The sequence below is a fragment of the Nicotiana sylvestris genome, chromosome 9 (assembly GCF_000393655.2).
Source record: "Nicotiana sylvestris chromosome 9, ASM39365v2, whole genome shotgun sequence".
Classification (NCBI taxonomy): Eukaryota; Viridiplantae; Streptophyta; class Magnoliopsida; order Solanales; family Solanaceae; genus Nicotiana; species Nicotiana sylvestris.
In genome coordinates this window covers 188,124,045-188,268,223 of record NC_091065.1, presented here as the reverse complement: position 1 = coordinate 188,268,223, position 144,179 = coordinate 188,124,045, and the positions used below count along the sequence as shown (strand labels likewise).

Below are 144,179 nucleotides of genomic sequence, written 5' to 3'. Positions count from 1 at the left end.
AATTCAGGACGATTCGCAGATTTTCATGTGTTATAATCCATGCTATTTGTATGAATTCAGGTGTAACGACCCGACCGATTGTTTTGAGTATTTGCACTTTGTTCGTCGGTTCTCGGGCATGGCTAGCCCCGTATGATGTATTATGACTTATGTAAATCGTCGGTTTTGGTTTTCAGGATAATCGGAATAGATTTGGAAGAACAATTCTCAGTTTGAAGCTTTAAATTTGAAAGGGTTGACCAAGTTTTGACTTTTTACTATTTGACCTCGGATTTGAATTTTGATGATTCTGTTAGATCCTTTAGGTGATTTTGGTCTTAGGAGCGCGTCCGGAATAGAATTTGGAGGTCCGTGGTAGATTTAGGCTTGAATTGGCGAAGTTGGAAGTTCGGTGTTTCCAATCGACAGTGGAAATTTTTATATCAGGGTCGGAATGGAATTCTGGAAATTGGAGTAGGTCCATTGTGTCATATGTGACGTGTGTGCAAAATTTCAGGTCATTCAGACAAGGTTTGATAGACGTTTTGATCGAATTCGGAATTTGGAAGTTTTTGAAATTCTTAGGCTAGAATCCGATGATGATTTGATGTTTTGATGTTGTTTTGAGTGTTTGGAAGGTTGGAACAAGTTTGAATGATATTACGGGGTCTATTGGCATGTTTGGTTGAGGTCTCGAGGGCCTCGGGTGAGTTTCGGGTGGTTAAACGGATCAAATTCTTGGTTTTGAGAGTTGTAGATTTTTCTTCTATTCTGTTGCAGAGTTATGTTCTTCGCGTTCACGAGAGGGCCTCGCATTCACGAAAGGTTGTTGAGATAGGCAAGTGGTTTGTTCTTCGCGTTCGCGATGTAAGTCCCGCGTTCGCAAAGGTTCCTGAGTTAAAGCTATGCGTTCGCGAGAATCGTTCCACGTTCACGTAGGGTCGGCTATTTGGTCTTCGCGTTCGCGGATGGGCCCTCGCATTCGCAAAGAAGGGAATTTTGGCCTGAGGCAATTTGTGCTTCGCAAACGCGAAGGATCTACCGCGTTCGCGAAGAAGGAAATAATACCTGGGGCAGAATGTTTAAATAGTGCCTTCGCGATTTTTAGCCCATTTTCTTCCATTGTTGAGCGATTTTGGAGCTTTGTGAGAAGGAATGAAGAGGGAATCGAAGGAAAATACTTGAAGGTAATATTTTTGAACTCAATACTCGATTATATGATGATTTCTAGCTAATTAAACATGAAATTTATGGGATTTAAAGCCTAAAATTGGGGAATTAGGGCTTGAAATTGGAGACTTTGATTTGAGGATTTGAGGGGCCATTTGAGGTTCGATTTTGATGCTCTTGGTATGTATGGACTCGTGCGAAGATAAGGATTCTATTGATGTGATTTTTATCAGAATTTGAGACATGGTCCCAGGGTCGAGTTTGGCCAATTTCGGAATTTTTTATGTAAATTGGTTATTTTTGAGTAGGCTTTGTTCCCTTAGCATATCTTGATGGTATGAATCTGTTTTTGGCTAGATTTGGAGCATCTGGAGGACGAGTCGAGAGGTAAAGGCATTGTTGGCTAGAGTTTGGACCGGATTGAGGTAAGTAATGATTGTAAATGTTGTCATGAGGGTATGAACCCCGGATTTTACATCATTGTGCTACTTTGAGGTGGCGCACATGCTAGATGGAGAGCGTGGAGTTGTGCACCATTGGGGATTGTGACTTAGTCCGTCCCGTATGACTGTTAAGTCGCGTATTTAATTGAAAACTATTTGATATCATTGTATTTTGGAAAGTATTACCATTTTTGGGCTGATTGCCATATTTTTGCCCCGTGCCAACTGTTTTGGACCCTTAGGGATTTTTACTACTATTCCTCACTGTTTTGACTTCATATTTGTACTCAGTCATGCGTATTCTACTGTTTTCATAACTTAGCCGTATTTACTCCGTTTTGATATTTTAAATGATATTTTTGGGTTGAGCATCATGTTTTACTGTTGCCCGAGTGGCTTGAGAGAATTCTGACTGAGTGAGGTCGAGGGCCTGTGTTGTGAGGATATTATGGGATCATGCTACACACCGCAACATGTTGTTACTGATTCATGATTATGAGGTCGAGGGACTAATTTGTTATGCCACGAGGTAGCTTGTTATGAGGCGGAGGGCCTGTTTGATTATGCCACGAGATGGCTTCTTATAGCGCTTGGGTTGTTGGAGCCCCTCCGGAGTCTGAACACCCTCAGTGAGCGCGGGTACCCAGTGTGAGTGATGTGATATAGCCCGAGGGGCTATTGTTGTTTCATAATGTAGCCCGAGGGGCTGTTCTCAATCCATGTTTTGCTTGAGGGGCGGTTTTTGATTCATGTTATGCCTGAGGGGCTGATTACGGGTGATTGTGAGGTAGCCTGAGGGGCGGTTTATGATACATGTATTGCCAGAGGGGCTATTTACATTCCTATCGTTTTTATTCATTGTTTTATCACTCGTACTATTGAAAGAAGTTTTTCTTTGTAAAAAAAAGATTTTATTGAAATTGAGTTTGATTTATGAAACAAATAATTTTTGTACAGTTTTGGAAAGGTATTGTATTTGCTGTAGCGTTATAACGTGGTTTACGTGTTTTCTTACTGCTCAACTTTCATTTACTTTTATTACTTACTGAGTTGGCATACTCACATTACTCCATGCACCTTGTTTGCAGATTCATGTATTTCTGAACCTGGTAGTAGGTGTTGATTGCTCACTGGCAGAGTCATTGGAGTTGGCAAGGTAGTTATCCGACGTTCGCAGCCCTACTCTTCTCCCTCTTGTATTCCTTAGACTGATTTTAGTATATTTTTAGACTCTTCGTTGCATTCAGACCTTAGTAGATGCTCGTGGCTTGTGACACCCCGATGTCGGGCTTGTGTATATTCCACACTAGTCGTTTAGACCTATATTACGAGATTTCTTGTTAATTAATGGCTTAAAATGACCCTTATAGAAAAATGGTTAGATTTGGGAATTGTGTCGGCTGGCCTAGTTCCATGATAGGCGCCATCACGACCGGATCGGTTTTAGGGTCGTGACATTAGGTGACCGGCCCTGAATATTGTGGGCCCATAAAAATGACCTAGTGAACAATAGTCATCGTTTAGGCATGACCGTTCATCATTTTTTGGTGTTAAGGCCATAAAACTGTAACACCCCGGAAAAGTTCAAAGTATTTTGAGGCTATTAAGAAGATTAACGTGTGCTAATTATATTAATTCGGGTGTGAACAAGGAATAATGATATGAAGGATATCAATTGATCATTGTAATATGTGTATGAGGTATATTAATAATGGTTTATAGTCTAAGAAGAGCCCTAACGCTAAGTCAAGTTGGAAACCATATGATGTACTAAAATTTCAAATGAGTTTGCATAAAACCTAAATTTAAACGAGTACAACTCCCAATATATAAAGATTTATGTGGTGTACAACTATCAAATTAAAGATTTATGAGTCTGGTTTTCAATGCTTCAAATTGTTTGTCATTTGGATATTCTTACAAGTGGTTATGATATTTTTACTGAAGGGCAGCACAACAGCCACGTAGCTACGCGAGCTATGCGTAGCTGGTTCCAGCAAGCTTGTCAAAGGAAGCGGAGCTAAAGAGGAAGTGATCGCAGCTACGTTGGAGATGTGCGTAGCTATGCATGCCATCAAAATTATAAAAATAGCTATTTTGGGGAGAGAGAGAAAGAGATGGAATTTTGGAGTTAAGTCTTGAAGCTAGAGAGAAGGAGGAGCACATCCCTCATCAACACACTTCAAGGTAAGTGTTTAAGATGCATTTGTGACTACATAACGCCATTTGACATTAGTTATAATATATCATGGATCAAAATCTATAGGATATGTATTGAATCTTCAAGAACACCAAAAAGAGAAAAAAGTGAGATTCTTCCGCCAAGAGATAATCCCTTCACTTGAGCTTCACATATATGATATATTGAAGTATGAGTAGCATATTTACGAAGTTTATTTGAAGTTATAATGGAGTATTATATAAACCATAAGAGTGGTTCTTGAAGATAATATTTTGAATGAAGAAGCAGGTGAATAGTGGTGAGTTGATATAAATAAAATTGTTTTGATTTTGTTAATGATGCCAATAGACTTGATACCTTAATTGATGGACGAATTGGAGGAATTGCCATTTGGCTAAGAAGTAACACTAGTTCATGAATTGGATGTTCTTGAACCTAGAATTTTATTGGAGAAGATAATGAATAGTGAGTTGGTGAGGTCGAGTAAATAATATAGTATCATTAATGACTCCAAATGAGTATTTAATGATAAGAATGGAATTTAATAGGTTAATTGGTGGAGCTATTGGATAATTTGGAATGAGTGAAGGCTTGTTGCCGAATTATGAAGCCTAAATAAATATTTATGAATCTTTTCGTGTTTATTTTGATTTAGTTGGGATATTTAATAGTAGATATTGAATTATTGGCGATATTTAAGCATTTTCATCAATTGGAGCGGTGTAGTATTATTTGGAGCTTGAAGGTTGAGGTAAATTGATTATGACTTACTCTACTTGAGGGATTTTCTCTAAAAGTATGTTTTGAGTTAATATGTGACATTACTTATAAATGTGTATCCATACTTGTAGAGACAAGCGAGAAGAATATCACCATGTGTTTCTTAGTTTTTGATTTTGAAGTGACATGTGATTTTGTATGAACATCTTATTTTCAAAACTTGTTTGCAAGATGACACTTGAGAAGAACGTAATAAGTTTTATTAAAATTTATATGTTAATAAGAGTGTAAACTATTTGACTGCTAAAGATACGTTTTCATGAAAAACTATGTGGTTTGAAATTTGAACAATGGAGTAACACTTGTTGTATCTTTAAAAGATTGATGTTAAATTGCTAAAGGAATTACCGTAAAAAAGGTTATTCATTTGACTTTGTTCAAATGGTTTGGATTGACTATGAAAATCATAATTTGATAAAAATAGATCCTTCGAGGCTATTAGGCTATGAATCTATTTTTGATATTCAAATGTTTTGTGAGTTACTAGTGCAAACCACCGACATTAGTTAGAAGATTTAGTTCGTTACCATGGAACTATATGTACCGGTATAGGGACATATTCCAAGGCTTAAACCAAGGTTTGTGGGATAAAGTCCCCCATTGAGAGGGTAAATAACCATTACTTATAATAATGAGGTTAAGTCGACCCATACGGCACTACGGAAAGTCGTCCAGACAAGTAGGGTCAAATACTTGTTGCTAGGTCAATTACCTAGTAGTTTTTTATTATGTTGGTGCCAGTATAGTACTCCCGGTGAAAGAAAAAGAAGACTTTCCTATGTTTAGGCTAAGGAGCCGAAAGTGATTTCAATAACTTAATAAATTGAAATGGTTTTGTATGATTTTTATTCAAAATCATTGATTGATATAAATGTTCTAAGAATTTATATCATGGTTTATACTTCACTCTTCTGTTCATTTGAAATGATAAAGAGCATTATTTATATAATCGTTTATTACTTTATATCAAATGATGATTGCATAATTTTTGTAAAATCTTGTCTCAGGAACTTGAGTCAGAGAGAGCCTACGACACTTATTGAGTATCGTGGTGGTGTATTCAGCTCTTAGGTAAGGATCCCTTTTCAGGGCTCCGCTTTCTTTACATGTTTTAGGATGAGGGGTACGATACGTGGCATGCAGATATGGCTAGGATGACTCTCTTCCCAAAGTATATGGTGAGGCACCACTCTTATTTTGTGGTAGCTATCATATTGTCTTTTTTTATTTTTATATTAGTTGGGTATTGACCCAAATATTAAGTTATATTCTTGGTATAGAGGATCCATAGATAGTTGTGATGAGTTGTAATAACAATATGGTACACGACATATGTAAAAAGATATTTGATGCAATTGAACCCATTATTATCATGAAAGGCTTCATGTGTGATTTTAAATTAGAAAAATATTTTATCATTTAATTTAAAAATGTATATGATTTTCAAAGACCTTCCGCAGTTAAGTTGATTTTCATCCATATGATTTGGGTGCATCATATGGTTTGGTTCCCTCGGGTTGAGTAGTGTACCGGGTGTCGGTCACATAGTTTAGGGTCCTGAAAAAAATAGGAATTCAAGACGTTTCCCAGATTTTCATATGTTATAGTCCACGCCTTCTGCATGAATTCGGGCTACCAACCCTTAGTCTCCTAAAATTTTGTGGACCCATCAACAATGCATAATGAATAATAGTCATTGTTTCGCCATGAATGTACCTCTTTTTTGACGTTTTAGGGCCATCAAATAGAATTCAAGACGATTCTCATATTTTCGTGTGCCATAATCCACGTCGTCTGCATAAATTTGGGCGACGGACTCCGAATTACCTAAAATTTTACGGACCCACCAGAAATAAACTAGTTAGCAATAGTATTTGCTTTATCGTAACTGATCCTTTTTTTAGTTTTAGGGCCATAATTCCGAAATTCGGGACGATTTTAAATTTTTTCTGCGCTAATGTCTATGCCATTTTCATGAATTCATCGACGGGCTCTGAAACGCCTAAAATTTTGTGGGTCTATCATAAACGATCTAATGAACAATAGTCATTAATATTCGCCATGACCGTTCCTCATTTTTGGCATTTTAGGGCCATAAAATAGGAATTCAGGATGATTTTTTATTTTTCGTGTGCTAATATCCACACCAGCTTCAAGAATTTGGGTAACAGGCTCCGAATCGCCTAATATTTTATGAGCCATTAGAAATAACCTAATTACCAATAGTCAATGTTTCACCATGATTGTTCCTCATTTTTGATGTTTTAAGGCCATAAAACATGAACTCAAGATGATTTTCAATTTTTCGTGTGCTAATGTCCACGCCGGCTTCATGGAATCCGGCGACGAGCTCCAAATCTTCTAAAATTTTGCGGGCCCATCACAAACGACCTAATAAAATTTAGTCATTGCTTTGCCTTGTGGCACTTTAAGGTCATAAAATAAGAACTCAAGATGCTTTCCAATTTTTTATGTGCATGCCATCTTCATGAATTCAGGTAACGGGCTTTGAAATGCCTAAAATTTTGTGCGCCCATAAAAAGCAGGATTAGTTACCTCCTACAGCAAAGGTTGATACCTTATTTATTTTAAATAAAAACCCTTTTAAAAAATTATATTCCATAGCTAACTTTTGATTTTTTATAGCCAAATATCTATTTATGGTCACCTCCTACCCTTAAGCTACAAAATAAGCTTTGTATTATTTTTCTTTCTCTACTCAAACTTCTTTTATCCCCTCAAATTTCTCGTATCCCCTACCCCATATCTATTCTCCCCCTCTCTCTCTCTCTCTCATCTTCCACCTTCATCTTACTTTTACAGAGCTTCTCAAAGATATTTTTGTTTGTACAGTTTCAACAAAACAAGAAGGATTACAATTTGCATACTTGAAAATCCTCTCTAAATAATTCTGAATTGAGATATTTGGCCTTGTGAGGCCATGAAAAATTGAGATCTTTTGGGTTTGAAATCTGCCATTAATATCGTTAGCTTCACCCACCCTTTGGAGTAGAGAAGATAAGTAATCTATGAGTTTTAGCATCAAGCTTTGATTTTGAGTGATTTCTAGCTCTGCCAATGTTGTACTGGTACTAAGAAAGAAAGGAAAAAGGGGAGAGAAAAGGGATGTGTTGCTTAGGAAAATCGTTGGCGGCGAGGACGATGTGGTGGATAAGAAGAAAGTGAAAATTGAGGTTCCTATTCCGAGGGAATTGTTATTTCCATCTGATGAGACGACATTAGGATTGTTCTTGAACAAAGACGACGGAGTTTGGGGCTGAGCAACTTGAATTTTCTGTTAATATATTTCAATGTATCTCGCTGTATTTCCATGTATTTCATTGTATTCATTGTCTTTTTTTAATTGTATTTCAATGTATCTCGTTGTATTTCATGTATTTTATTGTATTCACTATCTCGTTGTATTCCATGAATGTATTTATATATTTTTTTAATTAATATAATTTATGTATTCAGATGTATATATGTATTCAAATTGCTCTTGTTTTTTTGTATTTATCAGCTGGAAAAAATATTCAGCATATTTTCTCTAAAGGTTGCTATGTTTTTGGGGTATTTTTCAGTTGAGAACCTTTTTTATAACTGGAAATACAAATTTTTTTTTGTTGAGTTATATTAGGAGTCTATTATGTTAATTAATTCACTTTCTGTTTAAAAACAGCTGAATAGACCATGAATTGCGCTATTTACGTTACTGTATTCACAAATACATATCGTGAATACAATCGAATATAATAATTTATCTAGCTGTAATCCCCTGTTTCATATCGTGAATACAATCGAATACAAAAATCTATCTAGCTGTAATCCCCTATTTCACGCCTAGAAATGCTACTGTATTCATGAATACAGTAGCTTAAATACATCGAATACACTCTAAGAATCCTGAAAACATAGCTATATGAAATAATATAGTAAATGGTAGCTATAACTAGCTAATAACCACTAAAACATAGTGGTTTCTGAAAGTTTTTCTAAAAAATAACCTAATGAACAATAGTCATTGCTTCACGATAAATATTCCTTATTTTTCGGTGTTTTAGAGCCATTAAATAGGAATTCGGGACGATTTTTAATTTTTCGTGTGCTAATTTCCATACTATTTTTATGAACTAGGGCGATGCGCTCCGAATCGCCTAAAATCTTATGGGACCATCAGAAATAACCTAATGAACAACAGTCATTGCTATGCCATGACTAATCTTCTTTTTTGGCATTTTAGGACCATAAAACACGAATTTAGAAAGATTTCCAATTTTTTGTGTGCTAATATCCAGGCCATATTCATGAATTCGGGCGACCGGCTCCGAATCGCATAAAATATTGTGGGCCCATCAGAAACGATCTAATGAACAATTGTCGTGGCTTGATTGTTCTTAATTTTTTGACGTTTCAGGGCCGTAAAACAGGAATTCATGATGATTTCCTAATTTTTGTGTGCTAATGTCCACACCATCTTCATGAATTTGGGAGACATGTTCCGAATTGGCCCATCAGGAACGGCCTAATGAATAATAGTTATCACTTCATCATGATTGTTCCTCATTTTTGCATTTTAGGTCTCTAAAACATGAATCCAGGACGATTTTCGATTTTTCGTGTGTTAATGTCCTGGACATTTTCATAAATTTAGGCGATGGTTCCGAATTGCCAAAAATATTTGGGCATATAAAATATAATTTAATGAACAATAGTCATTATTTCGCCATGACCATTCCTCGTTTTTTGGCATTTTAGAGCCATAAAACATGAATTCGGGACGATTTCATGAATTCAGGCGACGGGCTCCGAATCGTCTAAAATTTTGTTGTTCCATCACAAACAACCTATGGCGTTTCGAGATCATGCAACACAAATTTATAATTATATCCACTTTTCGTGTGTTTTAGCACATACTGATTTTTTAGAATTCATTTGACGGGTTCTGATTGGCCTGAAATCTCATTGGTCCATAGAAAACGGTCTAGTGACCATAATCACTGCTTTTCCATGTCTTTCAGGTTTATTTTTTGGTTTTTCAGGGTCATGGAACACGAATTTATGACTATATTCACTTTTTCGTGTGTATTAGTATATGTTGATTTCGTAAATTATTTTTACAGACTCTGATTAGCCTGATATTTTGTAGATCTATGAAAATGACCTAGTAACCAATACTCAATGGTTCTCCATGACTTTCAAGTTTATTTATGGCATTTCAAGATCATGCAATATGAACTTATGATTATATCCACTTTTTCGTGTGTATTTGTACATGCTGATTTCGAAGAATTTTTTTTGACGGACTCTAATAGACCTGAAATTTTGCAGCTTATATAGGAAATGGCCTAGTGATCGATACTCAAAACTTTCATGAATTTCGAGTTCATTTTATGGCGTTTCGAGGTCATACAACACAAATTTAGGATTATATCCACTTTTTTCGTGTGTATTAGCACATATTATTTTGTAAAAAAAATGATGGATTGTGATTGGCCTAAAATTTCGTAAGTCCATGAAAAACTGTCTAGTGACCAATACTAATTGCTTCGCCATGACTTTCGGGTTTAATTTTTGGTGTTTCGGGGTCATGAAACATAAATTTAAGACTATATCCACTTTTTCGTGTGTATTAGTATATGTTAATTTTGTAAAAAAGAAAATTATTGACTTTGATTTACCTCGTAGGTCCACAGGAAACATTTTATTGATAGAGACTCAAAGCTTGGTTATGACTTTCGAGTTCATTTTATGGTGTTTCGAGGTCACGCAACATAAATTTAGGATTATATCCATTTTTTCGTGTGCATAACCACATGCTGATTTTGTAGAATTTGTTTGACCGACTTGAAATTTCTTAATTCCATAACAAACGACCCAATAACCAATACACATTACTTCGTCACGAATTTCGAGTTCATTTTGTAGTGTTTACATCTTTGAATTATATTCGTAGGTCCATAGAAGATTCGTAGGATTTGTATCTTTATTTCTTTTATCATATAGAACTTCAGTACTGTATATTTATTTGTACTGTTTACATCTTTGAATAACATATTTCTTTTATCAGATAGAACTTCCTTGGGTTTCTGGTGACCATTGTCCTTCATTTTTCTTGCACAGATCAAGTAAACGTTCTTTGAAAATTTTTTGATTCTGTATTTTCACAGCCATTTGAAGCCATTAAACACTTTGAAATCATAAAGAAGTACAACATTAGATTGGAAGTGCAAGAAAGAATATGAAAAAATTCACATGTTCTTCATTTATCCCAACGAATTTACACCATTTAACAATCTCTTTAATGAATCCAGAACCCTAAAAATAAGCTCTGACCCTTCTTTGGGTCATCACTCACAACTATCTCACACTACTTGAGGATTAGAGATCACTTTTGTTAAACTCACTTTCCAGGGACAAAGTTTGTAGCGTAGGCCCAAGCATTGTTGTTAACTGGGTCTGCAAGGTGATCGGCAAGATTCTCCAATGGACCCTTTCCGGTGACGATAGCTTGAACAAAGAATCCAAACATGGAAAACATAGCAAGTCTACCATTCTTGATCTCTTTTACCTTGAGCTCAGCAAAAGCTTCTGGATCTTCAGCAAGGCCCAATGGGTCAAAACTGCCACCAGGGTAAAGTGGGTCAACAACCTCACCAAGAGGCCCACCAGCAACACGGTAACCCTCAACTGCTCCCATCAACACAACTTGGCAAGCCCAGATGGCCAAGATGCTTTGTGCGTGTACCAAACTTGGGTTGCCTAAGTAGTCAAGTCCACCCTCACTGAAAATTTGAGATCCAGCCTTGAACCATACAGCCTCACCAAACTTGACACCATTACGGGCCAAGAGCTCGGGGAAGACGCAACCAAGAGCTCCAAGCATGGCCCATCTGCAGTGGATCACCTCCAACTCACGGTTCTTGGCAAAAGTTTCTGGATCAGCTGAAAGTCCAGCAGTATCCCATCCATAGTCACCAGGGAACTCACCAGTCAAGTAGCTTGGAGACTCACCAGAGAATGGACCCAAGTACTTGACACGATCAGGACCGTACCATGGGCTACCAGAAGAGACAGGCTTGGCTTTGCTAGCAGTCTTCCTCATGGTAACTTTCCCATTTCCGGTGATTTCAGAGGAAGATGGTGAGAGTTTCACTGCCTTTCCGGCAAAAGAAGGGGAAGAAAGAGCCATTGTAGAAGCAGCCATTGTAGTAGAATGATAACTCTTGAATGCACAAAAAGAAGAGTTGATTTGAGGCTTGAGTTTCATGGGCTTTGCACAAACTGTATATAAATGACTCTACAGGCCCAAAGACCTTATCCTTGAAATATCAATATCTGCTTTTTGATTGGTGGATGACAAGTTGTAACCTTTTGTATTCTTGTCCATTTGGCAAAAAATCTGCACAATTAAACATGACTAGATATTTTTAGATACATTATGGTTAAAAATCTAACCCAATGAAGATTTCCTTGCTTATAGCCAATAGGGATTTGCCACGTTTGATTGTGGATTATTGCAGTATAGTATCCACTTGACTAGAGCATAAGAGTTACTCATGGCCATGCATTGTTCACTCACTTCTGTATATTTGGCTGACTTGTAAAATAGGACCAGTTGTATGAGTGGCAAATTGACAATGAGACAAAAACTTTGAACGTTTGCTTGATCATGTATATGCAATAGATTTGAGATTATTAAATGATGAGAATTTGAAGGGAAAATAAAATATTGTATTAATCTTTGATGATCCTTAAAGCATATTAGTCACTCTAATATTGATGGCTTATACTTGTATTTTGTGTTAAAAGTGTTAATATACTTAATTACATGAAATGGCTAGATTTTCTTGCAAATGCCTAACAGTTGCCTTAAAGAAATAAGTTTTTTCAAAATAAAAATACATAAAATATTTGGGCATCTAATTGTAGTTTCCCAATTATGTCGAGCCGCCCCTATGATCACCTATAGGCAGAGGCATAAGTGGCGCACTAGTTACGTGTTCATCCGAACAGTGGCTGAGCCCTCTTAGTCAGAGGGGTTCGCCAAAAAATTATATTGTATAGTTAGGCCAAAAAAACTACTAGTAGTATATGGTGAATCTCTTTAACTTTTTTATACGTTTACTTCTTTATATATTTACACCCCTTAGTGAAATTCATGGCTTCGTCACTGCATGCAAATCTAATAATTTTGGCTCCAACTTTGTATATATGTTAACAAATTCACCAAGTACAAATACTAGATTTTAAAATCCAACAGGTTATTCTTGAACTCCAAACTCGAAAACATAATATTCAAATCTTGGATCCCCTAGCTCTACATGAAGACTTAGATTCAGGGGCGGACCCACGTGGAGTCAAGTGGGTTCATATGAACCCGCTTCATCGAAAAATAACATTGTATATATAGGTATATTTTTGCTGTTTTCAGACAAGTAAAGGTATAAATATAATTTTGAACCCACTTGAAACAAGTAAAATGTCTAGCCTGTTGGTAAAGAGGGTTCAAATTTTCCGCATGGTCCTGAGTTTGAAACCAGCTATTCACATATGACTTCAAATGTTATTTTTTGAACCCGCTTGATAAAAATCCTGGGTCCGTCACTGCTTAGATTACATGCATAAAGCAACAACAACAACAACCAGTATAATTCCACAAGTGAGGTCCGGGGATTACATGCATAAAAATGTCCAGATTTAATTTGCGTGAGAAAACATATCTATTGGCTCTTCGTGGTGATGCAATTAACTGAAGGAGATTTATGGTGGCTTTAAAGATTTACAAAAATGTCGACATTAAATTCAGAAAACTTATATATATCTTGCTAAGAAAATTGTACTGGGAGCTTTCAAGACAGTTTGCAATCGTTAAAACCACATATTTTGGTTGGACCCCAGTAGTAAATATCTTGAAAGAACTAATGCTAATGGAATCTTGAAACCCAATGAAATTGTAGATAGAGATATCATAAGATAAGAACTCTTTCACTCACTCCCTATATAAATATTTAAGCCCAACTGACTACATCACCACAGCTAACTTCTCTATTACTTCAGCCATAAAAAAAATCACTTCTTTCTCCTTTTTAAACCATGGCTGCTTCTACAATGGCTCTCTCTTCCTCTTCTTTTGCCGGAAAGGCAGTGAAACTCTCACCATCTTCCTCTGAAATCACCGGAAATGGGAAAGTTACCATGAGGAAGACTGCTAGCAAGGCCAAGCCTGTTTCTTCTGGCAGCCCGTGGTACGGTCCTGACCGTGTCAAGTACTTGGGTCCATTCTCTGGTGAGTCTCCAAGCTACTTGACTGGTGAGTTCCCTGGTGACTATGGATGGGATACTGCTGGACTTTCAGCTGATCCTGAAACTTTTGCCAAGAACCGTGAGTTGGAGGTGATCCACTGTAGATGGGCCATGCTTGGAGCTCTTGGTTGTGTCTTCCCCGAGCTCTTGGCCCGTAATGGTGTTAAGTTCGGTGAGGCTGTATGGTTCAAGGCTGGATCCCAAATTTTCAGCGAGGGTGGACTTGACTACTTGGGCAACCCAAGTTTGGTCCATGCTCAAAGCATATTGGCCATTTGGGCTTGTCAAGTTGTGTTGATGGGAGCCGTTGAGGGTTACCGTGTTGCTGGTGGACCTCTCGGTGAGGTTGTTGACCCACTTTACCCTGGTGGTAGCTTCGACCCATTGGGTCTTGCTGAAGACCCAGAAGCTTTTGCTGAGCTCAAGGTAAAGGAGATCAAGAACGGCAGACTTGCCATGTTCTCCATGTTTGGATTCTTCGTTCAGGCTATCGTCACCGGAAAGGGTCCATTGGAAAACCTTGCCGATCATCTTGCAGACCCAGTTAACAACAACGCATGGGCCTACGCCACAAACTTTGTCCCTGGAAAGTGAGTTAACAAAAGTTGATCTCTAATCTTTTAGTGTGAGACTGAATATGTAGCTTGTGAGTGATGAACCCAAAGAAGGGTCAGAGTTTATTTTTAGCATTCTGGGTTATGGGTTCATTAAAGAGATTTTAATGTGGTGTAAATTGGTTTGGATTAATTAATGACGAGCATGTGAATCTTTTCAAATTCTTTGACGTTGCACTTGTCTTTTGCTTTCCCTTGAAAAACAGAAGGAGTTATATCTGAATCAGTTTGCACACATCATGATATTACAATCTAAATCCAACCCTATATATAAGTTTGGTTTGGTTTGATTTTCTCGGTTTTGCCTAAACTATGACCACCCCGACTAATTTGCATTGCATTTGATTGAAAAATCACCAATGGTGCTTCTTCGACCTTTTTAACCTTTTTTTCTTAATTATTGAATTGAAGTAAAAAAAAATGTCAGTTCACGGAGGTTGCTTCTTAGGTGCATAAATTTTTTTCTCGCGAATAGGTTGGTGTTCAGTATACCGCTTATTTAACATATGCTTTGCATGAACATCTCAATATCCAAGATAAAATGAACGAGAGGAAGAATCGAAGAGGCGAGTATTCTCGAAGAGAAAAGCGTGATATTCTAGCAAAGCAAAATCAAATGCAAGCGTGATCTTCACCAGAAACCCAAGGAAAACTTTTTTGGACCTTGCATTCTCAGATTTACTAATAAAGATGTGGTGGGAGTGGGACAGCACAAGACAATAACGATCCTACTTAATATTAGTGTTGTTGATTGAAGCGGGGGAAGCAGAATAATTTCCATCCATATGTTGTCTCCGTTTATTAGAATAGAAATTCATAACATAAAATATTTCCGTTTTTCTTTTTATTGTTTGAATATTCAGGAGCTAAAACCATTCCAACGCCCCCTTTCATCATGCATAAACTAAACCAATAATTAGATTTGATTGTATAGTGTATATCGTTATGTACACAAAATTGGCAGTTCGAATTTTGAGAAGTCCTTCGCCGCTTTATCTTATTGGGTAACGCCACATTAAACTTACCAATATCTCAAACCATTATCCAGCAAAGAGGTATACTCTGGATGGGATAGTAGCAAGGAGAGATAACAACAACAACCCAGTATAATCTCACAAGTGGGGTCTGAGGAGGGTAATATGTACGCAGACCTTACCCCTACCCCGAAGGGTAGAGAGGCTGTTTCCAGAAGACCCTCGGCTCAAAAAGTAACAGAAGCCGCTATATTAGTACCATATAAATGCATAATAAAATAACAGCAATATAATAGATATGCAATACAGAATACAGAATACGAAAAAGATGGCTGGTATAGTAAAACTAGCAGGTAAAGCCCTGCATCAATAGACGACCAATGACATTCTTAGTCTAACTCCTAACTAGCTAGTCTCACTCTATTGTGCTGTAGAAATATTCACAACTCTCCCCTAACCTACAACCTTAATACTCGACCTCCATAATTCCTTGTCTAGGGTCATGTCCTCAGTAATCCTAAGTCGCATCATGTCATGTCTGATCACCTCTCCCCAATACTTCTTAGGTCGTCCTCTACCTCTCCGCGTGCCCACTACCGCCAGTCGCTCACACCTCCTCACCGGTGCATCAGTGCTCCTCCTCTGAATGTGCCCGAACCATCTGAGTCTTGCTTTCTGCATTTTGTCCTCCATGGGGGCCACGCCCACCTTCTCTCGAATATCTTCATTCTTAATCTTATCCATTCTTGTATGCCCGCACATCCACCTCAACATCCTCATCTCTGCTACTTTAATCTTCTGGATGTGTGAGTTCTTTACCGGCCAACATTCAGTTCCATATAACATGGCAGGCCTAACCACTGCTCTGTAAAACTTACCTTTTAGTAACGGTGGCACTTTCTTGTCACACAAGACTCCCGACGCTAACTTCCACTTCATCTACCCCACCCCTATACGGTGTGTGACATCCTCGTCAATCTCCCCGATCCCCTGAATAACCGATCCAAGGTACTTGAAACTACCCTCCTGGGAATGACTTGAGAGTCAAGCCTCACTTCAACTCCCGCTTCTGTCGGCTCAACTCCAAATTTGCACTCGAGGTATTCCGTGTTCGTCCTGCTCAACTTGAAACCTTTAGACTCAGTAGCAAGGAGAGAGTAATGCACATATTGATCCAAAAAAAGACGGTAGGTACAGCTAACCTATGAACAGCCAACCATTGTACTGTAAAAATTGGATAGGTCTATTGAAAAATAGGCATATGACAATAATTATTTTAGCAACAGTGAACAAATCGTTGGCATAGACTAGATATCATAACGGTGCCGTTACAATAGCATTTAGGTGATATCAGCGCAATTTAACTATAAAACTGTTGCAATTGTGACAATACCGTAGATTGAAAAATAGAGAAAAGGGGACCGTGTTAATTAGAAGATCTTTTGAAAACGAAAAGTCCACAATTTTTTTAAAAAAAAATTCAGAAAAAAAAAAATGTGTCCATAGGTCACAGTACAAAGTCTCTTGTTAAAATTTTGAGTTAATTTTATATCCACTTGTATTTTTTCTTTCACAAAATTTTCAACTCTTAAACGCTATTCTTTTTGTCTAACTTAAAAATATCATAAGATCGCAATTTCCTGGGAAAAAATTGGTGAAATAAAGAATGAATCTTCCACGGTTAACAGTTCTCTTGACATTGTGCCATTTTAAGGCATTAAACACTTTGAAACAGTAAAGTTTTACACTAAAGATTGGAAGTGCAAGAAAAAACTTTAAAAGATTCACATATTCTTCATTAATCCAAACCAATTTACATCACATACCAATCCCTTTACTGAACCCATAGCCCAAAATGCAAGAAAAAAAAGACTCTGAAAACTTCTTTGGGTTATCACTCAAAAGCTACATACTATCTCCCACTACTTGAAAATTAGAGATCAAGTTTTGTTAAATTCACTTTCCGGGAACAAAGTTTGTGGCATAGGCCCAAGCGTTGTTGTTAACTGGGTCAGCAAGATGGTCGGCAAGGTTCTCCAATGGACCCTTTCCGGTGACGATAGCTTGAACGAAGAAACCAAACATGGAGAACATAGCAAGTCTACCATTCTTGATCTCCTTTACCTTGAGCTCAGCGAAAGCCTCTGGGTCTTCAGCAAGACCCAATGGATCGAAACTACCACCGGGGTAAAGTGGGTCAACAACCTCACCAAGAGGCCCACCAGCAACACGGTAACCCTCAACAGCTCCCATCAATACGACTTGGCAAGCCCAAATAGCCAAGATGCTTTGTGCGTGAACCAAACTTGGGTTGCCCAAGTAGTCAAGACCACCCTCGCTGAAAATCTGGGAACCAGCCTTGAACCATACAGCTTCTCCGAACTTGACACCGTTACGTGCCAAGAGCTCGGGGAAGACACAACCAAGAGCTCCAAGCATGGCCCATCTGCAGTGGATCACCTCCAACTCACGGTTCTTGGCAAAAGTTTCTGGATCAGCTGAAAGTCCAGCAGTGTCCCATCCATAGTCACCTGGAAACTCACCAGTCAAGTAGCTTGGAGACTCACCAGAGAATGGGCCCAAGTACTTGACACGGTCGGGACCGTACCATGGGCTGCCAGAAGAGACAGGCTTGGCCTTGCTAGCAGTCTTCCTCATGGTAACTTTCCCATTTCCGGTGATTTCAGAGGAAGATGGTGAGAGTTTCACTGCCTTTCCGGCAAAAGAAGAGGAAGAGAGAGCCATTGTAGAAGCAGCCATGGTTTAATAAGGAGAAAGAAGTGTTTTTTGATGGCTGAAGTAATAGAGAAGTTAGTTGTGGTGATGTAGTCTGTTGGGCTTAAATATTTATATAGGGATTGATTGAAAGAGTTCTTATCTTATGATATCTCTATCTACAATTTCATTGGGTTTCAAGATTTTATTAGCATTAGTTCTTGTTGACATGGCACTTTGTAATCCATCAATTTTCCAAGATTTTTACTACTGTGGTCCAACCAAAATATGTGGTCTTAAATTGCAAACTGTCCTATATGCTGGCAGTAGGATTTTCTGAAGTCTGGAAATTTTCTGATTTTAATCTCTAAAATTTGCTTCAAGTCTGTAAAGCCACAACTAAAATAATACATGAACTTGGTTTTTGTGAAAATGAAGGATGCAAGACCCGTAATTTTTTAATTATATATACGGATTTAAGCCAAAGTTATTGGGTTCGGATAAACTCGTAACTAGTAGATTATATTCGCCTCTGCTTATAAGTGATTATAACACTCCGATAAACCTACCCCAAAAGCAATTTTTATTTCATTTCAATTATAGAATAGTCAGAACATAAGTTATATGCACCACCAGTGTAAATAAATTTTACACCATCAGAATATAACTTAATATTTAAAAGTTATTGTATACGTATGATCGAGCTGTTGGACTTGTAGTATCAAACTTTCAATTGACGCATCAAAATTAATTGTGAAGCTTAGATGGAGGGACACGTATAAATGCATTACCTTGATTTCAATTTTTTATTTTTTTAAATTGTCTCATTGTCAATTTGCCACTCATACAATACAAGCAGAGACAGACTCGTGAGAAAGAAAAACTAGGTTACGGAACCGAAGGTTAGGCCGACTACTTTAGTAGAGCAACACCTAAAAAAAGTTGATTCCTACCCCTTACCCTTTCTTTCAGGAATTTAATGAGATGAGGGCACAATATTCTGTTCAATCAGTGTCAGGGGCGGAGCTAGAGTGCCGCCAGCGGGTTCGGCCGAACCCAGTAGCTTTGGTTCAAATCCTGTATTTGTCTTAAAAAAATCCATTGAATATGTATCAATTATTAATTTAGAACACAGTAACTTAAAACGATTAGAATCCCGAACCCAAAGTTTGAAATCCTGGCTCCGCCTCTGATCCGTGCCCCCTAAAGGCTTTTAGCATTAAGGGTGTCAAGTGATTTAAATTAATCATTTTCAAGGTATACACATATACATATACAAGATTTCTGCTGAAGTTTACGGGTCCGCCACTGCATACAAGTGGTCCTATTTTACAGGTCAGCTAAATATACAGAAGTGTATGAACAATGCATGGCCAGGAGTTACTCTTATGCTCTGGCTAAGTTGATATTATATTGCAATAATCCACAATCAGACGTGGCAAATTTGGATTGGCTATAAGAAGGAAATCTTCATTGGCTTAGATTTTTTAAACGTATAAAGTATCTACAAAAATCTAGTCATCTTTAACGGTGCAGAACTTTGCCAAATGGAAAAGAATGCAAAAGGTTACAAATTGTCATCCACCAATGGAAAAGCAGATATAGATATTCAAGGATAAGGTAGTCTTTGGGCCTGTAAATTCATTTATATACACTTAGTACAAAGCCCATAAAACTCAAGCCTCAAATCAACTCTTCTTTTTGTGCATTCAAGAGTTATCATTCTACTTCTACAATGGCATCTTCTACCATGGCTCTTTCTTCATCTTTTGCAGGAAAGGCAGTAAAACTCTCACCATCTTCCTCTGAAATCACTGGAAATGGGAAAGTTACCATGAGGAAGACTGCTAGCAAAGCCAAGCCTGTCTCTTCTGGTAGCCTATGGTACGGTCCTGATCGTGTTAAGTACTTGGGCCCATTCTCTGGTGAGTCTCCAAGCTACTTGACTGGTGAATTCCCTGGTGACTACGGGTGGGACACTGCTGGACTTTCAGCTGATCCAGAAACTTTTGCTAAGAACCGTGAGTTGGAGGTGATCCACTGCAGATGGGCAATGCTTGGAGCTCTTGGTTGTGTCTTCCCCGAGCTCTTGGCCCGTAATGGTGTTAAGTTTGGCGAGGCCGTATGGTTCAAGGCTGGATCTCAAATTTTCAGTGAAGGTGGACTTGACTACTTGGGCAACCCAAGTTTGGTCCACGCACAAAGCATTTTAGCCATCTGGGCTTGCCAAGTTATATTGATGGGAGCCGTTGAGGGTTACCGTGTTGCTGGTGGGCCTCTTGGTGAGGTTGTTGACCCACTTTACCCCGGTGGCAGCTTCGATCCATTGGGCCTTGCTGAAGATCCTGAGGCTTTTGCTGAGCTCAAGGTAAAGGAGATCAAGAATGGCAGACTTGCCATGTTCTCCATGTTTGGATTCTTTGTTCAGGCTATCGTCACCGGAAAAGGTCCATTGGAGAACCTTGCCGACCACCTTGCTGACCCAGTTAACAACAATGCCTGGGCATATGCCACTAACTTTGTTCCCGGAAAGTGAAGTTCTTAAAGAGGAGTCTCTTCTAGTATCTAATTGTTTGATACCCTTGTAAAGCTAGCTATTGTATATTAGCGGGAAACTATCTATGAATTTTTATTTGGTCTCCAATAATTGTGTAGTTCCATGTTTTTTATATCCACATTTCGCAACAACAGCATCAGCATAATGTTTTATTCTGTGGCCTCTGCTAGATTGAAATTATACAAGCGACGAAATAAAAATGCTGATGGCTCAGAACTCAACATTCTTGAACACATTGAAGCTTCTAGCTTAATACAAGTAGTTTCTTACCACTATGTCATGATGGTGAGTGGCTTCAGTTTGTTTGTAAATAACTGCATGGCCCCTTAAATTTTTTTCGTATATCTGGTAATAACCATTCATCATCCCATGGCAAAGGATGTAGGAAGTATTAGACATAGCCATTTTCAAAGTTTAAAATGGCTAATGAAAACTCAAGCTGCAAATATCATATTTTCAATAAAAAAATGTGAGGTAAAGTGCAACAGAAATTAGCAGTAGCCCTGGGATTAGAGCTAGACCTACCATCAGAATCCTTAACAAGCTACCAAAGAGGTTGGGGGGATAAACAGTCACAATAAAATAACTACGTCTTAGTAGAGAATTTCACAGAGAAATAGTTCAACTCTAACGGCAAAAGAGAAATAGGGAAATTATGATGAGCAAAGACCTATGCATCACCAACAAGCTGACTAGAAATTACAAACATTAAGTTTAACACAGCAAAGCTACAAAAAGTTACAAAGCTTTAGCAAGCTGATAAGTTACAACTACAAACACCAAGGACTTTTCTCCCAGTGATGCGATAAATCTACAGTTTCAACGCCATCCATTCAAAAGTAGGTGCTGCACGCCTTGTTTATCTTCAACCTATGATCATCTGACAAGAGGAAAAACCAGCACGCTTAGCATTTTGTCCCCCATATTTTTTTTTATGGGTGCAGGAAGAACACAAAAAGATTTAGTGGAAGGTAGAAGAGACATGAAGGAAGCAAAGGAAAAAGGAAATGAAAACACCAAAAAGTTCAGATATACTCAAGTGACATTACAGTTGATTCATAAGGTATCTACTTCCAAAACCATTCTGGATCGGCTACCATATGAGACAAACGCAAGAAAAATGGAGAAATACAAGCCAAATTGATCTGTTTCTAATTGATTTATAGCCTTCATGATCACAGCACGTCTTCCCCTTATCACCAAATACTAATATGGTAAATAAATTCGACAAATAAATGCTTTACCACTAAGATTTTTGTCATAGGGTGGGTAATAAAATGATATCTACAACATGCTCGGTAGGGGTGTTGAAAATAGTAGGACTAAGAATTTTACCGAAGCTTGCAGTGTGCTTTACTGAGCATCCATGTGAAAGGAAAGGAATATATATGTATACACACACACACACACATATATATATATATATATATATGATTTTTTCCTTGTGACAGTTAAGAAGATGAAATATTGTTCCCGCGTTACTTAAAATGATAATAAAACATGCTCGGTAGCAGGACTATTGCAGTGTGCTTTAGTGAGCATCCATGTGAATAGAAAACGTCATCACACCAAAAATTGCATTTAGAATGAAACCAAACTTCTCTACTGTATAGATTAACACTTTAATTAACCACAATTCCGCCCCCAGAAATCTATCTCTTAACACATACCTACAACAGCAACAGCCAGAAAACTAATTACCATTTCGTTTTAGAAAATTCTAAACTAACCAATTCATAACTGTCCATCCTTTCAGTAAGAACTTCAACAGAGACTATAGTTTCTAACACGGCTACAGTACACTTAATTTTTGGCTCTAAAATATCAAGTTACCTGAAAATATGAAAGCAACTCGGTAGGACAATTAGATGATGTTAAGGAACAGGAAACCTTCAGCAGAAATAATCAAGCAGAAAGGAGGAACACCAATTGTTGAGGTATGAAAAAACACAAATAAAAGACATCCAGAATCAGTAAGTATTTCGTTTACATCCTCACCACCTAACCCCCCGGGAAAGAATGGAAATTTAGAGAGAGAGAGAGCGGGTGTCGTAAGGATGACAAATGAACATCTCTATTGCTTCCGTGAATCTTTAGCAAAGGGGCACTTGATATCATCAGTTTCCTCCACCTCTTTTTGAAAACACTAACTTTGTTAAGATTTGATCAGATCAAAAATTTTCTCTGTGTGTGTGTGTGGGGGGGGGGGGGGGGGGATTGGTTCATGGAGTTTTACAAATTAATATCTACACAACTTCCAACCAAGTTTCAAAACTCAAATTCCTCAGATTTACACCAGAAATCCATTCAAAGAGGGTGTTTGGATTGGCTTATTTCAAGTGCTTATTGGCTTTTAAGCACTTTTTTAGTTTGTGTGGTGTTTGGCAATGATAAAAAGTGCTTAAAAGCACTTACTTTTAGGCATAAAAAGTACAAAAATAAGCCAAAAACTAAAAGTTGGGTATTACCAACTTATGGCTTTTGGCTTTTAGCTTAAAAGCTACTTTTTATAAGCCAATCCAAACACCCTCAAAATCACATTTATACAACAAATGTAATGTTATCCACTCCTCTTTCGAAGAATATAAATTCCATTTGTCCCATTTTGTGTGCCACAGTTTGATTTGAGGTCAAACTCTCTAAAACATTGTAATATACTTTGACAACCTGATCACTACAATAATTAGAGCAGTTTTCAATGGATCATGTTCCCTTTTCCTAATCTGAATGAGTTTATGTTAGCTCCCACTCAAAGTTAACAATTTTAACAGTAAAAGAATAAACTATGACATGGTATGACAGTAGTATAGCTATATATATATAAACATATAAAAGTCAACTAACTTCTTACGCCAGACAATCAAATTGGTCACATGAAATGTGATGAAACGAGTATAATTGAAATCAAGAAAGAGAAAAGGAGAGGGGAAAGCATAATGAACAGGGAAGGAAATACAGTGCTTAGTTACATGGATAAAGGTGTGAGTATTTGATAAGGGGAGGGATCTTGAGGTCGGAGTCATCATTCCTAATATTTTAGGATTCACCAATATGCATATAAGTACGAGTAGGGGTGCTGGGATAGTGCAAATAAATGTGCAAGTAAGATACATATGACAGTTAATTAGAAGTATTGAAAAGTAAATTTCTTTCGATCAACAATGTTGCTTGAATTTACTATTTTAAGTTATTCCAGTGGTGTTCAATAAACCTTATTTGTTTAAGATAAGTCACCCAAGGGTAGCCCAACTTATTTTAATATAAGAGTCTGTTAAGTAGCCCAACTTATTTATTCCTCTTGGGCTTGTTTAAAACTAGACAATAACCGTGTTTTTTGGTAAAAATAAACTGTGTTTGTACCAAAACTTATTTGTAGCCTAAATAAAATTGTGCATGTATTAAAAATTGTGTTCAGCCCTTATTTCAAACACATCTGCAATGTACAAAAATTAAAAACTTAAAAATAAAAAGAAATGGTTTGCGCCTCTACCCTAGCATGTGCCTCTTTTCTGTTTGAAGGCAGTCTTCAGATTAAAATCCAGTGTAGTCATGATAGGTGAAGATAGCCAGCTACTTTCAAGCTACTTTAACTATTAACCAATTGACTTGAGAGTTTCACATGACTTCAAATATTCACCAATTTACTTAAATACGTTCACATGACTTTAAAATTGACCAATTTACTTTATCTATGTTTCTCATGATAATCACTACCCATGGGTTAAAAAGGGAAAATGAGAAATCACAATGAGAGTTTTGACTTTTGAACAAAGGAAACCTAACCTGATCCAATGGATTTGTGACTAGGAAACTCCCTTTGCGTCATCAGACCTTGAAGACTAGTAAAAATAACCTCTACAGTTCAACGAGCCACATAAGCACTTCTTTCTCCTATGATCTGCTTTGTCCATACCATAATCAAAGGTCAACTCTTGCATGGGAGGAATGTGTCTAATGGCGAAAAAGGCGATATGGTAGGTTGCTTCATTGTTACTTTGTCGTACAACAAGCTGCCAGTAAACATTAGGTGAACAACTATGGTTCATAAAGCGAGAAATATTTCCACCATTCTTGGCACTTATGACCAGGGGAAAAGGGACTTTCCGAGACTCATCATTATAATCACGTTCGGCTTCCAAAGGCGCATATATACGGGTTGCATCAAATATGTAATTGTCGTCACTGTAATTACCAGCGTCTATGACTTCTCCAGCATATTCACAAATGAAACCACCTCCACGTATAGGATCCCAAGATCTGAGTCCCCAACCTCTATTTTTCGTCTTGAAGACCTCCAAACGAGCTTTAGGACCTCCTTGAGACATTCGATTTCGGCAATTAGGAGGGCATGAACAGGCCGAACCACACTCATGTATCAAGGTTTTGTAACTCAAAAGAACTCCAAGTGAACTATAAGGCAAAAAGCCTCCATTACTCTGAATACAAGCGCAATTGGAGTCACCAGGTTGGCACCCACCAACGCAGTGACAACTCGGAGAGGGTCTAGGCATTACAAAAGGTTTTGAGTACTTCAAACTAGGAATATATGTGAAATAGGCAGGTCCTTTCTCGTCATCTACATCATTAACAAGACAAACGGGTTGACTTTCTGCACCAGACGTCAGGTCCGGTAGGATGACTCCAACACGTGATGCCACGCCATCTTTCCATTGCTGAATTGACTTCCATACTTTAAATGCTTCAGGCTGCCCAGGGACTCTCAGAAGTTTATACTTAAATACATTGCAGCCCACCTTGTTTTTCTCTGCCCATGATTCCTGAATCTTATAAAGTCCGTCGTAAATATAGATCTTCCCCGTTGGATATGCGACATCCTTAACACCCCTAATTACTCTTACTTCATTGGCTCGATGCACACTCTTTTCCAAAGCAAGGTTTCCCCTCTCAAGTTTCTGATCAAACACTTGCCCGTCTTTCCTCTGGACTCCACCCTGGCCAGTGTAAATTAATACATCGCCATCACCTCCATCATCATCATATCCTCCAGAGGACACTATGCTGACCGCAAGAGGTTCTTCGTCCATTGTTAGTTTGACACTCATATAATCTATGCCAGCCATAGTTGGTGCATGCAATCCCACTAGGCACAATTCCATCCTGAAGAAGAAGATGTCACCAACTTCAATCCCGGGTGCATTTCCAATCCTCTTTGTTTGGTTTGTCCGAACTCCCTTTGTCATCAGCATATTAGAAGCTTTTAGGTCTGGTCTTCTACCAGAACCGGGCCCATCCCTCGATTCGTCAATTTGAGTCATCCTTCTTCTGAACAAATCAAAAACCAACAGTACCCTCCCCGCTAGCTCCTTGTCACCATCAGCTTTCTTGACCTGATCCAAGTCAACAAGTTTAAAAGACGTGAGCAACAGAGTCAACAAAGGTTCAACATCCACTTCCACAGGGGTCAACCCCTCAGCCTGCTGAGCTCTCCGAGGCTTTTTCGGTCTTCCCCTTTTTTTTCCAGTACCTGAATCTTCAACATTATTCACGTGCACACTAAATCCACTGGCAAATTGGTCATTCTGATCCTGTGAATTACTGTAATCATCATCGTCTACAGCCCTCCTTGACCTCCCACTATTTCCATTCGCAGTTGTTGGAGTTCTGAACGAGTTTAAAGGAACGGGAGATATAGGCTGCGCAAAACCAAAAGGGCCGCCCTGATTCGGCACCCCACTTGGAGTTTGTTGACTACTTTCACCTGGCCTTCCCGAATCATTTGGAGCCACAAAAGGGTAAAATGGAGCAACCCCGGGTGGGAACGGACCAGTGGGAGGAACACAGACAAAAGGTGAGGGCTGTGGAGTTGAAACAGAAGACATTCCATTTGGGGATGGAAAAACAGGTGCAAGACATCTCAAAGGCTTCACATCCAAAACCCTAGTCTTATCGATGCTCGGAGGATTATTACCATCAGAACGCAAACCTTGTTCCATTATCAAAATCAACCAACTTTAACTCAAAGTTTACAACTTCAAATCCCCTTTTCAATCATTGACCTACCAACACAAGCAAATAATAATTCAGAGAAAGTTGGTATAAAATAATACTCCCTCCATCCCAAAAAGAATGATACATTTCAGATTCAAAGTTTTGACAGCAAATTCGAACATAGAATCTATAAATTTAAAAAGTACTATTTTTTTTTATAAGGAAAATTTAAAAAGTACTATAAGTCACAGTGATTAACAATTCAAAATATTTAAAAGGCATATAAAAAAATCATGGCCAAAGAACAACTCGTTTCAATCTCGAAATCCGAACTACATCAAACAAATTAGGACGGAGAGAGTGCTTTCTAAAAAACAATTATTCAAAATAAGTTAAAACCTTACCAAATCTCCAAAGCTGCAAACTCTTCAAATATATTAAAGAAAATTTCCTGCATCATAAAAGAGGAAATTAATCGAAAAAGATGAGTTGAAACTTTCCAAAATGAAAGCTTAAACTTCAAGGAGAAAACCCTAAATGGAATTAAAACCCAAACCCCAGTAAAAACAACCAAAAAATCAGCAGAAATGAATTCACACGCAAAAACACCTAAAAAGAAGCTGACCCAAAAAAAATGAAGTCAAAGATTCAAATTCATAGTATCAGATTTAAGAAAAAAAGTTCAACAGACAACATAGACGAAACAGAAATTGAAGCAAATCATCATAAGTTGAGAAAATACCTCAAAAATTAGAGAGAAGTCTGAGATTGGGAGAGGAAGAGATTTGGAATGGGTGAAAAATAGGGCGTCTTTTGGACTTCGCTCTATTAGTACATTCGAGGCTTCGAGCTTTTGTGAAAATGAAGAATAAACGAAAGGTAAGTTATATATTTAGCCGGTCAGCTAAAAATAATTTATATTTGCTAGTTAAATATAAAAAATATAAAAAATAAATAAATATATATATATATATTAATATACGAAAAATATATATTTTATCGGATATTATTTTTTGGAAACAGCCTCTTGCAGAAATGCAGGGTAAGGCTGCGTACAATAGACCTTTGTGATCTGGCCCTTTCCCGGACCCTGCGCATAGTTGCAGCTTAGTGTACCGGACAACTCTTTTATTTTTTAAAGCGGCTATACAGTATAATTTTGCAACTGACGGAAGGCAACCAAAAATCGCTCAAGCAACTGATTAAATTAAAAATAGTTGACATATATATTATGTGTAAACGTATAATTCATATATAATATGTATATAACCATATATAATTTATATATACTGATTAGCATTAGTGAATCCATCTTGCTACTTGTGCAAAGATTCTTATAAAGATCTACTGAACGAGTCATTTGAAAAACTTTATTATTGTGAGGGGGAAAAAATTATTATCAAAATTCCAACTTTTTAGGTTACTAGTTCAATCATATTTTTTGCAAAAATATTACTCCACTTAATACTTCTTAGTTTATAGTTTTTTGGAGCGGCTATATTGTATAATTTTGCCTTAACTAATAAAAGGCAACCAAATAACCGTCCAAGCAATCGGTTAAACTAAAAATAGATGTTTATTAGATGTTTGTTACTATTACTAGTTAATGTTCATGCTTTTGTTTTATTTTCGTAAAGTATTAGGCTTACCTAGTCGTAGAGACTAGATGTCATCACGACGGTTCACGGAGGGAGAAATTGGGTCGTGACAAGTTGATTAGAGCTCTAGGTTCATACGAGTCGTGAGTCACAAGCCGGTTTATTAGATTCTCGCGGATCGGTACGAAAACGGCTGTACTTATCTTCGGGAGGCTCTCGAATTGTTAGGAAAATTCCACTTTGTTTGATTCCTTGTCGTGTGAGATTATTGACTTCAAATTTCTAAATTTTTGTCTTCTATTCTCTCACAAATAGTGAGGACACGTGCAGCCGGAGATGATCGTGCCCCCGTGCCCCCTGCTAGAGCCGTCTGAGGCCGGGGCCGGGGTAGAGGTCGAGGACGTCCACGTGGTACAGCCAGAGCATCACTTATTTATGTGGGATAATAATACAAGCCAATAGATATATTGCGTGTATAATTCATATATAATATGTGTATAACCATATATAATCTATATATACTGATTTGGAATAGTGAATCCATCTTGCTATTTGCGCAAAGGTTTTTGTAAGAATCTACGGAACGAGTCATTTGAAAAACTTTATTATTACGAAAAAAAAAAAAAACTATTATCAAATTCCAACTTTTTAGGTTACTAGCTCAATCATATCTTTTGCAAAAATATTAGTAGTATCATATGGTATCCACTTAATACTTCTTATCTGATAATGATGCTCTTAGTATATATCTTTATTGTCTTTACTCATGTGTCGAAACAAGTATTGACTAAAATAATTCAACATTAGGGATTAAGCTAATGATCATTTGTTGTAATTTATTGTCATTAATTACATATATAAGTGTATTGAAAATCGTTACTGAAAAAATTAAAAGAACATCAATCATTTTTGGCATAAGAAGTTAAATTCTCATGAGAAAAACGTGTTTGGTAGCACATACTTGTTTTGGGTTATCACTTGTTTTAGAAATGAATTCTACATTTTGAGGCCTTAAAAACCTCTTTCAGCATCACCTCGTTTTGCATGCACAGTCCGGACGCGTAACCGGATAGACATTATGTGAAAATTTGTGAAAATGGTGAATTTTGACTGTAAAATGCATTTAAGTTGACTTCGGTCAATATTTTGGGTAAACGGAATGATTTGAAAATGGGACTTGGGCGCATGCCCGGAATCGAATTCCAAGGTCTCAAGCCCGAGAAATGATTTTTTTAAAGAAAACTATTTTCTTGATATTTATATGAGTTTTGGAAATGAAATGCATTTAGAATTTGATGGTATCGGGCCCGTATTCTAGTTCCGGAGCCTGGTACAGGTCTTATATGTGAAATAAGATGAGTCTGTGAAATTTGGTAAGAAACAGAAGTCGTTTGAGGTGATTCGGACCCGTAGTTGTGAAAATTCATACTTTGAAAGATTTGAGATTTTTCTTAGATTTCTATGCTAAATTCGTTGTTTAAGAGGTTATTTTGGCGATTTGATCGCACGGATAAGTTTATATGATGTTTTTGAGTTAGTACGTATGTTTGGTTTGGATCCCCGAGCTCTCGGGTGAGTTTCGGATGGGTTTCAGAAAGTTTTTGAACTTATGAAAGTTGCAGGTTTTTGTTGTTCAGTGCACACGGATTTTGTTCTTCGCGTTCGCGTGGTCCCACTCGCGAACGCGTAAGGCAAATTTCCTAAGTGCCAGTTTTCTTCTTCGCGAACGCGAAGCCTGAGACGCGAACGCGAGGCTGAGGGGGGAGTACCCTTCGCAAACGCGTCCAGGCGCCCGCGAACGCATAAGGCAATTGGCCTGCGGGAGGGGGTTCTCACTTGTTCTACGCGAACGCGGCCACTGGCTCGCGAACGCGACAGGCCTATCGCGAACGCGATGAAGGCCTGTCTAGTGATTTTAAAACAAAAGCAAAATGGGACTTAACCAAAATTTCATAACTTCTTCTTCCCAACTCCAAATTGGGCAATTTTTTAAAGAGAATTTCACTACAAATCTATTGGTATATAATCTTAGACTCATTTTCTCCATTTTCATTAACACTCATTAGATTTTTAGGCCTAAATCATGTTCTTAAGGATAGAAAATTAGGGATTTGGGTAGAGTTAGAGTTTTTTGCATAATTGGGATTTAGACCTTGTTTTGGGGTCGGATTTTGGAACTAATTACATATTCGGGCTCGTGGGTGAATGAGTGATTAAGTTTTGGTTCGTACCTGTATTTTGACTAAGCGGGCCCGGGGTTAATTTTTGACTTTTTGGGAAGAATGATAGGAAATCTATAATTAAATATTGGAATTGGATTGTTTAGCATTTATTGATATTATTAAGTCGATTATGTCTAGATACAATTGAGTTGGAGCTAAATTCAAAAGGAAAAGCGGTGTTTGAGGCTTGAGTTGGCCGTGGAAGTTCGAGGTAAGTGTTTGGTCTAACCTTAGCTTGAGGGATTAGGAGTTGTGTCCTATTTGCTACTTGTCTCTTGTTGAGTACGACGTATAGGCATGGTAACGAGTATCTATATGTTGGTGTCAAGCATGACCGTGAGTCTTAAATTGTAACTTATTGTGTTCTTAAATAATATTACGGATGCTTAAGTTGATGATTCTCTGTATTGAGCAAGGATTATGATTATTCTCGTGGAAATTACTTGTGATTGACTATTGGTGATAGCTGAGGTAGTTAGATGGTGGAACAAGTTTGGTTATAGTTGTTTCTCCCTTGCCAGGACGTATTTACTTATACTATCGATTCAGTGTAGTTCTTTATTGATCCCTTGTCGGGACAGTGTAGTTCTTTATTGATCCCTTGTCGAGACTCTTGATATGATTGTTGTGGATTGTATATGTGGATCGGGTTGCGTGTCGCAACAATATTATATTTGAATTGGGTTGCACGCCACAACAATATTATATTTGGATCGGGTTGCACGCCACAACAATATTATATTTGGATTGGGTTGCATGCGCGAAACAATATTATATATGGATCGGGTTGCACGCCGCAACAATGATATAATTAGATCGGGTTGCACGCCACAACAGTGATAACTGATATGGATTGGGTTGCAAGCCGCAACAGTGTTGTTATATGTTGGGATCGGGTTGCGCGCCGCAACAATTGATGATACAAAATGTTTATAGATTGGTTACGAGTTCCTTATTGTTTTGCTGTGAATTCTAAGTTGTCCTTATGCCTTTTTCTTGATTTACTGTTGATATTGGTATACCCCCACAGCATGTACCCCCTACCATCTTTACTTGTTGTCCCTGTTTTATTTTCCGTTGCATATTATATAACTGCACAGGTTTATTTGGTAGTCTGGTTCTAGCCTCGTCACTACTTCGCCGAGATTAGGCTAGGCACTTATCAGCACATGGGGTTGGTTGTGCTGATGCTACACTCTGCACTATGTGCAGATCCCGGAGCAACTTTTGGACAGTAGCATTTAGGTGGCTACCTTCAGTCCAGCTAGAGATCCCAAGGTAGTCCTGCAGATGTCTGCAGGTCCGGCGTTCTCTTTTGTCTTATCATCTATTTTGTTTTCATTTGTTTCCAAGACAAATTGTACTTTTTTTTCAGACATTTGTTGTAGTATTCATAGACAGTTCGTGATTTTGTGACATCGGATTCCGGATAGAGACGTATGTTGGCATTATCGTATTGGCTTGGGTTATTTTATCAGATTAAGTCTTCCGCTTGATTTTAGTTATCGTTAATATTTAAATGTTGATTACCGGTTAATTCAAATTGTTAAAAAGGGCTAAAATGAATGAGTTAGTGATTCTTTATTTCGCGGCTTGCTTAGCTTCTATGAGTAGGTGCCATCACAACTCTCGAGAATGAAAAATCCGGATCGTGACAATAATCCACCAAAGCTTCACACAAATTATAGCTGATTATTACAAAAATAAGATATGATAAGGGGTGATTTTGAACTTTTGTCCCCGCCTCACAAAATCAATAAAAAATAACCTCAACTTAAAAATTAAAATAAATTCGTTGGACAAAACTTTTGTTGTCCACGAGGAATAAGTTCTAGTTGTAATGTATGCATAAGCTTGTTTGGAACCCATCGTTTTATAATGTATTGTATTATATTATATTGTACTATATTGTATCATTTTATGAATATAATGTTTGGATAGATTGTGTTGTTTGATGTTGTTAAATAATATTTTGCTATTTGGTTTGACTATATCGTACTGTACCATAACTGATAAGTTTACTAAAATATTCTCAATTGTTTAAATATTAAATTTATCAAGAATTACGCATAAAAATAATTTTAAAAAACTCATTTCTACTAATTTATCACTAAAAACTATCATTATAAAAAAATAAAAAACTATGATAAAGAAAGGAGCGAGAATTGGCATAACAAAGGAACAAAGAATTAGAGTTAAAGTAATTAGAATTGAAGTTAAAATCACATTAGGAGAAAAAATGAAACACAAAGAAGGCAAAACCTATACCTTTTACGTTGGAGTTGGAAGCGGCAGAAGTTATGGAAAAAAAGGGATTTAAACAAAATAGGTTATAGGTTGGAGATTTGGAGTTAAAATGAAAAGAAAAAAAAAGTAAAGGATTAAATATAATTATGGAGTAATAAGTTAGAGCATAATTGAAAAGAAAAATAGAAAACAATCTCACTACATCAAATCGGTTGTTTCAAAAAATGGGATTTTTTATTGTTCTGGAACAATAAATTTAACAATACAATACAATCAATTTTAATGAAATAATCAAAATAAATATTATTTTGAGATAACAATACAATACGATATAACGGGTAATAACCATCCAAACAAGCTGTCAATTTTGCCTATGAGGCAGGAATTCGAGACATTTCAATAAGTTAATGACGTTGAAGGTAATGTAATGTGTTGCATATTGCAGCAGTACTGTCTGACTTAAAAAAATACTTTTTTTTCAAATCTTACATTTTTTATGTCTAAATACTTACTAAATGGGCGTTTGGACATAACAATTGTAAAATTCAAAAAAAAAAAAGTGATTTGTTTTCAAGTAAAAATAGTATTTGAAAATTAGAGTTATGTTGGGACATGAATAAAATTTTGGGTTGTTTTTGAATTTTTATGAGTGATCATAGTAAAAATGTTGAAAAATAGCTATTTGAAGTTTTTTCAAATTTTCAAAAAATTCCATAATTCATATTTAAGCGAAAATTTTGAAATTTTATGGCGAAAAACTGATTTTAAAAAAAGTGAAATTTTTTCGAAAAAATATGAAAAACTTCTTATGTCAAAACATGCTCTAAATCTTGGATCCGCAAAAACAGATGAAGGCTGGAAGGGCCTGTTTGGCCATAAGAAAACTTTTACTTTTTTTGGAATTTTTTTTTTTCGAAATCGGTGTTTGGCCATAAAATTTTCAAATTTCGCTTAAAGTTGAATTTCGGATTTTTTAGAAAATTTGAAAAACTTCAAAAAGTTGTTTTTCAAAATTTTCACTTCAACTTAATCACAAAATATCAAAAACAATTCCAAATTATATTCATGTCCAAACATAACTCTAATTTTCAAATATCATTTTTACTTGAACTCTTTTTTCACCTTTTTCGAAATTTCACAATTCTTATGTCCAAACACCCACAAAATATGATATTACCATTGCCATCTCAAAAGAATGATTGCCTGATTTTTGAGAACAACAAACAATACCTTTCTAGGATATATCGAAGCCTATTATCTTTTTTTTTTTTAACATAAAAGGTACTTATATTGATAATAACTAGGGTTCATGACCCTTAACATTGTCATTAATACATAAGTCGTTTTGGGCTAAAATTATGTCATGTAAGGCATTGTCATTACCTAAAGCAGCCATATTACCACACTGGTCCGTAGAACAACTTCTAAAATATATATAACCATCATGATCTTTGTCATAGACATCTATTACAAAATCAGGTGGTAAAACTAAGACACATAATTTATTATAGCTACTTTGCATTAGCGCTGCTTTTGCCAAAAGATGAGCAACCATGTTCCCTTCGCGGAAGCTATACTTCAATGTGACCGTCCCTTGCTTGGATGTCTTGTTCATTAACCAACTGCATTCATAAATTAAATTATTGTAAGCTGGGTAATCATCCTGAAGAATACGTATGACCTCCGTAGCATCACCACTAAAAGAGTGAGAAAAAAGGGACAAGTATATATTAGACCATGTGCAACAAACAAAGTACAAGAATAACACCGTGCCCTCGTAGTCCTCAATGGGAATATTTGTTAAGCCTATTATCAGTTGTGTTGAAAAGTTTTAAATTTGAAGTAAAAACACCACTCTTATAAAGGAAGTGTTGGTCGTTAATCCTGCAATTATTATATAGTCATGTCGCTTAGAATTCAACTTTTGAAATATTCCCAAGTTCCAAGACATTTTTCTGCGTCTTTACTAATCATTTTTCACTTCAATATTATAAAGGTCAAATGACCCAGTGCCCACTTAAATTTGTATTCGTTTGTAAAATCGATATATAAACTTATATTATTTTTATTTGGACACTTTAACTTGACGAAATGAGTACTAATAAAAATATTTGACCGTTAACCATGCCTATGTAGAAGTGGCATGGCTAACATGGCGAAATTGTGTGCAAATCACGCTGCCAAGACGTGTGAATAGTTTTGTTTTAACTAAAAAAAATATTAGAATCAGAATAAAACATAAAAAAGAAAAGAAAAAAAAAATCTTTCCTAGCCTCTCTCTTCTCTTTACCCCTCCCTTCCCACCTCTCTCGTCTTCCCTAGCAAACTCCTGTTAGCCCAAAGGTTTCATAGACTAATTTTGATGATACCAAACCAATATAAGGTTTATCAAAGAATATTTATTTGTGATAAATTTATTTTATTGGTACAAGTTTATTATGAAAAGCAGATGAAAGAATGATCTGGCTGATTTACTACAAAGTTAAGAAAGAAATATCTACAATGCTTATATTTTTATGGAAGATATTATTGAGATTTATTGGGATAATTTACCTTGCTGGAGGAAAGCTTCAAAATGTATCAAAGAAGATATGGAAAAGAACAAAAATCCAGCAGCAAATCTAGCAAGAATAAATAAAAGCATCAATCAAAGAAATTAAGGAGTATCAGTCAAGATGGAATATTTTTGAATAGCTTTTACGTAAGAAAACGTGATTGTGTATTGGAACATTGGAAGAATGTATTGAGTTATAAAAGGAAAAGGATCAAGGAAGATATATAGTATTGCGTACACTCCGAAGGAAATAATATTTTGTGGCATGTGTCAATACAGTCGCGGATGCAGCGTATAACCTACGGGTTCAACTGAACTCATAACTTTCGATAAAAATTTGTGTGTAAAAATTCATTAAAATTGCAAAAATAGTAGATATGAACCCATAAATTTTAAAATATAATAGGTTCAATGTTAAAAGCTTTAAAATTGAACCCATAAGATTTAAATCTTGGATGCGCCTCTGGACGGTCAAAGCTCCATAAATCTTGTAAAGTTTGAATCTTATGGAAAGTGATAATACTTCCTTAACTTATGGAAGATCAAAATTCCTCCACTAGACACAAAGGTGTCCAAGTTCAAAAGTTTTATTTTAAGAGTTCCAGGGAATCAAAAATGCTGATTCATGAAGATTTCAAATCTAGTTTGAAAATATGCAGCTATTAAGGAAGATGATTTCAGAAGATTGAGCCAATAATAGAAGAACCAGTATCATGAATCAAGAGTAAGAAAGTGTCTAAGTTCGAAGACAACCAAATTCAAGGTTCTGCATCAAGGATCAAGAATTCAAGGAAGAGATTGTCCAGATTTCAAAGAGACGTATATCTCAGATAAGTACCATACGAAGCAGTCATAAATTCAAGAACTCTATAAAAGGAGGTTTTTGGCAATGGAGTACCAGCTTCGCAGACAACTTTCCTACTCTTTCTACGCCTTAGTCAAGCACTGTATTCTTGAGTTTACTAGTGTCATAAAAGATAGAGAGAAAGGAAAAAATACTGAGAGGTTGTGTCATTATTCGTTTCTTTGGTGAGCGAGTGAAAACCAAAGTGTCGTTGTTAGTGAGCGAGTGAAAACCAATCCTTTGTTCGTTGTTGGTGAGTGAGTGAAAACAAACCTTGTCAACGTTGGTGGTGATCGCTGAAAAACACAAAGGTTGTACTCAATTCAATTTACAAAGAGATCTAAAAGATAACACTCTTACAACCTAAGAAGACTGGATTAAGATACCACATTGGTTCTGAACCAGCATAAAAATTCCTGGTGTTATTTACTTTATCGCTCTCATATTATATTATATTCCTTTACTGTTTGTTGTGATTAACACTTATTTAAATCGAAAGGACTAACAGTTCTGTGCAGGCTGTCCCCGCATCAGTCGACTAAGTTTATACCATAGTCGACCAAATTTTTAACATGCGTACAATTCACCCCTCCCATCTTGTACTTTCAACTCCCACCCCCTTCTGTAAAACAATTTCATTTTCTATCTTACTTTCGCTCCCCTCCCCTTTCCCCGTTCTTTTTTCCCTTCCTCTTCCCCCCTTCAATAATCTTTTCTTTTATTTATTAGTCTCCACCCACCTTTCTCGTCCCAACCTCCCTCAATTCCGCTATAATCAGCACTTTCATGCATTATTCGTTGCCATTAGCGCCCCCCCCCCTCCCCTTCTTCCTTTTCCATTTCTCTCTTCTTTCTTCCATAGTATACTTAGTTAGTAGATTGTAACCGATAGATTGCAAATGTGAATTGAGAAAAAATTAGGTTGCTTTGATATATAGAAGAAGAAGAAAATGAAGTGTAATTTTTGTCTTCAAGAAAATTCGCCGATGACATTTAGTGAAAATACTTTTAAAGTAAATGTTTCTTAGGCTTTTTGGTTAATATAGGTTCGTGGAACAATAATAAATTTTTATTGTTCAAAGGTCGGTGAGGAGGGGGAGGGGGAGGGGGAGGGGGGAGTAATTCGGTTGTAGCTGATTATGGGAGGAAGAAGATGATAATGGTTAAAAATGGCTGAGGCTTGTTGTTGTTGGTGGCGAAAAAGAGTAAGAAAAAAAAATTAAAATTTTAAAGATTATTTTTTTTTGAAATGTAGGACACACAAATCCACGTGCCATATAATAAAGACCAAACATGTGACATGACATTCCTGTCAGAGCGATTGGCAAATACGTTTGAAAGAAAGTGTTTATTATTACTCATTCCGTCAACTTGGAATGTTCAAATGAGAAAAGTGTAAGTTCATGTATTGGGTTTGCAAACCGATACAAGTTTAAGTGGCTAGGAGGCCATTTGGCTTATTATAAACTACACAATACATTTGTTAATGATCCATCTGTTTCAATTTAGATGACACATTTTCCTTATTAATCCGTTCAAAAAAGAATGAAACATTTCTACAATTGGAAATAATTCAACTTTAAACTCTTAATTTTATCCATTTTACTCGTAATGAGAAGCTCTTATAACCACAAAATGTCATGGCCCTATAAAGCTTTTACCCCTTAAGCTTTTAAGGTCACAAGCTTTAAAAGTTTTTTTTTTCCTTAAACTATGTGCCGAGTCAATCTAGCTTATCTAAATTGAAACGGACGGAGTAATTGATTAAGTTCTTTCCTTTAGTTACTAATGCCATGAAAATCATTAGATCCTTAAGGTAAAACACGAGGAAAATTTTGGTATATAGGAAAAAGGGTAGCTCGGTACATAAAGTATCCCACATTCACGTAGGATTCGTATCACGATCCAAAATTTCCACCTTCGGGACCGTGATGACGCCTAACATTTTACTTGCTAGGTAAGCAAACGTTAGATTAGTTCATTTTTAAACAAATCAAATTAACTGTCACGACCCAAAATTCGCATGTTCGTGACGGTGCCTATCTCAATACTAGGCAAGTCGACAATCTCAATAAATTATAATTTCTTTTAAGTTTGAAAACATAATAATTAGATTCAACATAAAAAAAAAATCCACAATTTCTGATACAAAATACTGTCTTTATACAATACACTCCCAAAATCCGGTGTCACTAAGTACATGAGCATCTAAATGATAACATAGCCTGACTGATGAAATATTGTCTGAAAATATAGAACAACACAAATAACTGAAAGGAAAGAGAGTCAAGGTCTGCGGGCGCTAAGCAGCTACCTCGATAGTCTCCAACAGATAGATCTCCAAAATCTAGCAGTCGCCGTATCCGGAAGTACCTGCATCTGCACACGAAGTATAGAGTGTAGTATGAGTACAACCGACCCCATGTACTCAATAAGTAACAAGACTAATCTTTGGACTGAAAGTAGTAACGAGCTCAGTAGGTACAGTCCAGTATAAAAATAACAGTACCAAAATGTAGGCATGCTTTCAAGTTCAACAGTTAAACCCAGTACGAGTAAAATAGATCAATCCTGAATGATATGGGGAATATGTCATCTCTATATCTACATGCCAATGTACATGCTGTATATGGCCAATACAGCCCAGGAAAGATCCATCCCATATATATAGATATATGTATGCATCAACTAACAGTCAGTTACTCAGTATTGTATAAGGCCAATCCAGCCCAGGGGAAGATCCATTCCAAATATAAATGATTCGGACAAGATCATGTCTAGGGAAGATCCATCCCTCAATATAAAAAGCTTCGGCCAAGATCCATGCCCAGAAAAGATCCATCCCTCAATATAAAAATGCTTCGGGCAAGATCCATGCCAAGGGAAGATCCATCCCTCAATATAAAATGCTTCGGGCAAGATCCATGCCCAGGAAAGATCCACCCCTTAATATAATCATCTACGCTCACTGTGTGGGTGCAGACTCCGGAGGGGCTCCTTCAGCCCAAACGTGATATAAAGCAAATATGGCTTGCATGCGGGCAGCCCCGATCCATATAATAATAAAGCATATTAGGCCTACTGCAGGGAGTAGCCCCGATCCAATAAATATTCTCACAATGGTTGAACATGACTGAGTATGAAATGTACATTTAAAAACAGTTAACTCAACAACAACACGACCCTATGGGTTCCAAAATATCGGCACGTAGCCTAAACATGATCTGTAATATGAGCCTCAACTCAATTTCTCTAACACGTAGAGGATATGTGGATAATAACATAATTCTTTAATTTTACAACTCCACAAAATTTATTTAACTCACAATTTCTATGGTGCACGCTCGTCACCTAGCATGTGCGTCACCTCCAACAATGATATAACACAAAATTCGGGGATTCATACCCTCGGAACCAAGTTTAACAAAATTATTTACCTCAAATCGTGTAATTATTTTATTCCAAGAAGCCTTTGCCACACGAATCGACCTTCGAATGCCTCAAATCTAGTCACAATAATTCGATACAATTAACACAAATTATAGGAAGTAAATTCCATATGAAAATACTAATTTTCCAACAAAATCTGAAATTTAACTCAAAAATTGCCCATGGGGCTCACATCTCGAAACCCAATAAAATTTACGGAATATGAACGCTCACTCTACCATGAGTCCAACCATACCAAATTTACTAAATTTCGACATCAACTTGACCCTCAAATCCTCAAATTCAACCAAGAGGGTTTTCAAAATCTTCCAACTCAAAACACATATTTAATGCTAAAAATAGCAATAGATTTGGGTAATTTGACCAAGATTGAGTTAAGAACGCTTACCCCGATGTTTTCCTTGAAAATATCCCGAAAATCGCCTCTCCCGAGCTCCAAATCGCTAAAAATGGAAAAATGAAGCCCCATTTTCAGAACTTAAACTCTCTGCCCAGTCATTTCTTCTATGCGACCACGGACCAAGCCCCGCGATCGCAAAACACAAAATTCACAGCCCAGAAATAACCCTATGCGATCGCGAAGAACAGTTTGCCCAACCCTCGCAAAATTTCCCACTCGATCGCATAGAGTAAAATGCGTGAGCTAGCTTCTGCCCACTTCCTCTTCGCGAACACGGCCTAGCCCATGCTTTCACGTAGCACAGCCTTGCCAAACCTACGCGATCGCGGACCTTCTCACGCGATCGCATAGCACAAAACATCACTGCCCCAATTTAACCTACACGATCACGAAACTTTCCACACGATCACGTAAAAGGAAACCAGGCAGTGCACCAGAAAATCTTCAACAAGACTCCAAGTCCAAAAAATGATCCATTAAATATTTGAAACTCACTCGAGGCCCTCGGGACCTTAACCAAAAATACCAACAAGTCCTAAAACACCATACGAACTTAGTCGAGGCCTCAAATCACATCAAACAACGCTAAAAACATGAATCATACCCCAATTCAAGCTTAACAAAAACTAACGAATTCTAACTTCTACATTCGATGCCGAAACCTATCAAATCAATTCCGATTGATCTCAAATTTTGCACATAAGTCATAAATGACATAACAGAGCTATTCAAATTTCCAGAATCGAATTCCGACCCTGATATCAAAAAGTGAACTCCCAGGTCAAACTTCCAAATTTAAATTTCTATTTTAGCCATTTCAAGCCTAATTTAACTACAGACTTTCAAATAATTTTTCGGACACGCTCCTAAGTCCAAAATTACCATATGGAGTGTAAGCACGTGATTTTTGCCCTATATGAGAATTACTCCCAAAAAAATTCAAAATCAAATGATTTTCCTTGGTATGCAATTTTGTGAGATTTTGTGATATTTTTGGATAATTATTTGTATTTGTCTGTGTTTGCTTATTTGTTAAAGTAATAAAAATACAAAAATATGTCGCATTTTGCATGTAGGATTTAATTCTACAATTTGTTAGTAATTAAGTTTGTTTACAAAAAATGAAAATTACAAAAATAGGCATCTTTTGCACTTTTAGCATTTAATGTCCAAATGAACAATTTTATGCTTAATTATTACTTAATTGTGCGTTAATTGTTATTGGGAGTTAATTTGCGCTTTTATAACTTAATTTAGTTCTTAATAATAATTTAAGTACTTTTATAATTTAGTTTTAGAAAATAAAAGAAGAAAAAATAACAAAAATACAAAGAAAAATCGGATTGGGCCACTTCTTCAAATTTCAACCTCAGGCCCAAATAATTGCCCAATCTTCTCCATGACCCAGTCCACTACAGATCGGGTCAACCCGGTCCGCCCCATTAACCCATTAACTCAACACCCCTTCTTCATTTTTGTCCAACACAAAACAAAACACAAACCAAAAAACCCTAAAAAACCTAAAAAAACTACCTGCCCCCCTCCATCTTCTTCCTCTCCAAAACCTTCAACCCGAGCTAACCATGGCTGCCTCCCATGGCTTCTTCTGCGTCCACCACCCATCACCTTCCCACCGCGAAACCACCAGTCCGGACTCCCTCACGTCCAAACACCACCACCCAAATACATGTCCGACTCCCTCACGGCCACTCCCTCCATGGCTAACCCCTTCACCTCCATAACCAGTCCGTCGTTGCTACTCCATTCCAGCTGCTCCTGGTCCTCGCTCCAGCTGCGTCGTCCATGAAGCTCGTTCCTGCTTCTGCTTGCAACGTCCATGGCTGCTCGAGTCGGAGCTCGACGAACAGCTGCCTCTGTCATCGACGAGTTGCTGCCTCACTTCGTCTTCTTCAAAGCTCGAGCATCACCATGGCCAAGCCGTCTCCGAGCTGCTGCCTCACCTTCATCTTGTTCGCCATAACCAAACGCAGCTGCTTCTGTTTCGCGGCACGCTGCTACTGTCCAGCTCCTCCGTCGTCACTGTAGCAGTTGCTACGTCCAATGCCTTCTTCATCTTCTTCTCGTCGCCTTCAGTCCCAAAACAAGATCCAACCATTTCTTTTGGTCGAGTTTTAGTCGAGGTCGTCGAGCGTAGTTTTGAGTTCGTCAAGTTTACAAGGAAGGTGAGTTCGTCGTTGAGTTCGTCGTTGAGTCCGGACAGATTTATTCCCATTCGAGGTTTGTCGAAATAGTCCATACAATCGAATTCGTCGTTGTTCATCTCCGGTTAGTAGTTTTTGAGTTTTATTTTGTCCGTATTTCGTTTGGATATTTTTCGAATCTAAAATCGGCGAATGTTTGTTTTGTTCATGTCTATGGTTAGATATTTGATTTTTTGTTTTGTTCATGTTCATGTGTTTTTGTTGAATTAATTTTCAGATTTCAAATGGAAAATTAATTAGTTTGTTTTTCATGTTTATTTCATGTTTGTTTTATTGTTTAGGTAAAAATTTGTTAGTTTAATGTTTGTTATATTCAAATTGAAATTTAATTAATTATTTCTTCAATTTGTTTCATGTTGTTATGTATTTTCCAGAAATTATTAGTGTTGTTTGAGTCATGTGAATCCGTCATGTTTGTTGCTTAAAAATAGATTTAATTCATGTTCGTCTTGGTTTGAAGTTCATGTTTAAATCCAGTGATTTAATGTGAGTTTATGTTTGTTTGTGATTTGTTGATTTAATTTGAATCATGCATATTGTTGTTTATTATTGTATCCTTGTTCATCCGTTGATGGTCTAAATTAACCAGGATTGGTTCCCGATATGGTTACTTTATTTTCATTAATTTGGATTTGTGTTGTTCATCATGTTCATGTGATTTGTTGTTGAAGATTGTTGAGAAATTTGTCATCTTGACTATATTTTGGTCAAGTTATGATTAATTGAGTGTTTAGAGCTGATGGGGGTAATTTGGTAAATTGTATTGCATTCGGGGGTAGATTTGTAATTGCAATAAGGTCGGAGGGGTAGTTTGGTAATTGAACATTATTTTGATTCTTTATGTTAAGCATGGGAGACAAAATATAATGGGGTGGAGTTTTTGATGTACTTGTTTAATATAATGGGGGACAAGACAAATTATAATGGGGAGGAATATTGTATTCGTTTAATATAGGCATGGGGGACAAATTATAATGGGATTGGATGGAAACATTTATTTAATGTAGGCATGGGGGACAATATTTAAAATAAAGAAAACATTAAGTAGTGGGACAAAACATGCCATTGGGGGAATAATTTGGGGTTGGGAATTCAAGACAAGGTCTTGCTATAAATAAGAGTTATTCTTGACATAAGAAGGACTTGAATGAAAAAACATTAAGGAAGACTTAGAGATTATTGGGAGAATATTTTTTGAGAGTAATACATTCTGGAGAATTTCAAGAGTGTTAGAGAGTAAAAGAGAAAGACAACTTGAACTTCTACTTGAATAAATTCCGTTTGTCTTTTCTCGAGTGTGATTAAAAATCAGAAACTACTGCATCTTGTATCTTTCTCTCTTCTGCTTTGACTGTGATTGCACTTTGGCATTGCTGATTTTTCAATCCGTTGCTGGGTTATTCTACTAGTTGTTACTGGTTTGCGGTGTTGCTGAACCTGCTGTTGCTGTGTTATTACTACTGCTGACTCCTACTTCTTTTGTTCTTGTACTGCTGTTTCCAGGTACACATTTGTACAATCTCGGTTTGAAGCAAAAATGAAATATTAATCAGACTTTGTTCCTGTTGAATTCCTCCTGTTTAGATTTGTGGTTGAATATAATTTTTCTTTCTTTGTATAAAGATGTAGTTGAGTGATTAATGAGTAATGAGGTTGCATATGTATAATTTCTTCATCTAATAATGTTAGTTTAAATTAATCGGAGAATAATTAATCTGTTTTTGATATTATTGTGTATCTATCTCATGTTCTAGCATTAGTAAATAATAGAATGTAGAATTAAAGCAGTTTTCCTTGTACAAACGCGATCGCAATTTTCCGTTCACATTAGTCGTAACTTAATAACTGATAAGTTACGTTTTTCAGCATGTAATTAATTAAGAAATTTTCTTTTGCTTTTAGAGACAAACTTAATAGAAGAAATGTAGTCACTGTAGGTTTATCCTTAAAATAAAATGAGACGAGCCTCGCCAAATAAATCACACATCGCTGGGGCCCTCAATAAATACATAACCATTGACTAGACTTTGGATTTGGCCGTTTAATGAACGTTCACGGCCTCTTCCTAAAATAACAATACGTTAGTCTCTTTAGGACGCGCCTTAATAAATCTTACCTTCTTAAACTCGGGTGCACATTTATGTGACCCAAATCCAAATCTCAACGGAGTCGAAATGTGTTTCTAATCACGGGTACATTGATTGTGACGTGGTTCGAGATGCGTGTCCATGACGTTGCAAATTCCCTTTTAAAAATAAGAATGAGATGAGCCTCGCCGAATAAAAAATACAAAATCGCGGGGCCCTCAGTAAATACTTACTTTAAGATTGCTTAGACTTCGGGATGGACCGTTTAGCAAAATTCCACGGCCCTACCCAAAATAACGATGCGCTAGTCGCTTTAGGAGCGTATTTAATAATGTTATCTTCCTAAACTCGGGTGCACATTTATGTTACCCAAATCCCAATCTCAACAGAGTTGAAATGTAGCTCTAACCACGGGTACATTGATTGTGACGTGGTTCGAGATGTGTTTCCACGATGTTGCAATTCTTGATAAAAATAACAGTAAATGATAAAAGCGGTTAAAAGTTAAATTTTTGCACATAGGTTCAACATGTATTAAATCAGATAATCAAGCCGAATATGACAGTTGAGCGACCGTGCTAGAACCACGGAACTCGGGAATGCCTAACACCTTCTCCCGGGTTAACAGAATTCCTTATCCGGATTTCTGGTACGCAGACTGTAATATGGAGTCATTCTTTTCCTCGATTCGGGATTAAAATTGGTGACTTGGGACACCCTAAATCTCCCAAGTGGCGACTCTGAAATAAATAAACCAATCCCGTTTCGATTGTCCTTTAATTGGAAAAAACTCCCTTGTACCCCTCGCGGGGCGGAAAAAGGAGGTGTGACATGGAGCTATTGGAACCATCAAAATTCTATTTCAGGGTCGTTTATACATAATTCACTAACCGGTCAATTATTTCAACTTAAGCTTTAAATCTTGGAACTAATTGTTCCAATTTATTTTAAAACCTCCCTGACAAGTCACATAATTATAACTGAACACAAAATAAGCATAAATAGGGAAACGAGGCTGTAATATTCAAAAAACCGGCCCGATCATTACATTAACTGATGCTGATTAAAGTGAAATAAAGTGCGAAAAGTCATAACAACTGAAATATCTAAATACAACTCCGAATCTGGTTTCACAAGTGCACAAGATACTAAAGTAATACAAATAAATGTCTGAATAAAAGTAAAGTTGTCGGAAAGAAAATACACAGCTGAGATAAAGTAGAAGGGGGCTTCTGGGTTGCGAACGCTGAGCAGCTGTACCTCAAGTCTTCGTACTGATTGTCAACTCGAGCAATCTGTTGAGTGTAGTATGAGTACAACCAACTCCATGTACTCTGTTGGTGCCGAGACTAACCTCGACGAAGTAGTGACTAAGATGGTCCACTTACAATAACTTGTACGTAGTATATAAATAATGACTAGAAAGGAAAGTGCGAAAAAATAAAGCAGCTAACTCATGAAAATAACTCAGTCCTCGAAATCAGTAAATACAAAAATACCAATCCTCATAGGCTTGTACGAAAGCACCGAAGCCAACACAATACAACAAGGAATACAAAACACATAAACTGTTGCGGCGCGTAACCCGATCCCACCGTACAACATGATCATCCCTTATTCCACCATGTAAATATCAATAATAATAAATAAATATATGTTGCGGCGCGCAACCCGATCCTGCCATATAATTAAAGTCAATATCATAATCCTCCCTTATTTCACCATATCAATCCACCCTTATTTCACTTATTGCAGCGTGCAATCTGATCCCACCATATCAATATAAATCCTCCCTTATTCCACCTGTTGCAGCGTGCAACCCGATCCATCAATAAATTAATAAGTGAAATCAATTTAACAACTCAAATCACAAGAGTCTCTACGATTAACGACTATGAAAGCTACAAATTAAGAAGGAATCACGTACCAAATCATGAAAAGCTACAATTAATGCTGAGCTACAAGCCAAGTCAAATATATGACAATTAAAGGGTACAAGTAAGGCAATTAAGGCAAGTAACAATTAAGCAAAGAAGCATAGAAGGAATTAATATTTTTAATGCGAGAATAATAAATGACAAGTAGCAAGTTAAGGCATAGGAAGCAATTAAGGCATGTAACAATCAAGTAATAGAATGATATAATAAATAAAATACGGTAGACATGGAAACAAGTAATTGAAGGCGTATATACACTCGCCACATTGCATATACGCCGCTACACATGAAATTCACATAGCACATAACTTAAGGGTTCTTAGTCCCTTAAATCAAGGTTAGACCCAACACTTATCTCACTCCGCAATCAACTCAAAGTTCAACCACGACCTTGCTTTTCAAACAAGCATCCAAACCAACCAAATCTAGCAAATTATTAACCCGATTATCCATTCACCTCCGAGCTCGGTTATGTAATTAATTTCAAAATCCGACCTCAATTCGAGGTCTAAATTCCAAATTTACAAAAAATCATAATTCTACCCAAATCCTTAGTTTCTACCATAAAAATCCTAGATTTAATGTTGAAAACTTGTGAAATGTAATGGGTAATTGAAAAGAAATAGATTGAAGTTGCTTACCAAAGAAATTAGGAAGAAAATCTCTTGGGAAAATTGCCTCTAGGGTATTTAAGGTTGAGAGTTTGAAAGAAATGAGCTAATTCCCGTTTTTCTTTCTTTTGTCCAGACGCAGATGTCGCAATTCGAGACATGCGAACCACACAAATGCAAGAATTGCTTCGCAAATGGGAACATTTCACACCTCTGTTGCCATCGCAATTGCGATGGTTTTGTTCGCAATTGCGACCATTTAGATCGCAAATGCGATCCTTGTTGACCCAGTCCCTCTTCGAAATTGCGAAGTAATTGTTCGCAAATTCGAACCTGACAGAGGCCCTATAATATCGCAAATGCGAAATCAATTGCGAGGCCTGAGGCCTGCACTAGAAACGGATTGCACCAGCTCTTTTCCTAAGTCCAAAACCACTCTAAAGCCTATCCGAAACTCACCCGAGCCCTCGGGCTTCCAAACCAAACATGCACACAAGTCAAACAACATCATACAGACTCGCTTGTGTGATCAAAATACTATAATAACACCTAGAACTACGAACCGGACACCAAAACGAATGGAATTTTCAAAGAGACTCAAGAACTTTCATTTTAACAACTAGACGTCCGAATCACGCTAAATCAATTCCGTTTTGCACCAAATTTTGCAAAAATGTCATAATTACTGAAATAAACCAATACCAAGTTCTGAAACTGAAATCCAAACCTGGTACCAATAAAGTCGACCTACGGTCAAACTTAGGAATTCTTTAAACATTTAAACTTCTAGGTTTTAACAATTGGCGATAATTCAAGCTAGGGACTTTCGTATTCGATTCCGGGCATACGCTCCAATCCCAAATCATAATACGGACCCGTCGAGACCGTAAAAATACTGATCCGGGTCCGTTTGCTCAAAAAGTTGACCGAAGTCAACTCGAAGGAGTTTTAAAGTACGATTTCACATTTTTATTATTTTTTCATATAAAAACCTTCCGGAAAAAGATACGGACTGCGTACACAAATCAAGAAAAGCTAAACGGAGCTAATCGCGGTTTTGAAACACAAAATTGAGGGTTAAAACTATAAATATCGGGTCATCATAATTCAAAGAAGGGACGTACCTCCTAAGGGTGTGATGTAGGTAGCCAACTCTAATACAAGTATTTGTGGTTGCTTCTACAACTCAAACTTATGACTTACAGATCATACAAAGTCAACTTTACCATTACTCCTAGGCTCCCGGGAAATTAAAAGCTTATTAGTGAATCCAAGAAAATTTCTTTTCCTGCATTTTGTATCTCTAGTATGGTCGACAAGAAATATCTAGGGCCTACACTTTTTTCACTTTCTTTGCAAGACAATATTATTCTTATGATCTGGTCAGTGGATATTTCAAATAATCCACCATTACACGTGGCAATTTTGGGTTGGCTGTAAGAGAGGAAATCTTCATTGGGTTGGATTTTGAACATATTGTATCTAATAAAAGAAATCAATTATGCACGGTGCTGAACTTTGCCAAATTGACATGAAACAAAAAAAAATAAAAAATAAAATAGAAAATTGCCTTTCACCAATTACAGAACAGATAATGATATTCTTGGATGAGGACTTTGGTCCTTTTGCGTCATTTATATACAGTAGGTGCAAGCCCATTAAACTCATCAAGCCATAAATCAAATATTCTTTCTGCGTGTAGTAGCTGCATTTTAAAGTATTTCATTTTATTTCTACAATGGCAGCTGCTACAATGGCTCTTTCTTCCTCTTCTTTTGTTGGAAAGGCAGTGAAACTCTCACCATCTTCCTCTGAAATCACTGGAAATGGGAAAGTCACCATGAGGAAGACTGCTAGCAAAGCCAAGCCTGTCTCTTCTGGTAGCCCATGGTACGGTCCTGACCGTGTCAAGTACTTGGGACCATTCTCTGGTGAGTCTCCAAGTTACTTGACTGGTGAGTTCCCTGGTGACTATGGATGGGACACTGCTGGACTTTCAGCTGATCCAGAAACTTTTGCCAAGAACCGTGAGTTGGAGGTGATCCACTGCAGATGGGCTATGCTTGGAGCTCTTGGTTGTGTCTTCCCCGAGCTTTTGGCACGTAATGGTGTTAAATTCGGTGAGGCCGTATGGTTCAAGGCTGGATCCCAGATTTTCAGCGAGGGTGGTCTTGACTACTTGGGCAACCCAAGTTTGGTTCACGCACAAAGCATCTTGGCTATTTGGGCGTGCCAAGTCGTGTTGATGGGAGCCGTTGAGGGTTACCGTGTTGCTGGTGGCCCTCTCGGTGAGGTTGTCGACCCACTCTACCCTGGTGGTAGCTTTGACCCACTGGGCCTTGCCGATGACCCAGAAGCTTTTGCTGAGCTCAAGGTAAAGGAGATCAAGAATGGTAGACTTGCTATGTTCTCCATGTTTGGATTCTTCGTGCAGGCTATAGTCACCGGAAAGGGTCCATTGGAGAATCTTGCTGACCACCTTGCCGACCCAGTTAACAATAACGCATGGTCCTACGCTACAAACTTTGTCCCCGGAAAATGAAGTTCTTTAGAAACAAAAAGTATCTCCTCTATTATCACATTTTTTATGTCTTTGTAAAGCTAATGTAAATTTTAGTGAATATTATATGTGAATTTTGTTTCATTGTGTAGTTCTCAGTTACATTGTCCGTGCTTTCCTTAAGTAATTGCTAGATTCAAATAGCCGTTGCAACGTTTGAAAAATAATTTTGATAACTCAAAAAGAAATATTCAAATTGATGTCTAGTTTCATTTTTTAAGTATTATGTTAATGAGTCTTCATTATGCTAAATTGCTAATTAATTTGAATACAATTTGAATATCTTTTCAAGCATAATAATGATTTTATAACTGAAATTTGTTACTCTTGAATAGCCTTAATGGCTAATTATTCATAGTTTCTAATGTTAGCTTTTGACAATTGGGTCAGACTTTTTAATGGATTCAAAATAGCTTTTATAAGCTACTAACGTTGACAGTTATAACTTCCACCAATTTATCCCATATTTCCACGTTCAAGGAAACAAAGGAAAATAATAGAGAAATAAGAGTTAACATTTTTTTTGTACTGGGTTTTCTTTTATTCGATCTCTGTTGTTTCTGCTCCTAATTTATACTAGAAGAGCTTGTTGAATCCTAAAAAATTCATCTAATTTTATTCATCACGGTGTGAACGAAGTATCCTTAAGAATAGTGTCATTGACACGCCTCAAGCTAAATCTTTTATTCTCCGTAATCATCAAATTTTCTAACACATTAAAGTTTGCCATAATGCAAAGAGTTAAAATTTTATACACTTACGATATAAATATTTTTTTACACTATCAGATCATCTAAAAGAGTTAAATGCCCATGACCATTAATTGTAGTTGCATATATAAGCCATTATATGTTCACAAGGACCACAATGTAGGGTTTTATAGCCTGTTTGGCCAAGCTGCAAAAATCAGCTTATTTTGAGAAATGCTTTTTCTCAAAAGTAGTTTTGGTAAGAAGTAGTCTGTGTTTAGCTAATTAATTTGAAAAACACTTCTGAGCAGCAATTAGTGTTTGGCCAAGCTTTTAAAAACTATTTTAAGTGTATTTTTCTCAAAAATGCTTTTCAAAAAAGTGCTTTTGGAGAGAAACTCCTTTTCAAGCAGTTTGTATTTTCTACTTTTTTATGCTTCAACTTTGAAAAAAAATAATTTGGAAAAATGCATAAGTACCCCCTGACCTATACCAGATTCCCAACTACACACTTTATCTTTGCGGGAATCCTATTACCCCCCTAAACTTTTTTTAAATGGAATAAATACCACCCTAAAACTAGACAACCAAACTCTTGGCAAGTGGTGAATTACACGCACCCCCACATGTATTTTTAGTACTTTTTTTATTCTTTCTTCTTTTTCTTATCCTTTTTTCTTATTTCTTATTATTCTCATTTTTTTTGGTTATTTCATTCTCTTTCTTTTTGTTTTGGTCACTGATGGCATAAAATGGTGGTCGTCGGAATTTCACGAACACCATTTTTTTCGGCGAATTTTCTTTTTCGGCGACGGGTTTTTATACCGTTTTATTTTATATATATATATATATATATATATATATATATATATATATATATATATATATATATATATAAAATTCTTGAAAGTATAATTTATGTGTGGGAGGAAGAGCAAAAGAAATAAAAACGAATATAAGCTAAGAAGATTTTTTTCCAGTTAAAATTTATATACATCAATTTTTTCCGGCGTGAGAAGGTTTTCCGATGATGAATTTTTTCCCCCAAATCTGAGTGTATTTTGCTTTGCTTATGAATAGATCTTTTTGAGAGTTTAATTTGTGTGTGAAAAGGATAAAAAGAGGAAAAAGAAAAACAGAATAAATGGAAGAAAAACAGTTAGACAAAGTCGCCGGTGAATGAATATCCGCCGGAATTAGAGGATAAACGAAAAAAGAAGTAAAAGAAAAAAGACAAAGAAAAAGGAAAAAGGAAAAAAAGTAAGAAAAAATGGTAAAAAAGAAAAAATAATAATCTGAAAATCATTTTTTCTTGCTTCTCACTCTCATTTGGGAGAGTGAAATACACACACTCTGCCACATCAGCGTTACGGGTGCAAATAATTCTACTTAAAAAAAGTTTAGGGAGGTAATAGGATTCCCGCAAAAATAAAGTGTGTAGTTGAAAATTCGGGTATAGGTCAGGGGGTACTTATGTATTTTTCTAAATAATTTTTTTGAAAAGAAAAAAAATACTTCTAGGATTGGAGAAGTTTGGCCAAACAGGCTATTAGTCACTTTTGCAACTTCAATTACTCGTAAAATATTCTCTAACAAGTTATATCTTACGAAGAAATTCACTATTGTTTTTCTATTATTTTCCCTACCACATTACAGTTATCGGAAGATATATTTCTGCAGATTGACAATAGGTAGAAAACTTTGAACCTAACCAAAATCAAAGCAACAAGAAAAAATAAATCTTAAACCATTGCAGGCATTAAAATCCACTCATTATTTCATATGGGATGCATTTATAAATACCAAAGCGAAGTGTACATGAAAGGAGTAATACGAGTTTAACTTATACATGCCGACAGTGTAATGAAATTTTTATATTATTATAAGTAAACCCTCCATAGTAATATGAGTTTAACTTATGCCGACAGTATAATGAAATTTTTATATTATCATATTAACCAAAAAAAATCTATAAGTAAACCCTCCATAAAAAAAGTGAGTTTTGTAAGTGTTGCTACAAGAAAATTGCATATGACATGGAGATTTTTCTGAGAATTTTATAAGAAAATTCGCAGGTAAAGGAATTTCTGATACACTCACTATTTGAATAAGTAATGAAATTTGACCCCAACAAGATTATCCAACATATAGAATTGCATAATTAGCATTGAGGGGTCGCGCGTTCTGTTCGATGGATAAGTAAAAATAATTTTGGGATAAAAATTTAGTATCGCCTTATCCTATATTTGGTTATTAATTCTGGAATAATAACAATATTGGGATAAATTATATCTGCTAGAGGATGGAATAATAATCCTAGGATAAAACAGTAAAATTGTCGATCCCAGGATTCATGCAATACCAAACAGTCAATAAAATAATACCAGGATAACTAATCTCAATATAAATAATTACATCACAACTAATCCTAGCATAACTTTTCTTCAAACCAAACGACCCCGAGGATTTATCAATCCTCAGTTTATGCTTGTACAACTGTGCATTTCCTATTGATCGAGCGAATTGGAAGTTCATAATTTCTTCCTTTTCATCTTTCATTCTTCTAACAAATGATAGACTTGCTTTTTATTTTTTAATCCATTAATTCGACTAATTCAGATTTGCGTCGTATAGCTAAGATGGGGCCTTAGCCGTTGGGATACTTGGACTTGCATTTTCTTAATATCAAATTTTTTTCTTTTTGTCTCATTGTGAGGAAGAGGTATATACACCACTAATACAAGTGGTCCTATTTGATATTTCAGCCAAATAGAAGTGTTTGAACTATTGCATGGCCATGATTTCTATAATCCACACTCACACGTGGCAACTCTGGATTGCTGTAAGAGAAGAAATCAACATTGAGCTAGATTTTTTAGGTATAATAATGTATCTAAATATCTAGTCATGTTGACAAATGGACGAGAATACAAATAAAAAATTGCCATCCACCAATGAGGAAACAGATAATGATATTTTAGGATAAAGACTTTAGTCCTTTGAAGTCATTTAAATACTGTTGGTGCAAGACCATGAAACTCATGCCATAAACCAACTCTTATTTCTGTGTAGTAGCTGGACTTAGAGTTTTTTCATCTTCCTTCTACAATGGCAGCTGCTACAATGGCTCTCTCTTCCTCTTCTTTTGTCGGAAAGGCAGTAAAACTCTCACCATCTTCCTCTGAAATTACTGGAAATGGGAAAGTTACTATGAGGAAGACTGTTACCAAGGCTAAGCCTGTCTCCTCTGGCAGCCCATGGTACGGTCCTGACCGTGTCAAGTACTTGGGACCATTCTCCGGTGAGTCTCCGAGCTACTTGACTGGTGAATTTCCTGGTGACTATGGATGGGACACTGCTGGACTTTCAGCTGATCCAGAAACTTTTGCCAAGAATCGTGAGTTGGAGGTGATCCACTGCAGATGGGCTATGCTTGGAGCTCTTGGTTGTGTCTTCCCCGAGCTCTTGGCCCGTAACGGTGTCAAGTTCGGTGAAGCAGTATGGTTCAAGGCTGGATCCCAAATTTTTAGCGAGGGTGGACTTGACTACTTGGGCAACCCAAGTTTGGTCCATGCACAAAGTATCTTGGCCATTTGGGCTTGCCAAGTTGTATTGATGGGAGCCGTCGAGGGTTACCGTGTTGCTGGTGGCCCTCTTGGTGAGGTTGTCGACCCACTCTACCCCGGTGGCAGCTTTGACCCATTGGGTCTTGCTGAAGACCCAGAGGCTTTTGCTGAACTCAAAGTAAAAGAGATCAAGAATGGTAGACTTGCTATGTTCTCTATGTTTGGATTTTTCGTTCAAGCTATCGTCACCGGAAAGGGTCCATTGGAGAACCTTGCCGACCACCTTGCAGACCCAGTAAACAACAATGCTTGGGCCTATGCCACAAACTTTGTCCCCGGAAAGTGAAGCTTTTAGAATAGATGAGTCTACACTATTATCTGCTTGTTTTATGGCCTTGTAAAGCTATTGTGAATACAAGAGATTATGTATTAATTTTGTTTTGGAACATAAGAAGCAGTGTTCCAAGGTGCAAACAAGAATCTGCAAAGCAGAGAAATTGAAAGTTGAAGTCAATTTTTCAAAACAAGAATCCCATGTGGTGCAACCAAGTTAACTAAGCATTACCTACTGTTATACATCTTCTATTTTCTTGCTTTTTTTTAGCAATATGAAAAGTATTCACGAAAAATAATTTAGATTTGATTCACATATATAGTTGTGCAAAACTAATTTGCTTCTTTACCTATTCCGATGACTTGAAAGAATGTCATCAAAACAAGCTCAACTACGACTTACTGCTCTTGTTTTCAGCCGCCTTAAAATTTTGGATCTGTCTCTGAATGGGTCCCGACTAAAATCTATGCTTAAGTTGTAACAATCCGACCGGTTGTTTTAAGTATTTATACTTCGCTCGATAGTTTGGGGGCACGAGTAGCTCCGTATGATGTATTAGGATTTGTGTGCATAATTTGAGTTAATTCCGAGTTGATTTGATATGCTTCAATGCGAGTTTTTGGAAGTCGAAAGTTTGAAAGTTCATTGAGTTTGATTTGAGGTGCGTTTCGTCGTTTCGATGTTGTTATGCGCGATTTGAGGCCTCGAGTAAGTCCATGTTATATTATGGGACTTGTTGGTATATTCATACGGGGTCTCCGGTAAGTTTCGGATAGGTTTGGGTTGTGTTGCGCTCGTTTTTCTTATCCTTCGGATTTTGTGAATTTTGTCGGGTCCCGAGGCGCGAGTCCGGATTTGACTTTTTGGTCGATTTTGGGATTTTTATTAAAGATTCGACCTTTATCGAACGAGTTTATTTTCTTTGGCATTATTTGATATATTTGAGTTGCTTTTGGCTAGTTTCAAGCCGTTCGGAGGTCGATATGCTCGTGATGGCATTTTTGGGAGCATCGCTTGGCTTGCTCAGTATTGGATTTAGCTTGTTCGAGGTAAGTAACACTTCTAAACTTGGTATTGAGGGAATGAAACCCCGAATTACGTGTTATATATTTTGGTGTCTAGGTGACGCACATACTAGGTGACGGACGTGCGGGCGTACACCGTGTGAATCGTGACTCCGTTATTTCTGTGGTACTGGGTAGTTACATGATCTTATCTGTAACCATAAAATCTCTACGTACTAGAGCTACTTAGCTCTGATCCATGGTAGAAATCATGTCTAGGCTACATGTTTATTCTGTTGGGACCCACCGAGGTCGTATTGTTGTTGAATTATTTGTTTAGTTGTAATTTTATTTTCAGTCATGTTTATTCATTTCATATCATATCATATCTCAGTTTATGTTGCTATTTATTGACACATCATACATCATTTTGGGCTAGTTTCATGACATTGGATCGGGTTGTACGCTACAACGAGTATTATTAATTTATCCCATGATTGGCTTGATATAGCGCTTGGACTGAAGGAGCCCCTCTGGAGTCTGCACACCCCCCAGTGAGCACGACTGATTTATATTGAGAGATGGATCTTCCCTGGGCATGGATCTTGCCCGAAGCATTTATATTTTGGGATGGATCTTCCCCGGGCTAGATTGGCCTTATACAGTACTGAGTGACTGACTGGTAGTTGCTATGTATATACTCGGGATGGATTTTTCCTGGGCTGGATTGACCATATACAGTACTACTTGACTGAGCATGTCGAGTGATTGAGCATGATGAGTGGAAAGTGTGAGATAGTGAGATTGAATACTCTAAGAGTGTGAATTCATCTATGAGATACATTGCATTGATATGCGTATATGACATACAAGCATAGAGATACATTTTCCTCATGCTTTACAGTATCACGTCATTCGTGACTTCTCACACATGTTGACATATAGGTATAGAGATGTGTTTTTTTCATGCCATTTAAAAATAAAACATTTACCTATTGAAAGCTTTTTGAAAAAAATTGCAGTTTTCAAACTCACTCATATTTTTGGCTATTTCAGTAAAAGATTTGAATTTTCGCTGATTTACTTGAAAACCAGACCTATTTTCTGGAACTGTGAACGAGTTGAGGTTTTTATCTCTGAGTTGCTTCTTTTATTACTTTCATTATGTTGTTATGAACTGTTGTTGGTTGTTGGTGTCGGACTTCAACCTATATTCCAGTTCGTCACTACTTTCAACCTAAGGTTAGGTTTGTTATTTATTGAGCACATGGGGTTGGTTGTACTCATACTATACTTCTGCACCTTGCATGACGATGTTGCCTGCTGACGTTGCTGTGATTGACGGGAGCTGGATTTGAAGATGTACCTGCATTCCGATTATAGTTGCCTCTTGTTCATGGTAGCTCTAAACTTATGATAAATCTGTTTATATGTTATTCAGATAGATATGTATTTTTATTTCACACCAGCATTGTAAATTCTAATCTTAGAAGCTCGTGATTTGTACTACCAATCCTTGAGAAATGTATAGGATTCAAATATTTTCTTTTACTTACTTGTCTAATTAAATTTTATTGGAATTGGATAGTTGTTAATTGGATTATCTAGCGGGTTGGATTAGGTGTCATCACGACTAGTTGAATTTTGAGTCGTGACATAAGTCCTGAACAAGCTCTTTCAAACTTTTTACTATATTACATCAAGTAACTAATAATCGAAAGCACATCTCAAAGGCATCGTATATATAATAAAATATATATAACCAAGAAATCGAACAATAACTTGGTGATTATTGGCAACAAAAATGACACTACATGGATGAAAACAAGATAAAATATTTGTTGCAGCGACTATATATATTATTTTTATACTATCAAGTTCGCTAAAAGTTTATTGCATGTAATTGAAAAAATAAAATTATTAATAATTTATAAAATAGACATGTTACCTTCTAAAACAAATTAAGTTACACTAATGGTGTAAAAGTTCTTTACGTTTTCATTGTATAAGTTAGATACAACTTAATTAAAGCAGTTTAAATCAACTTACATGCATGTTGTGTTGATGTTTTATTTTTAATACCGTACAAGATGGGTGATTTGTGTGGTGGCTAATTTTTGCGTGCACTGAATTATCGAAGGATCTGGTTCTTCTATGCATTCTTTATACTACAGTTGCAGAATAAATAATGCAGAAAGTAAAGTACATAAGGATTTTTACGTGGAAAACACCTAACTCAAAAGGTGAAAAAGCCACTACCTACTATCCAGTAGGATTTTCCCAAATACTTCAGTACAACTCTGAGCCAACAACAAAGTTTACAAACTCTTGCAAACCTAAGGATTACCTCTAACCCTTGTAGCAACACGTCACAGGCTATTGCAACTACTTCAAGTTAACTCTAACTTGAAAGATACAACTCGAGTTTACAACCTCTTGCAAACCTAAGGATTAACTAATCCTTTTAGCAACACGCCACGGGCTATTGCGACTACTTTAAGTTAACTCTAACTTAAACAATACAACCCATGTATCTTGTACAATTTGCTTCTAAGAAAAGCTAAAAGGCATAACTCAAAACGCATACTACACTTTGAACTAGAAGTAAAGACAACACATAAAACTATTTATGGAACTGGTTCTTCAATCTTATTCGTGTAGCTTCAGGATCACACTCTTGAATCTCACAAGAATTGCTCACTAAATGTCTTGCTATTTTGCTCTCAATTCATGCTTTCACTTCTGTATTTGTGTGTCACCGATAAAAGAGAACACAACTGATATTTATAGAGTTAGTAGAACAAGGATTAACTAGAGTTCTAATATTTACTCTTCCTTGGTAGAAGAGTTCTAGTCAACTTCAACTTTTAACTCTTCACTTATCTTGGATAGAGTTCTCTTCAACAAAGGAGTCATGTTCTTTATCAATTATGCAATTTTTTCATTTAGGGATTATCATAAATAACCACTTATACTTATCCATTTCACGTGCATGTCTTTTGCTTGGTTATGTCCGTCACCTGTGTATACTACCCAAGAGGCGGCCCAACGAATTTTGTGGTATAAAGCTAAATTTTGTGAGGGGCCTTAACTTTTTATTTCTTTTTAATTATTTATTTGAAGTCTACTTTTTTTTAGCTTTTCTTATGAACAAAGTTATTAATAATTTTCTTATAATCAATAACTTCTAATAATTATTTGTCAATTAATAATATAGCTAATCCATTTAATATTTCTTGTGACATAGTTGTTGTTAGGTAAGATTTTATCAATTTTAATTTTGAAAACTTCTTTCCGTTGAAGCAAAGGTAACATGAGTTATGAACATTGTGAGCACGCTATTTTTGCTTCACGAAAACTACTCCAAAAGAAATCGAAAAATAAAACAAATTGCCTTTGGGTACAGTTTTGAGAATTTTGCGTGACCTTTTGGATAGTTATTTTTGTCTGTGAATGTTTATCTTGTTTTAATTAATTGAAAAATACCAAAATACATGTTGCATGCATATTTAGGATTTAATTGTGCATTTTTGAGTTAATTAAACCATGTCCTATTTTAAAGAATGAAAATCACAAAAATATGAATTTTGGTAGCTTTGTCATTTTTATTGTTTAATTGTGTGATTTTATTTTTGTTTGATCTTGTGTGTTAATTGTTGTTAAGGGTTAATTAATATCTTTTTAAAATAATCTTGGTTTTACAATTTAATTTAGGAATTAAAAGAAAATGAAAGGGAAAAAGAAAAGAGTGAAATCGGATTGGGCCATTATTTTGGACAAACAATCAGGCCCAAATTTCACCCCAAACCCGGTCCAGGAAGCTCCTCTCACAGGATGGTGAAACGACGTAGTATAGGTACCAAGCTACGTCGTCTCAATGGCAAAAAAATTTCAGCCACTCAATCAAGCCATATCCAACGGTCACAGATCAATGCCCACATCCAAGAACCAAGCCCGACCCGTTACCCGGTTCAAACCGACCCCCTGCTTAAACCAAACGACGCTGTATGGGTTAATCTCCTTAATCCTGGCCGTTGATCGTGCTTGATCCAACGGCCAGGATTAAACCACTCCCTCCGTATATAAAGTCCAACCTCTCACCTCACACCTCCCTAAGCCATATCCCCTGTTCATCGTCTCTCTCAGAGATGACCCTCCCCCCCCCAAACCCTAGCCGCCCTGAAACACCTTCGCCTGAAAGCCGGCAGCAACAACGCCGATGACCATGAAACTAACACCCCTAGAGCACCTAACCACCCTCTCCACGAATCCCTTACCCGTTTTGCTCGAATCAGCATGTAGCTTCTCGAATCTTCAATCGAAGATTCTAGCAACACTTGAAACTACCCTAACCAGTCCCAAAGTCACACTAAGGCACCCCCTGACCACCCTCGTTACGGATCTGTTAACCGTTTGCCTCAAATCAGCCTGTAGTTTCTCGAATCTTCAATCGAAGATTCGAGCAGAACCTAAATCTACCCCAACCGGTCCCAAACTCACACCAAGGCACCCCCTGACCTCCCTCGTCACCAAACCACCATTGGTTAGGTTCGAATCAGACCGGAACCGTTCGAACCCCAAATCAAACCCCAAGAACCCTAGAAAACCAAAGGCTGGAGTTGGTCCGAATTAGAGGAATTTGGGTGTCCAATGGACCTTAGTCGAAGTGTTCTCAGTTGAGAACACTCGATTAAGGTCCGTTCGACCTCAAAAAGTTCGAGTCAAGGGTTCGACCTGAGATCGTCTAGTTTCTGTTTTGTTTAAGGTACCTTTTTCTCCTTTCTTGTTCTATTTTGTAACGATTAACTGTGTTTAGGTAGTTATAATCTAGTTTTGTTCATTGTCCTTTCTTCTTCCCCAATCAGACCTTTTATTTGGTCGAGTCTGCTTCTGTGCATGGTCGAATATATGTATTTAGCCATGTAATTTGTTAGTTTATAAGTTCCCTGTTTTATCAACACGACTCGAACCACCTGTGTGCCTGCTCGATTCTGATTTGCTACTAATTGTATGTGTTGTAATTCGTGTAGTCGATTGGATAAGTGTCGTTGATTAGTTTTACATGCTTGAATGTTAGTATAACCTGATAATATTTTGATTCATACTGCTTAAATTCGGATTGAGTCATTGTTTGAATTTAATTGTGAATTGGTTATAGCTCAAAGATGTAGTATAGATTAAAGGGTTTAAGGTAGGACATTAAATCACATGAGTTTTCAGGGGTATTTTGGGGTTTTAAAAGGCTTGAAATGTTTAGTGTTAGTGGTCTGACCGTAAGGGTACTTAATTGACCATTAAACTAATACTTTGTCTAGTAGTAGTGGCTTAGGAAACATAAAAGCATGGGGGATTAATTGAATATTATAAGTTGCCCATGCCTTTGGACACAAGACACTTGATAATGGGTTGTAAGAGAATATCATGGGCAAAAGATGGTGGTGGTATTAGTTTAAGTGTTTCAAGAGGGCCGTGAAGGGGGTCAGTTTTGGTGGTATAAATAAAAGCATTAAGGATAGATGATAGGGTTTTTTTTCTACACAGGATATGGCTGGTTTTGGGGGAGCAAAAATTCAGTTCTCTTAATCTTTTTTTTTAGTCGAGTCTGGGCTTGTTTTTTCTTCTGGGTCAGAACTGGAAGGTAGAAATAGAGAGAGTTTTGGGAGTTTCACTGGTCCTGAAGGAATCAGCTGATTGCTAGCCACTGGAATCAGTAGTGTTTTCTACTTGGTTTTGAAGGTCATTTGGGTTTATTCGAATCGGTTTTGGGTTAATCCATTCATCTTGTTGGTTCAAAACATTTCTGAACTCTTCCTGGATTGATAAATATGTTTCTGGGCTGAGCTGGTTCTGTTTGTGGCTGTTTGGAACTTCAAATTGCTGGTGTATTGCTGTTGTATTGACTGCTACTAGTATGCTGCTGATCCTCTTCTTCCTTTTCTTGTATTGTCAATACCAAGTACACTTTGAAACTTTGATGTAGCATCTCGTATCGGATGTGAAATAGAAATGAAGCAAGTTTCCTTCTGCGGAATTATAGTGAAAAACTTCTGTTACATATATGGATAATTTGCTTATGATGCGTGTATTTGTCCACTGTATTTAAGTATTCTGAACTCCAATGGACTGTGATGGACTGTTTGTTTTAACTTGTGGACTGTGTTGGACTGTTATAATAGATTTTAGAATTTAGAGCATCAATCTGATTTAGTTAAACTAATTAGATGTGTATTCCGGGAAGCATAAAAGTTCTATAGCTAACAATCTGATTTAACTTGTGTTGATTAATGGAATCTCAGTTTGCTTTCATATATATTTCACTAAATTGTTTTTCTAGGATATAGTTGATTTTGAAATCAGTATGACGGCCACTTTAAGTTTGATGGCCTGGAATTCATTGTTATAGTATAAGTGTTGGTAATTCTGGATTAATAGCTCATAGCAGTAGTTAATCGAATTGAACATGCCTTATTAATAAGACTGCTTTGAATCTGCTCGTGGATGTTAGTAAAAATCAAATAATTGAGTTGTTTAGTCCAAAACTCGATCTCTCATTAGGAATCACCATTAGTTAAACAGGTGGAGTAAGCTGAATTTTAATATGAGATTCAAATGATCAATTGTTCCTTAGTTTGAGTAGATAAACGTGATTCTCCCTTCTCATAATTTGTTGAGTGCACGTTAAATAACTTGGAGTTGTTCCATTGATTCTGCGTTCAACTAGAATTGAAGCTGTGGTCAGTGGTCCACGTTGGACATTTTGGGCTTCGGTATTGTCACAAACGGCCCAGGTCTAGCTCTGACTGCATGTTCATTTGGACCTGGGCCCAGATCTATAGTTGGTTTGATCTTTGTACACACTTAGATAAGGGTCTATTTATATGGATTGCATTCAGAACCTAAAGCGAATAAAATTTGATTTCGTATGAGTTCAATAGACCCAGGTCTTCTAATTCTTAAATAATGCAAAACTAATTAGGATCTTCTTCTTTGTTTTAGAGGCAAATAAAATAGAAAATTATAGATTGCTTTAGGATTGGGCCTTTAAATAAAAATGACGAGATGAGCCTCGCCAAATAAAGCACCTAGATTGCGGGGCCCTCGATAATTGTATATATTAAAATACTTATATTTCGGGACAGGCCGTTTAGCGAGTTTCACGGCCATTTTCCAAAATAACAACGCGTTAGTCTCTTTAGGCGCGTATTTAATAATGTTATCTTCTTAAACTCGGGTGTACATTTATGTGACCCAAATTCAAATCTCAACAGAGTTGAAATATGTCAATAACCACGGGTGCATTGATGTAACGCGGTTAGAGATGTATTTTCACGATGTTGCAATTCTCGGTAAAAATAATAATAATAAAAGCGGTACACAGTTAAAAATTTGCACATAGGTTCAACATGTATTAAAATCAGATAAATAAGCCGAATATGACAGTTGAGCGACCGTGCTAGAACCACGGAACTCGGGAATGTCTGACACCTTCTCCCGGGTTAATAGAATTCCTTACTTGGATTTCTGGTTCGCGGACTGTAATACAGAGTCAATCTTTTCCTCGATTCGGGATTCAACCGGTGACTTGGGACACCATAAATCTCCCAAGTGGCGACTCTGAATTAAATAATAAATCCCGTTTCGATTGTCCTTTAATTGGAAAAACTCCTTTATACCCTTACATGGGTGTAGGTGAAAAAGGAGGTGTGACAAACATTATTTCATAAGCAAATGTAGGCATTTGGAAAAGAAATAAATCTTTTTATTTGATTAAGTGTATAAATTAAATCGTTATCTTCTAATTGTACAATTTTTCTTAATACTTTTTATTCAGAAAATAAATCTAAACCATCAATATCGAATTGATTATAATGCTTTAAGGAACATTCAAGATTAAGAAAATATTTTTTCAAATTTCCAACATCTAGTGATCTTAGTTTTTACTGCCAAATAGAAAACCAAAAATATTTTCATATGCTTCAAATTGTTTAAATCTATTTTGAAGTGGAAAAATAGCATTGTCTATTATGTATAAAAGTAATCAACACTTAAGGACTATTCGAAAGATCTTGAGATTTTATTATCAACATTCGCATCAAATTGTTACTTCATATATATCACACATTTCTTACGAAATTCGGGTTATATCCATTTCAAGTGCAATTTCGTTGGTAGAAATCATAGCAGTTGAAAATCTTTCTTCTCTATATTTGTTAAGAAAGAAATCAATTTTTTTCACTTTACAGAACTCTTTTTTAAACTTACACATTTATTAAGTATAATAAAAAATGGGACCTAAAGCGGTTGTTTTATGAAGGACCGCCTCTACACTACCCATAAACTTAGTTCATGCATGTGTTCCTTTGTCAATCATCAAAAATCAAAATCGCTCGGGCCAACATGTGTCAAGCCAACAAACATCACTGCACAGTATCACTTTTGGTTGAGGTTCTAATTCTTCTCCAAGTTATACACTAATAGTTGATGAACAATATATGTAGAGACCAAAAATCCAAAAGAATAAAACATTTCACTCTTGCTTTTATATTCTTTATGGTTTCTACCTCCTTTAGCTGTTGGGACACATTGCATTATCTGAATTTCAAGTTATTTTTATATTTTTATTTTTTAACGTGAAGAGGTATATACAACTCATACAAGTAAGGTCCTATTATTTTATAGCAAGACAAACAAATTATGTGTTAACTATTGCATGGCCTTGAGTTGCTCTTATTAAAATACGATTCTTGGTCAACTTGATTTCGAATAATCCACTATATAACGTGGCAACTCCGGATTGGCAGTAAGAGATGAAAATTGCACTAGATTAGATTTTTTTCAGACATAATGTATCTAAAAATATCTAGTCATGTTTAATGGTGCTGAACTATGCAAATGGACATGAACCAAGTTAAAAAATGTCATCCACCAATGAGAAAACAGACAATGATATTCTAGGATAAGGACTTTTGTCCTTCAGAGTCATTTAAATACTGCTAGTGCAGGCCATATGAAACTCAAGCCACAAAACAAACATTCTTTCTGTGTAGTAGCTGCATTCAAGAGTTTCTCATCTTCCTTCTACAATGGCAGCTGCTACAATGGCTCTCTCTTCCTCTTCATTTGCCGGAAAGGCAGTAAAACTCTCACCATCTTCCTCTGAAATCACTGGAAATGGGAAAGTTACTATGAGGAAGACTGTTACCAAGGCTAAGCCTGTCTCCTCTGGCAGCCCATGGTATGGTCCTGACCGTGTCAAGTACTTGGGGCCATTCTCTGGTGAGTCTCCAAGTTACTTGACTGGTGAATTCCCTGGTGACTATGGATGGGACACTGCTGGACTTTCAGCTGATCCAGAAACTTTTGCCAAGAATCGTGAGTTGGAGGTGATCCACTGCAGATGGGCTATGCTTGGAGCTCTTGGTTGTGTCTTCCCCGAGCTCTTGGCCCGTAACGGGGTCAAGTTTGGTGAAGCAGTATGGTTCAAGGCTGGATCCCAAATTTTTAGCGAGGGTGGACTTGACTACTTGGGCAACCCAAGTTTGGTTCACGCACAAAGCATCTTGGCCATTTGGGCTTGCCAAGTTGTGTTGATGGGAGCTGTCGAAGGTTACCGTGTTGCTGGTGGCCCTCTTGGTGAGGTTGTCGACCCGCTCTACCCCGGTGGCAGCTTTGACCCATTGGGTCTTGCTGAAGACCCAGAGGCTTTTGCTGAACTCAAAGTAAAAGAGATCAAGAATGGTAGACTTGCTATGTTCTCTATGTTTGGATTCTTCGTTCAAGCTATCGTCACTGGAAAGGGTCCATTGGAGAACCTAGCCGACCACCTTGCTGACCCAGTTAACAACAACGCCTGGTCCTACGCCACCAACTTTGTCCCCGGAAAGTGAACTTCTTAACATATAGTTTGTTCAATTAGATGATTGTTTGATGATCTTGTAAAGCTATTGTGAATTACAGGAAATTGTATATGAATTTGTTTGGTCTCCAATAATTGTGTTGTTTTCAGTTACATTTTCCGTTCTTTTGATAAATCAAATATATACAAGTTAAAGGGGCTAAAAAGGTCTCCCAAGTTGGCATTTCAGATGTCTTGGAACAAAAAAAACAGTGTTCCAAGGTGCAAACAAGAATCTGCAAAGAAGAGAAATTGAAAGTTGAAGTCAAATTTTCAAAACAAGAATCCCATGTGTGGTGCAAACAATTTAACTAGGCATTACCTACTCTTATACATATTCAATGAAAAGTATTCACGAAAAATAATATAGGTTTGAATCACATATATATAGTTGTGCAAAACTAATTTGCTTCTTTATTACCTATTCAGATGACTTGAAAGAATGCCATCAAAACAAGCTCAACTACGACTTGCTGCTCTTGTTCTCACAACAACCACCTTAAAATTTTGGATCTGTCTCTATGAGCCCCGACTAAAATCTATGCTTAAGTCCCGAACAAGCTCTATCTTACTTCTCACTATCTTACATTTAGTAACTAATAATATCGAATGCACGTCTCAAAGGTATCCTTAAATTCCTGTATATATATATATATATATATATATATATATATATATATATATATAGAAACAAGAAATCGAACAATAACTTTCTGATTAGTGACAACAAAAATGACATTACATGGATGAAAACAAATTCAAATAGCTGGTCTTAGCCATTATAGTGAGATTACCTGCTCATCAGCAGTTAAAAATGCAACCATTTCTATGAACTAGGATAGTGATTGGTGTCATCGTCAAAATAAAAAAGACTGCAGTCAGACTAAAAAGTTTGCGATAATATTTCAGAGTTTAACTGCTATACACTGACTATGTGTATTATTTTTACCCTATGATAATAGGTAAATTTAACTATACTCAGGCCCTAAATAACCGCCTTCTTGCATAGTTTTAATAATAAAAGTGATAACAAAATGCTCTTATTAGTGTTTTTCATGATTTGCAGGTTATATATGACTAGGGAAGGCTAGGGAGCACTTTTGGAGTCAAAAAAATGAAGAAAGAGAGGCCAACCGTGAAATGTCCCAAGTGAACCACGCAAAAACAGGCTGAAGAATCAAAAAAATGACTCTGCCGCGGTTCCACCGCGACCGCGGTAAAGGATGCTCGCGGACAGAAGGAGATTCAGAGGAGCTGTTTGGCCGCGGTTCCACCGCGAACGCGGCAGAACCGCGGCAGGCGCGAGAAAAGTGCAGGGACTAAAGTGCAAACACGGGATTTTTAGCCCTAAAACCTATTTTAAACACTAGACTTCGCCCAAGAGAGGCATGTATTGATTTTTAGAGTATTTTGGCAAGAAAAACAATTGTGAGAGATCACCCAAAACATCTTTCTTCTTTTCTTTGATTTTGATTGCTAGTTTATGATGGATCTTATCTTAGTTTGTTTACCCATAGTTATGAGTAGCTAAATCTTTTGTCTAAGGTTTTGATGGAACCTATTGGGGGATGAACTTCTTGTTTATGTGAATACAAATTGCTAGTTTCAATCTTTATTTATTCAACTATGTTCTTGTTGTAGTTAATTGACAGGATCCTCAATTAGCTGTGCCTATTTAGTGTGCATAACTCGGGAGAGAGTGCATATTTAGGTTATTGTTGAATAACACCACTCCTAAAGTATAAGAGGAATCTATAACTGCGGGTTTAAAGGCGGGATTAGGGATAACGAAGCCTTGGGTGCAATCTTAAGTGAACTGTGTTAATTAAAGCTAGCTAGTGTATCTCGGGAGAGTGCAATAGTATATTACTGTGATTACTCGGGAGAGATTTATGGTAAGACGAGCGTTCATGATTGATAGAGAAGTGTTGGTACATTTGTATGAAGCATAAACAGAAGGGATTCCATCAATAGGGGAAATCTTTACCTTAGCTTTATCTCATCATTGTTTACAACCTTAGCGTTTTAGTTTACAGCCTGTTTAATTTACTTGCAATCTTAGTTACTAAAGAAACCATCAACTTGTGATTCAAACATTTGGGAAGCTGGTTCTGAAGAGTTTAGTGGGTCTAAAGATTGTGATTGATAGGTTAACTCTCTATGGGATTCGACTCCGGACTTGTAAACCGGATTATATTTGCAACGACCGCATTGTCCTTTTTATAAGGCATAGTTGGGCGTGACCAAATTTTGGCGCCGTTGCCGGGGAAGTTAACGGAATTATCAATTACCATTGATAGAAATACAAAAATTCTTAGTGTAGGCAGTTTCTCTACACCCAATTTTTGATTGAAACTTTTGACGGTTGTTGACTTGGTTGCACAGGTGTATGCCTAGAAACTCTACCAGGACTGGAGAACTACTTGAAGGACTCTCAGACCCTGAGAAAATATTCAGGGCATTGAACCGTGCCAACAGAAGACTTCAACCACCTCAACAAACAGACAAATTCGGAACTGACATGGGAGACGCAATCGACCCCAACGGAAATGGCAGGCATGAGCAAGTCAACTTGAATGTTAGAGAAGCGGCACCTCTGGTGCCCGAGGGTGCACTGTATGACTGGGTACAACCCACAGCTGACAATTTGGCTACTGCCATAGTTGTGCCCACAATACAAGCTGAGTCATTCCATATCACAAATAACATGTTGCACTTGTTGCAAAACAAGGGACTCTTCTCTAGGACACAACTTGAAGATCCTCAGCAACACCTGAAGAACTTCCTGTCAATCTGCAAGACCCAGAGGCAGCCCAATGTCACTCTAGAGGCTATTAGGCTATTATTTTTCCCATTCTTGGTGACAGGAGCTGCACAGGTTTGGCTAAACTCACTCCCCATAAATTCTATAGCAACATGGGATGAGTTAGTCAAGCAGTTTCATAACAAGTTTCATCTACCCAACAAAACTGCCCAACAAATTGATGAGATCGTGAGCTTCAAGCAGAAACCGATGGAGACACTGCATGAAACATGGGGCAGGTTCAAAGGAATGTTGGTTATGTGTCCACATCATGGTATTCCAGAACAAATGTTGGGACAACGATTTTATATGGGACTGTCAGATGGGTTGAAGAATATTGTGGATGCCTCAGCTGGTGGGGCATTCCTGAGCAAGACATAGAGTGAAGGTCAGAGTTTACTAGATAAAATGGCACAGAATTCGGGATGGACATCCAGGAATGCACCCATCACTCCAGTGGTGCACTTAGTGCCTCTTGATCCTTCAAACACTATGGCTGAAAATATGGCGACTCTCCTGACACAAATGAGCATCCTCACCAAAAAGGTGGAGGAATCAGGGCAGAAGCAGCAGGTACACATAGTAGATACTACCAGTGGGGGCCTGTGCACATCTTGTATTAGTCAGCCAATTGGTAATCCTTAGAATACAGAGCTTGATCATCATCATCAGCACCCTGAAGATATGAACTATGTTGCTAACTATGGGGGTCAGAGACGGGGAAATCAGAACTGGGGTCAGCAGACTCAGCAGCAGTACATACCACCTCAGCCTCAATATAATGCCGGAAACATGGGAGGTATGAGACCCCCCAACAACATAGCACCGTATCCTAGACCACAGGGGTACAACAATCAGCAGCAAGGGTACCACCCTCCTCAGCAGCAGGATGGTGGAAGACAGGACGATGGGTTTGCTAGACTGGAAGCAATGATGCAGCAGGTTATTGGGTCCACTGCGAAGATAAACGAGAGAGTAGATGCACATGACGTAGCTATCAAAAATATTCAAGTGCAAGTGGGCCAAATTTCAATGTCTCTGAACAATCATCCTCAAGGGACGCTACCTGCAGATACCCAAATCAATCCTAAAGATCAGGGCCCGAAGCAACTGATGACGGTGAGTCTCCGTAACGGCAGGGATCTCGACGAAGAGAAAGAGAGAGCTCGTGACAATATACAGGCTGAGACACTCATTCAGGTACCATTGAGCTGAATGAATCCACAAGGTTGACAGATGTGACAGTCCAGCCTGCTCAGGAAGAAAAGAATACTCAGCAGGAGACCGAGAAAGTTGTTGAAGCAGTTGAAGAGCCGGTAGTGGAGATAGTAGCCGAGAAAGAAAAATTCCAAGTGATTGGGAAGAAGAGACCTCCTCCACCATTTCCACAGAGGTTAGCCAAGCAGCAAAAGGAGGAGCAGTACAAAAAGTTCTTTGAGATGCTCAAGCAACAGGTAAATATTCCATTGATTGAATCCTTAAAGGAGATGCCTGGATACGCAAAAATGATGAAAGACTTACTGTCCCGGAAATTTGATTTCCAAGACTTGGCTACGGTGGCACTTACTCAAACGTGCAGTGCAGTGGTAACTAGACATGTTGCTGAAAAGCTCTCTGATCCAGGGAGTTTTACTATTCCATGTACAATTGGAAACTTTGCTTTTGCGAAAGCACTTTATGATTTAGGGGCCAACATTAATCTTATGCCCCTGGTCATTTACAAGAGGTTGGGCATTGTGAGAGCTAGACCCACCTCTATGTTGCCACAGCTGGCTGACAGGACTGTGAAGCGTCCATTTGGGATCCTGGATGATGTACTTATTCCGGTGGGAAATTCGTGTTCCCTGCAGATTTTATAATATTGGATTGCAAGGTGGATGAAGAAATTCCTATCATCTTAGGAAGACCTTTCTTGGCCACAGGGAGAGCTCTTATTGATTGTGAGACCGAGGAGCTTAAAATGAGGCTCAATGACGAAGAGATTATATTCAATGTGCATAAATCTATGAGGCGCCCAAGTGAGTTCGCAAATTGCTCTCTTATTGATGTCGTGGATGTAATCGTACAGTCTGATGATGAAGTGTTGACGATTGAGGATCCCCTCGCTGCATGTTTGACGAATTTGGAGGAAGTGAACGGTGAGGACTTGGCAGAATGGGTGTTGGCATTAGAAGGTAGAGGGTTCTAGGATAGAGAACTAGAGTTTGAGCCCCTACACTTAGAAAAGAGAGAAACTCCTCCAGCTAAGCCATCCATTGAAGAACCACCGAAGCTGGAACTAAAGCCACTACCAACCCACCTCAGGTATGAATTTCTGGGACCTGACTCCACTCTACCTGTTATTATCTCATCTGGTTTGTTAGATGTGCAGGTCCAACAACTTCTACAGGTATTGAAGGAGTGCAAATCTGCCATTAGGTGGACCATGGCAGACATCAAGGAGATCAGCCCTGCTTACTGCATGCATAAAATTCTGATGTGAAGGAAGTGGTGAAGAAGGAAGTGATAAAGTGGTTAGATGCGGTAATTATTTTCCCAATCTCTGACAACAACTGGGTGAGCCCAGTTCAATGTGTGCCTAAGAAGGGTGGCATGACGGTTGTGAAGAATGACAACAATGAACTAATCCCAACGAGAACCGTCACAGGTTGGAGAATTTTCATGGATTATTGAAAGTTGAATCTAGCCACCCGGAAGACCACTTCCCACTTCCCTTGATTGATCAAATGCTGGATAGATTGGCAGGGAGGTCACACTTTTGTTTTCTGGATGGGTACTCAGGGTACAATCAGATCTCCATTGCACCTGAGGACCGAGAGAAGACCTCCTTCACATGCCCTTATGGCATTTATGCCTTCAGGAGGATGCCCTTTGGCCTATGCAATGCACCCGCCACATTCCAACGGTGCATGATGGCCATATTCACTGACATAGTTGAGGATATAATGGAGGTGTTCATGGATGACTTCTCAGTGGTGGGGAGTTCATTTGATGAGTGCCTGGTGAATTTGACGCGTGTGCTGAAACGGTGCGTCGAGACTAATCTGGTGCTGAACTGGGAGAAGTGTCATTTCATGGTACAAGAAGGCATAGTCTTGGGGCACCGGGTGTCTAGCAAGGGAATATCGGTAGATCGAGCAAAGGTTGATGTAATAGCAAAGCTGCCTCCACCAACTTCGGTCAAAGCAATCAGAAGTTTTCTTGGACATGATGATTTCTACCGGCGGTTCATAAAAGACTTTTCTAAAATCACCAACCCTCTATGTAAGTTATTACAGAAAGATCACCCGTTTGTGTTTTCTGATGATTGCAGGGTAGCGTTTGAGGAGTTGAAGCAGAAGCTGGTCACAACACCCATCATTGTTGCCCCCAACTGGGAACAACCATTTGAACTAATGTGTGACGCTAGTGACTACACAGTGGGGGCAGTGCTGGGCCAGCGGAAGGACAAATTGATGCACCCAATCTACTATGCCAGTCGAACGCTGAGTGGAGCTCAATTAAACTATATGGTGACTGAAAAGGAGATGCTAGCTGTGGTGTTCGCATTCGACAAGTTCCGGCCCTACCTGATAGGATCAAAGGTAATTGTATACACTGACCATGCTGCTCTCAGGTACGTAATAGAAAAGAAAGACTCTAAGCCATGCCTGATTCATTGGGTATTGCTGCTGCAAGAGTTCGATCTTGAAATACGTGACCGCAAAGGCACTGAGAATCAAGTCGCTGATCACCTATCACGACTTGAGGGAGCTGAAAATGCAATTGAGGTTGAGGAAATTCTGGAAACTTTTCCAGACGAGCAACTGCTCGCCATCACTCATCAGGAAGTGCCATGCTATGCGGACTTGGCCAATTACCTGGCCAGTGGTATAGTTCCTCACGACCTTTTATCGGTCCAGAGGAAGCGATTTTTTCGTGAAAGCCGCTTGTACTATTGGGACGAGCCCTATCTCTTTAGAATATTCCTGGATAACATGATCCGGAGATACGTCTCCGAGATAGAACATTCTTCTATTTTGCAGGCTTGTCATGCATCGGCTTATGGTGGACACTTTGGAGGGATCAGGACAGCAGCAAAGGTGCTAGAGGCTGGATTTTTCTGGCCGACTGTGTTTAAAGATGACCACTCATGGGTGAAGGGTTGTAATGAATGTCAACGCACCAGAAACATTTCCCGGCGCCACGAGATGCCCATGAACCCAATTCAGGAGATAGAAGTGTTCGACGTCTGGGGGATTGATTTCATGGGTCCCTTCGTCAGCTCTTATGGTAATAAGTACATCCTTATTACCGTAGACTATGTGTCCAAATGGGTGGAAGCTGTAGCATTGCCCACCAATGATGCGAAAGTGGTGGTGGGGTTTCTAAAGAAGAATATATTCACCCGCTTTGGGACACCACGAGCGATTATCAGCGACGAAGGCACTCACTTCTGCAATAGAGCCTTCGAGAAGTTGCTTACAAAATACGATGTGCGTCACAAGGTGGCTACTCCTTACCACCCGCAGACTAGTGGACGGGTTGAGGTATCCAACAGGGAAATCAAGAGTGTGTTAACGAAAACTGTGAACGCTACGAGAACTGATTGGGCGAGGAAGTTAGATGATGCACTCTAGGCCTACATGACAGCTTTCAAGACACCAATTGGTATGTCACCATACAAGTTAGTGTTTGGGAAGGCCTGTCACCTACCTGTAGAACTTGAGCATAGAGCGTGGTGGGCACTGAAATAACTAAATTTAGACATGGAAGTTGCGGACACGTCAAGAGTCACAGAACTGCATGAGCTTGAGGAGTTCCGGTATCTTGCTTTTGAGAGCACAAGGCTATATAAAGAGAGAATGAAGAGGCTACACGATTAGAACATCGTTGAGCGGAACTTCAAACCTGGGAACATGGTATTGCTATACAACTCAAAACTGAGGTTGTTCCCGGGTAAGCTGAAGTCACGATGGTCTGGACCATTTCGAGTAGTTGAAGTTTTCCCGTCAGGAGCGATTGAAGTTGCCACTGAGAATGACTCTCGTACATTTAGAGTCAATGGTCATAGATTGAAGTTGTATGTGGGTATGAGCGAGCCTAAAGAAGGGGCTGAACTGCATCTGACTGAACCACAGAGGTCGAGTGAGCCTTAAATGCGCTCTTCCTGCGTCGTGCAGTGATGTTAAATTAGGCGCTACGTGGGAGGCAACCCGCGAAATTGTTGTAAGTGTAACATTAAAAAAAATGTCAGAATCAGAGTCGCGGTACTGACCCTTCTCTGAACCCAGGCCATCGCGGTTACACTGCGATCGCGGTAAAACCGCGGCCAGGGAGACCCTCTGAACTTGGTCTACTGCGGTCCTACCGCGACCGCGGCAGAACCGCGGCAGACGCAAACGGGGTCCAGGTAAGTTTTTCGTTTTAATTTTTTTCTCTTTTCACATTTTACCCAAAATACCCCCCACCTACCACTAAAACCCCCCCAATTCGCCCAGATTCAGCAAAACACCCCCCACTCCCTTCTCTCTAATTTCTCTCCCACTTCTCTCTATCTTCTCTCTTCTCTTCTCATCTTCACATCACTCCATTATCATCCTCCCCTACTATCCACCTTCTTCATCCACTTTCCCTCAACCAAACAAGTAAGTTGCTCTTTCTCTCTCTCTATTTCATCTTCTAACTTAGTATAATTTAGCATAATTGTATTTAGTTTAACCCTAGGTAGGGTTAGTATAACTTTTGTCAATTTTTGCTTTCTTTCATGATTTTTATTGTTGTATGGTACTGTTGTGAAATTGTTTGGTGTCATAGTGTGTGGGCCTTCATGGTGTTTATGATGTTTTGGCCTAGAAATCATTTTTTGGGGTGTAGTTGTTATTATGCACCATGTGGGTCGAATTATTGGAGTTTTTGTGATATTATGGGGCGGGTTATACCCACTCCTAATTAGGGGGTGTTATACTTGGTTATTGGGGGTGTTGTCACTGTTTGATAATATGTGCAGGAGTAGTGTAGGGTGGTGTAGGCCGAATGTTGTACATAGTTCTGTTGTGAGACCTCTGTGGAGATCGTAACCTTCCCTACCTTGCTTGTGTAGCTAGTCTGCCAAGAAGAACTCAATGGGGATGGTGTTTTGGTGCCATCGGGTGGCGAAGTCTGAGTACCCATCTGACGGACACTAATTAGGATGAATTTGATGGTTATGAATTTTCCTGACTCATTGCAGGTATTATGGCCCTTAAAAAGCAAAAGAGAGGGGCGGGCACATCCCAACAGCCGACATATGACGAGTCCAGGTTTGAATCGGAATGAGCGGAGGACGATTTTCACGCCAAGGCTGGTAAGAACTTCATTCATGAGTTGCAAATTGACCGGGCAGACCTCTGCGTGGAACAGGAGGAAATATATGAAGAAATTCGAAGGCGAGAAATGAAATTCCTCTTTGATGACCCCGGCCCAGCGCACCGGATGATGGCTAGGGAGTTCTACGCGAACTGCCCAGCACATATATTGCGGGAGGTGACTGTGCGAGGCACAGGGGTAGATGCCTCAATTGAAACTATCTGCCATGTATTGAGGCTACCCCGGTTCACGGGCGATATTGACTACTACCACGATAGACCAGGTGTCACGTGGGAAGTTATGACTGATGTACTTTGTGCTGGTGGGCGACCAACTTGGATCAAGGACCACATCACCCTGAACTCCAACTCTTTCACGCACTTGGCTAAGTATTGGTTGACTGTCATCTGCAGCCAGTTCATGCCCTCCAGCAACACCACAGACGTGAACTTCAACAGAGCCCTATTGACTTGGTGCTTCGTGACGAAGAAGGATTTTGATGCAGCACAGGTAATTGGTGATGAAATGGTCCTGCGAGGACCGCTGCTGTCAAAGGGATTTTACTTCCCTTCCTTGGTGACTGCACTGTGCTTGCGGAGGAGGGTCCCCACTGATCCTGCTGATGGAGCATTGGCACCTGAAGCACCATTCTGAGCTTCACGCATCAGAGTGGGCAGGGGCACACGTACAACAATTGTGATAGATGCTGAGGATGATGACCCGGTTCCTCTTGCACCGTCCAGGAGATCTACTGATAGTGCCGGACCCTCTCGGCATCCCCATACTGGGGCAGGCTTTGCCAGATCTCAGTCTACCAGGCCTATGCTACGTTCTTTGGAGGATGAGGTCGCGGATCTCCGCACCTCAGTGGATGGCCTACACACACGGATGAATGCCATGTCTTAGAGGCAGGCCCGGTCTGAGAACAGGTTCATGGCATGGTTCCGTGCTTTGGGGAGAGCTTGCCATGTAGACCCCAGCACAGTCTCCGACTCTGATTGAGTCTCAGGGAAGTCTTCTTACCCTTCTGCTCTTTACTTTCTTGATATGACATGGGGACATGCCATGATTTTAAGTGTGGGGTGAGAGACTTGCTCTAGTTATATGTGTACTGTACATAGACATTGTGTGTGTTGTAGCATGAAATTGATGTTGCTGTATATAATTGGCTGTAATTATATTAGGAGTCTGACTTGGCCCAACGACGAACACTTGTTGACGGGTCTCTTGAGGGTCCAAGTCGGATATATTTATAAAAAAATAAAAATAAAAAAAAATTAAAGGTAGAGGACTCTTCCTGAGGACGGACCACTGGGACAGTACTCTTGAGGGAAGTAGTCCATGAAGATTTTTTATTTTATTTATTTTTCTTTTTGGGTAGTGTAGTAAGTCCCCCTTGGTTTTTCTTTTGGCCACGGTTCTTTTCCAAGGTTTTTTCTTGAACCGAGTTAGGTAGATTTTTCTTTGGTAGTTAAGACTAAGATGGGTAAAGGCTAGAATGCTACCTCTGATGTACACACCTGCAACCAACTAAAATGAACTTGAGAGTGTGACGTCTAGGCTCAGTTGTGGGCTTGTAAATCTATGCCTTAATTTTGTACATCTTGCTTTGCTTGAACGCTCGTATGAGTGTGTTGATATACTGATCCCGAACGAGTTACATGCTAAGTGTGTGTGAGATTTTACTTGCATTCTATGCGTGCGTGCGATACCTAGAACTTGCCCTGTGTGTTTGCAAAGCGAAATAGAAGTTGTTGGGTTTTAGAGATGATTGAGGCATTTCTTTGTGTAAGCCTACATATAATGGTGAATCTACCTGTCTATATTGCCATAGTTAACCCCTTTGAGCCTGAAGCCTGTTTTCTGATAACCCTATAATGACCTATATCCTTGTGTTTGAATAGCTGATTGTTTGAACCTATACCTCCGAAAAGCACTTGAATCACTAAAGAACATACAAAAGTCAAAGTGTGGGGTGGTAGGGAGTTAGCGAAAAAAATGGGGAATCAGGAATGAATTATTTGAATGGTGCACTGGTACCTTAAAAAAAACTAAAGGAAAGTAGGGGTCACTTGTGAAACAAAAATGTAGAGGAATGATTAGGCTGAGCAGGGAAATTGAGATAAAAGGAAGTGTGTATTAAAAGTGCTTGGGGAGGTTAGTCACTACATCCAAATGTATCCTACATGTCTCTTAGCCTACATTACAACCAAATAAAGACCTCTTGATCTTTGACTAAAACATCTCGATTAGTAGAGTACTACATTAGGGGCAAGCTTATGGTGTGTCTGTTCGGCATGTGAATGTTCTTTGCTGAGAGTGAGTGAATTCATTCTATCTTCAGTTCCTTGTGTTTGAATTTTATGCGTGTGGAACTTCTCTCAGACTTTTGATGTGAGGGAATGTAACTCGGGAAGGAAAAGTAAGTCTTCACCTCTGTTAGAGTACTTAGAGTGAGTGCAAGTGTGTCATGGCAGTAGAGTCTGCATCTGGGGTATGACCGGCACATTGCTTAGGTTGTTCCGTCAAAATGGTGGGTGTGACATATTTGGGGTAAAGCATCAAACGGTTAGGCTTTTAAGTGTGGTTTAGCTTGCTCGAGGACGAGCAAGGGTTTAAGTGTGGGGTGTTGATAATAGGTGAATTTAACTATATTCAGGCCCTAAATAACCGCCTTCTTGCATAGTTTTAATAGTAAAAGTGATAACAAAATGCTCTTATTAGTGCTTTTCATGATTTGCAGGTTATATATGACTAGGGAAGGCTAGGGAGCACTTTTGGAGTCAAAAAAATGAAGAAAGAGAGGTCAACCGTGAAATGTCCCAAGTGAACCACGCAAAAACAGGCTGAAGAATCAGAAAAATAACTCTGTCGCGGTTCCACCGCGACCGCGGTAAAGGATGCTCGCGGACAGAAGGAGATTCAGAGGAGTTGTTTGGCCGCGGTTCCACCGCGACCGCGGCAGGCACGAGAAAAGTGCAGGGACTAAAGTGCAAACACGGGATTTTTAGCCCTAAAACCTATTTTAAACACTAGACTTCGCCCAAGAGAGGCATGTATTGATTTTTAGAGTATTTTGGCAAGAAAAACAATTGTGAGAGATCACCCAAAACATCTTTCTTCTTTTCTTTGATTTTGATTGCTAGTTTATGATGGATCTTATCTTAGTTTGTTTACCCATAGTTATGAGTAGCTAAATCTTTTGTCTAAGGTTTTGATGGAACCTATTGGGGGATGAACTTCTTGTTTATGTGAATACAAATTGCTAGTTTCAATCTTTATTTATTCAACTATGTTCTTGTTGTAGTTAATTGACAGGATCCTCAATTAGCTGTGCCTATTTAGTGTGCATAACTCGGGAGAGAGTGCATATTTAGGTTATTGTTGAATAACACCACTCCTAAAGTATAAGAGGAATCTATAACTGCGGGTTTAAAGGCGGGATTAGGGATAACGAAGCCTTGGGTGCAATCTTAAGTGAACTGTGTTAATTAAAGCTAGCTAGTGTATCTCGGGAGAGTGCAATAGTATATTACTGTGATTACTCGGGAGAGATTTATGGTAAGACGAGCGTTCATGATTGATAGAGAAGTGTTGGTACATTTGTATGAAGCATAAACAGAAGGGATTCCATCAATAGGGGAAATCTTTACCTTAGTTTTATCTCATCATTGTTTACAACCTTAGCGTTTTAGTTTACAGCCTGTTTAATTTACTTGCAATCTTAGTTACTAAAGAAACCATCAACTTGTGATTCAAACAATTGGGAAGCTGGTTCTGAAGAGTTTAGTGGGTCTAAAGATTGTGATTGATAGGTTAACTCTCTGTGGGATTCGACTCCGGACTTGTAAACCGGATTATATTTGCAACGATCGCATTGTCCTTTTTATAAGGCATAGTTGGGCGTGACCACCCTGTCAAGTCATCTAAAAGTTAATTGCACGTAATGGTTCGTAAAAAGAGTGAAATGGCCATGAGCATTAAATTTAGTTGCATATACGCCCATTATCGACAAGGACCACAAGGCAGGGTTGTAGTCACTTTTGCAACTTTAATTACTTATCAGATATTCTCTTATTTCTAAATCAAACGAAGAGAATATTTCACTCTTGTTTTTATATTCTTTATGTTTCTCTAGCTAACTGTTGGACACTTATAGCATGTTTGGCCAAGTTTCTTTTTGGCCAAAAGTATTTTTTTTCTTTGCCAAAAGTATTTTTGGCCAAAATTGAGGTGTTTGGCCAAGCTTTTGGAATAAAAAAAAGTGCTTTTGAGGAGAAGCAGAAACAGTTTTGGAGAAGCAGAAAAAAGTAGTTCCTCTCCAAAAGCACTTTTTTGAGAAGCACTTTTGAGAAAAATACACTTAGAAACAGTTTTTAAAGCTTGGCCAAATACTAATTGCTGCTCAGAAGTGCTTTTCAAATTAATTAGCCAATTACAAACTGCTTCTCACCAAAAGTACTTTTGAGAAAAGCACTTTTGAAAAAAAACACTTCTCAAAATAAGCTGATTTTTGCAGCTTGGCCAAATGGGCTATTAGACTGCTTACATTATCAAAACTCCCGTTTGATCATAGAGTTTGCCAAGTTTTTTTCAAAAATAGTTGACAAAATATGTTTGTTTATAGATTTATCCATGTTTTGACAAATTTTGAAAAGAAAATTCTCAAATCCGAAACAGCTCTAGACCTATTTTTGGCCCAAAATATCACTGTTGGATTTTTTAAACAATTTTAAAAATTAACCCAAATTTTTGTATTTTATAAAAAGACCCACCATCTAATATGACCCAACTAATTGCTATCATTTTTTTTGGAGTGATGGATCTTGTAATATTATAGTAATTGTGTTATTAGCACTTGATATTAAAATATCAGGTTATGGCTAGTATATTATGTAGACTATGGTTTGTGACAATAATAATGAATGGCATCGATGAACGTTCTGCATATACAAGATTAACAAGTTTGTTTGTTTGGTATTGTTGGGTATTTTTGATAATTTTTAGAACTTATGAGTATAAGTCACACTTCATATTTTTTTCAAAAAAAAAAGTGAAATATGTTTTGAAAAATTATGTCCAAACAGATTTTCATCTCCAAACCAAACTTTATCCAAATCAGATTTTTTAAAACAAATTTAGAAACTATGGTCAAACGCTAGCAGAAATTTCTAAGTTATTTTTCTTTTGTCTCATAAAGAAGTATATACACACTCATACAAGTAATGATCCTATTATTTCAGGGAAAATGCATAAGTACCCCCCAGACCTATACTCGTATTTTCAACTATATATTTTTTCTTTGTGGGAATCCTATTACCCCCTAAACTTATTTTAAATGGAATTATTTGCATCCTTAACGCTGGCGTGGCAGAGTGTGTGTATTTCACTCTCCCAAAGGAGAGTGAGAAGCAAAAAAATGATTTTCAGATTATTTTTTTATTCTTTTTTATCATTTTTTCTTGCTTTTTTTTCCTTTTCCTTTTTCTTATTATTTTTTCTTTACTTTTTTTTCGTTTCTTCTCTAATTCCGGCGGATATTTATTCACCGGTGACTTTGTCTAACCGTTTTTCTTCCATTTTTTCTTTTCACACACAAATTAAACACTCAAAAAGATCTATTCATAAGCAAAGCAAAATACATTCCGATTTGGGGGGGGGGGGGTGGAGAATCCATCATCGAAAAACCTTCCCACGCCGGAAAAAAATGATGTATTGAAATTTTAACTGGAAAAAGTTTTCTCAGCTTATATTCGTTTTATTTCTTTTGCTCTTCTTCCCACACATAAATTACACTTTCAAGAAAAATTATATATATAAAAAAACAAAACACACTTAGATAGGGGTAAAAATTTGTTGGCGGAAAAAAAAATCGCCGGAAAAAATGGTGTTTGTGAAATTCCGACGACCACCATTTTATGCCACCGATGACCAAAACAAAAAGAAAGAGAATGAAATAACCAAAAAAAAATGAGAATAATAAGAAATAAAAAAAAGGATAAAAAAAAAGAAGAAAGAATAAAAAAAAGTACTAAAAATATATGTGGGGGCGCGTGTAGCTCACCACTTGCTAATAGTTTGGTTGTCAGTGTTAAGAGTGCAAATAATTCCATTTAAAATAAGTTTAGGGGGGGTAATAGGATTCCCGCAAAGAAAAAGTGTGTAGTTGGAAATCCGAGTATAGGTCAGGGGTACTTATGCATTTTCTTAATAGCCAACAAACAGAAATGTGTGAACTATTGCATGGCCATGAGTTGCTCTTAGTAAAATATGCTATTGGTCTAGATTTTGCAATAATCCACTATCTGATGTGGAAATTTAACATTGGCAGTAAGAGATGAAAATTGCACTGGATTAGATTTTCTTTAGCATAATGTATCTAAAAATATCTAGTCATGTTTAATGGTGCTGAACTTTGCCAAATGGACATGAACCAAGTTAAAAAATGTATTACACCAATGAAAAAGCAGACAATGATATTCTAAGATAAGGACTTTTGTCCTTCAGAGTCATTTAAATACTGCTGGTGCAGGGCATATGAAACTCAAGCCACAAAACAAACATTCTTTCTGTGTAGTAGCTGCATTCAAGAGTTTCTCATCTTCCTTCTACAATGGCAGCTGCTACAATGGCTCTCTCTTCCTCTTCATTTGCCGGAAAGGCAGTAAAACTCTCACCATCTTCCTCTGAAATCATTGGAAATGGGAAAGTTACTATGAGGAAGACTGTTACCAAGGCTAAGCCTGTCTCCTCTGGCAGCCCATGGTATGGTCCTGACCGTGTCAAGTACTTGGGGCCATTCTCTGGTGAGTCTCCAAGCTACTTGACTGGTGAGTTCCCTGGTGACTATGGATGGGACACTGCTGGACTTTCAGCCGATCCAGAAACTTTTGCCAAGAATCGTGAGTTGGAGGTGATCCATTGCAGATGGGCCATGCTTGGAGCTCTTGGTTGTGTCTTCCCCGAGCTCTTGGCCCGTAACGGTGTTAAGTTCGGTGAAGCTGTATGGTTTAAGGCTGGATCCCAGATTTTCAGTGAGGGTGGACTTGACTACTTGGGCAACCCAAGTTTGGTTCACGCACAAAGTATCTTAGCCATTTGGGCTTGCCAAGTTGTGTTGATGGGAGCTGTTGAGGGTTACCGTGTTGCTGGTGGGCCTCTTGGTGAGGTTGTTGACCCACTCTACCCCGGTGGTAGCTTTGACCCATTGGGTCTTGCTGATGACCCAGAGGCTTTTGCTGAGCTCAAGGTGAAAGAAATCAAGAATGGTAGACTTGCTATGTTCTCCATGTTTGGATTCTTCGTTCAAGCTATCGTCACTGGAAAAGGTCCATTGGAGAACCTTGCCGACCATCTTGCAGACCCAGTAAACAACAACGCATGGGCCTATGCCACAAACTTTGTCCCCGGAAAGTGAAGTTCTTAAAATATAATGTGTTCTATTAGTTGATTGTTTGATGAACTTGTAAAGCTATTGTGAATTACAGGAAATTATATATGAATTTGTTTTGTCTCTAGTAATTGTGTTTTTCTCAGTTACATTTTCCTTTCATAAATCAAATACAATTTAAAAGGAGGAAAATGACTCCCAAGTTGCTAATGCAGAAGTCTTGGAACAAAGATAACAGCAGCACTGGTTTCCTAGTCAATACAAATGATTTCTGGAAAGTCATTGCAAAGAGAACAGTTCCAAATTTCTTATAAGCAGAATTATCGACTCCCCAAATCTAGGTCAAATAGCACGGGCTAGCAAGTTTTAGGATTTGTAATTGAAAAATAGTCAGCATTTGTAAAGTCATTAAAAAATAACCACTATTTTGCTGTAACATGAAAAGTTCTAGCATAATATGATGGAGATTGGAGCACCTGTGTTTGGAATATTTTCCAGATTTTGAACAGTATTTTTGTTCAAATTTATCTTTTACATGAAAAATGGCTAAATTTTGATTACTTTTGAAACTGTGATTTTTTTTCCAATTAATACATGTAAATCTGGCTGTTATTGATTTTTTCTCCAAATCTAAAGATACCTTACCTATAATTGACTCCCGAAATAAAATAAAATAAAATAAAATAAAATGGGCCGATTAGAATGAATGATTGGGCCTTTATTCAAAATTAAGGGTGAAGTGCACCAATAGCCACGTTTAAACATGCTACTTAATATATATCCACAATATATAATATATTTAAAGATTAGTCAATTTATCCAAACTTCAGGATCAAGTATCCTAAATTTTTTCATCCTCACATGCTAAATTTGAATTAGGACTTAGTGTCATGGATTTTGAACTGCTAATTTAAAATTCATGACATAAAATTTGAATTTTTGAACATAATTTTAAAATTGTAGGACACGATGTCTAGAAGTTTGAAGTTTGGTGTTTGAAACTTCAGGATGTACCTTAAATTTTGAGCAAATTGGCTAATTTTTAAATACAACGTAAACTATGGATATATTTTAAATAACATTCTTAAAAATAGTTACATCATGTCATTTCTACCTAGGGGTGTTCATACAAATCCGAAAATCCGAACGAAACCGAAAACCAAACCAAATCGACCAAAAAAATCGATACGTTTTGGTTTAGTTTGGTTTTGGTTTTGAAATTTAAAAATCGATCAAATTTGATTTGGTTTTGGTTTTAATTAAAAAAAAAAATCGAACCAACTATAGGAGTAGCTATTTTTAAATTTATTATTACACCTATATATATTTATACTTTTATACAAAGTTTTAAAAAATTTATACTAAATATTAATCGTTTGCACTTTTAGTACAGTTCTTTACCTTTACATTCTAGTTTAGTTGGTAGTTTTCTTTTGTTAAGTGTAAGAGTCTATTTCATGTTAAAAATAATATATTTTTAATTGAGTCCTTAAATTATTCATCATTATTTGATTCAATTATCATTAATATATCTTGGTAAATAATAGATTTCTCAAAGGGCAATTGATTTGATAGTGTTACGTTGAAAATGTGGTCGCCGAAATGTGTGTTTGGTAGTGTATGTCTTATATTTTAAAAAAACCCGATAAATAACCAAAAAAATCGAAAAACCGACATAAACCGAATCGAGAAAAACCGACTTAATTGATTTGGTTTGGTTCTAATATTTGAAAAATCGACTCACTTAATTTGATTCTTTTCGCGGAAAACGATCCAAACCTAACCACAATGATCCAAACCTAACCACAAAGGCCCCACGAATAAAATGTAGCTTTAAAGAAAAAATTATCATATTCCCGGTAACAGAACCAATTTGTTTAATAAAAAATGTGATTCTTTAGTCAAAGCTAAAAACAAATAGAAATTTGGGCTACTAATAATCAGTAGACGAAAAAGAAATAATGGACTTTTTAAGAATGACAAATAAGGGCGACCCAGCTACCTTTGGCAATACAGATTGCGAAATTCTTATTTTTCCGGAGATTTCAGAATTCACAGGTGCAAATTTGACAATCTGATGGATTTTCTCCTCAATTTCGATTGATTAAACTGTATTTTAGGATCTCTATCTTTAGCTGAGGGGCAGAGCTGTTTGTAATGGAGAAGGAAGACTTTTGCATCCCTACCATGGCATCATCAAATATTGCAATTCTATTAACTATTGGTGTCATCGCCGTAGTTGTGATACGAATTATTTATGTTATTTATTGGAGCAGCAAGCCGCTTCATTCCAAATCACCACGATTCCTCAGTACTCTTGTTGTTCTTGGTTCAGGTCTCATTTTAATTTTTAAGTCTGACAATCCTTTTCCTGTTTTACTGCCTTTTGTTTATACTCATTCTAATTTTTTTTTAGTTCAATTATAATGTAGGTGGTCACACAGCAGAAATGCTAAATTTATTATATGTCCTTCAAAAAGAGAGGTTTAAGCCGAGATATTATATTGCTGCTGCTACGGATAATATGAGTCTCCAAAAAGCCAAAATGTTTGAGGATTCCTTAGTTGGTAAGGTATAGTACATCAATTTAATCTTTTTGACACCCCTTTGCCAGAAAATTACACTGTGTAGTTAGGCAATTTTTTTAATTTATGTATTTATACTATATGTTGAATCCCTTTGTCCTTTTGGTTTGTTTACTTCTTTTTTTGACAACACCACTTAGTGAAAATCATGACTCAACCATTGATTCCATGTACAATCAGATCTCTCTATAACAACATCTCTATATAACAACAATTCACTATAAAAGCTAAGTTTTTCTTGGAACCTATGTTTTATATTATGCTATAATATAAAAATACAACAACAACAAACCCAAGTATAATCCCACAATAGCAGTATAATATATGTCCTTTATAGTAGCACTTCACTATAGCAGCAAAAAAAATATCGGAACGAACGAGGCTGTTATAGAGAGATTTGATTGTATATGTGCTGGAAACATTTAGCTATAAGTTGTCTGCATACATCTATGTACCTTGCTTTTTTGCCTCTGAGCTAAACCATACTCTGTATGTTTGTTAGGATCATCAATCTTAGGTCTAGAGGAGTGTTCATTTTCTTATAGTTATTTAGAGTATTCCACATACATATGCAACACCGCGGAACTGTGCTCTTCTCCCTTAACTGATCATGATTTTCTATTCCGTATATTGTCTCTATTAATAGGGTTACCTATGATTCTAGGAAGCGCTTGAGGAAGTAGGGGGAGCTGAATTCTTGCAGATATATCGAAGTCGAGAGGTTGGTCAATCGTATATAACCTCAGTCGGAACCACATTGGTTGCAATTGCACATGCATTGTGGTTAATGATCAAGATCAGACCCCAAGTGGTATCAGACAAACCTCTCATATTACCTTTCGCTCCCATCCTTGCTCCCCCTTAAAACCGAAATTATCAGTCTTCAGATATTTTTCCTTATTATATCAGTCTTCTGATTTATCTGTGTGGTACTTTGTCTCAGATTCTGTGCAATGGCCCAGGAACGTGTGTCCCACTATGTGTAATTGCCTTCCTTTTTAAGGTTTGTGTATTGGATTTGGAGGATAAACTTTCGTCTTTAATTTATTTGTATAGTTAAATTGTATGCTAGAGTACTGATTACATGCATCATATCTGTTAAAGTCCCGATTAAGAAAAATTTGGATATACTACCATGATCTGAAAGTAATGTCCATTCCTGTATTTTGAATTGTACAGGACGAGAGCAAGCAGGCTATAGAGTTGGACCGTTTTGTCTTTTCCTTGACAGTCCATAATTATTTGCCTTGGCGTATCATGGCATGACGTTATTCAGAACTCTTATCCTCTAAATTTGCCCTGTTAAATAAATAATAAATGTAAAAAAGGGAGGAAGAAACAGTCAATGGATCAAAAAGAAAGCACTCGACTACTCACAGTGATATCAAACTTGCATACATTTTGAGTTTGTTACCAATCTTTCCCTGTTATTCTTTTGTCAATAAGGATCAGAATTGGATTGGTGCTGCCATATCTTCTCTTAATTTCAAGGTGATATTTGAGGTGCTAATTGAAACTTTGCTAGCTTCAGGTTTTGGGTATTAAGTGGTCCTCAATATTCTACGTGGAGAGCATTGCAAGAGTCAGGAAGCTGTCTTTGAGTGGTTTGCTTCTTTACAAGCTACGCATGGCTGATCAGTTATTTGTGCAATGGCCACAACTAAAAAAGAAATATCCTCGAGCTCATTATGTGGGTTGTCTTATGTAGTTGATCAATTTCTGATCTATTATAGCGAGGTAGTACTCGAGCTCTGTTGATGCTGTTTGAGGAATTCTATGAGTGGATGTAAAGGCTCTTCTTTTTGAAAGAGAACATCATTGCTATCTTCTTGAGGCAAGGAAAGAAATTAATGATCATTTCAAAGTTATTGACACTATTATCGTTGTTGTTGTTGTTCGTTTCAGATCATATAGCTAGCTTTTAATGCGTGCGAAGATTCCTGAGAGAACTAACAAATACAAATGTATTTGCATTACAGTACTCAAAGCTCATAGCTAGTTTTTGTTTTTAGGTCAAACAGCTAGCTTGTTAATGCTTGTGAAGTTTGCGGAGAGAACTAACAAGTTGTATCAATGAATACTCTGTAGTATGTGGTTTTTGATTAACTGGGGTTTTGTGATATTCAGATGTATTTGCTTCACGAGTTTCCGAAGTGCTAGATAATGGTAAGCCTTAATTCTTTTTCATATGGATTTACTCGATGCTCATATCCATTTACATTTCCAACATTGGTTCTGATTACTTTGTTTTGTCGTCGAACTCATTCTATTTGTTGTATTAGGTACTTATACGCTGTTATGCGGTATCCTTGGGGTGTTCGCTTTGGTGAAGGGCTATAATGCTTCAACCATTTATTGGATGGTAACATTCTTGGCCACCATCCATGAAGCATTTATCATCTAAAAGTCTATTATTCAATTTCATTTGCAGCCAAGACCACCAAGGGATGACGGGATGGTTGGAATCCCTCCACCCTTTCCCAGAGGTTTCAGGTTCGAACCTTGGAAGTAGAGAACCTCTTGGTAAGAAGTGTTTTCCCCCTTACTGGGGCTACTCGACAGGAATCCAAATTAGTCGTGCCAGTGTTTTCCCCATACCGGGTGCCAGAAGGGGGAAAAAAAGGATTAGAAGTACATTCTCAGGTAATGAATCATGTGATTTGAGTTGGTCTTTTTCCAGATTGTGCTGGTATTGATTTAAATTTACTTGAAACTGGAAAGTCAAGATGTTCCATATCTATAATTGTCCTCAAAGAATTTTCACTCGTCTCATTTTACCCTTAAACTTGTGGTCGTAATGACTTGTCCAAGACCACAAGTTTCAAAAGTCTTTCTTTCTTAAATTCTATACTCAGTCAAGCACCTTAACATAACATGAAACTTAGGGTTTAGTACTAGTATTCAGTGGATGAGCCAGAAACAAGTAATCATAATGTGTGGTAAACTACACGAAATTTTTTCATGCTATAGTCTTACACTGAAGTTCAGATGAACTACAAATTAACTTCCATGTCTACACATTTAACTTCTTTCAGTGAGAGAAACCTCAGAGACATTGCTCGAAACATTTGTTTCGGACTTTTTCTTCAAATCTTCAAAGTAATGTCTATACATTATCTCGATAAAGTTATCTTCGTGTTGAACTATAGGTATAGATCATAAGTTTGAGCCGTGGAATCAGTGACCCTTGCGTAAGAATAGGTTGCCTACATTACACCTGCTTACGATGCAAGTCCTTTCCAGACCTTGCGTGAATGTGTGATACTTCATGCACCGGCTACCCCCCCCCTCCCTTTTTTTTTTTTACGAACTTCTTTCAGTGAGAGAAATCTCAGAGACATTACTCGAAACATTCTTTTCGGACTTTTTCTTCAAATCATCAAGGTAATGCTGATACATATATGACAAGAAACCCCACATAGCCAACACCATTGATATCACCTTAACACCATTCATTTTCTCCTGAAGAAATAACACAGAGAAAATAGGAGCCATAGGCACACCAAGAATACTAATCACATTGGAAAACAATGAAGAGACCTTGAAAATCAGCCCAATTGAACCAACTGTAAAACCTTGCCAAGAAACAGCAGTTCCAATCAAAGTCAAAACATATGATTTCTTCCCAAGTTCAAACTCATTCATCTCTTTGTTCAAAAATTTCCACTCTCCACTTGCAAATAACACCACCAAGTTTGCCATTGTCGCGACTAAGGACTCATAAATCGTCATCTCTATGATCAATCGAAAACTTTCCCTCTTAAAAACTTTCTGAAAAGCTAGCTGTGTGATAGAAAGCATGAATCCATAACCAGCAGATGCAGCTAAAGTACATAAAAAACCAGTTATATACTTTTTCTTAGAGTATTTCTTGATGGAATTTCCAGACTCGTCATCGTTTTGGAGGAGAAGGAGTGAAGAAGAAATTGTGAGAAGTACTAAAGAGTTCACTATATAAGGTGTGAATTTTTGTTTGTTTAAGAAGAATGAAAACAGGGAATTGAATCCTAATTGACTTGTACATATAAGTGTATAAGTGGTAACAGGTATATATAATTGCCCTATAGAGTAAAGCATACAATTTCCTGCTAAAAATAAACCAAGGGAAATATAAAGAGGAACAAGAACAAAAATAGAAGGTTTCTTTATATTAACATTTCTATTTTTGTCACTTTTATTGGTTGATGATGGTATTAAGAGGAAAGGGATGAGAATTGGGAAGCCAATATTTTGTAATAATGAAGCTAACCATATGTTATTTCCTCCTTTATTAAAATATAGTTTTCCTAAGAGTGTACCAATTGCTTGACCAGATAGAACAAAGGTTGAATAAATAGAAATTTGGATCCACCATTTATATTGTACAAAGCTGGGAACTGATTTTGACTTGTTTTCATTATCAGAGTTCTCTTTCTGCTCCTCACCTGCAGTAGACATCTAATTAAAAACATAAGAACTGCAGAAAATTTCATTTACAGTCAGACTTCTCTATAACAGCATTTTATATAACGGTCATTCAATATAAAAGTCAAGTTTTCTCGGAACTGATTTTTATGTTATATTATAATATTAACAAGGGCGGATTCCGTGCATTAATTAGTTATGGGTTCCCGTGAACCCAGTAACTTTTGTCTAGATCCGGTATTTTGTATTGAAAAATTCATTAAATGTATAAGAATATTTAGCTTGAAACCCAGTTTGTTAATCCAGCCATTATTGTATATTAACTTAAGATTTCTGTAAGAACCCATAAACTTAAATTTCTAGATCCACCTATGATAATATATGTCCTCTATAATAGCACTTCGGTATAGCATTCAAAAAAAATCGAAGCAAATGCGGCTGTTATAAAGATGTTTGACTGTATCATCTTTTGATAATTGAACTGGTAATATGAGATAGAAAGAATCGACATATATATGGTGAAGTTTGAGCTACAAAATAGAATGGAGCAACCTAAAAGGCAGTCCGGTGCACTAAGCTCCTGCTATGCGCGGGGTTCGGAAAGGACCGGACTACAAGCATCTATTATATGCAGCCTTTAGAATGGAGCAACCTATGTTTTGAATATTGTACTTATAATATGAACATGATAGGAATAACTCCACTTATGAGAGTTTGCTCATATTGTTTGTCAAAAACACAAAAAAAAAAGAAGGAGGAAGGTTTTGTGATAGGTTGATAGGCAGCGTAAAACTAGTCAAATTATGATGAATATATCTTGATAATACATAGATTTATATGCCAGTAAAGATATAGAGAACTTCTAGTATTTTTTTTATTTATACTTTTGTTGTATATAATATTGGACTAAGATGAGTTTAAATGGACCGATATAGACAGCAACAATCCATATTGCTAACTTTAACACTGTCCTGGAAAATGTTTTTGAACTATGCTGCCCTGAAGTGTCAAAACCATAAGTAATTGAGTTTAAGTCTATGGTCCGATAGTATACAAAATATATGCACAATCAAATTACTTATTAGATAAATACGAGTAAAATAAATGTTAATTGGTAATATGGTAAAAATGATAACTAATTACATGCTATCACAAATTAAAATTTACTACTAGTGTAAAGCAAAATAGTTACATCCAAAAAAGAGAAAACAATAAGAGAAAAAACATATAAATAATATTCTTGACAGATGATTCTAAATAAATAAGAGAAAATAAGACCAAAAAATAAATAAAAAGATTACTTCCTTTGGTTTTTATGGTGGTATTTGACTAAGCACGTATTAATGTAAGAAAAAGAAGAGTTTTTACACATATCAAAAAGTACCCTTACAACTTTCAATCTAAAATATGTCATGACATTTTTATTGCGATATATAATAAGTGCATGTTACTAAAATTAAAATAGAATATCTGAAGTTAAAGAACTTCTAAAAAATAAAGAACTTTCAAAATAATAAAAAATTATCATTCGTTTTGGAACATACAAAAACAAAAGAATAACAAACAATAAAGGGCAGCTCAATGCACGAAACATTCCGCATTCACGCAAGTACAGGGAAGATAGCCTACCCTAACGTAAATGGCCGATTTCACGGCTCGAATCATGACCTATAAGTCTCACAGAAACAACCACGTTGCTCCAAAGCTCCCTTTAAAAAGAGCAACAACAATAACAACAACAACGACCCAGTATAATCCCACAAGTGGGGTCTGGGGAGGGTAATATGTACGCAGACCTTACCTCTACCCCGAAGGGTAGAGAGACCCTTTAAAAAGAGCATGTAAAACAAAATATTAAGCTTACCTGGAACATGAGATTGCAGTACTGGAGCATCAACCATTTTATAGAAGAATATGTGAATGGAAAGAAGAAAAAAGAAAAAAGAAAAGGAAAAGAAAAGGTATGCGGCACAATCTGAATTAATTGGATCAGTAAATTTCGAATACTAAATATTAAAGAAAAAAAAGACAGAGATCAACAAAATACTCATGAAGATAAAGTCTCTTTTCTCATCATTTTGGTAATTTATATATACAAATGACTGATTTTCAAGACTCTACAGCTCCATCTATGCTATAAATTGCAGATGTAAATCTGCTTCTGTCCTTATTAGCTGTCAACAACAAGAATTTATTGGTTATCTTTGGCCAGCCAATTCCTGGCTTACAAGGAGAAATTCAAAAATAGCCAGATTTACAACTGATCGTTCAAAAATAGCCCAATTTCAAAAGTAATCAAAATTTAGTCATTTTTCATGTAAAGATAAATCGTAGCGAAAACATTGTTCAAAACCCGGAAAATACGTCAGTATATTATACTGGAGTTCCAGCATAAGTATGCTTGAACTCCAGCATATTATACTGGAGTTCCAGGATAAGTATGCTGGAACTCCAGTATAAGTACACTAGAACTCCAGCATAATATACTGGAGTTCCAACAAGTATAATTGTCCAGTATAATATACTGGAGTTTGGAGTATTGGTGCTCCAGTCTCCAGTATATTATACTGGAATCAGCAAAGTGTATCGGTCCAACATAATATGCTGGAGTTCATACACAGGTGCACCGAACTCCAGTATATTATGCTGGACCGGTCTCTCTTGCAGCAAAATAATGGCTATTTTTCATTGACTTCGTAAACACTGGCTATTTTTGAATGACCAGTCCGAAAACTGGCTATCCCGTGCTATTTTTACTGGTTTACATATAGCTATAATACATGAGCTAGCCCGGGTCAAATGATTTTGTGGGTTTTTACAAATTTATTTTTAATTTTATGATCATATCTTTTTTTATATACATGAGAGATTTATTTTTACACGTAAGAGGTCTATCTTTGGCACATAAGAAATCTAAAAAAAGGCATTTTCTTAATTTTAAGATTATTAAGAAGAAAAGAGAGAGAGAAAGATTCTTTCCTTTATAGCGATCAGAACATATATGGATAGAACTTGATACCCCATTAAATAAAATATGGGAAAATGATATTATATAGTCACTCTCAAAATAATAGTGTGTGTGTGTATATATATATACAAAAAATATACAAATTTTATATACTTTTTTGGTTACCGAATATAAATAAATTCTGGCGCGAGCTAAATGTGATAATACCCCATTAAATATGGATGGCAAATAAGAAATCCATTAAATATACTCAAAAAATTAAATTCAGAATCCAATTACTAACATTTGAGGTTAATGTTTTAATATTAAGAAAACGTATCAAGATAGTAATGCCCTAGGTTGGTGGTTAATTTCAGCTGTGTACTATATTTTGTCATATGCTACTTAAACTATGCATACGTTGTATCTTAATCTGGTGACTATATGAGTTGATTGGTTTTGGGTATTTATTGTTGTCTTCTTAACTCAAAATCATGAGCTACCTTTAATTTGGACTTGAGTTAACCTAATATTTATTTTCCAAATGTATTATCAGAATCAGACTTTTTATTTTTTCTTGTCCTGAGTTAAAAATAATCACGCAGTTTTTTTAGTTTTTCATCTGGTGTTAAGTATCCGCATTGGAGCTCGATTATATCCGGATTCGCGTCGTGTATGGCCCATTAGGGGGAAAGCGCTCTCTACCAAGGATTTTTTCATACTCAAGGTTTGTATCCGAGACCTCTGGTTAATATAGAGATTTAGGAAAATTTCCTTTTCTTCAATGAATAATATGTTGTACATAATGCATATTTATACACCTATTTTAGGAATCAAACTAGGGACAATATGAGTAGGACTAAGTACAAGTGTGTAATTCTTAATTTGTTGTCTTACTCATGTTTGCACTATGACATGTAAACTATACATTGCATTTGGATAGTGATGTTCTGGAAGGAACAAGTGTCGTCCAGCTGTATCCATTATGCTACAAGAAAATGAACTGGATGTTTAAATAGTTTGGGCTAGACCTTATTTTGTATTTTGGGCTTCTTATTTGTTTATTGGACCAATATAACATATTGGCCCAATTTCTTGTTTGAGCCCGATATAACCTAAATCATATGTGCTGGTCTTCTGATTTCTAGGTCATTTGATACTCTTCTTTTATCTCTTCCTCGTCGTCTTCTTCGACTGTATATGCTCTATGTCGACCAACTCTTGATTTAGGGGCCAGATTGTAGATTCCAGTCCAACACCACCACCCCCCTCAAGTTGGAGGGGTGAGAAAACAGACCCAACTTGGAGACGATGGCCCTGTGTAGAGGTCCGGAAAGGGGTTTTGTGAGGATGTCGGCGAGCTGCGATTTTGTCGGAACAAATGATAAAGAGATGAGTCTCGCGAGGAACTGTTGGCAGACAAAGTGCAGTCAATTTCCACGTGCTTGGTGCGTTCGTGGAAAACGGGGTTTTTTGCAATGTGAACAGCCGCTTGGCTATCTGAGTGAAGGAGACTGGCAAGGAGGGGGGAAATAAAGATTCGTCAGGAGGCGTACAAGCCATGTAAGTTTTGAAACAACCTTCTTCGTAGACCGATATTCGGCTTCAGCAGAGGAAATGGATATTGAAGATTGTTTCTTTGATTTTCATGAAATAGGGGATCCTACGAGGTTGATATAGAAACCATTGATTGAGCGACGAGATTCCGGACAAGTTCCCCAATCAGAATCACAAAAAGCGGTTAATTAAAAAAAAGGTTCTGAATTTGTACTTCCTATATTTCTTATATTGCTGTTATTTTATTTTATATTATGTATGTTATTTTATTATGAGTTTATTGATAGTACTAATATATCGTCTCTTGTCACTTTCTTGAGTCGAGGGTCTCCTGGAAACAGTCTCTCTGCCCCTCGGGTAGGGAAAATGTCTGCGTACATATTACCCTTCCCAGACCCCACTTGTGGGATTATACTAGGTTGTTGTTGTTGTTGTTGTTGTTGTTGTTGTTTGTTGTTGTTCTGAATTCATGAAAAGCCCAAGTGATGGTGAAGACAACAGATAACGAAGACAGTGTAAACCAGCATTAAGATAAGGTTTACGGGGACTTTGCATATACTGGCTTAGATGCTGAACTGCGAAGGAGAGGTCAGGGCGAGTATGAGTTAGAAAATTGAGCTTTCCGATCAGTCGCTTGTAGATGGTTGGGTCTTGCAGAAGTTTGCCAACATCAGCTCGAAGCTTGCAACTGGGGTCTAGCAGAGATGAGACTGGCCGTGAATCAAGAATACTAAACTCAGAAAGAAACTCCAAGGTGAACTTTTGTTGACTGATAATTAGTCCATTTTTTTCCTTTAGCAGTTCCATGCCAAGAAAATAATTAGCTTCTCCAAGATCTTTAATTTTGAATTCCAACTTGAGGAATTCTTTGAGATTAGAAAGCTCTGTAGGGTCATCACCTGTGAGAAGTATGTCATCGACATAAACAATAACAATAGAAATTCCAGTAGCTGTCTTCTTGAAAAATAGAGAATAGTCGTTAAGAGAGTGAGAATATCCTTTGAAATTGAGTGCACCTGTAAGTCGTGCGTACAATTGCCGGGAAGCCTGTTTAAGTCCGTATAAGGACTTTTTTAACCTGCATACATGATTATTAGAAGGTGAAGTCAATCATGGGGGAATCTCATATATACTTCTTCCTGTAGATCACCATGAAGAAAAGCTTTATTGATATCTAATTGAAACAATTTCCAGTGTCGTTTAACTGCAACTGCTAAAATGCATCTAACAGTGGTCATTTTCACCACTGGATAAAAATTTCAGTGTAGTCTATTCCTTCTCTTTGGATGTCCCCGCGGATAACTAGGCGAGCTTTAAACCTTTCAATGCTCCCATCAGATTTGTATTTAACTTTATAAACCCATTTACAAGGTAAAGATTTCTTGCCTCTCGGTAGTTCAACCACGTCCTAGGTTTGATTGGTTTCCAAGGCTAGAAGTTCTAGTGTCATTGCTTCCTGCCAATTAGGATGTAAAACTGCCTAGGAGAAACTTGTAGGTTCAACGATGTGAGAGATAGAGTTAAAAAAGAACTGGTTTGTAGGAGTGAGGTCAATGAAATTCATAGTAGTAGGTGAGATTGGTGCTGCAAGACAAAAATTGGTTAGATCAGTCAAGTACACAGCATTGCACACATAATCTGCCAGATATAATGGTGAATTGTGGTCCCTAGTAGACCGCCTTAGTTTAGGTTGAAGGGGTAGGGAAGATGGAGATGAAATATCCTTGGAGATAGGAGATGAGGTAGGAGTTGTGCGAGGTGAAGTTATTGAAGGTTGTATAGGGGAGTTAGAATCTGATTCTGTGGAAAAATGGATATCAGACTGAGAGAAAGAGTGATTCGGGTCTTGAACAATAGAAACTTCTTTAGGAAAAATTGGTTGTTCAGATGAAGGAGAGAAGAAAGGAAATGTGTCCTCATAAAAAATAACATCTCGTGAAATAAAAATGGCTTTAGAGTGAAGATCCAACAATTTATAGCCTTTTCTTTCCAAAAGTATAACCTATAAAAACACACTTGACAGATCTAGATTCAAGTTTTGTTCTGTGATGAGGTAAAGTAGATACATAACATAGACAACCAAAACATTTCAGAAAATCATAAGATGGAAATTTTCCAAAAAGAAATTCGAAAGGTGTTTTGAAATTAAGAACTCTAGAGGGAAATTGATTTATTAGAAAAGTAGCAGTTAACAAACAATCACCCCAATACATAGTGGGGAGATTAGATTGAAATAATAGAGCCCTGCATGTCTCTAGAAGATGTTTGTGTTTTCACTCAACCACTCTATTTTGTTGTGGTGTGGCAATACAAGAGGTTTGATGAAGGATTACATTAGAGGAATTTTTTTTTGAAAGAATAGATCCCGATCCTAATTCCAAAGCATTAACGGAACGAATGATTTTAACTTTTGTGGCAAACTATCTTTCTACCATTATTAGAAAAGATTTTAAAACTGAAAAAATATTACTTTTTGTTCGTAATAGGTAGGTCCAAATTGCTCTACTATAGTCATCCACTATAGTCAAAAAATATCTATAACCGTCATGCGTTGGGAGCTTGTAAGGTCCCCACGTATCAACATGAATTAGTTGAAAAATGGAATTTGTATTTATATGACTTGAATGAAAAGGCAACTTTGTCTGCCTAGCTTGAGAACATACATCATAAGGATGATTAAATATGGCAAGAGAAGGAAAATAAAAACTTGATAGATTTTGCATGCTAGATAGGGGCATGTGCCCCAATCTTTTGTGCCATAGGCTTACATTAGAGTTGACTCTAGCTAAATAAGAAACTGAGTGAGACACAATGTCCTTCTTAAGGTTGTTGCAAGCTAAAAAAGACTTAAAAACTGATTGATTTCCATGAACTAGTCCGGAACTTAGAGAAACTAGATTAAGTAGATATAGATATTCCTTCACTTCACTAACTACCACTGGCCTCTTCAGTGAAGGGCCCTGCAAGAATGTACCAAAAGATGAGAAAAGCAAGGTACACATGAGTTGTTTAGTGAGTTTGTGAACTGAAATTAGATTAAACTTGAAATCTGGAACATACAACACATTGTTTAGGATTAAATATGGCAGAACATGTACACTACCAACTTGACTGACCTTAACCTTATATGAATTCGGCAGACTGACGTATAGAGATTTGGTTAGAGGCTTCAGATTAAATAAAATGGAATTATCAAAAGTCATATGTTCTGAAGCTCCTGAATTTATTATCCAGGAGGTAAAATTCATGTAAGGAAAACAAGAAAAATAATATAGATTAGGGGTATTGACGGTTTTACCAACACAGTTGGCACTAGCATTTGCATCAGAAATCTGCTCACTCTGTTGCACCTTTACTTGTTGAAGAAGTTGATAAAGCTAACTGAATTGTTCTTGAGTTATGACCTTACCTCCTGTATTTTCTACCATTGTATTTGCTGACAAAGTTGTGTTTTCTTCATGCATAATTGCTGCATTGCTGTGAGTTCCTCCATGATATCTTTTGAATTTCGTGAACTTGAAAGTGGAGGGAAAACCAATGATTCTATAGCATTTGTCAATGAAATGACCAGGTTTCTTGCAATAGGTGCACAGCAGGTTACTCTTCTTTCCTTCAAGGTTTGCTTTGAATTTTCCTTCTCCATTAGCATACTTTTGAAAATAGGTTTGCTGATTTCCTGCCAGAAAAGCAGTTTCGACGGGGTGTTGTGCAACATGAATTTCCCTTTGTTTCTCATCTTTAATGAGAAGAGAGTAGGCTTGATTGACGCTAGGCAGAGGGGTAAGCATTAGAATGTTACTCCTCATAGCTGAATAGATATCATTAAGTCCCATGAGGAATTAGATAACCTGCCATCTTGAAGGGACTTCAAAGTCTTTGATTTTCCTCCACAGTTGCATTCACATGTACAATGCTCACAAGTATTCAAGGTATCTAACTCATCCTAAATCCTTTTCAGCTTTGTATAGTATCCTGCTATATCAGAGGTTCCCTGCACTATATCACTCAACTCCTTTTGTAATTGATAAAGTTGAGCACTGTTACATTGCCTAAATCTAACTTCAAGTTCTTTCCAAATCTCATTTGCAGTTTTAGAATAAAGGACACTTTCAGCTATGTCCTTAGATAGAGAGTTCAAGATCCATGATATAACCATATCATTGCAGCGATTCCACTGCTTGAAATCAGTGGAAGTTGCATCTGGTTCAGAAAAAGTTCCATCGATGAAACCAAGTGTGTTCTTGGCAGAGAGTGCAATAATTATGGCTCTACGCCATACTCCATATCTTTTTCCTATAAAAACTGAGTTGACAAGAACCATTCTTGGTGAATCAGATGGATGAAAGTAATAGAGGTAAGTGGAATCGATGACAATAGCAGCTGGTTGGTTAACTGTTCTAGCTGCAGAAATATTTGAGGAGTCATCTGTGGAGTTTGTTGCCATTTCAACATAAAGAGAAAGAAGAAAAAAAATGTAGGCAAATAGTTTCAGATAGCTACTGCTCTGATACCATGTAGAGATTTAGGAAAATTTTCTGTTCTTCAATGAATAATATGTTGTACAGAATGCATATTTATACACCTATTTTAGGAATCAAACTAGGGACAATATGAGTAGGACTAAGTACAAGTGTGTAATTCTTAATTTGTTGTCCTACTCATGTTTGCACTATGACATGTACAATTATGCATTGCATTTGGATAGTGATGTTCTGGAAGGAACAAGTGCCTTCCAGATGTATCCATTATGCTACAAGAAAATGGACTGGATGTTTAAATAGTTTGGGCCAGACCTTATTTTGTATTTTGGGCTTCTTATTTGTTTATTGAACCAATATAACATATTGGCCCAATTTCTTGTTTGAGCCCGATATAACCTAAATCATATGTGCTGGTCTTCTGATTTCTAGGTCATTTGATACACTTTTTTTATCTCTTCCTCGTTGTCTTCTTCGACTGTATATGCTCTATGTCGACCAGCTCTTGATTTAGGGGCCAGGTTGTAGATTCCAGTCCAACAGTTAAGGGAAGAGCAATCTCATCCGTTGCACCACATTCTTTGGTGGTCGTTCTACTAAAACTCTAGTAGGAGGTATAGGAGTATAGTTTCAAACTGAGATTGACTTTGAGTTAGAGTTGCTAGACTAGTTGGTTGTTTCACCCAGGTCCTCTTCTTCTTCCTCATTCATATCACCATAATCGTGCTTCTAGTGCTACATGAAGGGGCAAAGCTACGCAGTTGATCGCCCTTTATCGAAAAATTATACTTCCTTCGTTTTAATTTATATTAATTTATTTTCTTTTTAGTCAGCGCTAAAAAGAATAATCCATTTCCATATTTTGAAATAATTTACATTCATGCAATAATTTATAGCCACACAATATATATGTATATTATTTTATACCACAAGTTCAAAAGTATTCTGCTTTTTCTTAAACTCGGTGCCCAGTCAAATAAGTTCACATAAATTGAAACGGATGGAGTACTATGTATAAGGTAAATATTAGTACTTGTTATTGATTAAAAAATAGACTTAGAACACCCTTGTATAACCCACGGGCCACGACAAAGGGTGTTCAAAATTTAAACACTCTTTTTAAATTTCCTGACTTCGTCGTTGACTAAATAATCTAATGTTTCCTCATTATTAACATATCATAATATAAATGTATTTCACCTACATGAGTGTAATCATCTACAGAATTATTAAACTACCACTTTTTTTTTTCTTCTTATCCTTATTACCAACACCTAATTTTCTCAATAATCTATGAGCCATTAATTTATTATGCAACCACGTGACGTCTCCATTAGTTGTCGATTGTAAAGATGCTTGTTTACTCCAACGAGAGCAGCAACAACAACAACAACAATCCAGTGTAATCTCTCTAGTGGGGTCTGGGGAGGGTAATATGTACGCAGACCTTACCCCTACCCCGAAGGATAGAGAGGTTGTTTCCAGGAGACTCTCGGCTCAAAAAAGCAATAGGAGATGATTACTCCAACGAGAGCAAATAAACAAATTGGAACTTTTTAATAAATTAAGTAAAAACTGTCCATCAGAAGAAAAAAATACTAATCAAATGAAAATGGATGGGACCTGCATTGCCTTTTTTTTTAAATTAATTAAATAATTTATTATAAACACTAACATGCTATGCCCCCTTATAATTGTCTGTTTTGGTAATCTCCTCAAAACTAGCTATATAATTCGCAAAAATATGGTGTATTTCTTCTCTACTTTCAAAAAAGAAAAATATTACTCCCTTGGTTCACTTTTACTGGTCCACTATACACTAATTACTCATTCTCCAAATAATTTCGCAGGACTTTTGAAAATGTTATCATTATACGGAGAGGTAGAGGTAGGCCAAAGAAGAGGTGGGGAGAGGTGATTAGGCAAGACATGACGCAGTTTCAGCTAACCGAAGACATGACCCTTGATAGGAAGATATGAATATCGAGAATTAGAATAATAGAGTAGGTAGTGTAGTGTGTTCATAACATTAATATTGGCACGCAGCCTCGTTTTCTATTGGTAGTAGGTTTTTATGACTAATCATTGTTTTCTTTCATTGTTGATCACTTTATTGTCTTGTTGTGTTATTCTGCTTTTATATGACTTTTTGATATTGTCCCTTCTTGCCTATATTTTCATTAATGTGGTGCTTATACTATCCTGAGCCGAGGGTCTATTGGAAACAGCCTCTCTATCCTCACAAGGTAGGGGTAAGGTCTGCGTACATACTACCCTCCCCAGACCACACAGTGTGGGATAATACTGGGTATGTTGTTGTTGTTGTAGTAGTACGTATTATGGGTAAAATTGTAAAAATATATACTTCATTTTTTGTTAAAGGGAGCGCAAAATCGAAAATACACAATTAAAAGTGAATGGAGGGAGTATTTGTATCTTGAATTAAAGCCTCTCTGCTCCTTCAAAAAATTTCTTTTTATTTCCTTCTCCTCCATATTAGCAATATTCCAAGTCTTAATTTTGCGTCCATTTTGTTCATTATTTTCACAATCTGCTTCTTGACTAATGGCTTATACTTCTGTAATTTCTCTTCTTCAAACTCTTGAGCAACTTCAGCAGAGAAATCCAAAACTCATTGAAGGTCAAACTGTTGAAATGCTCTATTCTCTTCATACTACTGCTGAATATTTTAAAAATGTTCTTGAAAAAGTTAGCAAGAGTAGGTTTAATCTTGAAAATATCAAATTTTTAGAGGAAAAAATAAGAGTTGCTGTTAATGATACAGAAGATGTTGTTGAGCTGAAAATTTGTCAAATCTTCGAAGGTTTAAGTTGGACATGTGGAAAAGCAAGTAAAAGTTTACTACACAAGGATTTGTTACCAGTTGTTGGAAAAATGGATATAACAAAAAAAGAAGTAATGGATCTTGTTTCTGATTTTAGCACAAGTACTTATGATGCTGATGATGAAATTCTTGAATCTGGGGATTCATCGGTCGACAACAACAACAAATCCAGTGTAATCTCGCAAAGTAGGGTTTGGAGGGTAGAGTGAACGCAGACCTTACCCTGCGTCGTGAAGGTAGAGAGGCTGTTTCCGATCGACCTTACCCCGGCTTAAGATGTGGATTCATTGGTTGACACTTCTTCTAAAAGTAATCCAATGCTAAATTCGGAAGATGTTATCGCGCAGGGTCTTGATGATGACTTTGAGATCATAGTTAATAGATTGATAGGACCAGAGTCGGATTTGGATATTGTCACAATATCAGGTATGGGTGGTATTGGCAAAACAACGCTCGCTAAAAAAGCTCATGATCATCTCCCAGTCAGGTATCATTTTGACATTCGTGTTTGGGTTACAATATCTCAAGAATTTCGATGTAGAAATATGTTGTTAGATGCTTTACATTGCATTTCAAAGCAAACAAATATTATCAATAGAGAAGATTATGATAAGAAGGATGACAATGAGTTAGCCGATCTGGTGCAGAAAAACCTAAAGGGACGAAGATACCTTGTTGTTGTTGATGATATTTGATGTACGGATATTTGGGATAGTATAAGAGGAATATTTCCGGATTGCAATAATAGGAGTCGGATCTTATTGACTACTAGGGAAACAGAGGTAGCAATATATGCAAATCCTAGCAGCCGTCATGAGATGAACCTCCTGAATTTAGATAATAGCTGGAAGTTACTTCGTGATAAGGTGTTTGGACCAGAACATGATCATCCTCTTGAATTGGAAGCGATTGGAAAGCAAATCGTGGGAAAATGCCAAGGACTACCCTTAACAATTTCAGTGATTGCGGGACATCTCTCTAAAATAGCCAGGACATTAGACAGTTGGAAGGATGTCGCCCAAACCTTAAGTGAAATCATTGCTAGTCATCCAGATCAATATTTAGGAGTGCTCGGTTTGAGTTACCACCACTTGCCTAATCACCTCAAACCTTGCTTTCTTTCTATGGGTAGTTTTCCCGAGGATTTTCAGATTGAGACTTGTCAATTAATCCAATTATGGATCGCGGAAGGTTTCATAAGGACGTCTGGAAATGGTAAAAGCTTGGAGAAAGTGGCAGAAGATTATTTGGAGGATCTTATCAGCAGGAACTTAATAATGGCTAGAAAAAGGAGATTCAATGGAGAGATAAAAGCATGTGGAATACATGATCTACTGCGTGAATTCTGTTTGATAGAAGCTGAAATGACAAAGTTTATGCATGTTGCGAGAACTGATCCTGTTCTTCCAACACAAAAGCATAATGTTCGTCGCTTTAGTTTTCAAACCCCATCTTATTCAGTTTACAATTATTCCAAAGTATTACCCCATGTTTCTAGATCTATCTACTTATTCTCTGGATTAACAGGACTTGAAGTTTTCTCCCGTTTCAACCTTTTGAGGGTATTGCACATCTTCCATGAAGATGAAAGGTTCGATTCATTTCCACTTGCGATTACAAAGTTATTTCATTTGAGATATCTTGCAGTTAGATTTGATGGTAGTGTTCCTGGATCAATCTCAGAGCTTCAGAATTTGCAAACTATAATTATTCATGGGAAAGAATATAGAAATATCACTTTACCAGGGAAGATATGGACGATGACGAACTTGAGGCTTATGCATCTGGGGAGTAACAGTTATTTCCCCAGGCCTAGAAAAAAAGGTATTTCAAATAAGCATAATGTCGTAGAGATGCCAAATTTAGAGGAACTTTTTGGTCTTTGTTCTACAAGTTGTTCAAATGAAGTCTTTTCTAGCATTCCGAATCTAAAGAAATTAATCATCTGTTATGCTTCGTGTAGAACAAATGATAGTGCCAAACGCTTCATTGATATGTCAAGTTTGACAAAACTCGAAGCATTGAAGTGTTTGAGGGGAGATTATTCGCCTGACTCAATCAAGAGTTTTGGTTTCCCAACATCGCTTAAGAGGTTGACTTTAACCAGATGGTTTGGTTTTCCTTGGGAAGACATATCAACTCTTGTCATGTTGCCGTATCTTGAAGAGCTCAAACTTAAACGTTGGGTAGTCGGAGATGAAGTATGGAGATTGAGTAATGAAGACAAGTTCGAAAGGCTGAATTTTTTGTTATTTTGCCAGTTAGATTTTCGGTGTTGGGAAGCTAGTAGTGATAGCTTCCCTAATCTAAAACGCCTCGTTCTGAACCATTGCCCCTACCTAGAAGAAATTCCAACAGATTTTGGAGAAATTTGTACATTGGAGTCGATTGAATTGCATAATTGCAGCACATCTGCTGAGGATTCTGCAAGAAATATTGAACAAGAACAAGAGGACATGGGAAATAATTGCCTTAAGGTCTACATCCATAGCACTCAACCTAAGTTTTAGATCTCCAAAAATTATCGGAAACAGTCTCTCTGCCCTTCCAGGGTAGGGGTAAGGCTGCGTACATCCTACCCTCTCCAGACTCCACTTGTGGGATTATATTGGGGGGTGTTTGTCGTTGTTGTTGATTGAGTTGATTGTGTATCTCTTCAACTAGCTGTTTCTCAATCATTTCATGATAATTCTCAGCATAAGCATCATATTCCTTATCTTGGAAGTACTATTTGTGATTAAAATTGTCCTCTTTGTGCTCTAGTTGTATATTTCATAGTATATTATATTGTGATATTACGCATCCCGGATAAATCCTGATCTTGGATCTTGAATACTGATCTCCACTTCCAACCAAGAGGTTGTGCGTTCGAGCCTCCCCAAGAGCAAGGTGGGAAGTTCTTGGAGGGAAGGATGCCGGGGTTCTATTTGGAAACAGCCTCTCTACCCCAGGGTAGGGGTAAGGTCTGCGTACACACTACCCTCCCCAGACCCCACTAAGTGGGATTATACTGGGTTGTTGTTGTTGTTGTTGTTGTTGTTGTACCTATAACTGGTAATGGTAAAGTTGCTCGGGAAGGGAAGCCTTGGCGTAATTGGTAAACTTACTGTCATGTGACCAGGAGGTCACATATTCGAGCCGTGAAAACAGCTTCTGCAGCTGCGTACAATAGACCCTTATGGTCCGGCCCTTCCCCGGACCCCGCGCATAGCGAAAACTTAATGCACCGGACTGCCCTTTTATTACCTATAACTGGTAATAGCAATAAAGAGGGTTGTATTGTAGTAATATAGGTATATTTTACCTCAGGATACATTAAGTAAAAAGAATGGGAATGGAAAAGGCTTTGCAAAGGATAAACTTGAGAACCTGCAGACAACAGTGATGCATATTTTGTATTGGAGATAGCTGTGGGGGTTTACAAACTGTAGTGGATTTTCCATAAGAATGTAGACAAATGGGTTTGGTGGGTTTATATACAAATGCACTTCATGTAGCTCTTAAAGAGTTAAGAAGAAGGCAAGCCTCGCGCCGTCGTCGTCGCTCGGCTTCGGAAACATCCTGGTGCATTGTTCTGCATTGTTTTAAACTACTAAGAAAGCAACAGTAAGTGTTATTTACTGCCGAACTTTGTGTTCGCTGAAACATTGGGGTTTGAAGTACCGTTACACCAGTGTGTAATTCGTTCTATCCTGGGAGGAAATAATTCATAACCTTGGGTACTAGGAGAGGATTAAATTCCTTAAGGAAACACTGTGAATTCAGTGGGCTCGAATTAATTTGTGTTTCATTTATATCATTTATATTTACGTTAATAAGCTAACGTTTTAATTTCCATAATCATTATTTTACAAATACAGGAGGAACAACAATAAATTCATATATAGAACTCATTTCTTAATAAATTCATTTAATATATATAAATTATTAATTTAGAACTCAATAACTTAAAAGTAATTTACTTTAGATGATACGCATAGTGTACTCTTTAAAAAATGAATATGGTAACTAACTATTACTTTAATAAATATTAGATAAGTTTTCAATACTTATGGTTTTATAGCATCCTATTTTTTAAAGATCACCTGAACTCTATATATAAGCTCTATTTATTCTTTTCGTTGTTGTTGTTGTTGTTATTCTTTTCGTCATAAAAAAGAAATGGTGTGTCTTAGAATACGCTGATGAATGCGCCTAATTATCCTTGCTGTTCAATTTGATACTGCCTTAAAAATATTAATTGCAATTTTTTCCATCTAAAAGAATCTAAACTATTTACAAACAAAAAATTCTTTTTTTTTTTTTGCGTTTAAATTATTTAATGTCCGAAAGTACTAACCAACTCATCCAGATTCACGCCACAAAGCTCGTCATGAACGATTTTAGCATGTTTTGCTAAGGAAGAGTCCTTTCTCAGAACTCAAACATGAATATATGAAAATAAATTTAGTTGCACAAATATAATCGAATTTTTTATAGTAATCATCCTTTATAATAATATTTTACTACAACAGTCAAGTTTTTTTTTAAACCGATTTTTCATGTTATGTTATGTTATATATTCTTTATAACAATATTCAGCTATAGCAGCCAAAAATATCAGATCGAACGAGACTGTTATAGAGAGATTTGAGTGTAATATATTCGTTCTTTTTTGAGATAGAGACAATACGATTAAAATGGAAAGCCAACACACATTGAATTAGGGCACGGTGTTTGGACCAACAGGCAACTTGCAATAGGGACCCTCACCATATTGGAAAAAATAACCTTCATAAATAATGTGATAATTAAAACTATAGATACTGACCTCATATTGTGGTTGTGCTCTTTAATTGTTTCCGATAGCCGAGAGTCTATCAGAAACCGACTCACTTATAAAATTATACTGACAACAACAACAACAACGACCCAGTATAATCCCACAAGTGGGGTCTGGGGAGGGTAATATGTACGCAGACTTTACCCCTACTCCGAAGGGTAGAGAGGTTGTTTCCAGGAGACCCTCGGCTCAAAAGAAGCAATAGGAGATGATACATTAGTACCATAAAAATGCGTAATAAAACAGCAACAATATATAAGAGATATGAAATATGAAATACAGGATACAACAACGAAAATACGAAATAGATGGCTGGTATAGCACAACTAGAAGGTAAAGCCCTGCATCAATAGACGCCTAATGACATTCCTAGTCTAACTCCTAACTGGATAGTCTCCCTCTATTGTGCTGTAGAAATATTCACACTCTCCCCTAACCTACAACCCTAATGTTCGACCTCCATAAATCCCTATCAAGGGTCATGTCCTCAGTAATCCTAAGTCGTGCCATGTCATGTCTGATCACCTCTCCCCAATACTTCTTAGGTCTCCCTCTACCTCTCCACGTGCCCACTACAGTCAGTCGCTCACACCTTCTCACCGGTGCATCAGTGCTCCTCCCCTGAATGTGCCCGAACCATCTGAGTCTCACTTCCCGCATCTTGTCCTCCATGGGGGCCACACCCACCTTCTCTCGAATATCTTCATTCCTAATCTTATCCATCCTTGTATGCCCGCACATCCACCTCAACATCCTCATCTCTGCTACTTTCATCTTCTGGGTGTGTGAGTTCTTTACCGGCCAACATTCAGTTCCATACAACATGGCAGGCCTAACCACTGCTCTATAAAACTTTCCTTTTAGTAACGGTGGCACTTTCTTGTCACACAAGACTCCCGACGCTAACCTCCACTTCATCCACCCCACCCCTATACGGTGTGTGACATCCTCGTCAATCTCCCCGATCCCCTGAATAACCGATCCAAGGTACTTGAAACTACCTTTCTTGGGAATGACTTGAGAGTCAAGCCTCACTTCAACTCCCGCTTCCGTCGGCTCAACTCCAAATTTGCACTCGAGGTATTCCGTCTTGGCTAGCCAGTTTTCGGACTGGTAATTGAAAAATAGTCAGTATTTACAAAATCATTAAAAAATAACCACTATTTTGCAGCAGCACGAAAAGTTCCAACATAATATACTGAAGGTTGGTACACTTGTATATGAATTTCCAGCATATTATGCTAGAATTCCAACACACGGAAAGTTCCAGCATATAATATACTGGAGATTGGAGCACCTTTGTATGAACTTTCAGCACATTATGCTGGACCAGTATATTATACTGGAACTCTAGTGTATTATGCTGGAACTCCAATATATTATGCTGGAATATTTTCCGGATTTTGAACAGTGTTTTCATTCTGATTTATCTTTACATGAAAAGTGGCTAAATTTCAATTACTTTTGAAATTGTGGCTATTTTTCAATTACCACTTGTAAATCTAGCTATTTTTGAATTTCTCAATTTGTTGTTGATGTTGTTGTTTGTTAATTGTCTCATATTTTCTAGTGTAATAAATATACCTCAATCCCCAATAGAAAAAAGTCCTCTGAATTTAAAGATGTCACAATTTCAACTAATTTGATGTGTAAGTCAATAAAAGAACCTAATGCAAAGAAAAAATCGTTATACTAAGATTATCCAATAAAAAGAATGAGATGATTAAAACACCTAATTTAATCCATCAAATAGTCAATTCCAATTTCCAATCACGTCATGGAAAATAATCAAACCTTTTCTACTTCCCATCCTATAGAAATTGTTGCACAAATTTACTAAAAAAATTGGAGAAAAAATAATTAAAAAAATAAAGAAACATAATAGGTACCCTAACGCCAAACCAATCCCCAAACAAACAATTTTTTGCACAAAGAAATGTCCAGTTTTCATTGTCTTGTCTTCTTTTTTTCCTGTTTTGTTTTTAAGGTGTGATACCAGAAGGTGAAGTTCTTGATACCTGAGGAGGTGTTTGGCTAGCGGAACCTTTCGATGGATCATCGGAAGATTGTCGAAGACCATAGTCTGTGTCACCTCTATTCATTTCGTCGATCATCCTTACAACTTCTGGCATGGCGGGTCGTTGATCTGGTACGATTGAAACACATGTCATTCCGATCTGAAGTAGTTGTACCATCTCTTCTTCTACATTATGGTACCTCATTAGCTCGACGTCAAACACCTCGGCTGTCCATTCTTCCCTAACGACACTTTGGACCCATCTCGGTAAATCAATGCCTTCTTCTCCTAGTGAAGCTTGATTTGGTGATTTCCCAGTTAAGAGCTCCAATATCAACACACCAAAGCTATATACGTCGGATTTAAATGTGACCTTTCGGGTTTCCACAACCTCGGGTGCACGGTAGCCAGCAACACGGTGATTGAGTGGCGATGAGTTGGAGAAAAGTGGGTTCAATCCATAGTCCGAGACGCAAGCATCTTGGTTTTCTTGTCGGAGGAGAACGTTGGAAGCCTTTATGTTTCCATGAGCAATGTTTCCTGAAACATGGAGGTATGTGAGGCCCCTTGCTGCACTCGACACTATTCTCATTCGACTATCCCAGTCTAATGGTGTTCGGCCTGACCCTCTACTACCTGCAAGTATTTCCCAAATTAAATATTTCAGTTCCGGAAAAGGAAAAAAAAAATGCACGCCAAAGATAACCAATATAAATCATCAAACTTTCATGAATTGAAAGACGATAGAGTGAAGTTTTACATTAGCAAACTGAAAAAGAAAAGAATAACTGTGTAAACAGCGGCTGCAGTACAAGAAAAGTCTTGGAAAACTATGATCTTAAGAATATCTAAAAATGGTCAGAGGTTATCACACCTTATGTTTGTGGATGATCTCATCCTTATGGCTAAAGCGGATATGAAAACGGTGAATCTATCTTATAGAGACATTTTTAGTCAACTATTGGGGCAAAAAATCAATATAGCCAAGTCTAAGATGATCCTGCCTAATAAAACACCTATTCGTGTTAAGGAGGAAATTTCTAACTAACTTGGTATCAAGTCCTCAGATAACTTTGGGAAATATTGGGTTTCCAGTTACAAAAACAAAACCTAAAAAAGCAGATTATCAATTTAAGTCAGGATACTACTCTCAACTGGATTTGGAAGATTAAGACTCTCAGCAAGTTAAAATACTTCACTTGGCTTTTATGTCAAGATAGACTCCCTACTAATCATCTCTTACACAAACGAACTATACTAACCTCTAATATGTGCCCTATATGTTATAAAGAAAAGGAAGATACTGGAGGTGTCATACTCGACGACAAAGGAAACCAGGAAATGGGGTATACAGAAAAAGTTAAAGTAGCAAACCATGTTGAATCTGAACTCCTAGCCTTAAGGGAAGGCTTGAAACTGGCAAGAGACTACAATCGATATGCAACTGAAGTAATACAGTTGCTGGGAAACCCAACTGACCGTTTCTTTAACACTGTTTCTAGTGGCAGGTCATTACTAATTAGGCATATATCCAGGGAAGGGAATCAAGTCACGGACTACTTAACTAAAATGCAATTTGATCAAGCTACCGAAGAACTTTTGCTGCTTAGAAACCCACCACCCTAATGTACTTAAGTGTTTTATATTTCTGATGTATCTGATGCGAATGACTCAGTTTCCTCTAGGAATACTCCCCTGGACATCACTTAGGTTCAACGTTTTTGGTAAAGGCTTTATGCCTTATGTAATGGTTAACTATCTTTAATATAGTTATCATCTTTTGAAGCAAAAAAAAAGAGGTCCTCACATCTATAGAGTGAAAATCACGCATCCAAAATGATTACCTATCCAGGCTGAGAAACAGAGTGGTCAAGAACAAGTAACAAGTTCCAAAATCCTAGCAAGTATTTTGCACAGCATTTACCTCCCAAAAGTACCAGACTGATGCGATGTACAGCAAAATCAGGGCAAAAACAGAGAAACTAACTTATTTTACACAATGCCATAAAAGGTTAAAGACCCGGAAAATCATAAAATTCTTGTGTATAAAACAGAACCCAAATCAAGAAAGCAATATTATTCAAGAAAAGAGCTAATTGAGGAATGAACGAGGAAGCAAATATAGAGAAGCATATATACATACACATATATATACACACACACACATATACATACCATGAAGAAGAGCAGATAAGCTTCCAGCAGGCATGTATTCAGAGACCAACAATTTCTCATCTTTTGAGTAGTAAAATGCTCTAAGAGGCAGCACATTTTCATGCTTCATATTTCCCAAAACCTCCATTTGTAGCTCAAACTCCTTCCTCGTGGCCACCACATCTTTAAGCCTCTTCACTACCACTGTAGTACCAACCTCAAGAACCGCCTTATAACTCGTTCCCACACTTCCTTTCCCTAATACCTCAGCAGACGCCCTCAAAAGATCCTCCAAATCAAATGTACTATACATTCCACCATCGACGAACACTAGCTTCTTATTCCTTTCCCCTTCCATTACATCATATTCTTTCGACGACGATGTCCCTGCTTCTCCTCCCGCCACAGCTGTAGCAGTTGTTGCCACTGGCTTTCGTTTTGCTTCTTTTACTCTCTGCTTACTTTTTCTCAAACAAATGTAAAGTATTAGCAACAATATGAGAAGCAAAACTACTGAACCAATTGCTATTCCTACAATGGCAGCTGTTGAGAGCTTCTTCGATTTCTTATCTGATGGAATCAATACTGGTGATGGCGAGGGTGATGATGATGGAAAAAATGGGGTACAAGGCAGCAATGGAGCGCCACATAAATCAATATTACCAGAAAACGAAGAAGCTGGGAATTTCGACAAACTACTCGGAATTGACCCATTGAGATGATTATTTGCTACATTAAAATCAACAAGACCATTGTTAGACAAACTTATACTCGGAAGAGTACCATTAAAACCATTATTTTGCAAAAAAAGTCCAGTTAAACGAGTAAGATTGTTAATGGAAAACGGAATAGGTCCAGTAAAATTATTCGACGAGATATCGAGCCGAGTTAACCGAGTCAACCGGGTCAAACTCGGTGGGAATTCGCCTGAAAACCGGTTATCCTGAAGATAAAGACTACGTAAAAACTTGAGATTTGAAAACACATCAGAAGGAATTGAACCGGTGAGTCGGTTAGACCGAAGACTCAAAACTCGGAGTTGACTCAACCGGCCGAGTGTGTTGACTGGAATTTGACCCACTAGTCCAACACCAGGAAGCCGGAGAGAATATACAAACGATTGGGTCGGGTCACATTCCACGCCGACCCAATTACAAACTGAAGTTGAAGAACTCCATTGAAGACGATTTTCGTGTGGAATTTGAGAGAGAAAATCAAGGAGAGCTTGCTTTTCTTGAGTTGGTTCCGAGTTAACTCGAGAATAGCTCAGTAGTGTAAATATTACTAACAAAAAAACAGGGATTGAAAACGCAGCCATTGTAGGTGAATGAAGAGAATGGGTTTTGTTAAAATGGTGAAAATTGTGGAGAAATTTTGGTGGTGGAAGAAGCCATGAAAGAAGCTGAAATTTTTTAGAGAGAGAAAATGACAGTTCTTAGCTGAAATTTAGAGAGAGAAAAGGAATAGTCCTTTAGAAGAAGGACGATTTATTTTTGTACCAATATTGATTTTTCACCCATATTTCTACGGCACAATAGAGGGAGACTATCCAGTTAGGAGTTAGATTAGGAATGTCATTGGTCGTCTATCGATGCTGGGCTTTACCTTCTAGTTGTACTTACCAGCTATCTATTTCGTAGTTCGTATTTAGTATCTTGTATTTCATATTTCATATCTCTTATATATTGTTGTTATTGTTATTATTTTTATTACGCATTTTTATGGTACTAATATATCATCTCCTGTTACTTTTTGAGCCGAGGGTCTCCTGGAAACAGCCTCTCTACCCTTCGGGGTAGGGGTAAGGTCTGCGTACATATTACCCTCCCCAGACCCCACTTGTGTAATTATACTGGGTCGTTGTCGTTGTATTGATTTTTCACCCCAATAATAAATTTTTTGAGAAAAAGTCTAAAAAAATTTATTTTTTTTGGGTCAACAAAGTCTAAAATTTTAAAGTACTTGCCATAGAATTTTAAAGCATGCTAAATTAAAATTTTATTTGGCAAAATTTTAAAGTAGAATTTTTTTTGTTATAAATCATGAGGGATTACCAATTTTTTTTAGCATTATGACTAAATTTTAGAGAGGAAAGCACATCCTAATAATAGGAAAAAGGGTGATTTGAACAAATATGATATTTGTGTATTATTATTAATTTTTCAATCTCAATAATAGAAGTTTTGGGTAAAAGTCTAAAATTTTAAAGCACTTTCGATAGAATTTTAAAGTCAAATAGCATGGGCTAGCCACTTTTTGAATCGGTAATTAAAAAATAGACAGTATTTGTAAAGTCTTGAAAAATAGCCACTATTTTACTGTAACATGAAAAATTCCAGCATAATATACTGGAGATTGGAGCACATGCGTATGAACTTCCAGCATATTATGTTGGAAATCCAGCACACAGAAAGTTCCAGCATAATATACTGAAAATTACAACACATGTGTATGGACTTCCATATTATGTTGGAACACCAGCACATTATGAAATTCCAGCATGTTATGCTGGAAGTTCACATGTAAAAAATTCGAACTCCGGCATATTATGAAATTCACACGTAAAAAATTCGAACTCTAGCATATTATGCTGGAATATTTTCCGAATTTTGAACAGTATTTTTGTTCAGATCTATCTTTTAAATGAAAAGTGACTAAATTTCGATTATTTTTGAAACTGTGGCTATTTTTTAATTACCACTTCTAAATCTGACTATTTTTAAATTTCTCCCAATTTTAAAGCACCCTTAACAGAATTTTTTCTAGGTAAAATATTTTAATTTTTTTTTTTAATATAAATCCTAAGGAAGGAATTTTTTAGTACTATAACTAAAATATAGAGAGAGAAAAACACAATCCTTAGGAGAAGGAAGAATGTATGTTTAGAGAGAGAAAAGCAAAGTCCGAAGGAGATAGAAGTGGAAGAATGTCATAATTAAAGGGACAGTTCACGAGGAAAAAAAAATAAAAAAAATAACAACAACGATCCAGTATAATCTCACAAGTGGGGTCTGGGAGGGTAATATGTACGCAGACTTTACCCCTACCCCGAATAGTAAAGAGGCTGTTTCCAGGAGACCTTCAGCTCAAGAAAAAAAAAAAAAGAGAGAGAGACTAAAATAAGGGGAAAAAAAGGAAAAGAAATTTTTACTTTGTTAGAAGGAATTATTATATTTTAATATATTCCATGGACTCACTTCTTTCTCTTCCTCAACTTTTGCTACAGTCCACAAACTAGCACCAACGGATTGAGGAAATTAAAAAATAGTCAGATTTATCAGCGGTCATTTAAAAATAATTATAGTTTTAAAAATAATTGAAATATTTAGTTATTTTTTATATAAAGGTAAATTTGAACGAAAATATTGTTCAAAAGACGGAAAAATATACCAGTATAATATACTGAAATTCCAATATAATATACTGAAATCTCAGTATTATACTGGAATTCCCGTATATTATACTGAAACTTTTCGCGTGTTGAAGTTCCAACATAATATGCTGGAATTTCATACACATGTGCACCGATCTCCAGTATATTAAGCTGGAACTTTCCGTGTTGCAGCAAAATAGTGATTATTTTTCAATGACTTTGCAAACGCTGGCTATTTTTGAATAACCGGTCCGAAAATTAGCTAGCCCGTGCTATTTTTACGTAAAAATAGAAGCGGCTAGTCAGTTTTTGGATGGGTAATCGAAAAATAATCGGTATTTATAAATTATTGAAATATAGTTATTATTTTATGCGGAGATAAAATTTAAACAAAAATATCTTAGCTGAAACACGGAAAATTCCGACATAATATGCTAGATTATGGAGCTCCTATGTATAATTTGCTTTTAAATTTTTTATTTTATCCTTAACGAAGTGATTTATCGTTACAAAAATGTTTATCATTTATTTTGGACTATAAATTTTTAAAAATAAAATTCTTAAATTCGTTCCTAATTGGAAAAAGTCATAAAGCAATAAGACCACAATATAATCTATTTTCAGCTCAAATCTTATTTAATTTATTAAATACGTATAAATATTAAATTTTAAAATAAATAACTCAATATAATTAGCGAGTTCTGTGGCGTTATACACTCGTAAAGTTAAAATTATAAATTCAAGTCTCATAAAAAATGTTACAAGTTTTATTATCTATAGAAAAAAAAAATCCCCTGTTTGACTAAAATTAAAGAAGTTTAGAAGTTGATTACAATTAGAGAATTTTTTTTCCTTTTGTGATTTCTGTTATATTCTTTTATCCAAGTTTTGATAGTTTCCATGTTTGACTAAATAAATTAGTTTATTAAAGATAAAGTGATGTGGATGCGTGATACATATTTACCATTTTAGTTTAATGTATGTTGCTTGAGGAATATTGTTAAAAATTTATACAATAAAGGTAATTTTGATAATATATGGATTTTATTGAATATTTTACAAAGTGGTGAGATTTTCGGCTCAATATAATCATACCGATAATTAAGGTAGGTTTTTATTTTGTAAAAATAAAATCGAAAAAAAATCGAACCGTACCGAATAAATTTACATGTAGAAAATATATTTATATATTAAGTTTAAAAATAATAAAGCATTAATTTTCTTTATCGGCTTTGGAATTATAAAAATGGTTACAAGCCAACGAGTAATTAAATTCAAAATCCGAATTCCCAAATCTATTATGCTACTCCTATTGAAATTAAATTATTTCCAGCATATTCACTAGCAAGACACAAGGTATTCTAGGGATTACGAGTCGCAAACTGTAATGTATTGAATATGTTTCCTTTCGTATAATTTTGATTTATCTTTTTGAGTATTAAATCTTCCGTAGACTTTATTCTTGAGACCCAACTTGGTTAATATCTTTTTACTCGTATGATTTATATTTTCTTTGTCATGCTTAATTTCTTTTACGCTGCTATAGAATAGTTGATAGATCTATACTCTAGCTATCTTTCATTTTTTTTAATTCATCATCCTTTAAACAGTAAAAATGTCTTGAGAGTTTTACGAAGTCCTATAAAAGTATGTATGTTATTGCGTTCTACTTCTACTAGTATCTTTTACATGACATTTTTAAAAAAATCGAAAATTAAACCGAACCGTATCAATACCGAAAAAACCCGACATAATTGAGACGACTTTGAAAAGTCTAATTTTAATTATACATAATAAAATAACCAAAAAATTAATATGATACAAATTTTATAAAATTACCGAACCGAACCATTGACACCTCGAGCAACTAGCATGTTAGGTCATAATTCGTGGGTTCCAAAATAACTCTGGCTTCTTTTTAAAGCAAAGCAAAGAAAAAAGTGTGGGGGGGGGGTTTGGGGGGGGGGGGCAAGAATTAAAAGCAAATGATAAAAGGGCTCCATAGATGGTAGGCGAGCTGATGCATGATTGTTGTTTATTTGTACAGAAAATGAAAAGAAATAGGGAAACTTATACGAATGTCGCAAATAAATCTCAACTTACCAACCTCTAGCCATTAATTATAGACTTACCAAAACTAGCCAACAAAAATTGAAAAACCAAATAATAGTGTTCTTTCTCTCAAAGAATCACATGCAAAAATTACCTTCCATATTTTTAAGCGTGATTAGCAACACTAGATACAAGACGGAAAGGAAATTTTATGGATGGGATAGTAAATAAGGTGATGAAATACAAAAATATATACAATATTCCAAAAATCTAAACAAAAAAGGAACTTTTTCAATGGGTATAGTTGAAATTCATTGAAAATATATAGATAAGTCAATATACAAAATTTGAGGAAGATTGGAGGTGATTTGGACTGATTTTGTATCAAAATTCGTAATTAAATCGAGTTCAAAAAAGTCTATGCGACACATGTATCAAACATGTATCACGTATGTATCTCACACACAAGTATACATATGATACACAATATATACAAATATGATACATATGTGATACACAGTATGATACACTATCATTTTTTTCATGTTCAGTTTTTACCGAATTTTCAATTCAAACCACCTCAAAACTTCACCAAATCATCCCAAAACTGAGATTCAAGCTCCTTAAGTTGTCCCCAATCTATTCTAATAACACCCACTCAATACAAAGCAAAAAATTGATATTTTTTTGCTACAAATAACTAATTGGCTAATTTGGCTAATATTAGTAATATTTTATCAATTGGCCAATTTTTGTAATGAGCTATTGATCACGCCCAATTATGTCTTATAAAAGACAAAGCGGTCGTTGCAAATATAATCCGGTTTTAAGTCCAGAGTCGAATCCTCAGGGAACTAACCTATCTATTACAACTCTTAGCAATGCTATTATTAACTCAAATAATTTCCAGATGTCAGATTTTGTTCAATAAAGATTGTTTTTTTTAGTTTACTACTTCAAATGATATTAAAAATAACAATAAACTAAAGAAAAGGTAATTCAGTGGTAAAGAGGTCTAGGGCATTGATTTCCCCAATTGCTAGTTTAGGTCTTAACTCTTTTGCTATAATCTCGTCGTAATACTCTATGAAGATTAAGAGCTATGGATTATCGTAATTATCTCTCGATCAACTACGATAATTTACTTGAGCATTCTCTCGAACTACTCTGGCTGACAATATGTGCAGCTCTAAATTATCTCACCAAAGTTTCGTTATCTCTAAACTCACCTTTAAGTTCAAGTAATGAATCTCTTCAATTACCCAAAAGTGGTATTGTTCAACAGCAGTCTAACTTAATATTCTTTCTCAAGCAATATGAGGTAATTAAACACGATTAATCAAGGGCTCATTCAATTAATCACCATACAAAACGTAGTTGAACAATCATATAATAAATCCGGCTCGATTATAACAAGTTGAGTCAAAACTTCAACCAACAATTGGTTCCATCAACTCTAGATCAATTGTTTAGCTACTCATAACAAAACAAGATAAAACTACAAAGTTGTTCATAACGTATAATTGCAAGAATTAAAAGGAGATAGAAAAACTCTCATGTTTGGTTGATCTTCTCACACTTGTTCTTCCCTCCAAAGTAGTCTAAAAACAAGCTTAATCATATCTTGGGCGAGCTTCTAGAGTTTATAAGGGTTTGGAATAAGTTTTCCCTGGGTTACACTTTGGTCCCCAAATTTTCTGGCAACTGCACAGTTCATCGCGGCCGCGGCACGACCGCGGCGCGACCGCGGTGAAGGCCAACTATTCCGCCTGCATTTTGCGGACTGTCGCGGTCCTACCGTGGTCCCAGTGGATTCCACCCCAATCCACTTTTGCTTCTTTCCGCTCGGGTGTTTCTTGATTGGACGTTTTCTTAACACTATTGACTCCAACACACTCTATCATTCTTCCTAACTTGGATTATTCCCTGCGAAGCAAAAGAACACCAATTAGAGCATTTTGTTATCATTTTGCCTATAAAACAATAATAAAGCATGGTATAATTAAGATGTAAATATCGTCTATATAGCCTAATATCAGCTACCTATAAATGGACATAGCTGATAATTTCCCCAAAAAATATTCTCTTCGGCCCATTTTATGTGACATAATTTGTTGAGTATAGAATTTAAGGGGGAAAAAACTTTTATTTGTGTAGTTATAAATTATCCCATTAAGTAAAAAATAAGAAATTTCAATTTAAATTATTCTAAATATAAAAAGACATCATTCCAAAACATATAAAAAAAGAGTTTTCAAAAGCTTTCCACAAACCAAGACCAAAAATTATTTAGTTTTAAGGCATTTCTTGATTTGGGAATACATGCCAATTTGTTTCTTAAAAAATTAAGAGCTGGTTTTTGGAAAAGCAGGGAGTTTGTCTCAAAATCTAACTTGGAGATCAATGGTTAGAAAAAGGATAACCGCTCGCCCAACCACTTAAATTGGGTGATATTCAAAATTAACCAGATTTACAAGTGGTAATCGAAAAATAGCTACAGTTTCAAAAGTAATCGAAATTTAGTCACTTTTCATGTAAAGATAAATATGAATGAAAACACTGTTCAAAATTCGGAAATATTCCAGCATAATATACTAGAATTTGAATATTTTACATGTGAACTTCCTGCATAACATGTTGGATGTTCATACACAGGCGCTCCAATATCGAGTATATTATTTTGGAAATTTCCTTTCCGTGTGCTAGAGTTCCAGCATAATATGCTGGAAGTTCATACACAACTGCATCAATCTCCAGTATATTATGTTGGAACTTTCCATGTTGCAGCAAAATAATGGTTATTTTTCAATTACCAGTCCGAAAACTGTCTAGCTCGTACTATTTTGAGAAATTTTCATAAAGCACTATTTTTTAGTAGTAATTAGCCATCTATAGATACCATTTGCTATATTACGGGTTATAGATACCTTTTCTGTGGCTATATGATGTATTTAAGCTATTGTATTCATGAATACAGTAGCAAAAATAGGCGTGAATCGGGGAAGTCCAGCTAATCAGTTGTTGTATTCGAGTGTATTCGACTGTATTCATGGCATGGAACATGGGATTACAGTTGGACAGATTACTGTATTCACGGCGTGAAACAGAGGATTACACTGTTTTAAAACGAAAAGTGTATCAATTAACATAATAGACTACTAATATAACTCAACAAACTCAATTATAACACACAAAATTTGTATTTCCCGATTATAAAAAAATTTCTCAACTGGAAAAACCCCCGAAAACATAGCAATTTTCAAAGAAATTATATAATACATCTGAATACATAAATTATATTAATTGAAAAAACATATGAATACATAGAATACAGCGAGATACATTGAAATACAATGAAAAAAAAGACAGTGAATACAATGAAATACACGGAATACAGCGAGATACATTGAATTACAATGAAAAAAAAGACAATGAATACATTGAAATACATGAAGCCACTCCGGCGAATCTATGGCGGCCTAAGAGGAGAATTGGTTCGAAAGCTTTGTAACGGAGGATTTCAGGCTGGACTACTCGATCGAAACGTCGTCGATTTTGATGAAGCCTTTCCACTCTATGGTCGTTGCTTTGATTTCGATGGTCTTTGCTTTGATTTCGAACCTCCATCTGAAAGAATGAGAGATCTAAACAATACACTCCATAGGGATAAAGACCCCATGATTATACAATAGTCCTTGGCCATGGATTTGGCACCGACCAATCCTGATTACTTCGATTTTGATCGATACTCTTCTCTTGAAGGTTATGCCTACAATTTACTTGCCATTTTGGAGGAGCTTCAAATCAGTTGTTGTATGTTCTTAGGACATTCCTTATCTGTCATGACCGGTGTTGTTGCTTCCATATTTCGTCCTCACCTCTTCTCCAAACTCATCCTTGTTTCAACGGGGTTTGAATGGCAGAATTGATCCGCAGAAATTCTGGAGGGTATTAAGATAAAGGGTTATGTTTTACAATGGGATGTATCAAAGTAGAGAGAGAAAGAAAATAATATAACTGATTAGCGTATTTAGTGGTTTAGGTCTAGGAGGTAACCAAAATTAAATATTTTACTATAAACCTTAAAAGGTATCTATAGAATATAATTTTTTTAAATGGTATTTATTTAACATAAATAAGGTGTTAACCTTTGATATATGAGGTAAAAACTTCTACTATTTTTACCTTAAATTCTGATATTAATTTGGCCCATTAGAAATTAAAACTTGAGAACTTAGAAATGTAAAAATTGCACGGGGCGCCCTATTTGGTCACCCCCATTTAACCTATACCCATTTTTTTTAAAAATTTTAACTTGTACCCACTTTTTAAATAACTTCAGTCCTCTTTCTCCTCCTTCGTTTCCTTTTTCTTCTTCTTTCTTCTGCTGCTGTGAATATACAGTAATACAGATATTCATACATACAGTTTCGGAATACGGTTTATAATGCTCCCTCTCTACCCGCATACTCTAAATTAAGCTCGTAACTTGTCTGCTATATATATATATATATATATATATATATATATATATATATATATATATATATATGTTTTGCTTGTCGCCTTAGTAAGTTATTATTTTTTATTTTTTTTTGCAATACATTACATATTTGAGCCGAGGGTCTCCTGGAAACAACCTCTCTGCCCCTCGGGTAGAGGTAAGGTCTGCGTACATATTACCCTCCTCATACCCCACTTGTGGGATTACACTGGGTTGTTGTTGTTGTTGTTGTTGTTGCAATACATTACATATAAGATTGCAGGTTCTATTGTAGCGCCGAAAGATCCTCTAAGTCTGGGATGGTTTGGATCCACATAAATGGCTTTATTTCTTAAAGTGAAATACTTGACTGTAGAAGGAGGAACAGTTAACGGGAAAAGCCTAAGAAAGGCAATTGGGAGGGAGATGAAATTCTCAATATAAGATAAATAAAATGCATATGCACACAGATTGCCGAAATATGACCTCATAAACTAGCACAGTTGAAATGGGTAGAGAGGAACATTATAAAGCTTATCTAGGACAAAAACTTCAGCTCTAAGACTGAAGTTTGTCAGTTACAAAACAAAACTTCAGCTTTCGCCAGTTACAAAGCTGGAGTTCGCCAGTTACAAAACAAAACTTCAGCTCTAGCCAGTTACAAAACAAAAACTTTAACTCTAGAGCTGAACTTCAGACCCGTCTACTAGAATGCTGAAGTTTTGCGTGATTGCCTTTGCTACTTCAGCCCCATATGCTGAAATTATGCGAAAAAGCGGGTACGCTTGCAATTTTTTTTTGCCAAGCGGACACAAGTTAAAACGTGACACAAAAAGCGGGTATAGATGCAAATGCCCCTTAGAAATGTTTACTTAAGATTTTCACAAAAGAAAAATACAACCTCAGGAATATGTAGTTATCAATTACCCTTGCTCTGGAGATCAAGATGTGCATTTCCAATTAATTAATAAAGTCCATTGAAGTAGAAACAAATACGTTCCCACATTTTCTCATGTTGATTAACATGAAGGAAAAGATATATGAATGTGAAAGGAAAACGAAAAAGAAAAAAAGGAACAAATACACGTGGTAATCGATGATATACACATGATTTCCTTCCTCTAACTTCACTGCTTTTTCTCTGAACTTTGAATAGCCAAAACTGGTTTTCGTTTTGGAACAATCGACGTGGTAACTGCAAGTGACACTTCACAAAATTGTTGGAAACACAAACTTCACAACCTGGGGCTGATATCAAGATCTCTATCCCCGTCTACGAATCGGATTCTATTAGTACTTCAGTTCCACACTGATCCTTTAACTTTCTAGCATTCTCTATTGCTGTGTGTTATCTGCGCTTTTGCCATATTGATCTGTCTCAAAATGAAGCAGTTCAGATAAATAGTTCAACAAAAAGCTTAGGCATAATACATAAACAGGCCCTCAACTGGCAAGTATGCCCTCCAACTTTCAGTGTGCTTAAGTAAGCACCTCAACTTGTAATGAACACGTAAACACAAATGTTGACGTGGAACTGACAACAACAACAACAACAACAACAACAACAAACACAGTGTAATCCACAAGTAGGGTCATGACGTGGCTCATAAATTTTGAAGGTGTCAAGACGATCATTTTGTAAGTTAGAGTATTCAACTAACAAAGTGGAGACAAGTTGAGGTGCCTACTTGTGCACACCGAAAGTTGGAGGGCATACTTGCCAACTGAGGCCAAGTTTGGGGGCATGTTTATGTATTATGCCAAAAACTTAACGCGCAAATTTAGTGTGTATGCTTCAACATTAGTAGTTATTCTGAAATTTAGGGAGGATAGGGGCGGGCGTGAAGCGGTTGTCCATAGCAAATAGGCAAATGGGATAACAAACTTACTCATTAATGAGGGATCTGAAGAAGAATAAAGGAAATGCTGTATAAGCACACAGAAATCACGACACCAGCGATAAAGTTGTGGAGCAGCTTCTGATTGTCTCTTGTGGGTACGAAAACGGATTTGAGTGTGTTGGTGAGTTCAAAAAGCCGGCAGGATATCTGCAATAAGAAAGCAATGATGAGATAGAGCCCGGGAGGAGAAGAAGATGGTTTACAACTCAAAATTGAAGGAGTAATATGCTTACCAAGACATAAATTGCTGTAGTCAGCATGAAGTTTAGCATAGGATAGCCCGGGATAAAGGAAAGGAGCCATTTAGGCTGTCCATTCGGCATATTTGATCTGTACAAAAAAGTCATAAAGCAATAAGACCACAAAGTTCATTATTTTGGCCAACGCCCATCAAAAATTCACTAACGGTTGCTAGAACGAAGGAAAGTAGGTTTCAGTTGGATGGATGAGGACGCTAAACAAAAATTAGTTTGAAATTTATGATCAGTGTCAGATTACTAACAGATGAAGATCAAGGATTTTATTCCCTTCTATCACTCACAAATGCCAACATTGAAGAGTACAGTAAATACAAGTTTCAACTAAATCTGAAAACTTTCAAGGTTTGATGATGTTATCATATTAATATAAATTTCATTTTAGTAATATGATGTTATCATATTACTAAAAAAGTTGTTTGGCTAGGAGGTTTCGGGTCCAAGCTGTTGAAACAAACCTTGCAGAAATGCAAGGTTAGGTTGCATATAATAAACCATATGTGGTCCGACCATTCCCTGAACCCCGCGGATAGACGGACCTCACTGCGCATCCCTTTTATTGGTACGTGATGGCATATCAATAGGTCAAGGTTAAACCCGAGGGAGCAATTATTAACCTTTGGAAAAAAAAAAATCAACATACCTCAGCCAGATATGGAACTGCGAGATATAGGTTTCTAAGGTAATTTTGCCGAGCCACCTGCAATAATAGACCACAGTTAAACAAGGAGAAAGAAATGCAGTTTCAACTATATTTAAAAGAACAAATAAATATTCTAGATTTTGTAGAGCTTGATCATTTGTATTAGAACTAAGTAAAGGAAGATACAAAAGCCGCAAAAGGAAAAGGGAGAATCAGGCAAGGACAAATGACAGGAACGGAAGGCATGACGTCCTGCGATTATAAGGCACCACCTACTGGTTTAGAAAACTTACGCTAAGAGTGTCAAAGAGAAATTCCGCAGCTCCTGAGTGAAATTACGCAAGCAGATGTAAACACTGCAAGGCAAATAAAGCAAATGAGAAAAGTAATACAAGACATTGAGGAGACAAACTTTGGTTGAGTACATTTTAGGTAAGCACAGAGCTTTTTAACTGTTAGTTCTTCACACAATCAAACAAACGGCAGTAATTTGCATTAGTTTAAGTTTCATGCAAAATGAAGGGCTAAAGAGAATTAGAAGAAGAATACATACGTAATGGGAATCCACGATGTGTAGGGGTGGAGATTGTTGTAAGCTACCTTGTCCAGCTTGTATATGTATTCAAACCACAAGTACCCAATCTAAGGAAGACAATGCCCCAAATGACAAACTTCACAAATTAGAAAGATAATCTGCAATGCCTATTTGTTTAACTAATTTGAAGAACATAAATTCAACTCACGATTAAAGATACTGCACAGATGGATGTCTTGATTGTCCGTCTCCGCTTTGGTTCAGACTCCTCCAGTTTCTCCATCCACTTCTCAACCTGAAAGGATAAGATACAGCAAGCGTCAGTCCTATGGAAGAATGAAAGAAAAGTGGGACGAAGAACTAAGAATGAAAGTTCTTTTGACATTACATTTGGGTGAAAATAGGCATATATCATGCCAATAATCCATATATAGCGGTCGAGCCCAGATCTAAAATGCCATTCATGCAATCGAGGGAGATCTGGCTTGGCTGGATCAGTATAGCCTACGATCGTGAAAAGAAGAAAACACACATCAGATGACAGTGCTTAAGCAGCATGTATAAAATAAAAACAAAATACAAGAAACCTTTTCGAAAAAGTTCTTTACAATTCATGCCACCACAATAGGATACCAAAATACTTTCTGTTACAACAAAAATACATGAACCTAAATTAAGCAACCTTTAAGTATTAACATTGGTCAACATTTAGTTCCACATAGTGACAGATCCCATGAAGACATCAATCTAATGGCATAAATATCTCAAACCATATCTACTTCCGAATTATTTACCACAAAGTCTTAGTTTCAAAAACTTCTGATGACAAAACCTGAAAACCAGTAGATAATGTTTCCTTGGAGTATAGGGATATGTTCATACCAACATAGTTGAACTAATATTGAGACTAACACTAACAGTTTCCCAGCACAGAGTATTTGAGAATTTATAGTGATTCTAGACAAACAAAATGTATGAGAATACAAAGTAACCAACCTAACATAAAGGCGAAAGGACTCCAAACAAATTCAAATACACCAGGGATCTCCCAAACCAAGATAACCACAACAAAGCACATAAGAAACTTCACAGCCATTACTGATCTTATCTCGTTGTACTTGTGGCCAATGCCAAGGGCCCCATAAACCATCAGGGTGAAAAGCGTGTGCATCGGGCAGATGTAATACAGCATGTAGTCGTTATTGAGAACAATACAACAGAATATTACAAAAAAATTTAGCCTCCACATCATCTGCATAAAAGATAAAAATTTCATTATTAATAATGCACAGAGAATGGATATACGAGATAAACTACTAACTGAAGTCTTCCAATATCAAACAGCGATAAAGTACAACATAAACCCAATGTTACCTGAGCAAACCGAGCTAGGCTAAAATCCTTTCTTATGTAATAATAGGAGAAGTTCCCAAAACCAGTCATCCATACGTATGCGGCAATAAAAACACGAATTGCATTGTATATCTCTATTGCAGCAAAATAATGATAAATCAAAAAGAGAACCTGTTACAGAAAAAAGGATAGAATGAGTCAATATAGAAAGAGCACAAATAATCTCTACAGGAGGTGTATCAGTGTTTCAATGAGGTTTTGAGATATTTCCTCTTTTCAGGAGGTGCGGTTTTGAGATACATCAAGTGACGAATGTTACACATCGCAAAAGAAATTGCAAGATTCATTCGCACTACATATTAACACACCTTTACTTGAGGTAGTAAAACAAACATGCAGCTACACTTGCGCACAAGATTACTAGAAAAAGGAGATCACAAAGAAAGTATTGCCAAACGAATACACATAGGCCCCGAGTTACGTCATAACTAAAATGAAGCATGAATAGGTGAGGGAATGCAACAGAAAAAACTTGCCTGCATCCATCCTTTCCACTCCTCTGTCTGATGGCGATTAAGATAGAGTATCGCTTTGCCAGAAAATGCTGATTTGTCATTATGTTTCTTGAGAGAAGTCATTGCCGAAACTATGATCAGAAGAACATACAGAAAGATGAAGAGATCACGATTGTAGCTCTGTTCAAAGAAAACAACACACAGAAACCTGTTACTGATTGCTGGTCTCATGGATATGCGAGTGTAACAAAATCTTAAACGTCTCAGCAATGAGGTTGGCGCACAAACTAAAAATCCAATTGCAGCAACATGGAAATATTTGAAGATCATGTCCGTAGAATTAGTCCACTATCAGAGTTCATATTCGCTCCTCCATACCCACAATCAATACATAATTAAGGGGAAGGGGGTAACAGAAAGTAGCAGTTCATCCAGAATGAACTGAGTACTTGTTCGAAAAGAATTTAAACTGGGTAAAACATGAAATTTTTGAAGCAGTTACAGTTTTGCAACAGGAACAATCATCAGCTTCGAGAATCGGATAATCCAATGCTATGAAAAAGAATAAGGTTTAGACACAAGCATGTTTATCATATGCTAGTGTATTCTTTCAATTATTTACAGCAAAGTCTGTTATACATGACCTACACGTATAAAATTATGTTATGGAAGTTGCAATTCCAAGAGTTCAATCAAGATAACAAGGTTCAGGAGTTCATATTGCACAAAGAAGAATCTAAAGCAACACACCATTCTGTCTGAACTGGGTTAACGTAAATTTCATATGAATATGCAAGCCCGTGGTTAGTGGTTACTTGATGCGCACCTCAAAGTGCCCATATGTGCTTATTCCGTGAGATGATTCGATAGTTGTTGCGGTGCAAACAAAACTTACAATTAAGGATAAATATTACACAGCACAACCTTAGCAAATCAAATTTTATACATAGTTTCAGGAATAGAAGATCACACACCTTAGTAGAATCTGCAAAGAGATTTGTACGGTCACATATATAGTAGTAGAACAGGATTCCCCCAAATTCAGACCTGTATGAGATCATAAGAGAGAAATATCAGAATTAGAAAGAAACTGTATGCCACCATAATCAAAATATTCAAGTGACTCACATTGCTCTCAGAGTTGCTCGATTTTCTAGCAAAAAGGTATCCTCCATCGTAAGAAACCTACAAAATAGGAGGAAAATGTTAAGAAAACACTGATGAAGTTTGAAAGAAGAAATGTTCAGCAAATTGCATGTATGTAAGCAGATTGACCTAATAGTATTTGTTTTTATCGATGAACTTGACAACTTCACAGATGGAGATTTTGAAAGACCTCCTTCCAGTAAGACAGCTCGATCTTCTTCCTTGGTTGTTGAGAGTTCCAGTTCCGCCAGATTATTATCTGAATGACTGCTGGCACAGAAAAGTAAACCATATAAATAAACACACTTCAAAGCTACACTAAATAACAACCCTGGATTAACTTCCAGATACACAATAATTACTGTAGCATTTAATATTAAGATGCCCAAAGAAATTTTTGGTCCTTAATTAAAAATTCAATTCTGGACAGGGCGACAGGCATAATAAAGATGCTTCAATTCCAAAAAGTTCACTCTTAAAAAAGCTAATAACAAGAACAATCGTAGTGGTGACTCCCTGTGGAATGAGATGACACAAGCTAATCCTTGGAAGGGGTTTTACAATTTTGAAGGGAAACATAATTGAGAACCTCAAATGCATCTTAATTATCTAATAGAAGTACTACCACAATGAAGTCAACCTTACCTCTTCTAAATATCTCTATCCAAAGCATCAAAACTAGTGCGGATAGTGCAATGCAGAATTCAAAACCTTACTCCAAGGATATTTCAGGTCTCTCATCGATTTCTAAATAGTACAATGCAGAATTTTAACCCTTCAAGTGCTAACTCCCCCATCATGCCCCTCTGGCAACCATTTGTTGGCCTAAATTTCTTCTGATCCCATATGAATCTTTAAACATGTCTTGGCTTCTCCAATATTTACCATGCCAATATAAAATTCTACCAGGAATTCACGAATATTAAACCAAAAGCCCACCTCAGGACATTGCTTGATATATACAATGTTCTTTCTAAATTTCAACGTTGGCTGGTGGTGTGGCCGTGTGGGAGAGGACGTGAGGAGGTTGATTATAATGTAATTTCTCGACAAGAGTTTATAGTCAATGTAGGAGTCTCACTTGGGATAGATATTTTGGACGATAAAGACAAAGAAAGTCAAAATGCTTTGCAAGTTGGACGAAAGCAGGCAATGTATCATTCTTTTTATGGAGAGAATTGTGAACCAGCAGCTGTAGAAAATTGAGAGAGAGAATCTATCAAAAAGAAGAATGAAGGAAGAAATGACAACTTAGACATGGCGTGTTTGGGCAAGGCTGGATACGGTTGGGAGAGGGGAAAATTGAACTAGTCAATGGAAGGGCTGGAGTTGGGGAGAAGGTGATAAAAAGCAGCAGTGGCAGGGAAGGCTGGTGATAGGTCTGCTTTTCTTTGCTTCTATATTTTTCTTCCTTTTGAGAAAAGATAAGTTTGTCGCTTCTGCAAAAGCTAGTCCGGACACCACCGTTATTCAAGTAAAAAAGTATAGCTACCAAAATAGGTGGTATCATACGAGCTAAATGTGCCAGTTTCTGGAGGCAAATACAGCCAGGAAAAATTATAAAAGGAGGCGCAAGCAGTTAGACTTGGATAGTTCAACAGACAACTGCCAAAAATCAGAGTTTTTAGACCAGGTTGCACTTCTCTAAATGGATACGGAATGTCATGTGCCTTTTGTCCCGATCCGTTGTCTTCCTACTATCTTCTTAAATGTAGCTCTAATCAATTTTTCAGATTCTTTGTCATCTTGACAATCCATCTTCCCCGCAAAATCCTGAATCCACCATAGCATTCATACTCCACACACATACTAGTATCAACATTGTTGCTTCTATATTATCCACCAACATTCTGTAGACAGTGTATAACATAATGTTTGTCTGCATTGACTAGATGAGACTAGGTCATATTAAATCCAATTCTGGTTTTTAAACAAAGCCATTAGACATTTTTTGGCAAGCGACTTAGAGAACGCACATAAATGGTACAGCTGTCTTTCCCATAGTAGCCCCAGGCACAAAAGTAGGCGAATTGCTTAAATTTCTTGTTTTTATTAATTTAATGTTTATCTATATCATCGTGTTTCCTTCTATTAAGCATGGTGCATAGCAGCCTACTTTTTGATTCATAATATGATTATACTTTAAAACATTTTTTTGTGGCTGTTAACATGTCTCAATAATCTATAAGCTGAGGATACATGAGTTTTCAATCTTTCCTTTTTATTTTGGATAGAGAATGGGTAGGTTACTTACACTTTATAGGGGGATAACCACTTCTTGTACTCCAACCACTCAGCATATATCCATGCGATGAGGACAGGGATATAACCAAGCAAAAATGACACCTGAGACATGATAAGGGTAGGCTTCAGCATATATCTACACAGAATTTCCTCAAGAGAAAAATCAAATAAAGCAATATAATTGATGTGTCCACATTGCAGAAGTACAGGTACATTGAAACCTTAAAATGCAAGTACATCTTAGTTCAAACAAGCTGTGTGACCAACAATTCCAGAATGACCAGATTCTACGCTATGAAGATAGCAAATTCTTCCAGCAACCAGAACCCTAACGCCATACAAGGCAAATTAACACAAAAAAATTTAAGAAAAGAGCACTATGAAGATCTAAATAGAAATGAGATTGACTTATTAGATGTCATCAATGAGAGGTCTGACATTCAGTATCACTATAAAGTTGTTATCGCGTCAGCCATAACATAAAACTGCATATATCATCATAATGGATCACACTTCAGGCGCCTACTCCAATTTTTGCTCTATGAGATGTCAAGATTTCATTTAAGGAGTGGTAAGCACTTGTCCTAGCAGTGGAAAGTTGTTAAAAAGCTTAAATGTAGCCAACAATTGTGTATTCCTGCATTTAACATGATCAGTCACACATACCTCAAAACTACCTATTCTCTACTAAAGCATGCCTTGGTGAGCTACTCACCCAAATTTCCCTTAAAACCACACAAATAGATCAACTGAACCTTTCAGATGCCAAAGTGAAAGAAACCTAAATATAATTCACCTGAAAGTAAAAAGTGCAATCATTTTGAAGATCCAAAAGTTGCTCAAGTTAACGAGGAAACAATTCTAAAGAGTGAATGTTCCAAGACAACTCCATTCATAGTAAAAAAAATCCAGCATTACTCTATCCCAACTAACTCCACTTTCTTTTACATAGATGAGAAAAAGACAAGACCTATAGTTGGGACCCAAAATCTATTTATTGTTAATGATTGTTGTCTTTTTTTGTCATTTTGCAAGTCAACTTATTCTCGTCAGCCACGCCCATTGATCCCCTGGAGAAGAGTACAGGGTTAATCTTTAAACAACTGAACCATCCCTTAGGAGTTAGGACAGTCAACCTTCCACATAAAAGCACCAACTAGTGGACAATGGTGGACCGTGGACTAGATCAAAAACTTTGTCCTCCAAAGAAATGACCAGTACAGAGAATGTACAAACACGCGATGAATTCGATGACATCACAGCAGTTGATCATCGAGCCTTAGCTGAACTGACCCCAGTATCTTTAATATAAATGTAAAAAACTCACTAAAATTCTAACAAATAATAGATATGAAAGTTTAATGAGTTCAGTGCTAAGAACTTAGTACTGGATCTGCCTCTGATAGATTATACTTCTAAATCAAGTAAATTTTTTGCAACAAACAATATCAAAGTCTATAAGTGATAAAAACGAGCAAAAAACATAACAAAATCAAATATGTTAAATTTCACATGACTTAGATCAGCTCATCTCACTGCTCTAACATCAAAATTCAGCATAATTCTTCACATTTTAACTCTTACAAGGATCCAATTACACTTCAAATGCTCAAAAATAGCTCACATTTCATCAGCACTACAACAAAATGATAAATAATTTATTTTTTTAAAAAAAAAAGTAAATCAGGAACAAATAAAAACCGCACCTGTCCTGGCGTTACAGGTCCAGAAACCGCCGCCATTTTCAATCGAATCGAATCAAAATTCAGCTGTCAAACACTTACGTGTATATTCATATACAAAAAATGCGCGTATCAATATGTATACAGAACACTGTGTGTGTGTGTGTGTAGATGTATGTATTTACGAGAATGAAGGGAGTGAAGACATAAGAAGGAATATATAAGAAGATTTGAAACCAAAAGAAGAGATCTGAAGCAATGAAGAAATGGAGTTGCAGGAGACGAACGACGTCGTTTTGAGGATTGCTTCAGGAATTGATAATTAAGGTTTTTTTTCGGAAGAGACGTCTCTGTCCCTCTGTAATTTGGTAGTTGTGGGTTTGGTTCTTCCCCTTTGTTGCTCTGTTCTTTTCATATTCGTTAGCCTTCAATATATATTTAAGAAAAAAAAAACAATTCAAATTTATTTAATGTGAATTTGTTGGTTAATTACTGTAGTATATTGTTATAGTATATTGCTTTTTGTTATACACTGTAACAACAACATACCCAATATAATCGCATACAGTGGGGTTTGCTTGAGGGACTGCCTCAGTATGCAGCAGGTATGCGGTCCGCATATCAGGTATGCGATCGCAAAGGAGACCGCATAAAGAGGGTAGTGTATACGCATATTTTACCCTTACCTTGTGAAGATAGAGAAATTGTTTCCAATAGATCCTCGACTCAGATTTTTATGCACTGATAATGTAAAAAATATTCTTAAAGTAATTATGGGTCGATCTGTAATTATTTTATAATGATTGGTAATTGGTAAAAGATGCGGATCCAAATTTGAACATTATTAGTTTATCTCGAAATTCTACCATAACTCATTCGATTTATAGAGGTCAAAATCAATTATTTGTACTTATTTCGTAAAAATTAACAAATATATAAGGTTTGAGCCAGGAATATTAGGCTCGGGTGAATTTATAACGTATGTATTATATCAACCTCTAATTTATAATATGATAAAAATAATAGCTAACTGACTATAATAAGTTGAATTACACTAATAATATTTATAAAAAAATATTATATGTATATATAACTTCAATCCTTGAAATGAGCATGGGAAATTTTTTCTATAGAAAGTGAAATTTGTAATAGGAAGACATGAGATATGGCCAAGTGCATTGTGTTTGTGTCTTTTCTATGGTAAGATAATTTACAATTTTCTAGCTAATTAATACGAAGCAAAGACAATAAAAAGAAAACAAAAGGAAAGGATAAATTCTTTTTAATGTGTTAGTTAGGCCTGCTATGTTGTATGGGACCGAGTGTTGGCCGGTGAAGATCTCACACATCCAAAGGATGAAAGTTGCAGAGATGAGGATGTTGAAGTGGATGTGCGGGCATACAAGGAAGGATAAGATTAGAAATGAAGATATTCGAGATAAGGTGGGTGTGGCCCCCATGGAGGACAAGATGCGGGAAGCAAGACTCAGATGGTTCGGGCACATTCAGAGGAGGAACACTGATGCACCGGTGAGAAGGTGTGAACGACTGGCGGTGGTGGGTACGAGGAGAGGTAGAGGGAGACCTAAGAAGTATTGGGGAGAGGTGATCAGGCAGGATATGGCGCGACTTAGGGTTACTGAGGACATGACCCTAAACAGGGAATTGTGGAGATCGAGCATTAAGGTTGTAGGTTAGGGAAAATTGTGATGTCTTTTTTACAGCGCACTAGAGTGAGACTAGCTAGTTAGGAATTAGTCTTAGGATGCTATTGATCAACTATTAATGATGGGCTTTATCTTCTGTGTATTAATACCCTACATATTCTCGTATTTCCTATATCTCTTATATTGCTGTTACTTTGCTTTTATGCTATTTATGTTATGTTATGGATTTATGGTATTTTATGGTGTTTTATTATGAGTCTATTGATAGTACTAATATAGTGTCTCTTGTTGCCTCTTTGAGCCGAGGGTCTCCTGGAAACAGTCTCTCTGCCCCTCGGGGTAGAGGTAAGGTCTGCGTACATATTACCCTCCCCAGACCCCACTTGTGGGATTACACTGGATTGTTGTTGTTGTTGTAGTTAGTATTAATTAATGAGGATCTCATTTGAGTGTATTATGCAAAGAACTTTACCTAATTAATTTGAATACTATAAATATAATTGACTGAATTCTATGAAATGGACATTTGTTTTGGTGTTATGATTTGTATAATTAGTTCATTTCCTGTTATGTTATTTTATAATCATTAATTTGTTAATAAGGTAGCTAATAAAATTTTTATTTAACTGGCCGCATATAAAAATATCAATGTTATACCATTAAAGAATGATACAGAGAACTATAAATTATAAAAAAAAAAATGGAATTCTCAATAGATAATTAAAAGATAAGTTTGTTCCTGCAATTTTGTTATGTTATTAAGATTTAATATAACAAGAAAATCAATAGGAATAGAAGAATTAATTGTTATACAATGTATGAATTCCTCTAATTACCATATTTAGTTCCAAATTGATTTGCTTTTATGAGTAAAAATGAAGCAAAGAAATATTTTTAGGTGCGAAAACAAGAAAGTGAGAAAGCATCATCAGCTTGTTGGCAAATCCAACAACTTAGCAATGACTAATTAAGAAACTAATTAGTGGTGATAAGCAAAAATCATTATCTTAATCATTATCATAACTATGACAAATATTTTTTTTTAATGATTAGATAGAACGTGTGTTTATTTATAAGTTATTACACTTTCTAAAGTTTTTACTGGCAATGAATGTTTTATTTATTTTCTTTTTTTTGAATATTTGACTATAACTGTCACGACCCAAAATCTCAACTGTCGTGATGGTGCCTATCGTGGTACAAGGCAAGTCTCAACTCAACATCTCAACACAGTAAAACTTTATAAAAGCAGAAGCAGTTAATATTAAATAAAACCTTTTAGAACAGAATATAACTCCAAAAATACTAAACAATCCATCCCTAAAATCCGGTGTCACTGAGTGCATGAGCATCTAAATGATAACAACATCCGACTGATAAAACACCGTCTGAAAATATAGAACAGTACAACATGAACGGAAAGGAGAGTCAAGGTCAGCGAACGTCATATAGCTACCTCAATAGTCTCCTGAGTCTGACTCCTGAATCAGCAACTGCCGTGACCAAAAGTGTCTAGATCTATACACGAGGTACAAGGGGTAACGTGAGTACACCAACTCAGTAAGTAACAGAAATAAATAAGGAACTGCGAAATAGTGACGAGCTATGCAAATACAGTTATCTCAATAACTTCCAAATAAGAGTAGTCATACTTTCAATTTAATAGTTTAAGTCACATCAGTACGTACTCAATAAACCAGATATCAAATTTGACTAAGTAGTAAGTAACATCTTTCAATAATTTTCAAAACAGTAATATGACATCTGCGATGCGACAGTAATGAAGTAAATGTATTTTCTCAGACTTTGTCCTTCCATTCGCTCCAACCTCACAATCATTCATTCCTCACATTCACTCATTCCTCCCAGTCGCTCAACACTCGGCACTCGCACTCAGAACTCGTACTCAGTAGGTATCTGCGCTCACTGGGGGTATGTACAAACTCTGGAGGGGCTCCTTCAGCCCAAGCGCTATAACAAGTCACCTCGTGGCATAAATCACTCAGGCCCTCGGCCTCACTCAATCATAAATCAATAACAACATGTTGCGGCGTGCAGCCTGATCCCATAAATATTCTCACAGATCAGGCCCTCGGCCTCACTCAGTTATAGATCAGTAACAACATGCTGCAGCGTGCAGCCCGATCCCATAAATATTCTCACAGATCATGCCCTCGGCCTCACTCAGTCATCAATCTCTCCAGTCTCTCGGGCTCTCAAAAATCGTATACACAACCCAAACAAAGGTTATGTCATGTATCAACAATGAACAACAAGAGACGGAGGCATAATAAGCAAGAAAAGCTATGATTGAGTACAAAATAGCAATTAGCAGCTAATTCAGCATGTACACGACCTCGCAGGTCTCAACGGTGATCACATAAGGCCTAAACATGATTTCTACATGAAGTACAGTCAATTTCTATGAAAACAGAGGGAACATGTAGTAAACAGTAGGCCAATTAATTCCACAGTCTCGCGGGACGAACCAAGTCACAATCCCTACGGTGCACGCCCACACGCCCGTCATCTAGCATGTGCGTCACCCCCAAAATAGTCATACGACACAATGTTCGGGGTTTCATACCCTCAGGACCAGATTTATAACCGTTACTTACCTCAATCCGAGCAAAATCTTACTCTGTAATGCCTTTTCCGCTCAAATCGGCCTCCAAATGTCCCGAATCTAGTCACAATTAACTCGATTCACTCAATACATATTTTAGGAATTAAATCCATATGAGAAATACTAATTTTTCAACAAAATCCGAAATTAACCCAAAAATCGCTCGTGGGGCTCGCGTCTCGGAATACGACAAAAGTCACAAAATACGATAACTCATTCAATTACGAGTCCAACCATACTAATTTTACTCAAATCCGACTCGGAATCGATGTTCAAATCTTGAAAATTCGTTTTTATGGAATTTTAGAAAATTCCTCTATTTCTCTTCAAATATCAATAATCAAAAGCCAAAAAATGAAGATTTATTCATGGAATATAATCACAAGTGCGTCAAGAACACTTACCCCAAGAATTTCCATAACTTCTCGCTCAAAATTGCCCAAAATCCGAGCTTGGAAGTCCAAAAAAATAAGGAAAATCGGACTGCTTATCCTTTACACTGTCCAGAATTTTGGGGTACTGTTCACGCGTGTTACTGTTCACGGATACTGTACACGGCCACTGTACGCGGATATTGTTCACGCATGTTATTGTTCACGGCTACTGTACACGTATACTGTTCACGCAGATGCGGTCACTGTTCACACGTGCGAAAAATACAGAAACTGCCCAGAATATTTCAGCAGATAAATACAAGTCTGAATTGATCCGTTAACCTTCCGAAATCCACCCGAGGCCCTCGGGACCTCAACAAAATATACCAACAAGTCCTAAAACATCATACGAACTTAGTCGAAACCTCAAATCACATCATAAAATGCTAAAACCGTGCATCACACCCCAATTCAAGCCTAATGAATCTAAGAACGTCCAACTTCTATATTCGATGCAAAAACCTATCAAATCAAGTCTGAATGACTTCAAATTTTGCATACAAGTCATAAATGACATAATGAAGCTATGAAAATTTCAGAACTGGATTCCGACCCCGATATCAAAAAGTCAACCCTCGGTCAAACTTTCTAAAAATCTTCTATTTTTCAACTTTCGCCAAAATGCGTCGAATTATCTTACTGACTTCCAAATCCAAATCCGAACATGTGCCTAAGTCCAAAATCACCATACGAAACTATTGGAATTATCAAAATTCCATTCTTAGGGTCTTTTTTTCAAAAGTCAAATCTCCGGTCAAACTTAAGAAATCTTTAGCCGTAGATTTGTAGATTCCGTTAAATGGTGAATTATACGGACTGTGCACGCAAGTCGAGGAATTATTGATACCGCTTTTCAAGGTCTTAAAATACCGAGATGATTATTTAATTTAAAGATGACATTTTGGGTCTTCACAATAACTAATAGAATGCATTCGATTCAAAACATTTTTTATTTTTAAATTTTTAGTTGAATATAACATATTGAGAAATTACATATAAAATATTTACAATTTTTAGCAAGTAAAAGTAGATTCGCTTTGAATAAGGAAATGCCAAAACGACAAAAGGGATTGAGGTATTAGTGAATGAGAGTTTTACACGGTATAACTGTCCCTAACAATATTAATTGATAAATATATTTGCTTTGTATATTTGATTAGTAATTGTAGTTTTTAGTGAGGAGAAATTTTCAGAAACCACTATTGTTTAGTGGCTATTAACTTCCTATAGCTACTAAATGCATAATTACTTCTTATAGCTACTATTTAGTTGTTACGGTAATACAGCAGCAAAAAACGTCTAAAAATCATGGCAGTCCAGCTGTACGCGCATGTATTCACATGTATTCGCGTTGCTGCCTTCATGAATATAGCAGGAAAAAGTGCCTAAAATCATGGCAGTCCAGCTGTAGGCGCATGTATTCACATAGATTCGTGTCATGTATTCATGAATACAGCAGCAAAAGGCGCCTAAAATCAAGCAAGTCCAGCTATACGCACGTGTATTCACATGTATTTTGGTATAAAAGGTAGCTATAGAAAATAATATTTTAAAATAATTTTGGTTTATAATAAATAGGGTATACCTTTGCTATAGGAGGTAAAAATTCCTATAATAAATAAGGCATATACCTTTGCTATAGAAGGTAAAATTTCCTTTAATCAATAGGCCAAATATGTTTTTCGCCCCTACTGAATCATACGGGAGAAATTCAAAAATAGTCAGCTTTACAACAGGTCGTTCAAAAATAGCCCAGTTTCAAAAGTAATCGAAATTTAGCCACTTTTCATGTAAAGATAAATCTGAGCGAAAACACTGTTCAAAATCCGAAAAATACGCCAGTATATTATGCTGAAGTTCCAGCATAAGTATACTTGAATTCCAGCATATTATACTGGAGTTTCAGAATAAGTATGCTGGAACTCCAGCATAATATGATGGAGTTCCAGCATAAGTACACTAGAACTCCAGCATAATATACTGGAGTTGCAGTAAGTATACCGGTCCAGCATAATATACTGGAGTTTGGAGCACCAGTGCTCCAGTCTCCAGTATATTATACTGGAGCCAGCAAAGTATACCGGTCTAGCATAATATACTGGAGTTCATACACAGGTGCGCCAGGGTCCAAAAACTAAATGGTTACATAATAAAAAGAATTAACCAAAAGCCGATCGCTTACTTTTTTAAATTATAAATAACCAGCGAATGTATAATATATATATATATATATATATATAATTTATGAATAATATACGTATAATTATTTATAATTAATATATATACCGACTAAAAGAAATAAATATTTGAAGTTGTATGGCTAGTGAACTTGACAGAGTTTGTTAGGAGAGAGAGAGGTTTTAATCATTTTGGGCTTCAAATCAGAACGGCCCAGCCTCTTTGAATTGGGTAAAGTTGCATAGAGTCCAAGAGACGACCAATATGATTCGTAAAAATAGCACGGTATAGTTAGTTTTCGGACTGATTATTTAAAAATAGCCAACGTTTATCAAGTCAATGAAAAATAGCCATTATTTTGCTGCAACAAAGACCAATTCAGCATAATATACTGGAATTCGGTGCCTTATCTAACAATATTCTTCGTATTATTTTGTCACATTCATCTTCAAGGAACTCTCTAAAATTATCGTACGTAAAATTACGATAATTACGATGGTGTAACCTCTCTCAAATGTCGGGCTACGTGAGATTTTAATAGTTGGGTTCTAAAATTATCGTAAGTAATTATGTTTGCTAAGTATAACGAAAATTAAATCTAGATAATATGTAAAAGTGGTTATGCATCGTTTCATAATGTAGCGTATCGTACTGTATTTTATTGTACTGTATCGTTTGATAGATACAATGTTTGGATAGATTGTGTCGTTTGCAATCGTTTCATGATATCTTGCACCATCAATATGAAGAATAAACTTGTAATATTATAAAGAAAAATTATGATACAGGGTTAAATTACTATATAAAAAGGTAGGGTAAATGATAAAATAAAATTATTTAATAATAATAAAGTGTGAGATTGAGAGAAAAAGACAAGGTAACAATGCCACCACACTAAATCAGTCGTTACATAAAGTGGCATATTCTGTCGTTATGTAATGACAGATTTAACGATATGATACAATAAAATTTAAGTAACAATCAAAACAAACATTGTATTTAAAGTAACAATACGATATTATACAATGGGTAACAACGGGGCATTTGCATCCATACCCGCTTTTTGGGTCACGTTTTAACTTGTGCCTGCTTTGCAAAAAAAATTACAAGCGTATCCACTTTTTCGCGTAACTTCAGCATACAGGGCTGAAGTAGCAAAGGCAATCACGCAAAACTTCAACATTCTAGTAGACGGGCCTGAAATAACAAAGGCAATACGCTGAAGTTTTTTTGTCCCAGATAAGCTTTTTCAAAATTTTTAGCAGAAGATGCTAAAGTTATTTAGTTCATTTGTAAAAATTCAGCACTAAATAAGCTGAATTTTTTTTTTCCTGGATTCACTAGTTTTGTCATGAAGCTTTTTCAAAAACTTCAGCAGAAGATGCTTAAGTTATTTAGTTAATTTATAAAAACTTCAACACTAAGTAAGTTGAAGTTTTTTTGTCATGGATAAGCTTTTTCAAAAACTTCAGCAGAAGATACTGAAGTTAGTTAGTTCATCTGTAAAAACTTTAGCACTAAATAAGCTGAAGTTTTTTTGTCCTGGATAAGCTTTTTCAAAAACTTCAGCAGAAGATGTTGAAGTTTTTTAGTTCATTTGTAATTTCAGCACTATATAAGCTGAAGATTTTGAAAAAGCTTTGTAAGCACGTGATTTTTGCTCCACGAGCAATCACTCCAAAAGAAATCAAAAATAATAAATGGCATCGCGGTACAATTTTCACGGGACATGTGCTGGTAGTCATTTGTGTTTATGTCCATTCTCTTCTTCTTTCTTTCATTGAATCTTAACAAACAAAATACAAAATATGTATGCCATGGTGATTAAACCATAATTCGGTCAGTAAAAGAAAATTCAAAAAATATATATGCATCTTTTATTCTAGGTTATGATTTAACCTACTTAAATATTTTTATATGTGTGTGATAATGGGGTTAAGTGATTAAATTAATGATGGTTTTTAATTTCATTTTTTTTATTTTATTTTTTATTTTTTATTTTTTCTTTAAAATTAAAAAAAACAAAAAGAAAGGAGTAATGAAATTGGTTTGGGCCAAAAAATGAATTAAAATCAGGCCCAAAACCAGGACACAGGTCCAGTCCAAACATAAGCTGCCCGGGTACGTCCCAAACGACGCCGTATCAGTGTCCCTGTGCTGAGCCGTCGATCTGACTCAAACAAACGGTCCTGATCAGGCCACTCATTCAACCCCAAACGACGTCGTCTTAGGCAATTGATCTGAGCCGTCCAACCCCTTGATCCAACGGACCCAGGCTTTCCCCCTAAACCCGTCCAGTTTTGACCCGATCCAGCCTTACCCGGTCTCACCCACTACCAAAATCCAAACGACACCGTCTTCCCTAAGTGAATAGATCCTGGCCATAGATCTCATTTGATCCAACGGCCAGGATCTAAACCCCCAGATCATATATAAGCCTTCTATCGTACCCCACGCCCCCTATTCGAACCCCCTCCACTCATCGTCTTCACCAAACACTGAAACCCCCCCCCCAAACCCTAGCAGCCGCCCTAGTTTCCCTTTCACCAGAACCCGACGGCATGAACGCCGGTGACCACCCCCTTCACACCACCAATACATCCAACCACCCTGAGCACGAATCCACTAGCCATGTACCTCGAATCACCTTCCATCGTCTCGAATCTGGATTTGAAGATTCGAGACGAAGCTCAATCTATACCAAACCACCCCATCTTCATACCAGACACTCCCCTGACCCTCATCGTGACCAAACCAAGCTTGGTTTGGTCCGAATCTACCCACAACTTCTAAAAACCAGATCTGAAAATCCAGACCTCAGAACACATGCACCTGGGGAATCCGGCCGGTCTTGACAGGGGTTTGAGGCCTAATGGACCTTAACCAAGGTGTTCTCGTGTGAGAACACCCTGATTAAAGTTTGTTCGGCCTCAAATGGTCGAAGCTAAGTTGAATTTGGTTTAAACTTTTTCAGTAAGTTTTCCCTTTTCTTTGTTTTAGTTTTGATTGAGTTGTTAGCATGCTTTGTTGTGACTGTGTGTTATTGTCTGGTATTTTTCTTAATTTCTTCCATCTCTGTCAAAGACCTTTTATTTGGTCGGTTGATTTTCTATGTGTGTTCTGAATGTACTCTGTGATATACATGCTCGTCAATTAGATTAATCGTCAAATAAGTTAACTCATATAGGTTCCCAGTAATTGAACAAAAGATGTTTGAAGTCATTCGGGACCCTGTACGTATTGTTTATATGAGCGACTGATTATTACCTGTTATATTTAGTATAGTCGACTCGATAAGCGTCGTCGATTAGTTTTCTATAACTAATGGATCAAATGAGCTAATAATTTCACATGACTAATTGAACCTTGTCACTGACTGAATGCCCGGCATCGTCTGAAGATTAGCCTATAAACTGCATTACAAAACAGCTAAAAGATTCAGTCTAGGGCAGCTTCGATTTTAAATTTTTCAGAAGTCCAAAATAACCCATTATTGCAGAGGGTCAAGACAGTGATAACCAGGGTTTAACAGGGGTAGTCTGGGGTTTGAAAAGAACAAAAATGATTAGTTTAAATGAGCTGACAAGTAGGGTACTAATTTGGGATTAAACTAATACCAATGGGGAACAAGACACAAGAGTATGGGGTTTAAAATGAATACTTAAATGAACCCATAACTCTTGATTAAAGAAAAAGCGAGGCGTGGGGAACAAAATGGCTGGCATCAAAAAGATGCCTAGGCATGGGATTTAAGAGGTATGGGCAGTCTGCAAATTGGGAGAATCCAGGCAGATTGACTGCACTGGTTGTTTGGCTTATAAATAGGCCATTTCAGAACTTAAAAAGGGGCTGGAAATTTTTAGTCTTAAGAGAGGTCTTGTGAGTTTAAAGAAAAACTAAAAACATAAGGAAATTTCTAGTAAACACTGTAACCAAACACTGTCTGAAAACTACATAAGAATTCGTGTTGGTCAAGCTGTCTTGGCCAAGTTCTGTTGTTTGCACTGATTGAGCTGCTTGTGATTGTTGGACTGCTGGTGTTGTTGCATCGAACACTCTGTTACTTCTGTTTGTTTCATTACTCTTTTCTGGGATTACTTGTTTGGTGCTCGACCATCTGCTGGTTTTCTTTGTTCTGGAAATTGTTGCTGGTTGTCTGTGGACTGTGGAAAACACTTGTGGTTGTTGGTTTGTTGCTGTGTTGTTGCTGTGTATCTGCTGTTGCTGTGTTTATTGCATACTGCCCAGCTGATCATTCCTTTCTTCTTTGTCCTCTATACTAGGTACACAACCAATGCACTGTCAAATGTAATTGGAAATTTGAGCATGAATACAAATGAAAAGACCTGAAGAATGTCTTTTATACATAGATTGTTACATTAAATATTCATGTAATGTAGAATAATTTTATTTTTTTTGGATGCTGGAAGTAGCTTGCCTGTCTAATAGACGTCAATGTAGGACAATTGAATGTAAGTCTATATATGCATGCGGTTAGGTAAAACATTCCCAATACGATAGGTTGCATCCCAGATTCGGTTTAATCGTGCAACATGTCGTTTAATACATGCTAAGCATAAAATTATCCATTCCTAGCTAAGCTCGTCTCCCTTGGATGAATTGTTTCGCTATAATTAGTAATCAGCCACACCTACAGGACAAAGACACAAGTTTACGGTCTCAACCTCACGGAGGTTGAGCCTAGGTAGAAACAGACCAGGCAGGTCCGCATCAGAGGAACAGTGGCCCCGGTCTGGCCCATCACGTATGAGCTGGATTTGGGCCCATAATGTTCGATTAGCTGCCCACGTGCATGGCCATGTTTTCTTATTCTGCAAAGGCACTCGAAATTCCGTTATAAATAACCTGCAAGCATGTAATTGAGTATGATCATTTTTACTTTCAATTAGTAGATACAAATGTGACAGGAAAATATAGCCGCTATAGGATATCCTTTTAAAATAAAGACGGGATGAGCCTCGACAAAATAAAAATGCATAAGCTGCGGGGCCCTTGTTTAATGTATATATCAAAGCATTCAGTTTCCAGGACAGGTCGTTTAGCAAATCTCACGGCCCTCCCAGAATAATAACGCGATAGTCTCTTTAAGCGCGTACTTAATAATGTTATCTCCTTAAACTCGGGTGCACATTTATGTGACCCAAATCCAAATCTCAACGGAATCGAAATGTGTCTCTAACCACGGGTACATTGATTGTGGCGTGGTCTGAGATGCATTTCCATGACGTTGCAAATTCTTTTCATAAGGAATGAGACTAGCCTCGACAAACAAAAATGTACAAAGTGCGGGGCCCTCTAAATGTATATATATAAAAATACTTAGAATTCGGGACATGCCGTTTAGCGAATTTCATGGCTTTCCCCAAAATAACAATACGCTAGTTGCTTTAAGCGCGCCTTTAATAATTTATTTTCCTTAACTCGGGTGCACATTTATGTGACCCAAATCCAAATCTCAACCGAGTCGAGATATGTCAACAATCACGTGTACATTGATGTAACGTGATTCGAGGTATGTTTTCACGACGTTGCAATTCCTTGTAAAAATAATAATAATTATGAAAGCGGTAAAAAGTTAAAATTTGCACATAAGTTCATATTTGTATAAAATCAGATAATCAAGCCGAATATAACAGTTGAGCGACCGTGCTAGAACCACGGAACTCGGGAATGCCTAACACCTTCTCCCGGGTTAACAGAATTCCTTATCCGGATTTCTGGTACGCAGACTGTAATATGGAGTCATTCTTTTCCTCGATTCGGGATCAAAATTGGTGACTTGGGACACCCTAAACCTCCCAAGTGGCGACTCTGAAATAAATAAACCAATCCCGTTTCGATTGTCCTTTAATTGGAAAAAACTCCCCCTGCCCCCTCGGGTGCGGAAAAAGGAGGTGTGACAGCTTTGGCGACTCTGCTGGGGATGAAATTTGACCCAGAACCACTGGTTCAGGGTTAAGAATTCGAGCTTAGAATAATTGTGATTATTTGGCTTTATTTATTATCTGATTTTTACGTGTTTGAGCCTAATGTGCTAAATGCTGCTTTTACTACTTTGATATTATTTGAACTGTACATATAAACTGTGCCGAAACCCCTCTCTTCTCTCTCTTGAGGAGTGCACGCTGGTCGTGGCTTCTTTCTGTTAGTGTCATATGCCAAAATAGAACGAGGATTCGGAGGAGTTGCAAAATCGGATGGCCTTTTGGTTACCGGTACACAGCTCCCATCCTTGGCTCGAGTTGTCCGCTCGGGTAAGCCAGGTCTAGAACAAACACCTAGGTTTTACAGCTTAGTATAACATAACTTCATGCCGGATCCCTAGTAGGAACGCTTATTTGCATCATGTGCATTTGACTTAGGGGACTCAGCACAGGGGCTGGGTCCGTCTAGGACAAGCAACCTGAGAATAAAGACCATCCTGCTACATCCTGTTTGCTTTATGCATTTACTTGTTTCAAGGCTTGCATGCTGACCGGCTTCTGAATATCGGGAATGTTTGGAAAAAAAAGAGAGAGAAAAAAAAAAGAATAACGGTTAGGGAGATAATTATTTATTCTTGAAAAATCAATACCCAGAAAACGGTTAAAGCTCTTCCAGAATTTTGAAAAAAAAAAGAAAAAAGAAAATGTGTGTCTTATTAATTTATTTTAGAAAGTAAGAGTCTTTGATTTATTTCTAAGAGAAAAATAGTGTGTCTCCGAAATTCGGCTTATGCCTGAACTACGTCAGTTTGATTCTCGCAGGGTGCGAGATACGTAGGCAACCCCCATCGGGCTCAACTTGTTTTTCAAAATATAGGTACAATCCAAAGAACGAAAGTTTTTAAGGTGACATCATACTTTTCAGAAACAACCAAATTTCGTTTTTCTAGGAAAAAAGGGTGTGTCAATTTGGTATTTGAGTCCAATGAGTCTGGATCTTTGCTTAATCACCCCAATAAACATGCAGAATGAGCATAAGTCCAAGTTTGCCGGTAACAGTTAGAAGCAAAATCCCTCTGGAAGTGCGATTATGGTGGGAGGATTTGGAAAAGTCAGAGCAAGACAAGATCAAACTGCACCTGGGAGGTTTGGTTAATTTGTTGAACGTCAGGCCTCGGTGCGACATCATAAAGGCTTTGGTTACATTTTGGGATCCGGCCCACAACGTGTTCCGTTTCTCGGATTTTGAACTCACCCCAACCTTAGAAGAAATGGCGGGTTACATGGACGTCACTGAAGGTTTGAGACACAAATACCTGATCGCTCCAAGAGCTGTGAATTCACACAAATTCATGGATCTGTTGAAGATAAGCAAGGGAGTCCCATACGCTGAACTGGATAGAGGTTTTTCTACCCTACAATTCATATACCAGAGGTACGGGAGCATAGGAGGATTTAATGATCCCGAAAGTGGTGTTTGCAGTAGGGGAAATCTGGTAAAATGGAATGAGCATAGGCGGTTCGCTTTTATGGTGGCATTTTTGGGCCTTGTGGTGTTTCCCCGAAAAGATAGAAATATCGATCTGAAAGTGGCTGGAATCGTTAAAGTCCTGATTACCAACGATAAAAGCATCCTTGCTCCTATGATAGTATCAGAAATGTACCGAGCCCTCACGGCTTGTAAGGCCGGGACAGACTTCTTCGAGGGGTGCAATTTGTTATTACAGATGTGGATGATCGAACACTTGTGTCACCATCCTCAGTATATGCGCTACATGTCTACAAATGGGGGTTGCATCGAGGGTTATAACCTAAGGGTTTCAGGTTTCCGATCACCGGGAGGGTTTGAAGAATGGATATCCTATCTCCGGGTCATCACCGCAGATCAAATAAACTGGACTTTGGGTTGGCTTTCTGTGGAAGAAAT

At 36.9% G+C, this 144,179-nt stretch overlaps 15 protein-coding genes across 17 annotated transcripts; 8 read left to right on the top strand and 7 right to left on the bottom strand.

The window, feature by feature from the left end:
• Positions 1 to 10,796: 10,796 nt before the first annotated feature.
• Positions 10,797 to 11,824, bottom strand: LOC104242038 (chlorophyll a-b binding protein 40, chloroplastic). Its single transcript, XM_009797013.2, has one exon. It carries the CDS (start codon positions 11,822 to 11,824, stop codon positions 10,958 to 10,960), a length of 867 nt encoding a protein of 288 aa, XP_009795315.2. The 3' UTR covers positions 10,797 to 10,957.
• Positions 11,825 to 13,583: 1,759 nt separating this feature from the next.
• On the top strand, positions 13,584 to 14,639 carry LOC104242039 (chlorophyll a-b binding protein 40, chloroplastic). Its single transcript, XM_009797014.2, has one exon. It carries the CDS (start codon positions 13,651 to 13,653, stop codon positions 14,452 to 14,454), a length of 804 nt encoding a protein of 267 aa, XP_009795316.1. The 5' UTR covers positions 13,584 to 13,650; the 3' UTR covers positions 14,455 to 14,639.
• A 2,570-nt stretch (positions 14,640 to 17,209) lies between these two features.
• On the bottom strand, positions 17,210 to 18,324 carry LOC104242040 (chlorophyll a-b binding protein 40, chloroplastic-like). Its single transcript, XM_070156734.1, has one exon. The coding sequence runs from the start codon at positions 18,206 to 18,208 to the stop codon at positions 17,405 to 17,407; it is 804 nt and encodes a 267-aa protein (XP_070012835.1). The 5' UTR covers positions 18,209 to 18,324; the 3' UTR covers positions 17,210 to 17,404.
• A 1,381-nt stretch (positions 18,325 to 19,705) lies between these two features.
• On the top strand, positions 19,706 to 20,807 carry LOC104242037 (chlorophyll a-b binding protein 16, chloroplastic). Its single transcript, XM_009797012.2, has one exon. The coding sequence runs from the start codon at positions 19,899 to 19,901 to the stop codon at positions 20,697 to 20,699; it is 801 nt and encodes a 266-aa protein (XP_009795314.1). The 5' UTR covers positions 19,706 to 19,898; the 3' UTR covers positions 20,700 to 20,807.
• A 491-nt stretch (positions 20,808 to 21,298) lies between these two features.
• On the bottom strand, positions 21,299 to 27,537 carry LOC104242035 (histone-lysine N-methyltransferase, H3 lysine-9 specific SUVH1). The gene is made up of 4 exons (XM_009797010.2): positions 27,412 to 27,537; positions 27,074 to 27,120; positions 24,504 to 26,737; positions 21,299 to 21,600 (listed from the first exon to the last, which is right to left on the bottom strand). The coding sequence occupies exon 3, from the start codon at positions 26,672 to 26,674 to the stop codon at positions 24,560 to 24,562; it is 2,115 nt and encodes a 704-aa protein (XP_009795312.1). The 5' UTR covers positions 26,675 to 26,737; positions 27,074 to 27,120; positions 27,412 to 27,537; the 3' UTR covers positions 21,299 to 21,600; positions 24,504 to 24,559.
• A 20,958-nt stretch (positions 27,538 to 48,495) lies between these two features.
• LOC104231607 (chlorophyll a-b binding protein 50, chloroplastic-like) lies at positions 48,496 to 49,492 on the top strand. Its single transcript, XM_009784622.2, has one exon. It carries the CDS (start codon positions 48,580 to 48,582, stop codon positions 49,381 to 49,383), a length of 804 nt encoding a protein of 267 aa, XP_009782924.1. The 5' UTR covers positions 48,496 to 48,579; the 3' UTR covers positions 49,384 to 49,492.
• Positions 49,493 to 53,134: 3,642 nt separating this feature from the next.
• Positions 53,135 to 54,326, top strand: LOC104231605 (chlorophyll a-b binding protein 50, chloroplastic-like). The gene has a single exon (XM_009784621.2). It carries the CDS (start codon positions 53,199 to 53,201, stop codon positions 54,000 to 54,002), a length of 804 nt encoding a protein of 267 aa, XP_009782923.1. The 5' UTR covers positions 53,135 to 53,198; the 3' UTR covers positions 54,003 to 54,326.
• A 9,690-nt stretch (positions 54,327 to 64,016) lies between these two features.
• On the top strand, positions 64,017 to 65,003 carry LOC104231604 (chlorophyll a-b binding protein 50, chloroplastic). The gene has a single exon (XM_009784620.2). The coding sequence runs from the start codon at positions 64,078 to 64,080 to the stop codon at positions 64,879 to 64,881; it is 804 nt and encodes a 267-aa protein (XP_009782922.1). The 5' UTR covers positions 64,017 to 64,077; the 3' UTR covers positions 64,882 to 65,003.
• Positions 65,004 to 80,550: 15,547 nt separating this feature from the next.
• On the top strand, positions 80,551 to 81,536 carry LOC104231603 (chlorophyll a-b binding protein 50, chloroplastic-like). Its single transcript, XM_009784619.2, has one exon. It carries the CDS (start codon positions 80,633 to 80,635, stop codon positions 81,434 to 81,436), a length of 804 nt encoding a protein of 267 aa, XP_009782921.1. The 5' UTR covers positions 80,551 to 80,632; the 3' UTR covers positions 81,437 to 81,536.
• Positions 81,537 to 83,273: 1,737 nt separating this feature from the next.
• On the top strand, positions 83,274 to 86,134 carry LOC104231602 (uncharacterized). Of its 2 annotated transcripts, none has more exons than XM_009784617.2 (6): positions 83,274 to 83,315; positions 83,385 to 83,744; positions 83,842 to 83,981; positions 84,659 to 84,805; positions 84,938 to 84,997; positions 85,526 to 86,134. In XM_009784617.2, exons 2-6 carry the CDS (start codon positions 83,567 to 83,569, stop codon positions 85,700 to 85,702), a joined length of 702 nt encoding a protein of 233 aa, XP_009782919.1. In that variant the 5' UTR covers positions 83,274 to 83,315; positions 83,385 to 83,566; the 3' UTR covers positions 85,703 to 86,134. The 2 variants fall into 2 exon arrangements, with proteins under 2 accessions (XP_009782919.1, XP_009782920.1); XM_009784618.2 differs by having other exon boundaries at positions 85,174 to 86,134.
• A 1,163-nt stretch (positions 86,135 to 87,297) lies between these two features.
• Positions 87,298 to 90,535, bottom strand: LOC104231601 (probable purine permease 10). The gene is made up of 2 exons (XM_009784616.2): positions 90,263 to 90,535; positions 87,298 to 88,418 (listed from the first exon to the last, which is right to left on the bottom strand). Exons 1-2 carry the CDS (start codon positions 90,297 to 90,299, stop codon positions 87,298 to 87,300), a joined length of 1,158 nt encoding a protein of 385 aa, XP_009782918.1. The 5' UTR covers positions 90,300 to 90,535.
• Positions 90,536 to 96,845: 6,310 nt separating this feature from the next.
• On the bottom strand, positions 96,846 to 97,346 carry LOC104231609 (uncharacterized). The gene has a single exon (XM_009784624.1). It carries the CDS (start codon positions 97,344 to 97,346, stop codon positions 96,846 to 96,848), a length of 501 nt encoding a protein of 166 aa, XP_009782926.1.
• A 2,774-nt stretch (positions 97,347 to 100,120) lies between these two features.
• Positions 100,121 to 102,876, top strand: LOC104231608 (putative late blight resistance protein homolog R1A-10). Its single transcript, XM_070156535.1, has one exon. It carries the CDS (start codon positions 101,044 to 101,046, stop codon positions 102,733 to 102,735), a length of 1,692 nt encoding a protein of 563 aa, XP_070012636.1. The 5' UTR covers positions 100,121 to 101,043; the 3' UTR covers positions 102,736 to 102,876.
• A 3,842-nt stretch (positions 102,877 to 106,718) lies between these two features.
• On the bottom strand, positions 106,719 to 110,693 carry LOC104231600 (probable inactive receptor kinase At2g26730). The gene is made up of 2 exons (XM_009784615.2): positions 109,240 to 110,693; positions 106,719 to 107,700 (listed from the first exon to the last, which is right to left on the bottom strand). The coding sequence occupies exons 1-2, from the start codon at positions 110,534 to 110,536 to the stop codon at positions 107,030 to 107,032; spliced, it is 1,968 nt and encodes a 655-aa protein (XP_009782917.1). The 5' UTR covers positions 110,537 to 110,693; the 3' UTR covers positions 106,719 to 107,029.
• A 9,368-nt stretch (positions 110,694 to 120,061) lies between these two features.
• On the bottom strand, positions 120,062 to 129,695 carry LOC104231599 (protein REDUCED WALL ACETYLATION 4-like). 2 transcript variants are annotated; one of them, XM_009784612.2, is made up of 16 exons: positions 129,427 to 129,695; positions 127,731 to 127,822; positions 125,606 to 125,746; positions 125,459 to 125,515; positions 125,305 to 125,377; positions 124,352 to 124,510; positions 123,837 to 123,986; positions 123,459 to 123,714; positions 122,851 to 122,966; positions 122,671 to 122,757; positions 122,481 to 122,569; positions 122,221 to 122,283; positions 121,928 to 121,984; positions 121,261 to 121,357; positions 121,016 to 121,174; positions 120,062 to 120,499 (listed from the first exon to the last, which is right to left on the bottom strand). In XM_009784612.2, exons 1-15 carry the CDS (start codon positions 129,460 to 129,462, stop codon positions 121,019 to 121,021), a joined length of 1,629 nt encoding a protein of 542 aa, XP_009782914.1. In that variant the 5' UTR covers positions 129,463 to 129,695; the 3' UTR covers positions 120,062 to 120,499; positions 121,016 to 121,018. The 2 variants fall into 2 exon arrangements, with proteins under 2 accessions (XP_009782914.1, XP_009782916.1); XM_009784614.2 differs by having other exon boundaries at positions 125,606 to 125,743; positions 129,427 to 129,587.
• Between the last annotated feature and the right edge of the window lie 14,484 nt (positions 129,696 to 144,179).

Bases quoted from the DNA above. Each gene is read 5' to 3' on its own strand.
- LOC104231603 (XM_009784619.2), top strand. From the start codon at position 80,633: ATGGCAGCTGCTACAATGGCTCTCTCTTCCTCTTCATTTGCCGGAAAG.
- LOC104242040 (XM_070156734.1), bottom strand. From the start codon at position 18,208: ATGGCTGCTTCTACAATGGCTCTCTCTTCCTCTTCTTTTGCCGGAAAG.
- LOC104231602 (XM_009784617.2), top strand. From the start codon at position 83,567: ATGGAGAAGGAAGACTTTTGCATCCCTACCATGGCATCATCAAATATT. The intron at 83,745-83,841 runs GTCTCATTTTAA...ATTATAATGTAG, and splicing joins TCTTGTTGTTCTTGGTTCAG to GTGGTCACACAGCAGAAATG. The intron at 83,982-84,658 runs GTATAGTACATC...CTATGATTCTAG, and splicing joins AGGATTCCTTAGTTGGTAAG to GAAGCGCTTGAGGAAGTAGG.
- LOC104242035 (XM_009797010.2), bottom strand. From the start codon at position 26,674: ATGGAACAAGGTTTGCGTTCTGATGGTAATAATCCTCCGAGCATCGAT.
- LOC104242037 (XM_009797012.2), top strand. From the start codon at position 19,899: ATGGCATCTTCTACCATGGCTCTTTCTTCATCTTTTGCAGGAAAGGCA.
- LOC104231604 (XM_009784620.2), top strand. From the start codon at position 64,078: ATGGCAGCTGCTACAATGGCTCTCTCTTCCTCTTCATTTGCCGGAAAG.
- LOC104231608 (XM_070156535.1), top strand. From the start codon at position 101,044: ATGAACCTCCTGAATTTAGATAATAGCTGGAAGTTACTTCGTGATAAG.
- LOC104242038 (XM_009797013.2), bottom strand. From the start codon at position 11,824: ATGAAACTCAAGCCTCAAATCAACTCTTCTTTTTGTGCATTCAAGAGT.
- LOC104231600 (XM_009784615.2), bottom strand. From the start codon at position 110,536: ATGGCTGCGTTTTCAATCCCTGTTTTTTTGTTAGTAATATTTACACTA. The intron at 107,701-109,239 runs GTATGTATATGT...AAATACTTGCAG, and splicing joins CTTATCTGCTCTTCTTCATG to GTAGTAGAGGGTCAGGCCGA.
- LOC104231609 (XM_009784624.1), bottom strand. From the start codon at position 97,346: ATGGCAACAAACTCCACAGATGACTCCTCAAATATTTCTGCAGCTAGA.
- LOC104231607 (XM_009784622.2), top strand. From the start codon at position 48,580: ATGGCAGCTGCTACAATGGCTCTTTCTTCCTCTTCTTTTGTTGGAAAG.
- LOC104242039 (XM_009797014.2), top strand. From the start codon at position 13,651: ATGGCTGCTTCTACAATGGCTCTCTCTTCCTCTTCTTTTGCCGGAAAG.
- LOC104231599 (XM_009784612.2), bottom strand. From the start codon at position 129,462: ATGGCGGCGGTTTCTGGACCTGTAACGCCAGGACAG. The intron at 122,967-123,458 runs GTTGGTTACTTT...TCACGATCGTAG, and splicing joins TCCTTTCGCCTTTATGTTAG to GCTATACTGATCCAGCCAAG. The intron at 121,985-122,220 runs GTAAGTTTTCTA...CTATTATTGCAG, and splicing joins TTCTCTTTGACACTCTTAGC to GTGGCTCGGCAAAATTACCT.
- LOC104231601 (XM_009784616.2), bottom strand. From the start codon at position 90,299: ATGGTTGATGCTCCAGTACTGCAATCTCATGTTCCAG. The intron at 88,419-90,262 runs GTAAGCTTAATA...TGTCTACTGCAG, and splicing joins ACTGCAATCTCATGTTCCAG to GTGAGGAGCAGAAAGAGAAC.
- LOC104231605 (XM_009784621.2), top strand. From the start codon at position 53,199: ATGGCAGCTGCTACAATGGCTCTCTCTTCCTCTTCTTTTGTCGGAAAG.